The 144,179-nt window shown below is 38.4% G+C and overlaps 1 protein-coding gene and 1 pseudogene across 1 annotated transcript; one reads left to right on the forward strand and one right to left on the reverse strand.

The window, feature by feature from the left end:
- The first annotated feature begins 7,925 nt into the window (after nucleotides 1–7,925).
- Nucleotides 7,926–80,536, forward strand: MMRN1 (multimerin 1). Its single transcript, XM_059067335.2, has 9 exons — nucleotides 7,926–8,027; nucleotides 13,762–14,600; nucleotides 37,898–38,017; nucleotides 40,605–40,711; nucleotides 52,432–52,533; nucleotides 54,003–54,176; nucleotides 62,402–64,390; nucleotides 77,961–78,113; nucleotides 79,342–80,536. The coding sequence occupies exons 2-9, from the start codon at nucleotides 14,014–14,016 to the stop codon at nucleotides 79,761–79,763; spliced, it is 3,654 nt and encodes a 1,217-aa protein (XP_058923318.1). The 5' UTR covers nucleotides 7,926–8,027; nucleotides 13,762–14,013; the 3' UTR covers nucleotides 79,764–80,536.
- Nucleotides 58,941–61,013, reverse strand: LOC131758777 (ras-related protein Rab-5B pseudogene; annotated as a pseudogene).
- Nucleotides 80,537–144,179: the final 63,643 nt, after the last annotated feature.

Here is a 144,179-nt window from a genome sequence, read left to right on the forward strand (position 1 = left end):
TAACTGTATTGATTTGAGTCTTCTCCCTTTTTTTCTTGATGAGCTTGGCTAATGGTTTATCAATTTTCTTTATCTCCTCAAAGAACCAGCTTTTAGATTTGTCAATCTTTGCTATCATTTCTTTCATTTCTTTTTCATTTATTTCTGATCTGATCTTTATGATTTCTTTCCTTCTGCTAACTTTGGGTTTTTTTTTTTTTTTCTGTCTCTAATTGTTTTAGGTGTAAGGCTTGCTTGTTTGAGATTTTTGTTGTTTCTTGAGGTAAGTTTGTATTGCTATAAACTTCCCTCTTAGAACTGCTTTTGCCACATCCCATAGGTTTTAGGTCACTGTGTTTTCATTGTCATTTGTTTCTAGGTATTTTTCCATTTCCTCTTTGATTTCTTCACTGGTCTCTTGGTTATTTAGTAGCGTATTGTTTACTCTCCATGTGTTTGCATTTTTTAGTTTTTTTCCTGTAATTGATATCTAGTCTCATAGCATTGTGGTCAGAAAAGACACTTGATACGATTTCAATTTTCTTAAATTTGCCAAGGTTCAGTTTGTGACCCAAGATATGATCTATCCTGGAGAATGTTCTGTGAGCACTTGTGAAGAAAGTGTATTCTGTTGTTTATGGATAGAATGTCCTATAAATATAAATTAAGTCCATCATGTTTAATATGTCATTTAAAGCTTGTGTTTCCTTATATATTTGCATTTTGGATGATCTGTCCATTGGTGAAAGTGTGGTGTTAAAGTCCTGGACTATGATTGTGTTACTGTCGATTTCCCCTTTTATGGCTGTTAGCATTTGCCTACGTACTGAGGTGCTTCTAAGTTGGGGATATAAATATTTACAATTGTTTTATCTTCTTCTTGGTTTATCCCTTGATCATTATGTAGTTTCATTCTTTGTCTACTGTAATAGTCTTTATTTTAAAGTCTATTTTGTCTGATATGAGAATTGCTACTCTAGCTTTCTTTTGATTTCTATTTTCATGGAATATCTTTTTCCATCCCCTCACTTTTAGTCTCTATGTGTCCCTAGGTATGAAGTGGGTCTCTTGTAGACAGCATACATACAGGTCCTGTTCTGGATCCATTCAGCCAGACTGTGTCTTTTGGTGGGAGCATTTAATCCATTTACATTCAAGGTAATTATTGCTATGTATGTTCCTATTATCATTTTCTTAATTGTTTTTGGTTTGTTTTTGTAGGTCTTTTCCTTCTCTTGTGTTTCCTGTGTAGAGAAGTTCCTTTAGCATTTGTTGTAAAGCTGGTTTGGTGGTGATGAATTCTCTTAACTTTTGCTCATCTGTAAAGGTTTTAATTTCTCCATCGAATCTGAATAAGATCCTCGCAGGGTAGAGAAATCTTGGTTGTAGGTTTTTCCCTTTCATCACTTTAAATAGGTCCTGCCACTCCCTTCTGGCTGGCAGAGTTTCGGCTGAAAGATCAGCTGTTAACCTTATGGCGATTCCCTTTTTTCTAATTGGTTGCTTTTCCCTTGCTGCTTTTAATATTTTTTCTTTGTATTTAATTTTTGATAGTTTGATTAATATGTGTCTTGGTGTGTTTCTCCTTGGATTTATCCTGTATGGTACTCTGTGCTTCCTGGACTTGATTGACTATTTTTTTTCCCATCTTAGGGAAGTTTTCAACTATAATCTCTTCAAATATTTTCTCGGACACTTTCTTTTTCTCTTCTTCTAGGACCCCTATAATTCGAATGTTGGTGCATTTAATGTTGTTCCAGAGGTCTCTGAGACTGTCTTCAATTCTTTTCATTCTTTTTTCTTTATTCTGCTCTGTGGTAATTATTTCCACTATTTTATCTTCTAGGTCACTTATCCATTTTTCTGCCTCAGTTATTTTGCTATTGATTCCTTCTGGAGAATTTTAAATTTCATTTATTGTGTTGTTCATCATTGTTTGTTTGGTCTTCAGTTCTTTTAGGTCCTTGTTAAACTTTTCTTGTATTTTCTCCATTCTATTTCCAAGATTTTGGATCATCTTTACTATCATTATTCTGAATTCTTTTTCAGGTAGACTGCCTATTTCCTCTTCAGTTTTTGGTCTGGTGGGTTTTTACCTTGTGCCTTCACCTGCTGCATATTTCTCCGCCTTCCCATTTAGCTTAACTTATTGTCTTTGGAGTCTCTCTTTCACATGCTGGTTTGTAGTTCCTGTTTTCTTTGGTGTCTGCCGTCAATAGGTAAGGTTGGTTCATTGGCTTGTGTTGGCTTCCTGGTAGAGGGGACTGGTGACTGGTTTCTGGTGGGTGGGGCTTGATCTTGTCTTTCTGGTGGGCAGGGCTGCATCCAGTGGTGTGTTTTGCGTTATCTGTGACCTTGGTATGATTTTAGGCAGTCTCTCTGCTAATGGGTGGGGTTCTGTTCCTGTTTTGCTAGTTGTTTGGCATGGAGTGTCCAGCACTGGAGCCTGCTGGCCATTGGGTGGAGCTGGGTCTTAGCTTTGAGACAGAGATATCTGGGAGAGCTCTCACCAACTGATATTATGTGGGGCCTGGAGGTCTCTCGTGGACCAATGTCCTGAACTCAGCTCTCCCACCTCAGAGGCTCAGGCCTGATGTCAGGCCAGAGTATCAAGACCCAGTCAGCCACAGGGCTCAGAAGAAAAGGGAGGAAAAAAAGTCAGAATAGTAAATAAATAAAATAAAAAATAAATTATTAAAATAAAAAAGTAATTTTAAAAAGAGAGTAATCAAACAGATAAACAAATGATAACAAGTGCTAAAAACTATACTAAGATAAACATAAAAATCAGAAAGAAATCAGTCACAGACAGCAAACCCCAAGTCTACAGTTGCTCCCGAAGTCCACTGCCTCAATTTGGATGATTCGTTGTCTATTCAGGTATTCCACAAATGCAGGTACATCAACTTGATGGTGGGAATTTAATCTGCTGCTCCTGAGGCTGCTGGGAGAGATTTCCTCTTCTCTTCTCTGTTTTCACAGCTCCCAGGGTTCCGCTTTGGATTTGGCCCTGCCTTTGTGTGTAGGTCACCCTCAGGCTTCTGCTCCAGACAGGACGGGGTTAAAGCAGCAGCTGATTAGGTGGCTCTGGCTCACTCAGGCCATGGGGAGGGCGGGGTACAGTAGTTATAGTTGGAATGTGGGGTGAGCCTGTGGCAGCAGAGGCCAACATGATGTTGCAACAGCCTGAGGCGCACCGTGTGTTCTCCCAGGGAAGTTGTCCCTGGATCACTGGACTCCGGCAGTGGCGGGCTGCACAGGCTCCCGGGAGGGGAGGTGTGGATAGTGACCTGTGCTCGCACACAGGCTTCTTGGTGGCTGCAGCAGCAGTGTTGGCATTTCATGCCCGTCTCTGGGGTCTGAGCTGATAGCTGTGGCTTGCACCCACCTCTGGAGCTCGTTTAGGCTGTGCTCTGCCTTCTGTGGGCAGACAGGGAAGGAATCCCCTCTCCTCACGCACCCTGAAACAATGGTGTGTTGCCTCTTAGGCAGGTCCAGAGTTTTTCCTGGACTCCCTCCTGGCTAGCTGTGCCGCACTAGCCCCCTTCAGGCTATGTTCACGCGGCCAATTCCAGTCCTCTCCCTGGGATCTGTCCTCCGAAGCCTGAGCCTCAGCTCCCAGCCCCCACCTGCCCTGGCGGGTGAGCAGACAAGCCTCTCGGGCTGGTGAGTGCCGGTGGGCACCGATCCTCTGTGCGGGAATCTCTCTGCTGTGTCCTCTGCACCCCTGTTGCTGTGCTCTCCCCCATTGTTCTGAAGCTTCCCCCCTGCCCACCCCCCATCTCTACCAGTGAAGGGGCTTCCTAGTGTGTGGAAACTTTTCCTCTTTCACAGCTCCCTCCCAGAGGTGCAGGTCCCATCCCTATTCTTTTGTCTCGGTTTTTCCTTTTTTCTTTTGCCCTACCCAGGTACATGGGGAGTTTCTTGCCTTTGGGGAGGTCTGAGGTCTTCTGCCAGCATTCAGTAGGTGTTCTGTATGAGTTGTTCCACACGTAGATTTATTTTTGATGTATTTGTGGGGAGGAAGGTGATCTCCACATCTTACTCCTCTGCCATCTTGAAGGCACCTCCAAGATGTCTTATTCTAATCAGTTCTATTATTACTACTCTGATAATAGCTTTACTAGCATTGATTTATATTTTTACCCAGTTATATACTGTATACCTTCTTCAATGCATTGTATTATTGCAAGTTGTATACTGAATCCATTTCTGCAGGTCTACTTTTCAACTTACAATTTTGCTTTTGGGAACTGAACAGTAATGATACAACTAATGAAGGAGATGAGTATAGTAAGTTATGCATCACAATTGCTGAGAATCCTTCAGATGAATGTAAAGTGCTTTGTGAGCTATTTTTGTTCTGATTATAACACTGGTTTACAACATCTGGTCATTTCCTAAATTTATTACTAATGAGAGTTTGTTAGCAGCTGGGATAGCTCTAAACTTAAGCTAGGCTTATTTAAATTAAGCTATTATATTAAGCCAATTTCCTGCTGCTTAAGAAAAGTAAACCTTTCAGAAAACTTACTTTCATATTTTGGTTCTATATGTTATAATCACATTTCTGTAGAATGACCATACTTCTTTAATTCCTCTAAGATGGGGGGATATTATTGGCTTTTCATTTTTCTATTTTAAGTGAGTTTTGTCACGGTAAAAAAAAAACAACAACAACAACAAACAAAAACTGTTGGATTGCTAGTCAGCTACTTATTTTATATATATATATATATATAATAAATGACATATATATATCATGGTTAGTTAGTTGGAAACAGTACTTAACATTTTTTCGAGTTTAATAAAATTAGAACAAATCTTCTAAGCTCTAAATTTTACTAAGATGGTTGTAAGAGAATGTGTATGAAGACAAAATTAGGTATAGAAGGACTACTGACTCCATTTTACAAACCTGGGATTTTTGTCCTGATTCTAACAGCAAAATTTTCTCAGTGTCCTACTGTATTTTTTCTTTCATGTTCTAGGCATACTAAATTTTTGGTAAATATCAATTCAATCGAAGTTGACTTTTACCCTGAAGATCATCTCTGCTCTACCGATGAATGTAAATATTAGATTTGTGTTTGATAAAGGAAAGATTGTACACTTAATATAAGAAAGTTCAACACACTGCTAAGAAGGGGCAAATGTTCTTGATTTCAAGCTTATTAAATTCTTTTTCTTGCACTTAAAAAAATTAATGTGTAAATTACATACAACAAAATTCACAGCTCTTAAGTGATTTGACAATTGTGTATAATCAGTACTCACAACCCAAAGCAAAATGTAAAATATTTACATCATCTAAGAAAGATCTTTCATGTCCTTTTCCCATAAATCCTCTGACTCCCAGAAAAAACTACTGTCTGATTTCTACCACCATAAATTAGTGCTTCCTATTCTTGGATATCATATAGATAGAACTGTGTTCTCGTCTATCTTTTCTGTCTCATATCTCTCATTCAACATACTGATTTTGAGATTCATCCATGTTACTGCACATATCAGTACTTCATTATTTTTTGTTGCCTAATAGTGTTCCACTGTATGAACATTTCCATCTTCATTTATATCTTCTTCTCTTGATGGACATTTGGGTTGTTTCCAGTTTGGGGCTACTAATTTGAATAAGGCTGCTCTGAATACTCTTGTACAGTTTTTTTTTTTTTTTTTTTTTTTTTCTCTCAGGTAAATAGCTCAGTGTAAAATTCCTCTATCAAGGGTGAGATATATATTTAAACTTTATAATTGTCTCACAGTTCTCCAAAATGGTAGTACCATTTCACACTTCTACTGGAAATAATATGAAAGTTCTGATTGCTTTACCCCCTTCCGACACTGGGTGTTGTCTTTTTAAATTTCAGTTCTTCTAACAGTAGTAAAATGGTATCTCATTATAGTTTTGTTTTGCTTTGCTCTAATAACAAAAAATGCTGGGTACCTTTGCATGTGTATGTTAGCTATTTGTGTATCTTTTTTGTTATGTGTCTGTTCAAGGCTTTTGCCAACTTATTAATTGGATTATTTGTCTTTTTATTATTTATTTACAGGAATTCATTTTACATTCTGGATAGCTAATTTGTTCAAATATCTGAATTTCTACCATTTTTCTCCATTTTTCTCCCATTTTTTTGCCATGGGGTCATGATATAATAGCTTTTTACATAGTGCTCTTATTTAGTTATTTTTGTTTTCATATCTGTGAAGGACATTAGTCTGTGGTTTTGTTTTTATTGAAGTATTTGGTTTTGTAATATTTTGTGTTAGTGTTTTTCTGACCTCATGAATTGAGTAGGAATATATTACTTCCTTTTTTAAAAGAGCTCATGAAGACATGATATTTCTTCTTTAAATGTTTGATAGAACCTACTAGTGAAACCATCTGGGCCTGGAGTTTTCTTTGTTGGAAAGTTTATTATGAATGGGGCTTTTTAGATTTTTTTTTATGATTCTATCAATTTTAGTAAGGTTTTTAAAAAATAATATATCTTTTTCATTTAAATTGTCAAATATATTGGCATGTGGGTCTTCTGGAGAAAAATCCTTTTAGGTTTTGCCTATTGTAGATATCTTTATTTCTCCTTTACTTTTATGGATATTTTTACTAGATAGATATAAAATTCTAAATTAACTGTTTTTTTTCCCTTTGAGTACTTTAAAGATGTCATTCTACTGTCTTCTCTCATTTATTGTATTTAATGAAAAGTCAACCATAATTGCTGTGCCCTTTATGTAATTGTGACTTTTTAGAATTATTATTGAGTGCTTTCAAAATGTTCTTTGGTGTTTCAGGATTTTACCTACAGTATATCCAGGCACAATTTCCTTCTCAGGGTTTTTTGAACTTCTTTAGTATTTGAGTTAATGTGTTTCACCTATTTTGGAAAATTCTTATCTATTATCTTTTAAAATTTTATCTTTTTTCCTAATATCTTTCTTTTCTTTTTCTTTTATTTATTCCTATTATATCTATGTTATACCATATGAAAACATTCCACAGATCTCAGGCACTGTTCCTTTTGCCTACACCTTTATCTTTTTACTGTTTCAGTATGGACAATTTATTTTTGACTTGTCTTCAAATTAGCCAGTTGTTTTCTTTGATATTTCCACAGCGCTATTAAGCTTATCAAATTAATTCTTTATTTCTGATATCATATTTTTTGTTTCTAGCATTTCCATTTTCTTTATAGTTTTTGTCTCAGCTGAAATTCCCTTTCAGACATGCTGCCCTCATTCTAGCAAAGTTAGGTTAAATTCTCTGTCAATACATCTAATATCTGAGCCTTTTCTGGATTTTTTTCTACTGATGTTTTCTTTCTTGACTATGGGTCACATTTTCTTGTTTCTTCATTTGTCTCATAATTTTTGAGAGGCATGTGTAAAAGAACTGTAGTAAATAATATTTACCTCAGAGAAGGGTATATCTTTTCTCCTGTCAGGCCTCTAGCATGGGGGCTGAGTCACACCAATTTGTAGTGAGCTCAGTTTAATCTAAACTGAGTTGTTGCATCTTTTATTAGTTTTAACTCACTATAGTTTTTGAATACTTTGAGAGCGTAATCAGTATCTTCCTTTCAACTAAGCTTAAGATCTGAGCAGAAACAAAGCTCCAGAGAGTTCTTTATTCTTTGCAATACAGAAAAAAGCTCTCTGAACTTTGTGTGTTATAAGACCTAAAATTAAGGTTTACTATCATATGCTGCCTTGACATGTGAAACCCCGAGGGCTTCATATGGCCTAACCACAAGTTCCCTTCCCCACTCTGCTCCAGCGGATAAGGTCCCCTGGCCAAATAATTCTCCTTATCAAAGGGACCAGGCACAGTTCCTGCTTGTCCCTGAGTAGTGGATTTCAGTTCTCTGCCAGCCTGTAGAATTACTCAAACAAGCCAATTGCATCCGCCAGTGAGAGCCGGGGGGGCAACCTATACTCTTGATATTACACAGCCTGCCTCTTACAGCTCCTGGCTGTTTGCTCTGTTCTCAAGTGCAACACCTGTGTCGCCCTGCATGGTGTGTGGTGTCTTCCTTCCAAGCTCTGTGAGTATATGAATAAACTGCTACCAATCTCATTCATCCAGTATTGGGGGTCATGTGTTCAGCCACCGCCATAATTATAGGGTGGGAATTCCTTCCTCACTAGTGAAGAGGAGATAATTAAAACACTGTGGGAGATCTCCTGCTTTACAGTAAAAAAAAAAAAAAAATCTATTTTTTTTTCATCTCTGATGAGTTATCTTTCTTCCCCAGAACCACCCCTGGATTTCTACACCATGGAAGATATTTCTCCGACCTTTTGCCTTATCACCTGCCTTTGGGGGACCATTGAAGTGTGCTCAGTGAAGACTTGGCACGCCTCAAAGTTATTTTTTTTCTATTCTCTTGCCCTTTACTCAGCCTATGGAGGGTTATGGCAGTGACTTAGTGGAGACTAAGTTCTCCTCTGTTAGGCTTCTCTTGTCACTACCCCAGGGAAGGGATGGGGGCTGAGGCTGCTTGTATAAACCTTGTAAGTGTGGAAGCCTAAGCTCTCCATTCAGCCTTTGCAGGCAGGGACGGGGCAGCACCACAGTTCTTTCTGTGTTGTTTTGCTATTCTGTGCTAGTAGAGCAGTTATTGTCTAATAAGATTTCTGTCTTTCTAGGTTGACCGTTTTCTGGTCCTTTGGCTTTTCTTGGGTTTTTATTGTTCATGCCATTGGTGTTTCTAGTTTGCCAAATTCTCCAGTACTCAGTCTGGGAGGCATGAGGCAAAAAGAAAATCGAGAGAACCCAATGCTGTGTTGTTCCTTGGGTCTCCTAGCCAATCTGCTTTCTTTTCTTCACCTTTCAGAGTCTTATGTTTGTTTTACATATAGTGTCCAGGATTTTTAGGTGTACTTAGCAGGAGGAATAGGGAAAAGTATGTCTATTCCATATTTCCAGAAGCAGAAGTCACTAATGATAATCACGCAATGACCAGACATAACTTTCATGAAGGTAAAGAAAATGTTATTTCTAAAATGTGCAAAAGAAATTAGTTTTAAAGACTTTTTAAATTAACTTTTTCAAGTGTATTGCTCTACTTAAATTGGAAATATAAAATAAGCAATAGTAAAGTTTTGCATCCTAACAATATAAACATATGCTTATGAAGGATATTTGGTCACCCTTTATCAATTTCTTCTTAATGTTCCTAATTATAGAGTTAAAATTTTTATGTTAGTACAAAATATGTTGTGTTTTTTCCTGACAAATACATTTCTCTCATTTAATATTAAGAATTATATGACTCATTATACTTCCATATTCCCTTTTCTACCAGCCTACTTAGACCTAAATTTTATTCTTAATTTCAGTGTGTTGCACACCTGAGATTTTTCTGGCATAACTACTTTGTTATTACCCTTTCTTATACAGCTCTTAGACTTTGCTTTATAGTCCTCATGTGTCTGCAATGGTTTCAAAATAAACTGTTTCAAATATACTTTGAAAACAGATGAGGTAGAAACAATGGGCTTTCTGAGTTTTACTTAGGAAGGACTTGCAAGAGGTAATCTGATTGAAAGGGTATTCTAGGAGACCTTTTGAAGCTGTATTCATAAAGGGAGTACTTGTGTTTCTTTACATTGCTTTTTTTCCCTTTTGTATGGCTATGAGTTGGAGAAATAGATCCTCCTCTCTAACCCCTGACAGGGGCTACTACAGATATATAGAAGTACATTCATGGTTTTATCCATTCATGTATTTGATAAATATTTATTGAATGCCTACCAAACACTGTTCTAGATACCGGGGATGTAGCAGTCTTATATTGTCCTGGAGGTTCCAATCTAGCAAATGAAAGGAGCATATTATCTGTGCTGTCAAGGATAAAGCAATGTCATCACTTACAATACTGCACAGGAGTTGAAAAAGGCACCCAACCAAAAAGAATAAAAAGTAAAGATTAGACTAAAAGCAAACTTATAAACACAACACTTCTCCTCTAATTCCATAAATTTGAACAAATAGAAATCATAATGTTATTAGCATTATCTCACTATATGTTTTAGCTGTGAAATAAAAGCTACATATTGAGTTAAAAACAATAGAGAAAAAGAATTTAAGATAATTTGAAAGTTATTTTCTCTAGAGTTTTGTAAACTTAGATATTTACTATTTCTTTGGGGGCATATTTTCAGATGGTAGAAAGAACCAGAATTAGACATACATATCTATCGATTACCAGTGTGTTACCCTAGGAAGTTACTTAACTTCTTTAAGCCTGATTTTCTCTCAGTAAAATGAGAGTTGGATATTTACTTGGCATGATTAGGAGAATTAAATAATATGCCAAATTTAACTTATTTAGCACATTGCTTAGCTCATCAAAATCACATGTAAATCTATTTCAGTCCTTCCCCCAGCCCTTTTACCGTATGGTTATAACCCCCTTGGGTCCACATATAAATATAACATGTTTTAAATACTTTCAACCAACATAAAATCGAAAAAAGCTTAGAGCATTGTTTTCTGCAATTATCTTTTGACAGTGACAATTTATGGAGAAGGGCTATAGTGAAGTATTATTTTTAAAGTTTCATACTATTTTAAGAAAATAATAATTTCTCATGTAAGAAAGAAAGAAGCTGCTAAGAAGTTCTATTAATCTAGTGGAAGTTATTCCTTACTCCCAATATTTTACAAGGATAATAACTCTTGCAGCCATAAAAATGGCTTTAAATAATACACGGCACCATCTACAAACCATGAAATCCTTAATCTAAAATTCTCTTTTAACTCATATTTACATTTTTGTTTCAACTTAATAACATTTTTGTTTTTTCGTATGATTAGAAGACTAAAATAATAATGTATAATAAATTAAATAATAATACATTAGAGAGCTTCCCTGGTGGCGCAGTGGTTAAGAATCCACCTGCCAATGCAGGGGACACAGGTTCGAGCCCTGGTCCGGGAAGATCCCACATGCCGTGGAGCAACTAAGCCCATGCGCCACAACTACTGAGCCTGCACTCTAGAGCCCACGAGCCACAACTACCAAGCCCGTACACCACAACTATTGAAGCCTGCACACCTAGAGCCCGTGCTCTGCAACAAGAGAAGCCACCGCAATCAGAAGCCCGCGCACCGCAACGAAGAGCAGCCCCTGCTCGCCACAACTAGAGAAAGCCCATGCTCAGCAACAAAGACCCAAAGCAGCCAAAAATAAATAAATAAATACATTTATTTTAAAAAACAATAATAATACATAAGAAAAAGAAAACTGAAATAAACCCATTATATCATCACCTAGAGAGAACCACTTTTGCAATACGTATTCAATCTTTTATGATACAATGAAAAATGACATAAAAACCTCCTGATAGCACATAATATAATGAGTTTCATAGTTTCTTTCTTATAAATTACTCATTGGAAAAAAAAGGCAATAGGGTAAAACAATGTAATATAAAAAATTTAGCAAGCACAGGGATGTAGCGGAATGATGGGGTCCAGTTATACAAAAATCTGATGATATAGTTTAACCCAAGGATAGTATTTAGAGTAGTTAGAAAAATGACTGAGTATTCTTTAGGCAATAATCCTAGGAATATTATTTTTTAACTGTTATTTGATAAGTATTACTGAGTCTCAGAAAGCAGTTCCTCTGACAGTTTCTGAAGTACAGATACTTTATGTCTCCAGATAAGGGATGGTCCATACACCTAAAACCATCAGATGAGCTGGGGACTCTCTGGGGGGCTACAGCACAAGATGGCTTAGTGAATTGATAATGAGATACAGAACCTTTAGCCTCTTGATTGCAAGGTCACTTGTAAGCTAGGATAAGAGTAACCAAAATCATTATTGGTCAATACCTTACGGGAGGAGGAATGAATTGCTTAGCTCAGTTCAGTTTTTATTACCATTTGAGAACCGTTTGTTATCACTTATAGATCCAATGAGTGACCCTTTACCACTCAAGTTCACTTGTCCTAAACAGGATCAAGATGCTTTTTTCAAATCATAGAAGCAAAAAAACCTACGTGTGTCACTATTCTGGTTGTTTCTTAAACTTTCAAGATGGTTTCTTCATCGACTTTTACTAAATCTAGGAAAATGGATTTAAAATGGTACACTGAATAGAAATACTTTACTTGGATTTTTCTAACTACTATTCTGCTCTAAGCCAAAGATAGTTGCTTGTGTCCTTTCCAGATTAAGAAGCTGTAATGTCTTTTTCTTAGTACTGAAAACCGTGTTTGTGTTGTGAAAATTATGCAGTTTCATCACTCTTTTTAGTTACTAATTGCTGCCTGGATTGTCTGTGCTGGACCTTTCTGCTCTTTTACTAATGCAAACTTTGTGGGATTGTTCTGCGATATATCCGAGAAACAGATGTTTTGTACTCCATGTCAAAGTCAACTGGGGTTGCCGCTGGCTACTGTGTTTCGTAGTTTAAATAACCTCATACTATATACTCTCTAATATGTCGACAATATGCTTGTATAAGTGAATGGCAAAGATTAAGGGGAGAAAGGAGTATTAACACCAAAAAGTTAGTAGTTCAGAGGAAAACTAGGTCTTGTTTCAAACCCCAGTGTCCTGTATCCAGGATTAGAGACAAGAGTATATGTCTACAATAATATATAACCAAACAGTCACAAGGTTTCCAATTTTCCGGTTCTGAAAGAAAACATTCCATGACTGAATATTTAACTAGAACCTAATGCCATACATAGAAGTTGCCAGAAAGATTAATTACACAGAGATCTAGCCTTCAGATAATGTATATTGGCCATGAGCAAATTGAGAGCCAAGAATATTCTTGCTTTATAATCTCAGGACCTAAGCAAGTACCTTACTAAAGCTGACTAGGGGTTTGGGTAATCACTAAATGAAGGAAGGAAGGAAGAAAGGAAAGTATGGATGGATGAACTGTTCTAGCTTGTTACTTGTATGACTCGAAAGTTTGCTATGGAATATTTTACAGATGAGAGAACTTAATGGAAGTCTGAGAATCAGACATTTGTTGGAGTAGTGAAATCATAAATCCCATGAAGCATCTCTACTGGGAAAACAACCATAGAAAAGTCTTTAGTCAATTTAGTTCTGTCTTTTCTGCAGCGGTTATATTTTGCACTACAGAAGAAGTACAAAAACTGATCCCCGTTTAATTTATTGTCATGGGACTCTACTTTTTCTTTATCCCTTCCTTAGTGGTAAAATACTAATCACCCCCAACCACTAGAAGATAAGCATTAGAAAACAGAGGAAGTAAATTTCTGATTATTCATGACATTAATTGTTCTAATAGAAATTTGGAGAGTAGAATTTAAAGTGATTTTCTTGTATACTCGCATAATTCAATAATTTATGCTTTTCTCTTTTATTATCATCATCGAGATTAACTTCAAATAATGCTACAGCTGAAGTGTATATATAAAAATAGGGATGTATCTATATTTTTCACAATTCAGCCTGTGAGGTGTGAAAGAGCAGAGACGCTGCAGATGAGTTTTTGTTTACATGTGTACATGTGTATACGTCCCTGAGCAAAATGTGGCTCTCTGGATGGGCCACAGTGGAAAGGAAGCCTCACAAAACTTTTTCTCAAGTTCCTTGTACAGTGGAAACAAAATGTTAAACTCCTTGACTCAGCCCATCCAAACAAAATTCCATTATCAACGTGAAATTTCCCTTCAAAATCAGCAACCCATGAAATATGAGTGAACCTAGGAAAGTTACTTCATGTTGCTCTCATGGGTTTTGCTGATAACAATTGCCTGTGTTTTTCCATTTACCCTTAGCTTCGTCAGACACCCTTCACTGCTTCCATAGATCATCCTACCGGAGGTCACAGATCACACAGAACCTACAGAAACAGGAAATCAAACTTCCCGAGTCCACTACAAAACACAGAAACCTGTTTCCTCCACACATCTCAAACTGGCAAAGCTCTGCCTTAGCAGATTCAGTGTGGAAGCAGCCATCGAAAAGGCGAGAAGGACTTTTATCCCCCTCCCAATTTCACATGAGCTTTCTAGCTGCAAACTGCTGAAATGAAAGGAGCAAGGCTGTTCATCCTGCTTTCTAGTTTATGGAGCGGGGGGGTCGGCCGTAACGACACTTCACATACTTGGACCACGCCCGAGGATGAGAACCCCCCGAACCCCCAGACCTCTGCTCCGGTTCCTCGGAGCAAAATACAAAGTCTTCAGGTGCTGCCCACCACCCGGGTCACATCCGTGGAGACGGCCACGGCTCCCGAGGCAAGCACTGCCGAAGAAGGTCTTCTGAAATCCACGCTGCTTCCCCCAGAGACAAGCGCATCTCCCGAGCGCGTGAGAAACCAACCTCCCGCACCCACGGGGAAGACAGAAGCGGTTCTGAAGTTACAAACTCTTGCCCTCCCGACCAAATCGAGCATCAGGTTCAGCCCCAAAGCAGGGTCGGTGGTCCTTTCCAACTCCACCCTGGAATTTCTTCAGAGCTTTGCCAGAAAGTCGAAAGAACAAGCCATTTCTCCAAACTCGGTTAGAGGCGTGGGAAATCGAGCCCCGCGGGAAACGGACCTCAGCAGGGGTGACAGCCCTGGAAGCCAAAGAACCAGCTACCAAAAAGCAAGCTTTGAGACAACGAGAGGAAAGTAAGAAACATTCTTTCTTTTTTTCTTTCTAACTATCAGGTTTATAAGATTGCAAGCTAACAGTTGTCTCGCTTCCAGAAAAGGATTTCGTGTCCGAGATGAAACCAGATCATATTTCAGTTAGGTGAGGTAATTAAGTGTCACCTTATCTAAAAGGGAAAAGATGAACAAACAAAGCGCAGCACTTTATTTTAATGGAAGTGGTGGAAGTTGCTAATAGAGGTGCTTTAACTGGGGATAGTCGGTGACAAACAATGTAACCTCACAGTGACTGTTAGTTAATTCAGATCAGTGTTATCACGCAAGATTCAAATTAATGAGATGTGCTTAGACACAAGCACCTCACAGAATAGGTACTCAACAAGCCGTATTTTACTACTATCGTTATACTGAATTACGCCATCATTATGAACGTGTCGACTAGAAAGGCCAATTTTTCAAATTGATTTTGATCTAAAATTAGAGATAATTCCATTTGAATTGGTGAAGCAAATTAATAAAACAAAGCTTAAAAGAGCATCATTAAAGAAGTCTTTCAAAAGGACCAAAAGACAAAACCCTGGAAAATGCACGCCACTGTTCTATTCATTTAATGTTCAAAGTTAAACACCTGACTATATAAAATAATTCAAGTTAATAATAGCAGCGAACACCTGCTATATGAAAGGTATTGTGTTCGCACTGTTGTTGATATAAACATGGGACAGTGGGAAGTACATACGCCAACAGGTTTGTATTTATGTATTCTTTATGATTCGAATCCAGTTTTCACTGTATTTCAAAGGTTATGGAATTTTTTAAAACAGGAAAGTAAATTTGATTTTATAAAAACTTATTAACATGGTGGAATTTGGAACATGCCAATTTTCCTGTAAAAACAAATGCTACAGATTACAAAATGTTCAACTTAGGATAGACTGTCTAAAACAGACATTTTAACAGATATAGATTAAACTTTCTTATGTTTAGGAACAACAGAATGTAGTCTATTAAGTAAAAAACAAAATTTATTGATAGTCTTTTCTGAGTCATGTATAAGATCATTTCTATGAATATTTTGTTAGACTATGATTTAATTTTTTAAACCAATTATATAGAAACCTTAGGCACTCACAGGAAATGATTTGAACCTTTTAGAGATGTTATTATAAAGGGATTTTTCAATAGGCTAGTAAATATAACCAAAAGAAGGGAACAGTTGAAAGTAAAATACCAATTAAATTTTACATAGCATAAAGTGGCATATGGTTGTTTCATAATTGGAACTAGTAATTGATAAGTTGATGAATACTAGTTTTTAAATAAATGCTAGTTGTTTTATCCAAAGACCTCACTGTCAAAGCTTATGAACCCTTACTTATTTGATGACTGTTTATACATTGCTGGTCTCGGGGGAAACAGAATTTTTAAAATAAAAATAATTCCTGCTCCCAAGGAATGTGTTATATAAAAAGCAAGCACCAACATATCTCAGATTTTTAAAAATTCATTATATGTTAGGAGGAAACAAGATATTAAAGGTGTAACTTGCTGAGCAGAACTCCATCCCATGCATTTTCCAATGAAAAGAATCTTAAATTATTTCTAGAGAAAAGAACTAACTGTACTTAGAGATTCTACATCCTGAGGTCCTAGAGAGCTAAGGTTCTCTTTGGTAATACTTTTCTTTTCTTTTATAAATTTATTTATTTATTTATTTTTGGCTGCATTGGGTCTTCACTGCTGCATGTGGACTTTCTCTTGTTGCGGCGAGCGGGCGCTACTCTTCGTTGTGGTGCGCGGGCTTCTGATTGCGGTGGCTTCTCTTGTTGCAGAGCACGGGCTCTAGGACACACGGGCTTCAGTAGCTGTGGCAAGCGGGCTCAGTAGTTGTGGCTCACGGGCTCTAGAATGCAGGCTCAGGAGTTGTGGCGCACGGGCTTAGTTGCTCTGCAGCATGTGGGATCTTCCCAGACCAGGGCTCGAACCCGTGTCCCCTGCATTGGCAGGCGTATTCCTAACCACTGCACCACCAGGGAAGTCCTGGCAATACTTTTCATTAAGTATTCATTCTTTCAGTAATACTTCATTAAGTCCCAGACTTCTTACTCATTAGCCATGCAATTGATAATGAGTATTAGAGAAAACTCAGGTCCATCTATTATGACCACAGTGCTGAGGTAAAGAAGCCTTGGTAAGGTCAAAAGAGGTCTTGTCTTTCACATTTTCGTTTGATTAGCAAATAATAATAATAGCAAACACTTTACGGCATTTTTCCTAGTACTGTACTATTGTGTGTGTGTGTGTGTGTGTGTATATATATATATATATATATATATATACATACACACACACGCACACACTCACATTTTTTCAATCCTTTAATCGTAACCATAATTCCATGAAGAAGATTCTGTTACTATTTCATTATAGAGAGGTTAAGAAAATTAACTAGGGTCACTTAGCTAGTAAATCCCAGGACAAAAATTCAAGCCCAGGCCTGCTGGCTTCAGAGACGTAGCTCTCAATCCGTACATTATACCCCTTGAGGAAATGCAGTCTATTATCCCAACTGGGAAAATACAAGTGGCCAGTTTATTTCCCCGCTTCTTAGGCTTCAGAGGCTATTCTTTGCCTCCAGAATAAGTTCCAGATTTCATTCCCAGTCGGTCATACAATGCCACCCTTGATCTAGCTCCTGCCTACCTCCCCGGCCTCATCTTCTGAGACTTTCTGGCCATTAAAACGTGTAGTTTTCTCGTCCACGACATGCTGTTCGTTAAACCTATCTTTGTTCCCTGTTTGGCCCTCTGGCCAGCGTGGTCTTCTTTTCCCATCACCTACTTCTTTTACCCCTGATAATAACACCTCCAGGAAGCTTTCTCAGGCTCAGTTACGTGGCCCCTCGCTCTCTCTGAATTCTTCTATCACCGCACTTACAATGGTATGTTATAATTACAGTGAACTGGTGATCTCCTTGCGTTTAGGGACATATTTTCAGTGCTAGTAAACTGTTTGGTTTACAATAAGTACACAGTATTTAACCAACTGAGTGTAAAGTTTATGCATGTCTATGTGAATATATAGATGAAGCCTTCCCAAAGAAATATTTCTGTGTAATAAAACGTCGTTGACTTGGGATAAACTCATCTTAGGTTTGGGGGTTGTTTTCCTTACTATTTTTGGAATTTTATAGTGGTTCTATGTAAAAGGAATACTTCTGTCAATAGAATTTTGCTGGCATATTTTTGTCTCATCCTGTACTTGCCCTCGTCTTACCACCACAGGAACTCCTGGCTACACCAGAGCTGTGATTTCTTGTCTGGAACGGTGGGTGTTGGTCAGTGACCAAGCACTTTGAAACAGGCAGGATAAAAAGAAGAAATTGAGATGAATGCATTTAGGTATTGAACCAATATTTGCTGAGGACCTAATATGCCCCCAGCATTAGCATGTGCTTGTGCTGAGGGTAAAACAGTGACGACAAACTCCCACCTGTTCGGTCCTCATGGCATCTGCAGTCCAGTGGGAAACGGGCATGGGGAGGAAAAACGGTACATCACAAATGCTGATGTTGAATCACAATGGTGATGAACAGGGCTTCCCTGGGGGCGCAGCGGTTGAGGGTCCGCCTGCCGATGCAGGGGACGCGGGTTCGCGCCCCGGTCCGGGAGGATCCCACGTGCCGCGGAGCGGCTGGGCCGGTGAGCCGTGGCCGCTGAGCCTGCGCGTCCGGAGCCTGTGCTCCGCAATGGGAGAGGCCACAGCGGTGAGAGGCCCGCGTACCGCAAAAAAAAAAAAAAAAAAAAAAGAAAAAAATTTGTGATGAACAAAGTTCATGAGAGCACACAGCAGGATGAGTGGTCTACCCCGGAGGTTATGTGCTTTCCCTGGGAGGACAGTAGGTGAAACGAGATCTTCACAGGCATTAACTGCCTACCTAACTTCTCTCACAAGCCCAACCCCTGCACACACGTACTTGAACCTTCATCTCAGTGAACGGCTAGTTCCATAACTAGAAACCTTGGGTATATCCTTTATACTTTTTCTCTCCAGGCCTTTATATAATCAATCAAGAAGTCTTCTCGGTGTTCCCTCCAATGTCCCCCAAATCTGCTAGCCTCTCTCCCCTGCACCGCACCATGTTTTTCTTAGCCACCAGTATCTACTACTTAGTCCCCTAACTTGTCCGCGTTTGCACTCTTGCCTCCACACAGCTGTGAGATCTTTCAAACTTTTTTCTATTGAATACCTTTGACATAGAACATTGTATACATTGAAGGTATTTCAACTTTAATTCAGGTTAATGCGTTTCATCGGATGTAAGACTTCATCTCTTGTGATGTGATTTTATGTACTAATCAGAAAGTAGGACATTATTTAAAGTTTTTAGATTTATCTCAGAGTTTTTATATCACTTTTGCCTCCTTGAAATGAAGATATAAATGAAACTGGTTAAGACATTTCTAAGGCAATGACAAAAACTACTGTCTGACCAGTAGTGATGAAAATATATCATTGATTTCAAAATATATTCCTGATGTCAGAGATGTTTTAAAACCTGTGAAATTTAGTATTTTGCTCACATGCTCAAAATCACTTAGTAGCTTTTCCAATACATTTAGAATAAAATCCTAAATCCTCGGGCTTCCCTGGTGGCGCAGTGGTTGGGAGCCCGCCTGCCAGTGCAGGGGACGTGGGTTCAGGCCCTGGTCCGGGAGGATCCCACATGCCGCGGAGCAATTAGGCCCGTGCACCACAGCTGATGAGCCTGTGCTCTGGACCGTGAGCCGCAACTGCTGAGCCCGTGTGCTACAATTACTGAAGCCCGTGCGCCTGGAGTCCGTGCTCCGCAGCAGGTGAGGCCGCCGCAGTGAGAAGCCCGCCCACCGCAAAGAGCAGTGGCCCCTGCTAGCCGTAACTAGAGAAAGCCCGCAAGCAGCAACGAAGACCCAATGCAGCCAAAAATAAATAAATAAAATAAATAAATTTATTAAAAAAAAAAAAAAATCCTAAATCCTCACCATGCGCACAGGGTCCTGCTTGACATGACCCCTGCCTATCTTCATGATCTCATTTTCTACCATGCTCCAAGCTCACTCCACTCAGTCTCCTCCAGCCACACTGGCCTTTCTCCTGGTTACTGACCATGTCAAGCTAATACGTATCTCAAGGCAACTCCCGTTTGCTCTCGAGAGAATGCCCTTCCCTCAGCATTTAGACAAATGACTCCTTTTCTTATTCAATTTGAGCTTTAATGTCCCTCCCTCAAGTAGACCTTCTCTGACCACCCAGTGGAAAGTTGCCATCCTTATCTTATCACCCTTATTTTTTCTTCAGAGCATTTATTTGAAATTATTGGGCCTATTTATGCAGACAGTTGTGTATTTTATATTTTTCCACAAAATACATTCTGTGAAAATAGGACCCTTGACCTTCTTACTTATTATTATTCTATTCACTGCCAACAATAGTACCACGCACGTAGAGAGAGCTCCACAAAACTCTGTGGAATGATTGATTATTGGATGGATTTGGAGTTCACAGCGGAGATAAAGCCTAGAAATATACGTTTGGGAAATATGAGAACTAAAGAAATTTGGCTGCTCAATTGAGGAGTTTTTCTGTCTTTCTTTCTTTCTTTTAATGAAAGGGAGGAGGGAGAGGGCAGAAATCAGAGCTCTTCCAGACAGTTTCCCACTTACTTGTTTGTCATTGTATTTTATTTTGCATATAGAATGGCCATAAATATGGTAAAATGTTAATAAAAGGGCCAGAAGGGAAAAGTTGAATATGAAACAAGACGAATACTATATTTGCTGAGTTTATTGACTTTACTTATTTTAGAATTTCACTTGTTTATTCTTTCTATAAGCTATGTAACTTGCTTTATGTACAAACAGGTGGCTCAAGTTACATGAATTCTGATTTCTAATATGTCTAACATGATAAATTCTACAAGTTTTTTATTAAACCACTTGTAAATAGAAAAGTTAAATTTTGAAATGTAATGGTTTAAAATTACAAAAACTAACCATTAAATTAATTCTGCTGCCTGTCGTAATATGCATTTTTCTGCTTAATTCTGTAAATTCTGAGGTTTTAAATGTGAAAAATCTGGTCTATTAAATTCAGATGCCATCTTAGTCCATTCAGGCTGTTATAACAAAATGAGTGACTACGTTCCTTATAAACAACAGAAATTTATTTCTCACAGTTCTGGAAGCTGGAAACCCAGGAACAGGTTGCCAGCATGGCCAGTAAGGGCTCTTTTTCAGATTCCCAACTTCTCATTGTACTCCCACGTGGTGGAAGGCATGAGGGATCTCTCTAGGGCCACTTTGAAAAGGGCACTAATCCTTTATACCTAACCACCTCCCCAAATCCCCATCTCTCAATATTATCATAATGGGAATTTGGATGTCAACAAATGAATTTGGGGGGACACAAACATTCAGTCTTTATCATGTGTCGTTTGCAAAGTTCTTATCAGTGGCCTAGTAGCATCCAAGGGGATCATTCTCACATGCTGTTAAATTCTAAAAAGCAACACACCATTATATTCAAGAGTATTTTTTATGTCCTTGAGAAATAAATGTATCTATTACATTACTGCCAGTGAAAATACTAAAGTATATTCTGTATCTCAGTTTTTTCTCATTAACCGTTTCCTTTTTTATTTCTTTGATATTTCTACTCACTAAATTGCTGCGGAATATACACATACATATTGTATGATACATGCCAGAATTTAAGGCGTGCTTATACAGTCTAGGTGATTAAACAAGAAATGTTTGTACACCTGCTGTTTCTTTAAATACCAAAATGTTAATTTAAAAATGTGTTATTTCGGGAAATGCTAAAAGAGTCAGTTTACAGGAATAACTGGTTTAAGTACAGAATTAAGCATCAGAGCACCTATTAGCCTGCCTTTCCCGAGGCTCTGTGGTCTGCACACTGGGAAAGTCTGACACCTACTGGAATAGAATTTACAATGTCCCCGAATACGTTGAAGTAACACGATAGGGAAAAGAAACAAAAAAATAAATAGGTAAAATAAAACAAATTTGTGAAAAAAGTTTAATTAAGGTAACTTTAAGAATTGTTCCTTAGGTATAACATATGTTATATATGTTATATATATATGTTTATATCTAATTCAGTGTACCTCTTAAAACTGTACTGTCATTGGCTTTAAAACTTTGAAAATAGGTTGGATACAAAAAGCAAACTCCATGCACATCCTGAGAGGGGGACACACTCAGCTCATTCTCCTAAAATTTTACACTGAGAAATTATTAGTAGTATTATTATTGTATATACACAGTGATTTGTGACTCTGAGGTACTATACAGCATATATCATTAAAAACTCAATTACATACTACACTGTGCCCACCATGGAAGGCAAATCAATGATGCCTGACAAAAGATTTTCATTGCAAAAGTTGGTATATAAAAGGGGTTTCATCTTAAAACCTAAATTAACCAGAAAATTAAAGTATCAGAAATTCCCCGGAATCTGAACTTTTCACGATTGCCTCTCAAGATTTGTTTCAAATATTTACATGATTCTTTTATAAATACTTCTATCCCAGTTTATATATTATATAGACTTTTGAAAAAGGATGGACTATATAAAGGTATTTACACTAAAATAAAATGAACCACAATATTTTTTAAATTTGAAAATAGTAATTTTCTTAAGGAGATTTGTATCAAGATGGACTTATCTTTTGGACTAATAGCCAAAACTAAATATAAAAAGACTAATGCTTTATATGTGTGTGATTTACATATTAAGAATCTTTTTACTAAATCTAAATGCTTACTTCCAATTTCTGTTAATATTTCTTTCACACTGGGTATATTTCTTTTCTCATTTATGACTGATGAACTACCGGTAAATCCTGGTCTCTCATAATAATTAATAATTAATAATCTCATCTTTTCTTTTTAGTTTGATTGAAAAAAATTCCTATAAAGATTACATAACATTTAGGAAGTATTTTTGTTCATAACTACTTAAGACTATAGAGACATTTAGAATATACTTCTTCTGAGAGCTAAGCCTCATCATATGAATTGAACATCACCTATAATAGTCTTCTGTCATGGTTTTCTGGAACTTATTGTTGACCTGATATACATAAGCAATTATGGTTAAGATGAATTTATCAGGTCATTACAGAAACAAGAAAGGAGCAACCTCTACTTGTGTACGAGGCCAACAACAAAATGGGAGATATACACATACATATATATATAGCTATATAGGTATCTATTCCCTTCATAAAAAATCCTACTGAGCTCTCTGAATCTTGTAGGCATCACCAGCAGCAGCAAGTGTTTTACATATATTAAGTCATTTAACCTCACAACAATCCTGTGAGGTGGGTAGGTAATATTATTATATTTATTGTATCAATGAGGAAGCCACATTTAACAAACAAGCTAATGGCTAATAAGTTGTTTCATTTTCTCTTGCTCCTCATTGAATCCCTAAGTTCATCTCAATAACGGGATGACAGGAAACAAAGTCAAAACGTCCTTAAATACATCATCTCCCCAAGCAGAAAATCTTCTCCAACTTCCAAGAGAAAATTACATATCACTGGCTAGTTTATGGAGGGGATTTTGCTGGTTTACCTTGATTTCTAGCGAAGAGCCTCAGGACTTGGTATTTTCATGCTATCGTGTCAATGCAAATCACAGGTTATGAATATAAATGTTTAAACATTGTCTTATGTGACCAGGATGACAAGCAATTTATTAATCTGTGTTCTAAGGACTAGTATAAATAAATAACATTAATTCTTAGATTGGTGTCTTCTATTTCTTAAGGAAAATACTTGTCGTGGTCATTATTTAAATGAATCCTTTGTGGCTTCAGTCCACTCTCAATTCAGGATAAGAATGGATATGTTTGGACCAGGGTTTGGTCAGGGTACACTTCAAATGGCAAATGACCAATTAATGGAATCTTTGTTTTTCACTTAGTGTTTTCAGGGCTCCTTGGAAGACTGGATTTCTAAAATGTTTCAATCAAAAGTACAGTGATTGTTTACTTACAACGCTTTTCTTAGTTCATTATCCACAAGACTTCAAGTTGTCTACGTCAAAATAGAATCCTTTTCTCCCTTTGGTTTTGTAAGTTCTGCAAGCCAGGCTCATGTTCATAAGTAACAAAAGATGTCTGCTTTTTCTTCAAACAAACATTTTACCTATTAACTTGGAAAATCCAAAGAATCAATACAAGCCTTTTTCAGTACATGTTGCTGCACAAAAGCAACAGTGTTATTACCATTAAAGAGAATCCCAGATGCAGTCTGCTGTTTGGAGTGTTTGGACCCCACAGAAAGCTCAATACTTCAAAGAAACTGCTCTCGTCCGCCATAATCACTCTGGAAAGGTACAAAGGATTTCTAGATTTAAGCAAAATGCTTGTCTGGGATCATTACATTTGCTCTTATACTGGCCTGTCACCATTTCACCATGCTGAATGTTCTGTTTGTAAACTTATATTTTCAGATTATTTTGTTTTAAATTTATATTTACATTTTTAACATCCCTTAATGAGCTTATTTCATCGGTAGCATAAACCTAATTACAAGTCACACCAGGGGCTCTTCGGCTGTGGATTGTTCTTCCAATTTACACTGGATCAAAGATTGCTGGGCCACTGGCAATCTGCTTTTTTGCCTACTCAACTATTTTAGTCATGAAATGGTTTTACTAGTTAGGGTTTTAAACAGTCGCTGCAGGTGACACTGATTTATTCTCACAAACAATATCTTTCTGTTTGTCTGTCTATCTTTCTGACCACCATCTCTCTTCTTTCTTTTCAGTACCCCGGGTATGTAGGGACGGTGGTACTTTTGTCCTGCCTCACCCTGTGCCTTCCATGGTCATTCAGACAATGCTCACGTGACAGACACTTTGTGCTTCTGATGAAGTTAGACATTCTCTGTAATTAGGATAATCAGTGGATTTGCAGGAGAAGTCTATTTTTAAAATATCCCTTTATCGTGGTGTCTTTATTAATTTTAAAAATTTTATTTCCTGTTTTTGCCATACTTAGTTTCACATTATTTTTCCAGGTAACACCACGCTTAAACAAAATGTACCGGCGTGTCTTTTTATGCCTTTATGGAACTGAATTTTCCAACTTCTCAATCCAAAGAACCTTGCACAATAAGCTGTATAGCGCCCAATTTATCTGCCTCAGACAGATGAATGACTGAGTCAGCTTTATTTGTAGAGGGACTTTTGGTCCAAGGAGCCCTAAATATTCCAAAGCAGATGTTTACTAACTTTAGTGACTCTACTCTGGGGAAAAATGTGTTCCTTCTTTGTTTTTTAACATTTAGGTTGACTTTTGCATTATTTTAATTATAATAATTATTATTATTTTAAGCAGCATAGAGTTCTTATGTTTTACTGATTTAGTGGCGTACGTCTCATATTAATTTGAACTCATAGTGATCTGATTTTACAGTCATATAGCATTTCCTTTAGTACTACATTTTGTAAATCATTTCTGCCTCTACCCTCGACAAAAAACCTCAGAAAACAAATGAGAGTGAAGAATATAAATTTAACATAACAAGGTACATACTCACAATAGGGGAAAAATGACAAACAGAAAAGTAAAGAGAAAAAAAATCATGCTATAATCCAATCATTCAATCTATAGTTATTAAGAACTTTCTACAGTTTAGTATAGGATGTTTTATAATAAAATAACTGGTATTACAACCAGAAATGAGGCTGATTTTTGTTTTCCTAAACAGTATCTATATGATTTTGGGTGGCTTCTACCAGAAGGTCATCTAAAAATAGGTACTTTAATAAAGGCTGTTTTTGTCTGATCATGGCATTTTTGTGGCAAATGGCCTACTTTGAGGCTGTTAAAGTTTCTCAGCTTCACTGGAGCGTGAATTCATATTCCTCTGCTATCTTACATGCTGAAGACAGTACGTATACATGGATGGACATAGAAACGGGCTTGAGAAAAGTAATGGATACAATATGGTCTAATTGATAAGACGTGGATCAGAACAGCAATTCAGCTACATCTTTCTGTAAGGCAGAATTTATTTGTTATTCTTAATCATGTCATTTAAAATTGTGCTATATTTGATACAAAATAGATGTATTATAATACCTAATTTTACCATATGTATCCCTAACAGTGTATCATTCACTTTTATTTTTTAGCTTTATGTAAGAAAAAAGCATTGTATGGTATTATTTCTGTAACTTGCTTGCATCACACAAGTTTATTATAAGTTAAATTGGGGTTACTGAATATTACAGTTCATTTGTTTAACTGGTGAATAATACCTATGTATAAATATTTCAATGTATTTCTCCATTCTATGGTAAATGGACATTTAAACTCCTTTTAGGTTTTGATACTTATGAATAATGCTTGCTACCATAAATACTCAGATAACATAATTCCTGGAACACATGTGCAAGAGTTTCTCTAAAGTATATATCTAGAAGTGTAACTGCTGGGTCAGTATATGCATGTTCATTATTACATGATATTAACACATTGTTTTTCAAAGTGGTTTTACCATATATTTCTACCAACAGTATATATGAGATTCCACTTCTCTATATCCTCTGAATACATGAGATTGTCAAATTCTCAAAATTTGCTTATTTGGTGATGTACACCAAGAGCTTGGAAAGGCCTTTCCTAGCCTTCATGAATTGGGCCTGGTGTCAACCAGCAGCCTTACCAGAAACTCGAGGTCTGTGTGATGCAGCAATACTGGCTGCAGCTGGAAAACCCTTGAGTTCATGGGAGATGAAGGAAGGCACATCTGGGGACTCCAAGCACACTTCTTCCTTTATAGGAAGCACCTTGGCACACTAGAGGCTTGCCCCCTCAAAGGCTGTCCCCCTGAGTGCTAGTTCTGAGGGGTTCGCCAGCCCCTCTGAGAATGGAGGTTTGGAGAGAGAGAACACGTGTGTGAGCACGAGACTCCCTAAGTCACAGCTCGGTCAACATCCCAGGTTTTAAACGCAAGAGCCGAGAACAGTCTGTGGCTTGCAAATCTCTAGAAAACGACCTTCCCTCACCCCGCTCCAAAAAGCAGAGGGAGGGCTTCCCTGGTGGCGCAGTGGTTGAGAGTCCGCCTGCCGATGCAGGGGACGCGGGTTCGTGCCCCGGTCCGGGAGGATCCCACGTGCCGCGGAGCGGCTGGGCCCGTGGGCCGTGGCCGCTGCGCCTGCGCGTCCGGAGCCTGTGCTCCGCGACGGGAGAGGCCCCAACAGTGAGAGGCCCGCGTACCACGAAAAAAAAAAAAAGCAGAGGGAAATCACCCAGCCTCAAGAGGGGAAATCAACCAGCCTCAAGAGGCGTGAGAGAGAAAGCAAGAACCTGAGGGTTTAGGAACCAATTCCATCTCCTATTTTGGTTTCTGGAAAGAAGCAAGTCAATATAGCAGTGACTATCTACAACTTGGCTCTAAGAATTCCCTGAGAAGCCACTGAGGACCGAGATGACTAGCTTGGATTTGAAGATTCACTTAGGGAACACTGGGAAGCTTTCCATTGGAGATGGATGTCAGAACCGTAGCTACACGCATGCTTCCCAGCTGCCAAGGAATCCGTCCAAGCAGTTCCAAGGCTGCAGCCAGTTTGGTCAGGGGATTCTAGTAGTTCACCCCCATGCGCCGAGGGGGACTTGCCTACCGCAGAAGAGCCTAGGAAAGTCCAGCCTCTGTTTCACTCGCCACCCTGAAAAAACGTACCCGATGCGGAGGAGGGTGGAAGAGGTGACTGTATTCCCTTGAAGAAAGTGAAGTGGGGAGGCTGCCTGAGGCTCAGAGCTGAATTTGACAGAGGATACAGGTTGAAATAATCAAGGCCTCACTTCTCTCTGAGCATGCTGGGGTTTAATCTTCATGGGAAAAGATCGAAACATTTTACCTCGCCAGCAGAGATCATAGACGAGCTAATCGAGACGTCTGGGCAGTTTCCAGGTCGAATGCATTTAGGCCTCCATGTAGCTCATGGTATTTAGCACCACCAATGTTCGTTCCTCCTGGCAAAGTTTCCTTTTTACGTACATATTTACACACTTAAAAGCAGTTCAATGTCTGCTAGCTTGGCTCATAAAAACGAGGGTTAAAACTCTCACTGAGGAAAATGCAAAATGTGTCCAATTGTTTAAAGGCCTCTTCCCTTGCAAGAAACAGGGAGACAGCTGATTTCCTCCCATTTTTCCTCTTTTGCAAAAGAAGCCTTAACTGTAAGTTCGTGTTGTAATTCGAAGACCCATTCTCAGGCCATTTGCCCCCTGACGCTAGCCGATGTCGGAGCTAGGCAGAGTTGCAAAAGAAAGTCATTTTCTTCTTTATCATAACTCCAGTATACCATATACAGTAGGAAGTCATATAGAATTAAGAACATAATACGTTACCATTTACAGAATAAAAGCACGTAGCTAAAAGAGCCACATTATCAGGAAGGACAGGTACAAACTTACTGATAAGAGTTCTATATCCAGTTGATTCTTAGATATTATCTCCATTAGAAAACATTATCTCCATCTTCAAAATACTTCCACCCTCTCCAGCCACTCTCAGATGCGTTTAATTCTTAAGAGAATTCTCAGTGAGATTGTTGAAAATAGCTCTTATCAAGTTCTGTCTGTGTTTTGGAAGATTTTTTTGCTTTGCTTTACAGTTGGCTAAATGTAGGCCAAGTCTGACCACCAGATTTATTATTTAAACTGCAAGTAATTAATACACAAATCCTCTTTGTCCTGTTACCTTAACAATCTCAACCTTCCTTAAATCCCTATTTGTCTCAAAACATTGTCCCGCCTGTTTTGTTTCTTTCGTCTCTGCCTTTCATTAACTCACTCTAAACACACAGGTGTGCTTTTTATCCCACGCTGACCGTCAATTTGGAAATAGAGGATTTTTCTCCTAGCTCCCATTTCACTAATTTTACTTCTTATATTTCCTATTTATTTTTACTGTGCTTACTCCTCAGACTGACTGGTATGATCACGTGTCTTCTTTTCCCTTCCTGTTAATGTTAAATTAGCAGGTATACCGTTGACATACCCCATTTGGGAAGGGCTTTTTCTCAGGATGACCAGAGCAAACTGACACCAAGGAGGCGGCTTGGGTGGAAATTCCTCTAACCCAGGCACAGAACATGTCCTGCAGTGGAGAGTTTTCCTGATTTACAGTCGCTCATTTCTCCTTTACCCTCTCACACAACATGGTAATCAGGGCAGGTTCCATTAAGAACACACACCTGCATCTATACCTCCAGGCAATCATATTAGGCATGGGTGAAAAACCAACCCCTGCATAAAGCAAGATTTCTAGTCAGGGAGCAATATCTTACCTCCTGATTCAGAGGACCCTCACTAATATCAGGTTGAATATTTGGCTACAGTCATCCACGAGCCAACCCCTCTTAACCCAATCCTAGCAAAATAGACATAGACAAACATGGACAAAGAAATCCAAAGTCTTAGGACTCAATCCTTCGAGTACCTCAGTAGCTGTAACCTTTTATATCGTCTCCCTTAGGGTGTGAATCTAACCCACAATCCTGAGAAGGTTATCAGACAACGTTAGGTGCTGGCACATTTTAACAATGTTACTCACCCAAAAGACACCTGATCCAGGAGCGGTTTCTTCTCTCACAAGTGAAAGGAGCACCAAGGAGCCTGGAAAACAGCAACGGGAAGCAGCAACGTGACAACTGACCCTCTAGACAAGTTTGGTCTGGGTGACCGCTCAGGGGCTGCGGTGCCTTTGGCAGGCAGTCAGGAGATTTTACACCCCTCTGTGGTGACCAGCGTCGCTACCGAGCAAGGGCTCCTTACCCAAGGCGCACAGAAGCCAATACCAAGGCACCGGCTTTTGAGAAAACAAAAGCTCTACCGCGAGATCGACTGGCAGGAAACAGGAAGCAAGGCTCTCACATCTGTCTTCTCCATCCAGGGCTCGGGGTGAAGTTTAGGGGATTAGGGAAATTTCAAACTTGGAAGCTGATTGGCTAGTCTTGAATTAGTCCACATAAGCTCCCACTGTTGCTGGGAGCCAGGTTTTCCTTGTTGAAGAACTGCTCATTTCATCAAAGCCTCAACACGTCTATTCTTTGAGTTCCATAGACCGAGGATTCTCGGCTCTGGGGTTATACTGGACACGTGGGTTCCCGTCGTGCACACGCCCAGGGCTGTCTGTAAAATAACTCAAGGTCTGATTAATCAACATCCTCTTTAAGGATGCAAAACCAGTTTAAGCAGGTCAATGTTTTACATGCTGTTAAATTGAACAACAATGTTATTTTTCCTATTATAAACAGCATCTTTTTAAAGTTTGTTGTTAGCATATCAAACTATAACTGATCTTAACTGTATGCCTAAACTTTTTTATTAATTATAAAACATTTTATAATGATCTCCACTAAATTGATGAACTCATTCATTATAATCATTTACATATAGACTCCTTTATATTCTCTTTATTCACAATCGTATCACCTGCTAATAAGTTATTTTTTTCCTTTTTTTCCATCCTTACATCATTTATTTATTTATTTAAATCTTACTGCTCATTGTTCAATGGAAGTAACAGATCTAGATCTGAGTCACTACCTCAGTCTAATATTGATATCTGCATAAGGGCAATTTTGGATTTTGACTTAGCTTATAGCTAAACAATAGAGATTCTGGTATTAGCTCTGATTTATTCTTAATTTACTTTTATCTTACAGTGCTTCTTTTTTTTTTTAACATCGTTATTGGAGTATAATTGCTTTACAATGCTGTGTTAGTTTCTGCTTTATAACAAAGTGAATCAGCTATACGTATACATATATCCCCATATCTCTTCCCTCTTGCTTCTCCCTCCCTCCTACCCTCTATATCCCACCCCTCTAGGTAGTTACAAACCACCGAGCTGATCTCCCTGTGCTATGCGGCTGCTTCCCTCTAGCTATCTATTTTATGTTTGGTAGTGTATATATGTCCATGCCACTCTCTCACTTTGTCACAGCTTACCCTTCCCCCTCCCCATATCCTCAACTCCATGCCCTAGTAGGTCTGTGTCTTTATTCCCGTCTTACCCCTAGGTTCTTCATGACCTTTTTTTTTTCTTAGATTCCATATATATGTGTTAGCATACGGCATTTGTTTTTCTCTTTCTGACTTCACGCTGTATGACATACACTAGGTCTATCCACCTCACTACAAATAACTCAATTTCGTTTCTTTTTATGGCTGACTAATATTCTATTGTATATATGTGCCACATCTTCTTTATCTATTCATCTGTTGATGGACATTTAGGTTGCTTCCATGTCCTGGTTATTGTAAATAGAGCTGCAATGAACATTGTGGTACATGACTCTTTTTGAATTATGGTTTTCTCAGGGTATATGCCCAGTAGTGGGATTGCTGGGTCGTATGGTATTTCTATTTGTAGATTTTTAAGGAACCTCCATACTGTTCTCCATAGTGACTGTATCAGTTTACATTCCCACCAACAGTGCAAGAGTGTTCTATTTTCTCCACACCTTCTCCAGCATTTACTGTTTCTAGATTTTGTGATGATGGCCATTCTGACCAGTGTGAGATGATATCACACTGTAGTTCTGATTTGCATTTCTCAAATGATTAATGATGTTGAGCATTCTTTCAAGTGTTTGTTGGCAATCTGTAGATCTTCTTTGGAGAAATGTCTATTTAGTTCTTTTGCCCATTTTTGGATTGGGTTGTTTGTTTTTTTCTTATTGAGCTGCATGAGCTGCTTGTAAATTTTGGAGATTAATCCTTTGTCAGTTGCTTCATTTGCAAATATTTTTTTCCCATTCTGGGAGTTGTCTTTTGGTCTTGTTTATGGTTTCCTTTGCTGTGCAAAAGCTTTTAAGTTTCATTAAGTCCCATTTGTTCACTTTTGTTTTTATTTCCATTTCTCTAGGAGATGGGTCAAAAAGGATCTTGCTGTGATTTATGTCATAGAGTGTTCTGCCTATGTTTTCCTCTAAGAGTTTGATAGTGTCTGGCCTTACATTTAGGTCTTTAACCCATTTTGAGTTTATTTTCATGTATGGTGTTAGGGAGTGTTCTAATTTCATACTTTTACATGTACCTGTCCAGTTTTCCCAGCACCACTTATTGAAGAGGCTGTCTTTTCTCCACTGTATATTCTTGCCTCCTTTATCAAAGATAAAGTGACCATATGTGCGTGGGTTTATCTCTGGGCTTTCATCCTGTTCCTTTGATCTATATTTCTGTTTTTGTGCCAGTACCATACTGTCTTGATTATCATAGCTTTGTAGTATAGTCTGAAGTCAGGGAGCCTGGTTCCTCCAGCTCCATTTTTTCATTCTCAAGATTGTTTTGGCTATTCAGGGTCTTTTGTGTTTCCATACAAATTGTGAAATTGTTTGTTCTAGTTCTGTGAAAAATGCCGGTGGTAGTTTGATAGGGATTGCATTGAATCTGTAGATTGCTTTGGGTAGTAGAGTCATTTTCACAATGTTGATTCTTCCAATCCAAGGATATGGTAGATATCTCCATCTATTTGTATCATCTTTAATTTCTTTCATCAGTGTCTTATAATTTTCTGTGTACAGGTCTTTTGTCTCCTTATGTTGGTTTATTCCTAGATATTTTATTCTTTTTTGTTGCAATAGTAAATGGGAGTGTTTTCTTAATTTCACTTTCAGATTTTTCATCATTAGTGTATAGGAATGCCAGAGATTTCTGTGCATTAATTTTGTATCCTGCTACTTTACCAAATTCATTGATTAGCTCTAGTAGTTTTCTGGTAGCATTTTTAGGATCCTCTATGTATAGTATCATGTCATCTGCAAACAGTGACAGTTTTACTTCTTCTTTTCCGATTTGGATTCCTTTTATTTCTTTTTCTTCTTTGATTGCTGTGGCTAAAACTTCCAAAACTCTGTTGAATAATAGTGGTGAGAGTGGGCAACCTTGTCTTGTTCTTGATCTTAGTGGAAACCATTTCAGTTTTTCATCATTGAGGAAGATGTTGGCTGTGGGTTTGTCATATATGGCCTTTATTATGTTGAGGAAAGTTCCCTCTATGCCTACTTTCTGCAGGATTTTTATCATAAATGGGTGTTGAATGTTGTTGAAAACTTTCTCTGCATCTATTGAGATGATCATATGGTTTTTATCCTTCAATTTGTTAATATGGTGTATCACGTTGATTGCATTGCATTCCTTGCATTCGTGGAATAAACCCCACTTGATCATGGTGTATGATCCTTTTAATGTGTTGTTGGATTCTGTTTGCTAGTATTTTGTTGACGATTTTTGCATCTATGTTCATCAGTGATATTGGCCTATAGTTTTCTTTCTTTGTGACATCTTTGTCTGGTTTTGGTATCAGGGTGATGGTGGCCTCATAGAATGAGTTTGGCAGTGTTCCTCCCTCTGCTATACTTTGGAAGAGTTTGAGAAGGATAGGTGTTAGCTCTTCTCTAAGTGTTTGATGGAATTCACCTGTGAAGCCATCTGGTCCTGGGCTTTTGTTTGTTGGAAGATTTTTAATCACAGTTTCAATTTCAGTGCTTTTGATTGGTCTGTTCATATTTTCTATTTCTTCCTGGTTCAGTGTTGGCAGTTGTGCATTTCGAAGAATTTGTCCATTTCTTCCAGGTTGTCCATTTTATTGGCATATAGTTGCTTGTACTAATCTCTCATGATCCTTTGTATTTCTGCAGTGTCAGTTGTTACTTCACCTTTTTTTTTTTTTTTTTTTTTTTTGTGGTACGCGGGCCTCTCACTGCTGTGGCCTCTCCCGTTGCGGAGCACAGGCTCCGGATGCGCAGGCTCAGCGGCCATGGCTCATGGGCCCAGCCGCTCCACGGCATGTGGGATCTTCCCGGACCGGGGCACGAACCCTCGTCCCCTGCATCGGCAGGCGGACTCTCAACCACTGCGCCACCAGGGAAGCCCGTTACTTCACCTTTTTCTTTCTAACTGTATTGATTTGAGTCTTCTCCCTTTTTTCTTGATGAGTCTGGCTAATGGTTTATCAATTTTGCTTATCTTCTCAAAGAACCAGCTTTTAGTTTTATTGATCTTTGCTAACATTTCCTTCATTTGATTTTCATTTATTTCTGATCTGATCTTTATGATTTCTTCCCTTCTTCTACCTTTGGGTTTTTTTTTTTTTTTTTTTTTCTCTAATTGCTTTAGGTGCATGGTTAGGTTGTTTATTTGAGATGTTTCTTGTTTCTTAAGGTAGGATTGTATTGCTATAAACTTCCCTCTTAGAAATGCTTTTGCTGCATCCCATAGATTTTGGGTCATCGTGTCTCCATTGCCTTTTGTTTCTAGGTATTTTTAGATTTCCTCTTCGATTTCTTCAGTGATCACTTCGTTGTTAAGTAGTGTATTGTTTAGCCTCCATGTGTTTGTATTTTTTATAGATCTTTTCCTGTAATTGATATCTAGTCTCATAGCGTTGTGGTCGGAAAAGTTACTTGATATGATTTCAATTTTCTTAAATTTACCAAAGCTTGATTTGTGACCCAAGATATAATCCTGGAGAATGTTCCATGAGCACTTGAGAAAAATATGTATTCTGTTGTTTTTGGATGGCATGTCCTATAAATATCAATTAAGTCCATCTTGTTTAATGTATCATTTAAAGCTTGTGTTTCCTTATTTACTTTCATTTATTTCATTTTTTTCATCATTTTTGGATGATCTGCCCATTGGTGAAAGTGGAGTGTTAAAGTCCCCTACTATGATTGTGTTACTGTTGATTTCCCCTTTTATGGCTGTTAGTATTTGCCTTATGTATTGAGGTGCTCCTATGTTGGGTGCATAAATATTTATAATTGTTATATCTTCTTCTTGGATTGATCCCTTGATCATTATGTAGTGTCCTTCTTTGTCTCTTATAATAGTCTTTATTTTAAAGTCTATTTTGTCTGATATGAGAATTGCTACTCCAGCTTTCTTTTGATTTCTATTTGCATAGAATATCTTTTTCCATTCCCTCACTTTCAGTCTGTATGTGTCCCTAGGTCTGAAGTGGGTCTCTTGTAGACAGCATATATACGGGTCTTGTTTTTGTATCCAATCAACCAGTCTGTGTCTTTTCGTGGGAGCATTTAATCCATTTACATTTAAGGTAATTATCGATATGTATCTTCCTATTCCCATTTTCTTAATTGTTCTGGGTTTGTTATTGTAGGTCTTTTCCTTCTCTTGTGTTTCTTGCCTAGAGAAGTTCCTTTAGCATTTGTTGTAAAGCCGGTTTGGTGGTGCTGAACTCTCGCAGATTTTGCTTGTCTGTAAAGGTTTTACTTTCTCCATCAAATCTGAATGTGATCCTTGCTGGGTAGAGTAATCTTGGTTGTAGGTTTTTCTCCTTCATCATTTTAAATATGTCCTGCCACTCCCTGCTGGCTTGCAGAGTTTCTGCTGAAAGATCAGCTGTTAACCTTATGGGGATTCACTTGTGTGTTATTTGTTGCTTTTCCTTTGTTGCTTTTAATATGTTTTCTTTGTATTTAATTTTTGATAGTTTGATTAATATGTGTCTTGGCATGTTTCTCCTTGGATTTATCCTGTATGGGACTCTGTGCTTCCTGGACTTGATGAACTATTTCCTTTCCCATATTAGGGAAGTTTCCAACTATAATCTCTTCAAATATGTTCTCAGTCCCTTTCTTTTTCTCTTCTTCTTCTGGTACCCCTATAATTTGAATGTTGGTGCGTTTAATGTTGTCCCAGAAATCTCTGAGCCTGTCCTGAATTATTTTCATTCTTTTTTCTTTAATCTGCTCTGCAGTAGTTATTTCCACTATTTTATCTTCCAGGTCACTTATCTGTTCTTCTGCCTCAGTTATTCTGCTATTGATCCCTTCTAGAGTAGTTTTAATTTCATTTATTGTGTTGTTCATCGTTGCTTGTTTCCTCTTTAGTTCTTCTAGGTCCTTGTTAAATGTTTCTTGCATTTTCTCTATTCTATTTACACGTTTTTGGATCATCTTTACTATCATTATTCTGAATTCTTTTTCAGGTAGACTGCCTATTTCCTCTTCATTTGTTAGGTCTGATGGGTTTTTACCTTGCTCCTTCATCTGCTATGTTTCTCTGTCTTCTCATTTTGCTTATCTTAGAGTGTTTGGGGTCTCCTTTTCGCAGGCTGCAGCTTCGTAGTTCCTGTTGTTTTTGGTGTCTGCCCTCAGTGGCTAAGGTTGGTTCAGTGGGTTGTGCAAGGTTCCTGGTGGAGGCAACTAGTGCCTGTGTTCTGGTGCATGAGGCTGGATCTTGTCTTTCTGGTGGGCAGGTCCACGTCTGGTGGTGTGTTTTGGGGTGTCTGTGGCCTTATTATGATTTTCGGCAGCCTCTCTCCTAATGGATGGCACTGTGTTCCTGTTTTGCTATTTGTTGGGCATAGGGTGTCGAGCACTGTACGTTGCTGGTCGTTGAGTGAAGCTGGGTCTTGGCGTTGAGATGGAGATCTCTGGGAGATTTTGCCATTTGATATTACGTGGAGTTGGGAGGTCTCTTGTGAACCAGTGTCCTGAAGTTGGTTCTCCCACCTCAGAGACACAACCCTGATGCCTGGCTGGAGCACCAAGAGCCTTTCATCCACACGGCTCAGAATAAAAGGGAGAAAAAATAGAAGAAGGAAGGAAGGAAGGGAGGAAGGAGATAAAATAAAGTTATTAAAATAAAAAATAATTGTTAAGAGAAAAAAATTTTTAAGTAAAAAAAAAGAAGAAAAACAACAACAAAACAAATGGATGGTCAGAACCCTAGGACAAATGGTAAAAGCAAAGCTACACAGACAAAATCTCACACAGAAGCATAAGCATACATGCTCACAAAAAGAGGAAAAGGGGAAAAAATAATATATCTTGCTCCCAAAGTCCACCTCCTCAATTTGGGATGAGTCGTTGTCTATTCAGGTTTTCCACAGATGCAGGTACATCAAGTTGATGGTGGAGATTTAATCCACTGCTCCTGAGGTTGCAGGGGGAGATTTCCCTTTCTCTTCTTTGTTCCCACAGCTCCTGAGGTTCAGCTTTGGATTTGGCCCCACCTATGCATGTAGGTCACCTGAGGGTATCTGTTCTTTGCCCAGACAGGACTGAGTTAAAGGAGCCGCTGATTCGGGGACTCTGGCTCACTCAGGCCAGGGGGAGGGAGGAGTACAGATGCGGGGTGAGCCTGCAGCGGCAGAGGCCAGTGTGACGTTGCACCAGCCCGAGGCGCGCCGTGCGTTCTCCCAGGGAAGTTGTCCCTGGATCCCGGGGCCCTTGCAGTGGCGGGCTGCACAGGCTCCCGGGTGGGGAGGTGTGGAGAGTGACCTGTGCTTGCACACAGGCTTCTTGGTGGCCGCAGCAGCAGCCTTAGTGTCTCATGCCCGTCTCTGGGGTCCGCGCTGATAGCCGCGGCTCGCGCCCGTCTCTGGAGCTCCTTTAAGCGGTGCTCTGAATCCCCTCTCCTCGCGCACCAGGAAAGAAAGGGGCAAGAAAAAGTCTCTTGCCTCCTCGGCAGCTCCAGACTTTTCCCAGACTCCCTCCCGGCCAGCTTTGGCGCACTAGCCCCTTCAGGCTGTGTTCACGCCGCCAACCCCAGTCCTCTCCCTGGGATCTGACCGAAGCCCGAGCCTCAGCTCCCAGCCCCGCCCGCCTCAGCGGGTGAGCAGACAAGCCTCTCGGCCTGGTGAGTGCTGGTCGGCACCAATCCTCTGTGCGGGGATCTCTCCGCTTTGCCCTCCGCACCCCTGTGGCCGCGCTCTCCTCCGTGTCTCTGAAGCTCCCCCCGTCCGCCGCCTGCAGTCTCCGCCCGTGAAGGGGCTTCTACTGTGTGGAAACCTTTCCTCTTTCACAGCTCCCTCCCACTGGTGTAGGTCCCGCCCCTATTCTTTTGTCTCTGTTTTTTCTTTTTTCTTTTGCCCTAACCAGGTACGTGGGGCGTTTCTTGCCTTTTGGGATGTCTGAGGTCTTCTGCCAGCATTCAATAGGTGTTCTGTAGGAGTTGTTCCACATGTAGTTGTATTTCTGATGTATTTGTGGGGAGGAAGGTGATCTCCGCGTCTTACTCTTCCGCCATCTTCTCAAATCTCCCCTTACAGTGCTTCTTTACTGTCCATGAGTACAGTAATGAAGTAACATGTTTTTTGTCATTTCTAGATATTTTAAAGCCAGATGTCAAGTTTTCAATGTATCTGATACACAGTACTGACAGTAGATATAGGTCTATGCAAATAACTTTGATGAAAAGAATTCTGACAATCATTTTTTTTCTAACAAAAATGATCTCTTCCTTAGGAACTGGTGTGCTTATGTACATACCAGATTATCTCCAACAGTGATACTGGACAACCAAGCCACTTATGTTCCAACTGGCAGAGGGCCCTGTGGCTGGACCAGTGGATCCTGTCCTCAGAGGTATGTAATATTTCTTGAAAATACCTACTTCTTGTACCATAATCATGTGTGGCCTGGAATATATAGAGAAAGTTAATCATCCCAGGTACACATAAGTATAGTAGGGTCAGGGTAGGGTCATCACATTAAACTGGAAGTATGATCTTAAATAAGTGAAAATGCAGAAACTAATTATACTTGCCTCATGTGGGTGTTTTTAGAATATGTGAGATAAATGGAGTAATATATTTAGCCTAGTACCTGGTACTCTGTGAGTCTTCAGTGCATGTTAACTCATGTTTTTTTCTATTTTTACTATTACTATTACCTTTATTCTATGACCTGACCAACAATCATGTCCTTTAATTCCATTAAATTCATACACAGTTTTAAAGGGCTATTGATAATTTCCCTTTCATACTAGGCCAAAGAGAAGTCCATAACTTTGCAAGCCACTACTTGCTATTATGCATGGTAAAGCAGCTAAGTAGGGCCTTTCTTCTTGTGTCTATTGTAATGACTTATTTAGGGGTTTTGTTTTAATTATATAATTGTCCTAAAATGTGGGGCTGAGTAATTGATAAATTCTCTGAATTCATACAGTCACAGTAGCTCAGCTGGGGGTGTTTCAGGAATGCCTGCAATAAAAACTAAAATTGTCATTCAGGCCATGATGACTAATGTTATACAAATAGTCATACAAATAACTCAGGCAGTGAATCTGACACATTGGCAATCTAGAACAGTGTGCAATAAAGATACATAAAATCAAGGTGTTTCGTAGTCCCTAAAGGAATAGCTAGGGCTCATGGTCCAGAGAGCTAAGCATATCTTAGGGATTTGGGAGAGCTGAGCTCCAGTTCTGTTTCTGGCATTTACTCCCTTTGTGACAATTTCCTAGTCAACCTGAGATACAAAGAATGCACTGTTAATTCTTTAGTAATGAAACTATTACCACAGTAACCCCCATCATACTGCCCTTCTGAGTTCAAGGTGAGATTTTTTTCTCTCTTTAAACAAGCCAGAAATAGGTATCTTTATTCTCATTTCTTAACTTTCTCTGCATTTGAATGGGTCTCTCCATTCACTCACTATTTCAGTGCATATGCAATGTTTGTCACTTTTTCTTTCTGTCTGAGCCACATACAGCAGCGATCCAGTTTGCCAAAGCAGGAACATTGAGTCCAATAATAATGCAACAAACTGCTTGAGTTCACCCTAATAAACTCTAAAGAATCCTTTCCAAACTACCTTACTTCCTGTTTAGCACTAGCTGTTGGACTAGATATGATATTTCACTGGACAGAGTTATTTGCTGAGTGTAATTTACAGAAATAAACACAGATGAAAGATTAGCCTACTTTCAGAGATGGAAGGAGTCTTACAGCTCATTTTAAAATTGAGGAATAATTTCACACATAATTAATTGCCCATCAGGTTATAGCAGAGACTAAAACCCAGTCTGTTATAATACATAATCCATGAGAGTGACTACTGTTGCCTCCACATGGTCATACGTAACAGACTCTAGATAATAACAGGAGAGGCTAAGCCATGCCGAGTGGATTAAAATCCTAGCTCAATAACTTTTAGATGTGGGACTTTCAGCAATTATTCCATCTCTCTGTTCCTCAGATTCCTCATCAGCAAGTCAAAATAATAATAATACTTTCCTCATAGAACTAATATGAGGATTAAACAAGATAATACATACCCATTTCATAGAATCATTTGATAGATATTAGCTAAATATTGAAGTCATGGGGATAAGGATAATATGGCCAAGTTGGATTTATGATTTACATTTACATACATAACGCCCGCAATTTAGGGCCGTTCACTACTTATATTGATTGTTAATTTGAAATGTTATAGTTTCTTCATTTCCCTTTTATGGTTTCTTCTCAAAAACAACATTTTCTCATGTTAGATCGTCTTCCCTTCCCCACCTCCCTCTCAGAGAAATACTATATGAGTTATTTGATATTGACCTGGAGGAAAACAGGTCCTTTTAACTATAATGATATAAGAAATAAGAACTAAAAAATTTATTCCCATAAACTATTTAAAAATTAGAATTAAAATAAGATTTAACATTGTTTTAGTGAAAAGCTTTATCAAGGGAGAAGTTATAGTATCTTTAGAAAACATAATGATAGGTATAAATTTAAAATACCAAAGAGTATGAACCTTAATGCTTTTTGTAATGTACTTAAGGAAATCTAAGTTTGACATTAATATTGATGATAAAGATTATTATAATAATAAGAAGAACAGATAATACTTACTGAATGCTTATTTTTTAAAAATATTTATTTATTTTGTTGCATGGGGTCTTAGTTGCGGCAGGTGGGCTCCTTAGTTGTGGCATGCGGGCTCCTTAGTTGTGGCATGCAAACTCTTAACTGCAACATGCATGTGGGATCTGCTGACCAGGGATCAAACTTGTGCCTCCTGCATTGGGAATGTAGAGTCTTATCCACTGCACCATCAGGGTGGTCCCTGAATGCTTATTATATTCCAGGTATCATCCCAAACACTTTTATTCCAATTGATAAGTTAATGTGAGACAAATAATCTGTTTTCCCCCAACTGCTCTCCTCTCTAGATCTCAGAAGATATCAAATCCTGTGTACAGGATGCAACATAAAATTGTTACCTCATTAGAATGGAAGTGCTGTCCTGGATTCAGTGGACCAAAATGTCAGTTAGAAGGTATATGCTAATATTAATTTCATAATAACAATGAGAAGCATAAAACTTCTAAAGAATAAGCAACTGATTCCAGTGAAAAAAAGAGTTGCAATTTATCTTTTGAACAAAGTTAATTAACATGTAGCCAAACTATCAAGACTGTTACTTTCTTTGAGCTTCCTAATTTAGTAGCTGTGATATTTCATAAGCTATCCTTTAACTTCTCTCATTTTTATGTTGGTTTCACAGGATGAATAATTGGAGACCTGACTACATATCTTACTGTTTCTTAGCTATATGGCATAGACACATGCCTTGTTAAAATATCAGAAATCCTAATTGTATATTTTTAAATAAACTGTCATTAGAAGTGACCCTATATAAAAATAAGATTACCCTCTAGTTTTGTTCCAGTTCAGTTATTTGAAATAATATTGTCTATAAAGGAAATTCAGTTGTAAATAATATACCAATATGACATGAATAATTCGGCTTTTTAAAAAATATCCTAATGGAGCCATTTTTTCAACAGATTTAAAGAATTTTCTGGTGGCAAGGCTGATCAAATACATGGTAACCTGCTGTGGCCTAACATCCATGTGACTATTATTTTGCTTTGGGCTTTAAACAGGTTTCCTTTGAAAAATGAGATATGGCATCAGCATACATATTTTAAATGAATGAATATTACAAGGAAGGCTATTAGCGGTAGTGGGGAATTCAATCAGCAGTTTAAGAGACTGTGATTAAAAATTAATGTAAGTGTGGAGAAACCATTATGATTCACATTTTTTAAAAAAAGAAAGTTGTAATATAAAAGCTCTAGGAAACCTTCAGTTTAGTTAAGGATATTATATATGGTTCTTCTAGCCCATTCATTGAGAATCTATAGGCAAATTTCACTGTAACGCTATTTATTCTGGATATGGCCTTAATTTCAAAGATGTTATAAAATTTAATACATTTCCAGAGTACAGCATGAATATGTACTTCATCTATAAACAGGTAAAATGAAGTTTTAAACAAAATATCATCTATACCAAAAATATTTGCAAACAAGATACTTTACCATATTCTAAAATTTAAAAAACCCTCCAAAAATGATCCTGCTTTCAAAGGATTTCTAATTTCCATGAGGTGCACAGATATACTCACAGTGGTAAAACCTATTTGTTTATAGTCTGTGTATGTCAGACAGTTAAGAGTTCTGGAGAGTATTTAGAATTATATTTCTAAAGTCTAAGATTAATTTTTATATTTATCTCCTTATGAAAAAAGGATTATTAATTCCATGATCATTTCTTAAATATTCAGTGTTTGTTCACAATATACCCTTCTAGAAATTTCGAATGTCCCTATCACATACATAAGGGACAGGAAGCAAAGTCTGTATGTCAGAGAATGTCATGTTGTCCAGCTGATGAGGACTGTGTTGTTTCATGCTTCTTCCTTTTATACCTGCTAATCGATTATTAATCACTATGGTGGACTGTATATGCCTAGGAAGGAAAAACATAGAATTCCATCATTATAAATATACACACAAGAAACAAGACTAGTTGACAGTTTTGAATACCTGTTACAAACTATTTTTCCTTTTTTTAAAAAAAGTATTATATGAAATATTTAAATGGCATTCAAACAGTTTAGCTTTGATCGCTTACTAACACCTCATGTTCTAATGGAAGCAACCTGTGGATATCTGTAATACTGGATTCACAAATCGTTATCTTGAATCTCCATTAACACAAATGTCCCAGAACAGTTCTATGACTTTCTGTCACAATACTGTAACTAGAATTACTCATAATTCAGGTATGTGCTGATTAAGCTGCTGTGGGAAGGACTTCTTTCTATTGAAATCTATGGTAGGAATAATTTTCTGATGGCAGATATGCCCATTGTGTCATTTTGTCATACAATCAACTCTAAAACAACTGTGATTCCAAAAGAACCTACTGTTGCTCCCTACAATATCCTGACCATCCTAGTCTTCACTTTTATTGAAGTACATAAAAGCTGTTGAATTTTTTATTACTGCAATTGATGCACTGGTAGTATCAAGAACTACTGAGTCCCTTTGTCCCTTGAACCATTCTTCATTATCTCATCTATCCTTGGAGCAGGGGGTGGGGAGGTGCACATATTTTCCTTCTGATTCCTACCCAATTATGTGCCAAGGTCCTCCTCCCCTTTTCATCACACTTTATTTATGTGCCAACAGTCTTTTATTCTTATGTGGGAGAGAAAATTGTCAGGTTTCCTTTGACAGCACTCTCCACACCGTCTCATATGACAAGCAGCTTCAAATATGGCAAGAATAATCAGCATGGCTGATCCATTCTTTAAAGCTCTTCAGAGCCCTCAAGGGTTTGGAAAACCTGGTTATGTAGCTACCATGATAATTACTTCAGTGCTAGTCCTTTACAATGAGAGGAAATTATTTTATTCACAGAAAATTTGTAAACTATTACATGAATTTCACAACTCCCTGTTTCCCCAACAAGTTTCCTCCCCACAACAAAATTAATTTCATAATAGAAAAAGTAACAATTTTAATTTAAATTGCAGTAGGGAGGTCTTTTTAAATATACAAAAAAATCAGTAGATCAGGAATAAAATGGAATTGCTGGCAACTGTACTCTTGTTTATTTCTCCTCCTTCACCTTCTACCCTCTCGTTTTCTGTCTCTCTGTCTCTCTGTCTCTCTCTCCATAGACCCATCCCCAACCTGTGCAGAAAGGATGTTGTGATTCAAAACTCAGGTCCAAAAAGCTTGAAAAAGAACAGATCCATGTATATGTATAACTGAATCACTTTGCTGTACACCTGACACTAACACAACATTGTTAATCACCTATACTCCAATATAAAATAAAGAGTTAAAAAAGAATCCATGGGGCAATTATTCCTGTTGTCTTATTCTCCAATATGCTGTTTATAATATTACTAACCCTCCAGACATGCTCTTTTTGCTGCAACTCAGATAATCAAAATTCTGGTAATAAGTTCTAAATCATTTTATTAAAAATATTAGTCATACTGTCAAGAAGAAACTAAGTTTTAAGACGTTTTACTGGGAAAAAAAGGAGCATTAAGACCAATGGCAAAGTAACACTTTTTATATATTTTACATTTGTTATATCTTTTTGAGGGTCAACGAGTTTGTCTCAGAAAGGGAGCTAGATTTGTGATATGATATGTGAGAAAGTTTTTTGAAATGTCAGTAACAACATACTTTTTAAGCCAATTTTATAAAATTTGCAATAATTTGCTTTTCCAGTAGATGTCTCTAAAATGTTCTAAAGTAGTACAAGGAAATTGTGGCTTTGCTCTAATGACACAAAGTACAGGAATTTAAGTTCAAATAATGTTAGATCAGAGAGGAGGAAAAAAAAAAAATTCTTTGCAAATCTGTTTTTAAAAAACCCAATCAGCATATGGTATTTGTTTTTCTCTTTCTAACTTACTTCACTCTGTATGACAGACTCTAGGTCCATCCACCTCACTACAAATAACTCAATTTCATTTCTTTTTATGGCTGAGTAATATTCCATTGTATATATGTGCCACATGGGAAGCAGCCGCATAGCACAGGGGGATCAGCTCATTGACCACCTAGAGGGATGAGATATGGAGGGTGGGAGGGAGATGCAAGAGGGAGGGGATATGGGGATATATGTCTATGTATAGCTGATTCACTTTGTTTTACAGCAGAAACTAACACAACATCGTAAAGCGATTATACTCCAATAAAGATGTTAAAAAAAAATTAAAAAACCAAAACAAAATCCAGTCAGCTTTAATCAGATCCTCTATGTAAGGAAAAGATATTTTATAAAATTGTGCTTTATAAAATCTATCACAGTTATTATGAATGTTAAAAAAAATGCAATTATGCAGTAATTGAAATAAACTAACCCTGCCATATGTTATGAATATATAAAAATACTTCATTTCACAACTGTGCACTAATTCAATAAACTATGTAAGAGCTATTATAACTAACATTTTAAATATGGGGCTTCTCTAGTAAGATTATTTTAAATATTACTCCAATTACTATGCCACAAAAGTTATAATATTTAAAACAGAAAAAACCCTTTATTTCTTATATTTTTGCATATCTGGTTCTCCTTGGTGGTGATTAATGCTTTCCTCTTTGAAAAAGAACATTACCTCCTGTAAGCATCTTGCTCAATAAAATTATGATACATTTAGTCAAAAAACACCAGGGGCCTTTGTTGCATAAAACTGCATTCAACTGTTTAGCTACTAAAACCCGGTAAATCTTTACATACGTACTGAACATCATCATGCAAGCATTCAGATGATATCAAAGAATCAGCTGGAAACCAGTCTTGTCAAGCCACACAGGAAAGTTTCTGTTTCTAAGGCAGAGAGAGCAAGCTTCCTCATTTCTGAGTTGCCATTAATGACTTCCACAATGTGCCTCAAAGGCCTGGAAGGAAAAAAAAAAAAAAAAAAAAAAACTCACAAATAATACCTGTCTAATTAAAAAAAAGAAAGAAGAAAAAGCACCTAATAAGAAAACGGTTGCTCCTGACACTTGCTGACCTTGCTTCTCTCAGTCCTTGATCCACCAAGATCAGAGTTTCTAGTGCAAGGAAGAAAGAGTAATTGTATTGGGAGAAGAGAAAAAAGAAATCCAATTTTTAAAACATATTGAATTTTTTTTTAAATGAGAAGTACATAAAGATCTCTGGAAATTATTTGACTGAAATAAATGCCCTTCTGTCTCAGCTCTAATATCTTAGAAAGGATCAAAAAAAAGAGACAGAAATTTGGGCCCTGTGGAACAAAGCAAAGGTCTGTGCTTAAGTGCAAGATAAGATACATTGCCTGGAAAACCTAGAATCGTGGCAGTCCTGTGGTAGAGAATACGTGGGGAAGACAGAAAGATTGCTAAATGAAAAAATAAAAGAGCCTCGATCAACCAGGAATTTTATCACAGGAGAGTAACTGACTCCGCTGTCAGAGATCCTATCATTGTTTCTCCACCAGCTAAATACTGAGAAATAAGTTGGGATGAATGCAAGTATTGAACTCCAGTCAACAAACAGAGCTAAGAAAAGATAACCAACTATTGAATTTGCTAAACAGGTATTTCAGGTTTTCACAGACCCCATCCAATGAATTCCAGAGAAAAGAGGTTCATATGACAATTGGATCTCAAAGATCTTTGTGTGATGCTTAATAATTGTTTCTTTTACATTTAGGAGTATAATTTCCTCACCTATTTCCTCCTAAAACAATTAATTTAAAAATAACTATAGCTAAGAGCAAATGGGAAGTTTTATGCACACACACACACACACATTAGCTTTTTAAATTCAATATTGAAAGGATGTTTCCAATTAAATTTTCTTTCAAATCAGTCTCTTTAAAACTTTAAAAAAATATGGAGAAATTTTTATTTCATAGATATAGATATCTATGAGATAATATAGATATAAAATATATATTTTATTTCATAGATATTTTATTTCATACATACTGAGGAGTGAATCACCAAAAATGAGTATGCAAGAAAACTAAAGACTTCCACTCAATACTTCTATGTGCTAATCTTTATCCCTTTCAATTTATCTTTTTTTCTTCCTGAAAGCTTTCTTTATTTAATTCCTCTTCTGCTACTTGTCACTGATTTAAAATTTTTTTCTTATCTTTTTAGTTTTTATTTCTAATTTGCTGACTTTCTCTAGTATGTCACTTTCTATTCTCTCATTTGCAATGCAATAGGATTTTTCCAGATTGCATGAATAAAACTTATTTGAAATTCTTTTGACCCTAAGGTCAATAGAAAATTACTCTTGAATTCTTTTTGTTTACCTCCTTTCTGTTCTTGACCCTTTCCCTCTAACCTAGGTTTGTTTTCACTTCTTGCACATTCACGATGTTGCCTGGGCTGAGCGGCAAAGAGAGAACTAGGACTTGATGAATTACCCCCCCTCATATAGGAATGGAGCACACATAAAATACCCGCTACTTCCTCTTGTGTGAGTGTGAGGGTATGTGCGTGTGTGCGTGTGATTCCCTGCGTTGCCAGTACTTTTCAAATGGAGAATATTCAATGAAATGCAATGTAATAATCTCTACATTAACTATACAAGATGTAATACTTTGTAAAGAGATGAAGAGACCCAATTTCATTAGAATATGATAATGCAATATAAAAGAATGCCTTATGATTTATAATAAAGCTTTAGCATAGTATTTTGAGCCCCTGGAAATAAACCCTATGTAACATGCTGTTGTGATTTTTATTGAGGTTGCTTGCTCCCTTTAACCAGGATCTTGAGCGCCTCAACCAATCTGCCTCTTGATTATGAGGATGGGATAAGAGGGGCAGGAGTCATATTCAAACATTTGACAACTGCCTCAGTATCAATTAATATATACATTAATATAAAAATCAAAAATTAAGAATGCATTACTTTTTAAGTTAATGCATACGTTATCTATATTATAAACTACATACCAAGTAATATAAGCCATAACACAAATCACTCGTTTATCATTCAAATAATTTCTAAACACTTTATTAATTTCTACAAATTATTGGTGTGCTCTTTCTTTTGACATGGATGACACCAGCTAAATGATGTCAGAGAGATGATTTAATATAGGTAACTGCCTCCATCTCCTTTAGAGATTTCTCCATCAGATTTAGAGCCATTTAGGTGACAAGAAATCTCAGTATGTTTATGATTTCTTTTCACATCAGTGATATTGCCATCCTGCTGAATTATCTGCTAGCCACTACTGAGTTAACAGTGATTGCATTCCTTTTCAGTCCTTAAATAGTGTGTGCATTTAAAAATATTCAGTATACTTATTATTAACTAAATCATAAAAATTCTTGTAGGAATGTCCTTTAATTCATAGAGCTTTGCAAACATCATTTGGTCAAATTTAGGGCATCATAGATCAAGGAACTTAAACATTTATTATACTTTTGAGTTTTGTCATAAAAATTTCATTTTCATATGATTTATTAGAAAATCTATGTTTTTCTCATGTAGTTTATCCCTTATTAATTTTTGTGTCAAATAGTATGTATAAACATTTTTCATATGTAAAATATCTTTTATCAGTTTTCAAGTTATCTCCAGTTTAAAAAGGGGAATATTTTTTTCCCTTATAAAGTTAAAAAAGGATTGACATTTCTATTAGACTGTCATTTCTGAAAACCAATTCCCTTTTTTCTTTTTGTAAAAAACTTGTTTTCCAAATGCTAAACGTAAAACTGATTTGAAATGATATTCTTATATCAGAATTATTTTGTCAGGTAACTTCATAATATTTTTCTTTTCTGAAATGATCTACTATTTCAACTATATGATAATGTTAAAAGTTCTAATTTTTTCTAAATATTTTTATTTTATTGTTTTATTAACATACTTGATAAAGTGTTTTTGAAGTTTTTTATTTCAAAAGCTTTGCTTAACTTGAAAATTTTTATTATTACAAAAGCTTATTTCATGAGACTAATTTCATAAAGTTCTTTAATATTTTTCTCTTGATCACAAATGAATTTTAACAGAAATTGAATGTCATTATGAGGACAAATAAGTCTAGTAATTTTTATTTTACTTTTTTTATAGGCTTCTATTGTAATTTTATTTACATCAGTATTGAGGCTTTACTATTTAATTAATTAATTTATTTATTTTTGGCTGTGTTGGGTCTTCGTTGCTGCGCGCAAGCTTTCTCTAGTTGCGGCGAGCAGAGGCTACTCATTGTTGCGGTGCGCAGGCTTCTCATTGTGTTGGCTTCTCTTGTTTGGAGCACGGGCTCTAGGGCATGTGGGCTTCAGTAGTTGTGGCTCATGGGCCTTAGAGCTCAGGCTCAGTAGCTGTGGTTCACGGGCTTAGTTGCTCTGCGTCTTATGGGATCTTCCCGGACCAGGGCTCAAACCCGTGTCCCCTGCATTGGCAGGCGGATTCTTAACCACTACACCACCAGGGAAGCCCAATTTTTATTTTAAATGATATAAATTTATATCATTATTTGAAATCAACATTTACATATCAAGTAAAAATAGTCCACTAATTTTTATTGAAACTCAAAGCTGATTTTATTTCAAAAATACAAATTACATTTTAAATTAAATTGATTTTTTTTTTTTTTTTTTTTTTTTTTTTTTTTTTTTTTTTTTTGCGTTACGTGGGCCTCTCACTGTTGTGGCCTCTCCCGTTGTGGAGCACAGGCTCCGGACGCGCAGGCTCAGTGGCCACGGCTCACGTGCCCAGCCGCTCCGCGGCACGTGGGATCCTCCCGGACCGGGGCACGAACCCGCGTCCCCTGCATCGGCAGGCGGATTCTCAACCACTGCACCACCAGGGAAGCCCAAATTGATTTTTGATATTGATTTGATATTTTTGACTTTGATATTTTATATATCAAAAGATGTCCCAGACTAACTGATTTTTGCACTGTATATCAGATAATCCAGGACTAGGCTCATTATTGAAAACATTTCTGTTTTTTTCTCAGATTCAAAAAATTCCAACTCATGATTTCTAAAAGAAATACTTTGAAAATTTAAACTTTTGTCTCTTCCAGTGTTTTCAATAATTGATTATAAATTCTTTAATAATATTTAGCAAAAATTATGTGCTGAGGACAATTAGTACCAGCAAGTAAACTAAAGTAAGTACCAAACAATTTGGAAATTCTAACTACTACATAAATCACACATAACGATAAACTGATGATTCTGCCAAAACATAATATGTTTCATAAAATCTATGTAGTGCATGAAACGGGCCCAACAAACTGCTAGTTCTGAAAAACGGTTCTCGGATGTTATTATAATAGGAATTCCATAGATTTATCATGTATCCTACGAGATATATCTTTTACCTTTATCATGCATCCACAATTAACTTGGAATAAGTTAATATTTTGATTTTTATAATTAATTGTATCAGTTATTACACTTTATATATTTGCCAATAGGTATGGCTGTATTTCAGTATTTTAATAATTGCTAGGTCACACTGGTGCATACTGACTAAATACAGTTTTGGAGTTGGGGTATGTGGAATGTTACCAGGTGGGGAGCTATAGCCTCGGTTTTGAGTGGAAAGGCCCTTTTACTTCTGAGACATTCTAAAATTGTAAGTGGACTCTAGGTTTGATCGCTGGGGAGGTCGCTCAGACACTTCACATGCATCCATGCTTAGGAGTCCCTCTTCAGGGATCTTGTGTCCTAACAACAGAGAGAATAATATCATGTATACTAGGGAGTCGCGAACTGTGACAGTCATCCTCCACCTCCACCCCGCTTCACTTACTCCTTGTAAAGGCCCGCTTCTCTGTGGAATGGTAGGAAACTAAAGGTTTTTATTCACTACAGTTTTAATAAATCAAGTCTTTAACATATGCTCTTGTTATCAACAAGCACTCAATGTCTGTTGAAAAATCTCTGAAGATCAATTTCTGGATTGCAATTTTTAACTTAAACATCTGGTATTTTCTGCCTTACACCATTGAATTTACTTGTTAGAATTAGAAAATTTTGAAATTTGTTCTAAATTGATGCTTCTTAACCAGGGTCACACATCGAAATCACCTGCAGAGTTTAAAAAACTCTGTACACACATGCTCAATTCCCCAGAACAGAGTTACTGAATCATAATCTTCCGATGGGTGGGAGGGGGATGGACAGAACATTAACACTTAGTGTTGCAAAGTTAACAGATGCTTCTGATTTCCACCCATGATGAAAAACCACTATTCTAAAGAAACGTAAAAAAACAAAGCAAAAACATAATATGCATTAAAAGTTAATGATAGAAAAAGAAATCTGAAGAGCAACCTTGTTTGTATGTCACAAAACAATATGGTCTTTGTTTTTACCATAATTACACATTGCTTCCTAACAAAGTCTCCTGCCTACCAAGTCGTGGTATGCATTTCAATACACCAGCCCTTTTTGTTTTCCTGTGATCTAGCTCAGAAAGGTAAGCAGTAAAAAAATGAAAAGACCAATTTGTTCATTCTGTTCAACCCACCTGTTCCTTTTGCTGTAATACAAGTCTGTGTCCTGAACACTCTTCCGCTGCTAAGAGAAACAGGGAAGGTAGCGAGGTGGGAAGTTGCTAAGGAAGATGTATCTTGATGCTCTGCTCCAGTGGTTCTCAAACTTTAGTGTACATTGGAATCAGCTGGAGAGCTTGTTAAACCACACGTTGCTGCCTCACTCCAGAGTTTCTTAAATTAGCAGGTCTGGGATGGGGCCCAGAAGTTGTATTTTTAAAAGTTCCCAGGTGATGCTGATACTGCTGATTCAGAGACCCTGGTTTGAGAATCATTGCTTTACTCTCTGGTAACCCTCCTGGGTAGATAGATTTTAGCTGCCAGGAAAATGCTTTATTGCATCGTCTAAGAAGGAACCTTGATTTTAAAAACCATACAATGATTTAGCAGATATAGTTGTATGAATTAATTTGAATTGGGGCTATCAGCACTTTATTACTAGGATCTAGCACAAATTTAATACTTTTCACCTCCTACTGCAGCCCTCAAATACATACGCTTTTCGCCAAGCTACAGACTGTCTTCTTCCACCAAATAAATCAACAGTTATGCAGGACCATCTATCATGCAGTGGAGAAAAAGAAGCAACAAAATCAAAGCAAAAACCTTGGACATGAATAGAGATTTATTAATGTAGCTCAGTGCCCTGAAGACAGCAATGCAAAATTCAATCTGAGAATAGAGACTAACTCAAATTAGTGGCAAATATATTTTCTAGGAGTAGAGATGCTTTAGTATTATTGTCCCAGCCACATATGCCTTAGGGAGCATAATTAACATGTGCCAGAGGTACAGTTTCATTGGTACATAATTTCACATGGGAAGAAGCACAGTCAGACACCAAACGCTTGTTTTCTCATGTCTGATATGCAGACTTCCATGAATAAATTTGTTCATTAGAAGTCTGCAAATTACAGACATACATTACTTGATGTGTTCAATATGTTTAATAAATCTTCCCTCTAAACTGTTTTCCCCAATGAAAAATTATATTGCTGTTTAAAATATTACTTGGTTCATGGGAAATGAGAAGCAATTCTTTAGAGTAAATTTATTTTATAAGAATTTCTATTTTTCTGAAATTTCACTGACTTTACAGGTTGAACCCCTTGAGACATGCCCTATAATGGTTTACCTTTACATGCAGTCCTTATGTTTTGAGCCTATGCATTTCTTAAAAATCTGGGAACAACCCATTTAAGTGGCACTATTACACAGGTATTCTTTTAGTAAAGAACCTGTAGCTCTCCCTTACTTCCAAGCGGCCACCAGTTGGAAACTGCATTGTGAAACAAGCCATCTTTGTGACAGCTCACTTAGAAAGCTGCTCTAGCTTTAAACACAGCCGAGTTTAAGGTTCCTCTCAATCATGCAGGCAGTTTACATACCCCGGTTTACACGGCTTCCCCAAACTACCACCCATTTTCCCCTAAAAGGAAACCTTAATAATTTTATTTTTTTCCAAACAGAACTAAAGTCTTGCACTTCCAACACCAATGTGGGAGCCCATCACCCTGCGGATGGGGGCGGAGCCTCTTACCCTGCAGTCATCGCGACCATCAAGCTTCCAGTACACGGGAAAATGCACATCTGCCGCATTGCTGCTCGGGACTGGAAAAAATGAGGCAGTGCCCGTGCTTAACGCTCTCTCTTCTCTTTTTGCTTCCTTCTAGCCCAGGAACAACAGCAGCTGATACACAGCAACCAGGCTGAGAGTCACGCCGCAGGTGGTAGAGGGATGCCCGAGCCACAGCAGAGAGACTGTGGTGACCCAGGTCACTGGCTGTAATTACTGTCACCCCTATAACCCAGTCACTGTCGACACTATTTATGATGACTTCCAAACAAGACATCACTTGGCTGTCAAATGTTTGATGGTGACATTAACATACCTCTCGATCCTTTTCTATTTGCATGCTGGGAGGAACTGGGGGTGAGCTGCAGGTTCCCAGCCTGAAGGGAACATGTGTAATTATTGGAGCTCTGTGTGCAGACACAGAAGGAGAATAAAAATGCCGTCATACTAGGTTGTAAGGAAATCCCAGGTTTCCAAAATTAAATCAAACTTTTGTCCTGCAAAGAGTACAGTCAGGGTCCTCCAGACACAGAAGGAGAATAAAAATGCCGTCATACTAGGTTGTAAGGAAATCCCAGGTTTCCAAAATTAAATCACACTTTTGTCCTGCAAACAGTACAGTCATGGAAGAACCCTGACATGGATGCGAGGACAGGATCATTTTAAGGGAGCGAAGAAGGCTCCCTTCCCTTGGTTGATAAGAGATCACTAAGGGGTATTGCTCACTGACTAGGGCAAAGAATGTGCCTCAGAATCAACAAGCACCTCGTGTTGATCTAAAGTTGGCATGTTACATATTTTCTCATCTTTCTAATCATAAATATTTTACCACTCCTTTTAGACTTAACCTCATCTCTTAGAAACATAAAGTTGGTTACTGCTAAAAACATCTCACTATGTTTGGCATATATCTAGTCATACAAAATAAGGCACTCAACTTGAGAAGTCTGATTTAAGGGGACCTCTTTAAGAATGCAGGTGAATATAGCTTAGGATCTGTACTCAAATTTCTTTAAGGGATTGAAATTCAGTATTTTCACAAGATACCATAAAATCCTCCTTGAATTATTGAAACGCATGTGTAATGGCATGGAAAGTATCATTGCTTTATAAAGTGATTCTAACCAGATTCTGAATCTCTTTATCTCTTTAAAGAATAAATACCTCAGTAAAGAATAAAATTCTCAGAATATAGATACAAACTACATATATACATGTAGCATATATACATAAGTGTGTGTGTATATATATATATATATATATATAGTTACATCTATTTAATGCTGAAGCATTGGATTTGAAAGCAGAAGATAAAGCATTAGCTCTGTAATCTCAAGCAAGGTATTTCAGTTTTCTGACCCTCAATTTCCTCATCTATTGAAAGTCTAACAGCAACTCTTTAAGGTTAGCAAAAGAGAGACTGAACATTCTGGACAAAGTTAAAACATTTTAGAAGTCTAAGATATTAGAACGCTTTTTATAAATTTCTACCCCTAAATATTAGTATAAAATTCAGGATGCCATTTGCTAAGTGCATTTAATCTATATTTTCAAATATGAAGTGCAAACATGGCTTATATGAATTACCTTTCAATCTATCGTGAAATTTGAGTGGTTTTAAAATATGTATTTTTAAACGTTTCCTATTTTCTCTTCTTCTATCTGCAGCAGTGACACAAAAAATGACTGACCAGATGAACTACCAGGCAATGAAACTGACCCTTCTGCAGAAGAAGATTGACAATATCTCTTTGGCCGTGAGTGATATAAAGAACACATACTCCTCACTAGAAGGGAAAATCAATGAAGATAAAGGCAGGGAATTTCAATCTTTTCTAAAAGGTAAAAGTAAAATAAATTATTCATTCAGTTGAGACAAACAGCAAATGACTCATTTATCTTTTCTCACATCATTTTGGGATCTTTGCTTCAGCATGGGTGATAGAGAAGTCGAAGATTTTTTTTGAATAAGATACTTCTAAATCCCTCAATTTCTGAAATAACTTGAAGCATCTAAATATTTTTTACTAATATAGTCAACTTTTTGACTGAATATTTCATCTGACTTATTGACATTATGTAGCTAGTTACAGTCTAACTTGTATTCCTTTATAGTTAAAATGAGCCATACTTAATCTGCTTCCATTGTGGTTTGCAGATAAGATAAAGATGATAAAGATGAGGTTAAGGAATGATTATCGGGGGCAGCTAGATCCATGGTTATCTTCATGTTGATGAAGAGATTGAGGAGAAATCTAAAGTGCACTATTATCCCAGAAAGTATCTCGCTCACCGAATAGAATCAATAAAATATATTCTAAAACATATCAGGTTGGTATTCATAGAAATGTCAGCTTTTTGCCTCAATTTGTGCTCTTAAAATAGCAGGCTGTGTTCCTTTCTGGAGGATCTACAGGATGATCCATTTCCTGCTAATCTGAGTTGTCAGAATTCATTTTCTTGCGGTTGTAGGACTGAGATTCCATTTTCTTGATGACTGCACGCTGCCTTTTTCCCAGCTTCTGAAAGCCACTGTGTTTCTTGGCTTGGGGCCTTGTTGAGCACTCATGGAGGCTCTCAGGCCCACTCTTCTGCCTTCTTCTTCCTCTTTAAGGACTCATATGGTTACACTGGACCCATCTGGATAATCCGGGATAATCTCCTCATTTCAAGGTTCTTAACCTTAATCACATATGTCGAGGCCCTTGTGCCATGGAAGGTAACATATTCACAGGTTAAGGGAATTAGGGTGTGAACATCTTAGGTGGGGCAGCATTTTTCTGCCTACCAGAGAGATTTATGCTGAATATATAGTGAGTAATTGCCATGGTAATGTTATGTACAATACAGTGGGACCCCTTGATAGTTTCAATAAATCCAGTCTTAGACTTCAGGGAGGGTTTCTGCCAAGAAAAACCATCTCAACTGATAATGGATCAGGAGGAGTTAATTCGGTAGAGGTTTCAGGTAGGGCACAGATAGTCTAGACAAGTATTTTGGTTACTAGGAGCATCTCAATTCACTGGGCTTATTGTTTGTTCCCAAGTTTCAAGATTATTGGTCCCTTTCACTCTGTTTTATACATAAAACATACTCACTGTACACCCCATTTCTATCACTCATGAGTTATTTTTTCTCTATTTTATGTGGTTCACAGTTAAAAGAAATAAAAAGGTGATTTCCATAGCCTTTACCAGTACAGAGCAATCATGATTTTTTTTAAATCATGTAAATTATTGGTGCTATTAACCAACTGAAAGACTCTGTCCTACATTTCTGGCATGCTCCCTGTGGCTAACACTTACCCATTGCAAGCATGAGAGAGGAATATATCTTCCCTGAAATAGGAACAGTACATAATTGACCGTAACCACAGTCATGAAATTTGTTTAGCAAAATTTGGTTATCATAACCTGAGAGAATTAGGCCTGTCAACAGCTTATTGTGAACCTAACAAAAATTCTGACCCTGACATGGGAAAAAATACACACTCTTAGCAACAACAACAGGCTTCCCTCTTCAACAGGACACTTTAATCATGTACGGAGCACAATGAATTATGGGAACCAGATGGCTTGCAGTTAATGAATGTTTATACAGGAAACAAAACCTAAATTCACCCCCAAGGCACTGTGCTTTCCTAAAACCACGACCCCTTCTCTCGCTTACTCTACATCCAAGTTGAGGAGCAGTGCTTCATCTGCTAGTAGCCAGTGAAACTGTTCAAAATCAAATGCCCCAACACCTTAAGAAGCATCTGAATCTTATGAATAGGGCCGTGCGTTCACAGCCACGGAAGGGACATGCCCAGCTGTCTGATATCAAATATATCTGTATTTGTTACCAAATACAGTATCAAATCGTTCAGGAAGTAGAAGCACATGAGTCCCATGAAACAGAATCAGAGTTAAAATGAAGTGCCCACCCATATATTGACATAAAGCACTTTGATGTATCTTTGCAAAATCAGATTCTTGCACAATTGTTTCTTTAGTAACGAATTATAGAAATATTATCTGAAAAGCGTGTTTTCCTGAAACAAGCTTTTAAGCTAATAATCTGATTCCTTTGCAGACACTGCTGTGATTTCTACCCTTTGCCCAGTGTACTTTTCCATTGAAGGTTTTTTTTTTTTCCCTCCTTTTCTACTTACATGAAATACATCGGTAAATCAGCAGTCGCATTCCGTTACCGCGATTGTTATGTTGGGAGAGAAGAAAGGGGCAAAAAGGCAAATGCTTTCTTAGAAGCCAAAAAAAAAAAAAAAAAAAGATACCCCCCCTTAAAAAAAAAAAGATCAGAAGAAAAAAATGAAGAGCTGGGAAATAAAAACTAAGATTCCCTAAGCCCAACAGAGCTCAAAGGAAAGCGGAAGAGCTAATAGAAAGTAGAAGGAAGGCAGCAGATAGGCCCAGAAGCTAAGGCCAATCCTGTTCCTAAGGAGGGCAGGGGAGGGGAGAAGAAGCCTGGAGAAATGGTTTCCCGGCCCCAAGGCAATGAAACATCTTCACTACTGCTCCATGGGGAAAACTACACCGAGAAAGGACTTCATTTCTAAGAAACTTAAGGGAGCCGTCGTAGTTCTTCCACTTGTAAGGATGCACTGGCGGCTTTGGGGGGCTAGCGGATGCTGGGAAAAGGAGGGGAAAATGTGTATGTGTTTCAGGGCCACGGGGACTAAGGCTGCCCCGGTAAAGGAAGGGAATTTAGGTGTAGGTGGAAGAACGTAGGCTGGGTCCTTCAGAATCTCAGCTTCATGGCCTTCTCAGCTTCTCTGGGACAGGAGGCAGTCTGCAAGCCAAAAGGGCAGACAGGTTCCAATCCTAGGTCACTATGGCCTCTCCTATCTTATTTCCTCCAATTTCCTCAAAACCCGGAGCTAGAACAAGAAGGGATTTAGAGTTCGCTCTTGCCTTGATGGCTTCCCAAAGACATCTTAGAATACCTGATGAGGGATGTGAAGAGAGCCTAGAGATTTAGAAAGGACCAATGTCCCCTGGTGATGTGAGACAGCTGTGAGGGACCTTCAGTGCCAGTCGTTCCCTGTCCACAGGAACAGGTGTTATGATACTAGGGGGCCACAAGTAGGCCTCTGTGGTACTACGGATTAAGCCACTGGTTGCATGGGGGGTGGGTTTGGGGGGTAAGCATGGAGGGACCAAACCGAAGATACTAACAAAGGAGAAAAGATATAGGGCCTGATGGGAGGTGGGGGGCAGAACAGACTGTACAGTGGGAATAAAGACCATACCTATTTACAGGGAAGTAGAAAAGATGTGGTAATCGGTGGGTCAAATTGAATGGGAACCCTGGAAAAGGACAGAAAGCTCCTCCCTCTTGCTGACTCCTCTTCACTCCCCTACAATGGCCTATGCTATCCTGAGACTGCTCTCCAGTTGCTCAGTTAATTCCTCAGGAAAGGTAAACCTACCCCCAAGAGTTAGGCTGGCCAGAATATAGGTGAAGTAAGAATCAGAGTTGGAGGAGGCTAGCAGTGGAGACTGGGCTTGAGTAGCCGTCAGCGATACTGTTCTCTACTGCCCCCACCCAAACCTCATATACACCTTGGATTCCACTTAATTAAAAAGTTAAGAGGGCAGGTAAATCAATCAAACCCCCCATAAAACAGTATCACAACTGAACTACCATCAATTGAAGTGCAAACTGCAGGGGGGATGTAGTGTCTGGGGCTGAGGCCATCTGAGCGCCAGAGAGAAAAAAAAATGCATAAGTGTGAGTCAGAGGATGGGTATCAGAAACTGGTCCCTCCGTTTAGATCACAGCAGAGCCAAAGATGCACGCAACCAGTGAAGATTCTTTGGAGGACTCTGGGGTCCAGAATCTCCCCCACTATGGCGGAGCAGCTACCTGAGAGGCTGGGTGAGGGGAAAGTAAGCCTTGGGAGAGTTCCTGAGCCGCAGATGACACTGCATCTCCACCTCTGCCCAGCTGGCTAACAGCAAGACTCCAACCTGCTGCCTGAGAGCTTGCCTTCCCATTCTCACCTCTACCTAGAAACACCCTCCACGAGGCCAACTCAGTGCTTTCAAATATGAGAAGCTCCAGCCAAATAAAAACAAAAAGGAAATGTTTCCCTACTCCCCTCTGCTCGGAGCCTTACTTTCCCCCAGGGCCCCTAAGGTGACTGAACTGGAAACCTCCTTCCTCGGTTCCTGGGTTCACAACCTTCTCCACCCCAGGGAGGGGAAGAAAAAGAGGATCAAGAACAAAGACTGACCAAAAGCAGAAGGGGAAGGGGCAGGAGACAAATGTTTTCTGAACAAACTGGGGAGGAGGAGGAGGAGGAAAGATAAGGAGGTCACCGTCTTGTACCTATAATACAAAGTGAAGAAAGTTTGATTTGGAAGTTAAGTCCTGGGGGAATCTGACCCGCAAGCCCCAGAGCAGGGGTAGGAGGCCAGTGGCAACAGCCGCCTGGTGTTGCTGAAGCGTTACAAAGCGCCATGACGGAGCTGTCAAGAGGCAGCCCTTGGGAGCCAGGGCTCGGTGTGCTGTTCGCGTAGGGGCTGCGTGCCCAGCGGTGGGGACGGAGGTTATTTCTCAGCTCTCGTGCTAGCTCCGTACTTGTTTGCTGCTCGCCACCCCTCAGTTGCTACAACACTGGCTCTTGTTCTCCTGGGACTGCTCATGGAGATCCACACCCCGGCTTCGGCCTGCTGCAGCCCCCAGGTCCCGGGGTTCGCTCTTCGGCAACTTCCTAGCTATTGCCAGGAAGAGATCGTTCACGTGCACAGCTGTCTTGGCTGAAGTCTCCGTAAACAATAAGCTGTTGTCATCTGCCTACGCCTGGGCCTCTTCGAACTCCGCCATGCGCTTGCTGGCCAGGTCAGCTTTGCTCCCCGCCAGGGCAATAACGGTGCTAGGACTGGCCTGTCGCTGTAGCTCCTTTACCCATGTCTTTGCCCGGGCGAAGGTTTCCCGATTAGTACTGTCATAAACCGCAGTTACAGCTTGGGCACCTCTGTAGTACCTGGGCGCCAAGCTATGGTATCTCTCCTGCCCCGCTGTGTCCCAGATCTTGACAGTTGTGTCGTCTAGACAAACCGACTGGGTGAGGAAGGCCGCTCCAGTGGAGCTCTCCTGGTACTCGTGGAACTGCCCTTTGACAAAACGTAATTCCAGGCTAGACTTCCCCACTGCAGACGCACCCAGTGGGACCAATTTGACCGGGCATATATTGCTGGCCTGGGGCTGCCCGCTGGGCTGGCTGTGCTTCTGCTATTGTCATGGCTAGATTATCAGAGTGGGAAAGGGTAGAGGGAGGGGGGTGCCACAAAGCGGCAGGGGGGGGAGGGGGGAGGGGAGGGGACTTGCAGGCTTCAACAGCCCTGGGGCTCCGTCCCCCTGGAAGGTCCCAAGCCTGTGTTGAACAGACAAAAGCCGCTGCAGCTCAGCCAAACCCTCCTGCCCCTCCTCCTCTTCCTCCTCCTCCTCCTCCTCCTCGCCCTGGGGCGGGGGCCCCAGCCTCCATTGAAGTTTTAAAGCATGAGAGTACCTCCTAATTTTTACTTTGATTGTTTACTTTTTTTCCTAATTAATTTGATCAAGATTCTGTACTGAATTTTACCTATTACAGTGTTTCCGCCTATTTGCATTCTTTTTCTGACTTTCAGATCAGGTAGTTTTTCCCTTGCTGAAGTTAAAAATCTGTTGTTATTGTCCACAATTAATTAATTAATTAAATTACGCTTAAGTTTTATTTTTCCTTGTCAATCTTGAAAAACGTTTTAAGCCAAAATTATGAGGGTATAAATCCTAGGGAAGTCTGATTCCTAACCTTAATTATTTTATTGTGTTTCATCTAGTTGTTTTTGTCATGAGAATTAAAGACAATTTTAACTAACAGGAAATGACTAAATGATCCTGTGTAAAGTGCAATAAAAATAACTTTGCTATTAAGTAGTGCCTTACACTCAGTGAAGCTAATATATTCTATTTTAAGTGTAAGAAATCTAATTTTTCCAAATTTCATTTTCTGTGTAGCATCTAGAATGTACTCGGCGAAGATTTGTTGTATAAATGAGTGACATGTCAAATGCCAAGTAAAATTTACGAAATAAAAATACTTTAAAACCTTTCTTGGTATGATTATTCATGTTAGTAAATGCAAAAGTTAGGACTGTTTCAGTATAATTTATCTTAACTGCAGCTATTTAATCTTTTCTAAGCCTTTCCTTAGTACTTTGGTGCTGTGTGTCACTGATTACTATTTCATACTTCACATGCTTTTATTATTTTTTTCTATTACATACAAGTTGATTTTCACTTACTTATAGGTTTTAGACTTTTACGTTTATATCAGTTTCCACTAGGCTTAGAAATGTAAAATAAACTTTTGTACTCTGGAAATCCTAGACCCTAAAGATCAATTAAAAACATGCATCTTTAAGGTCTAGGATTTCCAAGGAAATATTTATCCATTCACAGCTTTGTCTTTGTACCACATTAATTAGTATCAAGACCCTCAAGCAATGCATCATTCTATTTGGTATAAATGCTCTTTCACAGTATGTTTTATGTAGGTCTCTCAAGCAACTTAAATACTCTTTAAAACTTGCTTACAAAATAGAGACATGTAGTGACTATGTATTTTTATCCTATAATCATCTTTCGTGAACAGACTTCATAGTCGCTGTAACTTACTTCACAATACCCCATTGTACAGACTTTCCTGATTCAAATGCTTTGTATTATGTTCCCTGTATTTTACCTTATAGATATTGGCTACAATGGCTACATGTTTGAATGAACATATCTTCCATTTATATCTGTTTCATTGCCATGTACTATAAATATGCCTCAAGCATGTTTTATTTTTCCCATTTTCTGTTTTTGTATGTAACAGGTTTGTTTCTATGTCTTTACATGTTTGAATATTTATTTCCTGTTCTAAGCAGTTCTGAATAGTTCAAGACCCTTCTTTTCCTTTTCCTTTTTTTTTCCTAATGCTACGCTTATAACTGTCCATAATTCTGGCTCGTGATCAGTCTATTCTTTCTAAAGGGGAGATACTAGTATGTGCTTCATTAGTGGCAAGTTTCCTCTCCTCTTTTTGTTAAGAATTAATGTCATGATATTGTAAATCAACTATATTTCAATAGAAATACTTAAAAAAAGAATTACCAAACTAAAAATAAATAAAATCACCTAAAAAATTAATGTCATATTATGAGTCAATGTGTATCTTAAATTTCTGTCATTTGACTTAGTTTTGTGATCCTCAAACCTCTCATTATTTTTATTTTATTGTTATTATGAACTATTGTTAAATCTTGTGATTATTACTTCATATCGTTCCTCCTCTGGGAACCTCATTAAATTTCGTCTCTGCAGTCAATATATTAAATTTTATAAGCTTGAAACACAAGTTCTGAAACCTAATTACAGTTGACCCTTGATCAACATAGGTTCAAACCTCCTGGGTCCACTTACATAAGCAGACTTTTTTCAATGGTAAACACTACAGTGCTACACAATCCACAGTCGGTTGGTTGAATCTAAGGATGTGGAACTGTGGATGCAGAGGAACCTTGGATATAACGGAGGGCCAGCTATAAATTGTATGTGGAGTTTTAGCTGTGCAGAGGGTTGGTACTCCAATCCATGCATCGTTCAAGGGTCAACTGTACTAGAAACCGAATCAACAGTCATGAGCTGACATCAGGTATTCTTTACGAAGGCAGAACGCCCCAAACCATTTATTTTTATACAAGACTAAGGCTAGAATCATTGCATACAAGGGTGTATTAACTGAAGTCGGTAGTAGTTCCTTTATGCCTTTGTCCAGAGAACCTTAGTTCTATGATTCTAGCGTGTTCCCGGCAACTGATTATTTTCCCTCGGATTTATCAGCTATGAGGGTGACCACCTTATATGAACTCTAGTAATTTTTTTAAAAATTTCATAAGTAAATGTAGTCAAGAGATATTTTTATTATTTCATGTCATTAATGTTTAGTCTCAAACTTTTATCTTTTTAGAGCTATCTGAAGTTTACATTATTAAAATCATATATCATTTTTTGTTGTTTATTATTTCTTTCTCCAGGACTAAAATCCCAAAGCATTAATGATCTGGTGAAAGGTATAGTGAGAGAACAATTTAAAATTTTTCAAAATGACGTGCAGGAGACCATAGTGCAGCTCTTCAAGACTATATCAACTCTCTCAGAGGACCTTGAAAACACCAGACAGATAATTCGACAAGTTAATGAAACTGTGGTTTCAGTAGCAGTCCAGCAAAAGTCTGTTTTAATGCAAGAAAACAGGCCCACTTCGACGGATATACTGGATCTAAAAAATCGCATTGTGAATGTAAGACAAGAAATGACTTTTACATGTGAGAAGCCTATTAAAGAACTAGAAGCAAAGCAGAGTCATTTAGAAGGTGCTCTAGAACAGGAGCACTCAAGGAACATTCTGTATTACGAATCCCTCAACAAGACCCTTTCTAAAATGAAGGTCGTGCAGGAGCATCTTTTATCAACTGAACAAGTATCAAATCAGAAGAGTGTTCCGGCCGCTGAATCAGTTAGCAATAACGTCACTGGATACATGTCTGCTCTACGTGAGACTATAAAGAAGCAGGGTTTGATGCTGCTGCATATGTTCGATGATTTGCACACCCAAGACAGCAAGATTAACAATCTCACCCTTGCTTTGGAGATGGAGAAAGAATCTGTCAGGGAGGAATGTGAAGACATGTTATCCAAATGCAGAGATGATTTGAAATTTCAAATTAAGGACACAGAAGAGAATTTACAAGTTTTAAACCAGACGTTGGTTGAAGTTCTCTTTCCAATGGACAATAAGATGGATAAAATGAATGAGCAACTAAATGATTTGACTTACGATATGGAGATTCTTCAACCCTTGCTCGAGCAGGGAGCATCCTTTAGAGAGACAATGACATATGAGCAACCAAAAGAAGTAGTAGCTACAAAGAAAAAAGTGGAAAATTTGATTACTGCTGTTAGCAGTCTAAATTTGCTTATTAAAGAACTTACAAAAAGATACAACTTACTCAGAAATGAAGTACAGAGTCGTGGGGATTCCTTAGACAGACGTATCAATGAACATGCCTTAGAAATGGAAGATGGTTTAAATAAGACAATAACTATTATAAATAATGCCATTGACTTCGTTCAAGATAACTACATGCTAAAAGAGACTTTAAATACAACAAAGTATAATCCTGAGATCCATCACAAATGTATCCAAAATATGGAAACTATGTTGACATTTATTTCTCAATTCCAACGTCTGAATGATTCTATTGAGATTTTGGTCAATGACAATCAGAGATATAACTTTGTTCTGCAAGTTGCCAAGGCCCTGGCATATATTCCTAAAGATGAAAAACTAAGTCTGTCCCACTTTCAAAAGATTTCTCAAATGATCAATGAAACCAGTTCCCAAGTGATAAAATACCAGCAAAATATGAGTCACTTGGAGGAAAAAATACTCTCAGCCACAAAAATTTCCAAAAATTTTGAAACTCGGTTGCAAGGCATTGAGTCTAAAGTGACCAAGACGCTCATACCTTATTATGTTTCACTGAAAAAAGGCTCTGTAGCTACAAATGAGAGAGACCAGGCTCTACAGCTGCAGGTACTAAATTCCAGGTTTAAAGCAATGGAAGCAAAATCCATTCATCTTTCCATTAATTTCTCTTTACTTAACAAGACTCTCTACGAAGCTTTAACAATATGTCATGATGCTTCTACAAGTATATCAGAACTGAATGCTACCATATCCAAGAGGATAAATGGTTCCCTACCAGATATTCAGCTTCTTCAGAAAGGTCTGACAGAATTTGTGGAATCAGTGATTGAAATAAAAACTCGAATTGCCCTATCTAATTTAACTCAGTATATAAATCAATCATTGTTTGGTAGTCTTACAAATATTGTCAAGTCACAGAAGCAAATAAAACAATTGCTGAAGAAACCCAATACACTGAAGAAACCAACAGTGAATCTGACCACTGTCCTGATGGGCCGGACCCAAAGAAACACAGACAACATTCTACTTCCTGGTAAGCTATTGGTAAAAAATAACTTTTCATCTCTTTTCCTATTTAAGTGGTATTTAGTAGGTCTGTATGGTTTAGCAAGACCGCAAGATATAAAGAGCACTTACTTAAACTTGAGTAAAGAGTTAAGAAATTCAAAGATCCCTGATCTATTATTTGAATCTGATTTTATCCTATATAAAGCAGGCATCAATACAAAACAACTGTTTATAGTGTAAATATTTTTCCACATATTTCTTAACTTTTTTTCTGACAAGACCCCTCTAAAACAATCAAGTTTGCCCTTGTAGAACATTTTTCTTTACATGTGTAATTAAAGGAAGCTATTAGACAATGAGCTCCCGGATGAGCAAGACCAGACTGTATCCTATTCATTTTGGTGTTACCTGGCCAAGGGTCAGTATGCAGTAGGAACTCAGTGAATATCTGTTGAATGACTGTCTGGCTGAGTGAAGGTACAGTGAGCAGGCATTCAGTCTGGGCAGATCACAGATGGCCTTGAATGACAAGCTGAGGGTCTTAGTCCCTTTGGGCTGCCACAGGCTGGGTAGCTTAGAAACAACAGAAATTTATTTCTCGACGTCTTAGAGACTGGAAAGTCCAAAATCAGGGTGCCGACACAGTCACATCCTGGTGAGGGCCCTCTTCCTGGTTTACTTGATTCCAGTAATTGCATGCTGTGTCCTCACATGGCAGAAGGGGTGAGGGAGCTCTGGGGCGTCTCTTTTATAAGAACACTAATCCCATTCATGAGGGCTCCATCCTTATCTCCTAAGCACCTCCTCATATCAGCAACTCTGGAAGTAACAATATCAACATGTACATTTTGGGGAGATACATTCAAGGCATGCAGACATGATTTTGTAAAGAGCGGTCTTTGAAAATTTCAAGCAGAGCATTGGGTGTGGTGAGAACTGTGTCTCAGAAGCACGAAGCTAGCAGTAGTGTGTAGCATGACTACAAAGAAGAAATCAGAGATAGTTAGGACACTTCCGGCAAAAGATCAATGAGAGCCAGATCTTAGGAAGAGGTAGTTGAATCGGAGGAGATGGGTATGAATAGTGTCATGAAAGTAATATCAACAGAAACAGAAAGATTGTGGGAAAATTAATGGTCTAAGAAGCAACAGATCATGATTCTGGTCCTAGTTATTTCCGTATGTTTCTGTGTAGCCTTGAGTAATTCACCTCTCTGGGTCTCGGCTTCTTCCTTTTATGAGATGGGATTGCAATAGGTATTTTTCTGAGCTCATTAGTAGAAATATGTTGCAGACTGGATTGCTGTAAAAAAACATGAGCTTTTCACAGCCTGAATGCACAGCACTTGGGCAGGGGAGAGATCTAGAATATTCTGCGGTTTTGCATTTGGGAAATGAGAGGGTCGAAGTACCATTGACAGATGTTGTAAACACCAGAGAAGCATACATTTGGGAAGAAAGAGGAATTCAGTGTAGTGCATATAAACTATTTAATAGTCTCTCTGTATGAAAGAAGTATTTTATTAAGATGTCTGGCATATGAGTAATATTAAATAATCTTTCCACAATGAAAAGAATAGCTACGGACTCTTATTAAAAGAAATGGCACTGAACCTCTCATATGAGTCTGCTGTTAAAATATACACTCATGTGGATGAATTTTGAATTTTATTGCTTTTTCATTACAAAAGGGTAATCATTATCCTAGCTTAATATGACCCTTCACGTTTAATCTCTGAATGTTCAGATACTATGAAAAATCACAGAATAATACAAAGTTGAGTTGTCTCTTGACTAGTTAAACTATTGTATTTATTTAGGACTCCTTCCAAATTAATCTGACCCAGGAGGACAAATCTTACCATGTGGGATCACAGAACAAATTATTTAGGCTTACATGTTTCCAAGAGAAAAGTAGTATTTCAGTACAAGACGTTCTTACAATAATCATTTTAGGAAAACTATTGAATTGTTCTTTCTCCATACTACTTTAACCCTTGGTCCTCTTGTGGACACTGCAAATGAGTTTCAGTTAAACTCTACAGGATGTGTGATCATACACCAGGCAAACTGTGTCATTTTTTTTTCCTTAAACCAAAAAATACCCATATCTATACAGTAAGTATAATTTAAACAGCTTCAAAATTAATTGAGTTAAGAGACTCAATAGAACATAAGAATTAATAAACTTTTAGAGTATAAAGAATGCATGTTAGGAGCTTATAAAAACTGCTTTGAGATATTTATATCAAGTTGACTCAGTATTGGGCTTTATGGGCTAATAATTAACTTAGTACTGATTCTCTTTTTTTAATGATGCCTTGATATAAGTGTTTCTTGTTCCTTTATTTACTGTAAGTAGAATTTTTATAGGCCTCAAGTTAATAATTAATTAAAAGTTATTTATTTCATCTTTGTAAAGATAACCCATAATGATGTCAGGGCAAGAAAGGTATATTGGCCTAATTTCATATGTGGGGCAGATATTCACTGTATGCAGGATCAGCAACAAAAATGTGTGAGGCCCTTTCAAGTGGATGCATAGATATGCGTGCTCATTAAGCCGGCTCTGCTTCTATGGGTCGTAAAACTGATGGTATTCATTAAACAGCTAAGCAGGTAAAGTCTATGCAAGGTAATGAAACCAGTGGACTCAGGCTAAATTCTCCTCTAAGAATAAACCAATTGCAAAATAAACTACTTCCTTTGATACCAACTGTGAGACACACTGACACACTAGTTAAATCTGGCTGTGTTGCCTTTGACCTTTGCTATGATACTGTAAATACTGTCTAGCCACATTACTCCCCTACCTAACACCAGAAGGTAATTTATCACGATTTTACAAATCTCACAATAATATTACTCAGATTATAGCCACTATCATTTGCAGAATAAATGCAGTTTGTAGAAAGAAAAACCACAGAAACATACTTTTTAAAAACTTAATCTTTTTTTTCTTTTTTAAAATTGAAGTATAGTCGATTTATAATATAGTGTTAGTTTCAAGTGTACAGCACTGTGATTCAGTTATACGGTTATACATATACGTTGCTTTTTAGATTCTTTTCCCTTACAGGTTATTACAAAATGTTGAGTATAGTTCCCTGTGCTATACAGTAGGTCCTTGTTGTTTGTTTTATATAGAGTAGTGTGTATAGGTTAATCCCAAACTCCTCATTTAACCCTCCTCCCTCCCCCTTTCCCCTTTGGTCACCATAAGTTTGTTTTCTATGTCTGTGAGTCTCTTTGTGTTTAATCTTAACTTTAATAACTGATAACCTCTTTTGAAGCCTAATAATAGTAATACTATAATGACATAATATTAGATACCATTTATTAACATTTAATTACATCCCAGGCACTGTACAAATTATACTACATGTGTTCTTTCATTTACCATCTATGAGGTAGCTATCATTATTCTCATCTTGAAGGTGAGTTAACTAACCCTCAGAGAGATGAACTAAGCTGTCCCGCCTAAGGTCATGCGACCAGTAAGTGACGAAGCCTGACTCCTGGCCTGTCGGACTCAGGGCTCTGCTCAGCTACTGTACTGAAGTAGATTGTGAAGTCTGTTCACCTGCCTTTCTCTTCCTTCTGCTTATGTTTGATGAATCGTACCTATCTCAGTGTCTGGCCATATCTGAGTATTCCGTATGGCCAGAGTTGATATTCCCAGGGAGTTTGCTTTCTTGAGGATCCAAATATGACCACTTGTGTCCGCATTGACCAGAAGGAAGTCAAATGGCTACTTTTCAGTTTCGCTTTTCTGTGTTAATGGCCAGTGAGTGGGCAGTTGTCACTGAAAGCTGGCATCGGTTGTTCACCATATCTTCTTTGAGCTGATGCAGTAGGAGGTAACTTTCAGAGTTCTCCTCCATATCACTTTCTTCCGGGCCATTCCCACATTCAGTTATGCTAATTATGATTCCTCTCAGGCCAATGCTGATAAACTGTTCTGGTTGAATCCCTAAATATTTGATTTGTTTCTAAACAATAGTCCAGTAGACACCAAGAGGATTTTATTTCCTCTTTGAAGATTTGTTTGTGGAGCAATTGGCAGATTTGTCCCTGCAGAGCGGGTTTGGCTGCTTGTGGTGCAAGAGGAGCTGAATCCTGAATTGAATTGTGGTAACAATGTCAGCAGCATGGCTGAGGATGCGTCTTCTGCTGTGAGCCACTGACTTTTTATTGTAACCGTCCCTCCAGTATTTACCAAGTATATTTAACTCTTCTTAATAAACCTCTTTTATTCATCACTGTCACTTTAACTACTCGTCTTAAGAAAGACTACATTCTGTAACAGATTTGGCAGTATACCAAATACAACTTTTTAAATGATCATTTCTGTGAAAACAAGCAATTTAAAAGAAAAAATAAGAACCGAGTGAATATTTTACTGTCTTACATCACTTTAAAACCATTTCCAAGTTTTGTGACACAGCATAGAGGCAGTTGTGATGACTAAGAAGCACTGAACTTGGAATCAGGAAAACAAAGTTTAAGTCCTGCCTAGCAATGTGTTTATTTGTAAAAGTCATTTATTTTTCTAAAACTTACTTTCCTCACTTATAAAATTAGAATAACATATCTACCTTACAAAGTTTGAGAATCAAAGAAATCAACTTTCATACAGTGTATTATTGAGGTTGCTATGACTATATGATACAATTTTCTCAGCTATATTCAATGTTTATATTTTATTTTCTCTAAAATTTTCACTTAATATTTGATATGTAATTATTTCCATGTAGCAACATAATTTAAATGCTCATGGTATTCCATTGATCCATCTTTAATTTAGGTCACTGTGTTTTAAACTCAGCATATGTTGATAAATGAGCTTATGCTTACCACATAATAAATCAAAAAGAACAGGATTAAAAATATAAAGGCTTAAATGTATAAAAATGCATGGGTTGACAAGCACTAAAAAATATCCACAGAAGTTTTAATAAGAGTTTTTTCCAAGGTATTTCAGCACTTTATATGCTTTTCCATATCATAAAAAATAAACATTCTCACATATACCTCAGGCTAAGTTGACTTCTATACAAAATATTGAATATAAGCTAATTAAATTTTGAAGGTTAGCTACTTGAATTGAGCTTATGATGTGTTTTGTAAGGTATCCAAAATGACACACAAGCTTGCTATGCTAGAAGCGTTCATGGGACTCAGCATTTAGTTATACACACAGCTAAGGATTATTATAGTGAAATAATAGATGATAGGATCAGCAAGGGGAGAGACCCAGGCAGAATCTGGAGAAATCCATGCACAGGCTTTCTTATGCTCTCTCCCTCCCATGAGGGGATGTACTTCTATGTGTTCTATTTTCCAGTCACCAAAAAATGCAGTCACATGTGTGTAATTTTTCTGCCCAGAGAAGGCCATCAGATATTAAGCTCTCAAGGGTTTTATTGGGGCTCACACTGCTGTAACAATGTACCATAGATAAGGTGGCTTATAGTCAAGAAAAATTCACTTCTCACAGTTTTGAGATCAGGCTGGCATGGTCAGGTTCTGATGAGAGCCCTCTTCTGGATTGCAGACTGTCAACTTCTTGTTTTATTCTCACATGGCACAAAGGGAAGGAGCCTGGGGTCCCTTTTAAAAGGGCACTAATCCTATTCATGAAGGCGCCACCCTAAATACCTAAATGACCTAAATACCTCCCACAGGCCCCACCTCCTAGTACCATCACCTGGGGAGTTAGGAATTCCACCTATGAGTTTGTGGGGGACACAAACATTCACTCCATAATAGGGCTGGTCACGTAGGCACCCTCTGTTGAGCACATACCAAAACTCCATACTCTAAAAGGAAAGTAGACGTTCAGCGTAAACCATATAGCTTGTCCGAAGAGTCAGGGCACTGCAAAAGACACTTTTTAAATAGTTAGAGAATAGAGACAAGCCAAGTTCCCAGGCATAGATCAAGGGAAAATCCTTGCAAGTCAGCCTTTCTAAAGGCAGCAGTCTCAGGCCTGTTATACCGACTCTTTTCTGCTCATGATATTAAAGATATTCTTTGTGTCAGAGTTGCTTAGCAAACCTGTCTTCTGGGGACAGCCTCCCCAGTTGGTGTCAATAAAACATATCAGTATTGAAAAGAATATTAAATGAACTAGTTTTTGTTCATTGTTCCCTGGGAGAAAAGACTCCCCTAGCTTTCCAGAGGATGTTCCTTTGTAAGGAAGGATGACAGTTGAAGAGAGGATGCTGACAAAGTTGACAATGCTTTCCTGCTTCACGTCTTGCAATAAAGTGACCATGGTACCTAAGGTGAACAGTCAGAAACTCAAGCATTTCACACTCACATCTGAACCAAAATTTATGACACATGGTCTGACAATAAAAAGGAGATGGGACAGGATACCAGGTCCCATTTACATAGTCACTGCATATGCTGGGATTCGTTTTCTAACAAGAATCACAGGAGCTATTTCTCAACAATAGACTGTTTCTTTGACACCAAATTTGATTATTAAGTGGTCTGTAATTAAATACACTGAATAGATGTCTTTCCACCAGTCCCTGACAACACTGTAAGTTCAAAATTACACGATAGCATTATTTTGTGCTGTATTGATGATCAAACATGAAAAAGAATATGCTGGGATTATTAAATCACAGATTGTGACCATGTGGCACAGCAGTCTGAGTGGACATGATACTTGCATCTTGACAAAACAATTGCAGCATAAAAAAATAGCTCTGCCGTATATTAACTGCGTATGAAATTTGAAAAACATACCCTGAAAGTTGTAATTGCCGGTTTTACCATACACAGCCTCAAAGTGGATCTGAATGGAAACAATAAGTATTTTATTATAAATTTAATTTGAATTATTCAAAGCTGTTTATTTTGAATATCATTGTTTTAGGGGAAAATATCACATGGCACTTTGTTGATACCGTGGATTAATGAAAACTCAAGTCTTTTCACCTCTCGAACAAATTACCAGAAAAATTATTACACAGTGTTTGGACAGCTAAAGAAATCAGTGAAAGAAAGTTATTGTGTGTCACTGTGCCAGAGTCATATAGGAATTAAAATACACATCTAACTTTTACCAAAAAAAATCAATTTTTATAGTTAATCAACAGTCCTTTAAGAACTCTTTTCTAGGCTTTATAATCCTAAGCAAGCGTTAAATTTAAAAAGTTTCATGGATAGTCAGATTCGAGAGGCATCAGCACAAATATTGTGCCAATAAAATCAGGTATTGTTATAGATGCTTTGGATACATCATAACATTTAAAAAAATTTCTATCTTGGAGTTTACACTCTAGCATGGATAGAGAAAAAAAATAAGTAAAAATGTAAATTACATAGTATGTTAAAAGGTGATAAATATTACGCATAAAAGAAAAAGCAGAGAAAGGTAGAGAAGCAGAGTTTTGTGGGATGTGCTGAGAGCCAAGTGCAGTATTATTAAATAAGATGGTGGCATAGGCTTCAACTGTGGGAAAAATAGTGAATTCTGCAGGCAACTGGGGATATAATGGAAACTTTGTTATTTTGTTGTAACAAAAGTTGACAGTGGAAGGTGTACCTATAGAGTAATGTGATATTTGGTTATGTTTTAAAATTTTTCCATATGCTTTTGAACACTATGTTGTTATAAAGCTGTTTTGAATGTGAAAGAAAAGAAACATGCCACAGCATGTACTAAGCACTAAATGAATGTTATAGGAGTTCATTATCATACGAGTTTCGTGTCTTATTGAGAACTGGATGTTTGGGCAAATCTCATGGAACTGGTAGCTTGGGCTGAGCATCTATTCAATCAACCGTTTACACACTGTGTTGAGTATAATATGTTTAAATTCATCCTGTTGGTAACAATTAAAAATTTTTGAGCAGGAGTATGACATCACCTTGTATGTGCATTACTAAGATTTATTTTGAGTTCTTCCACAGATCAGTTAGAAAATTATTACAGCAGCCCTGGCTTGAATAGATTAAGACTTCAAATAGTGATAGAGAAAGGAACAAAATGGAAACTAGGAATGTTAGTTACAAGTGAATATATATTTAGTAGAAAACAGCTAATTGAAAATACAAACTCTTAGAATAAAGAATAACACCAAAGTTTAAATAAAGCATCAGTGATGGGAAGTTGGTCCTTCCATTAATGGAAATAGGAAGGTTAAGAAGGAAGTCCAGTTGTACACAGGAAGAGAAGTTTATTCTGTGATACATGAGTTTAAAGTTCTCTTATCCCTATGGAAACGTCCAGAAGTCATTTACAAATGTAGGTCTGGAACCAAAAGAGGGTCTGTAGATAAAAAGTGGAAATTATCGCACAGAGGTGATATGTAAGGGCAAAGAAGTGAATTAGGTAGTTAGAGAAAAAGAAGAGAACTGAAGACAGAAACATGGAGATTTCCTTGATCTGAAGAGAGCACGGGGGTTGGGGGAGGAGTAATCAGAACCATCACAACAAGGAAAGTGTGTGATTCTCTGAACTCAAAGTCATTAAGGGAAAGAAAAAGACATAGTAGGAGTAGGATGTAGGAGACCTATGCAAACAAAATAATAGGAGTAAAAATATTGGGGAGAGGTTTGTTTTTTTATGGTATTATTTACATAGAGTTCAATTCACTGATTTTGATGTGCAGTCTGTGAATTCTGACAGATGTGTAGTCATGCAATCACCACAACAATGAAGATGAAGAACAGTTCCATCACCCCCCAAAATTCTCTTAGGTAACTTTGTAGCCAAACCCGACCTCCACTCCCAGCCACTGGCAACCAGTGATCTGTTTTCTTCCCTTACCCTTTTACCTTTTCCAGAGTATCTTTTAAATTAAATCATACACTGTGTGTAAGCTTTTGAGTCTGGCTTCTGTCACTTAGTACACTATGTGTGAGATCCATCCATGCCGTTGTATGTATGCCTCTTCATTACCAAGCAGCAGTCCATTGTATGGCTGTACTACAGTTTGTTTACCTATTTAGTAGTTGAAGGATATGTTGGCTGTTTTCAGTGTGAGGTGATTCTGAATAAAGCTGCTATAAACATTCACATAAAGGATTTTGTGTACACATATGTTTTCATTTCTCTTGAGTTAATATGTACCAGTAGCACAGCTTGGTTGTAAGATAAGTATAGTTTTCACTTTATAAGGACAGGCCAATCACTTGCTATTTCCTTGAGTAATGTATGAGAATTCTAATTGCTCCAGAACCTTGTTAGCACTTGGCACTGTCAATTTTGTTTATTTTACCATTTTAATAAGTGTGTTACTGTATCTAATTGTGATTTTATTTTGCATTTTCCTAATGACTAACGTTGTTGAGCATATTTCAATATACTTGCCATTGTTAATACTTCTTTTGATTATGAAAAAAGGCAAAACAGATGATAATATCAAATAAAAAACATTAAATTTTCTGGGTCATGGCTTAAGATAAATGAAAATAGTTTAATGACAAGGGTTATAGTAAATCATCTGGGACAGGGCTACTTCATTTGGTAAAGATTGCTGATATGATTAAATGAGCTTTAAATTATATTTGAAAGGTTGAGAAAAAAGATCCCAGAAACAATATCAAGAACAACAGATGTGATTTAAAAAGAAGAACAAAAATTAAAACTGACAATTGAAGGAAAAGTAGTAAAGATGGTTGGAAACAATATTTCCATCTGTCTATACACCAATGAACAGAATATGAATGATTAGAGCAATGAATTTGAAAATTTAATATAAACAACTGTTCACATTTCTAGAAGTTGTTGAAAAGGTACATATGAAGTAGTTTTAGAGCAATGGAAGGATAAGTATTATTTGATAGGTATAATTTTGATAAATGATGCAACAGAATAGCATTGAAAATTAATGCATCCATTGGTATGAGGGTGAAAACATGTTAGAGAGCATTGGCATCAGGATGAAAGATAAAGAAAAGTTCTAATGTTGTGTGGATACAGTATCTAGAGCAGATACTGGTGGATTTGTATAATGTTTTCCTTTGTGTATGACAAAACTCACCCAGAGGCAGTGATAGGTCTCCTCACTAACCTGTTGCAAACTCCATTCTGCCTTAAGCAGGGATCAGAGTTATCTGCCCTCTACAACGTTACTGTTTAAATGAAGAAATAAAAAAATAAAATACTGATGCTAAAATAGAACTAAGCTTTACAAATTTAAAAATAATTTAAATAAGTAATTAAGAAAAGTAAAACATTATGTTATGTAAAACATATTATCTATGACATGTTAGGGGTACTATAAATAAAAATAGAAGACAGCAATATAAAGTGCCCTTTCATTTTATTCATCGAATACCTATTGAATACGTGCTGAATGAGCGCCAAGAAAGGTTGACAAAGTGGTAAATTCAACACAATCCCTCTTCTCACGGAGTTCAGACATTAAGCAAGTAATTAAAATAAAGAGGGCTTCCCTGGTGGCGCAGTGGTTGAGAGTCCGCCTGCCGATGCAGGGGACACGGGTTCGTGCCCCGGTCCGGGAGGATCCCACATGCCGCGGAGCGGCTGGGCCCATGAGCCATGGCCACTGAGCCTGAGTGTCCGGAGCCTGTCCTCTGCAACAGGAGAGGCCACAGCAGTGAGAGGCCCGTGTACCACACAAAAATAAAAATAATAAAAATAAAATAAAATAAAGAATGGTAAATATTGGCAAATACAGTGCTTTGAAAATGTAAGGAACTCTTCAATCAGTTCAAATGTAACATGAATATTTATGAAATATGGAAGTAGGGTTAATAGAAAAGTGTAACTTGAGCACATATTAGGGCACAGAAAGCAAAGACCAGAACAAATTGAGACTTATGAAACATTCCAAGACAGTGGTAAAAGAATTTTAGTCATGTTCAGGAGCAGGGAAATGAATATTAAAAGATTAGTTATGCTCTTTGCACAAGAATGTTGAGTTGGCAGAACTTAACTAATTGTACGATCTCCAACAAAGAAAATAAATGGACTGGAAGGAGTTTAAGAGGTTATGGAAGCCCAAGGTAGAAGTTGTGGAAAGTTTGCTTGAAATAATTCTACGTCTCTAGAAAAACATGGCAGTGACATCATAGCATCAAACTCTACATGATGTTTGAGAAACTGTGATGAAGGGATAAGAGTATTAGATTAAGGATGATGTCATCTACTCCCTCTTCCATTGATTTCTTTATCTTTAAAAAGACAATTTAGGCCTTCCCTGGTGGCACAGTGGTTGAGAGTCCACCTGCCGAGGCCCGTGAGCCAGGGCTGCTGAGCCTGCGCACCTGGAGCCTGTGCTCCGCAACAGGAGAGGCCACGACAGAGAGAGGCCCGCGTACCGCAAAAAAAAAAAAAAAAAAAAAAAAAAAAAAAAAAAGACAATTTAGCACTTCCATATGTCAGGCACTGTGCTAGTCAATAGTGACACAAAGTTTAAGAAATGGAGGACCTGAGCCCTCACCTCACAAAAGCCCACACTCACTGGAAGTAAGGACAAGTGAGCAATTACAGTAGGGTATGATAAATTCAACAGAACTTCAGAGCATCAGACAACAAATAAGAGAATTCATAGAATTAATTCTATCAAAAGGGATGAGGAAAGATGTCAAAAAGAAAATGATGCTTTATTGGAGTCTGATTTTTGCTGTTAATTCAAGAAGAAATTGCCTATTGACCACAAATATGTACAGGAACTTATTATAAAGGTATCTAACCATTTTTTAAGTATTTTAGGAATAAAGTAAAAAAATATGAGTCAGATGATATACAAAAGTAGATTTGTAGCTAGTTGTATAATGAAATACAAATAGTTTCAACTGACAAATTAGTGCCAACCAATCTTTGGTTGTATGTTATAAGGCTCTGTACTTGACACTGATCCATTAAATATGTTTCTCAAAATGGGAATATAGTCAATATTTTATCATAACTTTAAATGGAGTATGGTTTGTTAAAATATTGCATCATTATATTGTACACCTGAAAGTAATAACATAACAGTGTAAATCAACTACACTTCAAAAAAATTTTTTTAATTCTAATTACACAGGCATGCAGTTTGGTCACATTTTATATGAATTAGAATTATTAAATATGAGGTAGAATTATTTAAAACATTTATAGATCTCACTCTTGAGACAAATGTTAAAACAAATAACCCTAAATTTAAAAATCATCAGTGACCATGGTTTGAAATGAGTGAATTGTAAACTGTTTACACTATTTCCACAAGGTGGCGCCATACTGGTAACTGTGGCTAGTAATGTATTCTTCCAACCTTTTCTCTCCACATAATTATGAATTATGTTTATAACCATATTCACCATTTGAGGCTTCCTAAATAACTGAAATTATTCTATATCTAATAAGTGAACTGAAACTTGCCGTCTTCAGCAAATCAAACATAGTGGGGATCTATCCCACTCTTTTACTGCTGTCTAATATTCCTTGATGAAAAGATACTATAATTCATTTAATAAGTCCCTCATCAGTGGTCATGTAGGTGTCCTACAATTTTTCACTAGTGCAAGTAATATAAAGAATTTTCTTGAATAATTATCTTTGTATACATATGCAAGGGTATCTGGAATATATATTCTGGCCAGGAGAAATTTCTGGCTCCAAAGCAAATGAACCTTTTTAATTCTGTCAAATACGGTCAAATTGTCCTATTCGAAGGTTCCAACAATATAAGCTCTAACCAACATTGTATGGGAATGCCCATTTTCCTTCATATTGCATGATTATTATTTTTTTAATGTTGCCACCTGATAAAATGCTGTTGGTGGTAATTTGTTATTCCTTAATTAGTAGTGAGGTTGAAAAAGTTTTGAAAATTTTAATGAGCTTTTGTAGTTTTTGTTCAATGATTTTCCAGTTCAGATTATCTGCCCACTTTTCACTATTTTTACAGGGTTACATACTTTTTCTTTTGGATTAGTCAGAACTTTTCATTTGCTATAATTAGTCATTAGATTGTTGTAGCTGTTAAAAAAATAGTTTCTCTTAATCTGGCACTTTGAAATTCAATAATGGGTGGTTTTCATTGCCAACGAGTTTCAATTCTTAGGTGGTCAAATGTCAGGATTTTTCTTTCATGGCCTCTGGGTTTTATTTATTTTGTTTGTGTTGAGTTTTCCAAAATTTTAAAGCTCAACAGAGATATTCCTTTTACTTGATTGTAATGCAATCATATATATTTAGTATTTTTGCACAGATGGAATTTATAGTTTTATGGATATCCAATTAGCTCAGCAGCATTTATTGAATAGACCTTTTTTTTCTCCAATGCTTTGAAATATTACTTTTGTCATGTACTGGTTCCAAATACACATGATTGTGTGTCCAGATACTTTATCTGTTCTACAGTTGACCAAAATCTTAATATTTATCACACATAAATGCAGTGAATCACAGAATTAGTCCCACTTCCAAAAAGCAGGAAGGCTTCAGAAGAAGCAGCTCAGGTAGTTCAGAGATTTGCATGAAGTCCCATGATTACATTGGTGGGTGTCCTGGGCCTGGGAATGCATTTTCCTTATTTCTAATTCTGCTGCAAACTATGATTTGAGATCAACAGGAAAACAGGTCACTTTTTACCCTCTTTTATCTTGATTCTTTTACAGTAACAGAGAAGTATTCAGACTGTAGTAGATCCCCTTGCCAGAATGGGGGCACATGTATAAATGGAAGAACTAGCTTTATCTGTGCTTGCCGACATCCTTTTACTGGTGACAACTGTACTGTCAAGGTGGTGGAAGAAAATGCTTTAGCTCCAGGTAAGAAAGTACACGCGTCCTTGGATTTGCTCAATGTCATAAAAAACATTTCTTGAACTGTTTACGAATGAATGTTTAGACCTGCTTAATCTGGACTCACTTGAGGATTAATTCCTTTTACTTCTCAAATTAACTGAATAACATACATGATTCTGTCAGGTAAACTCATGGATATACACTCGTTGAAATTTTCAATATTGGTATAATAGAGGCAGTTTATTGAAAATTCCCCCCCCCGCACTTATTTTTTTCCTAGTGCATCTTAAAAGAAAATACATATATATGTATATATATGTCGAACTAGTATAAACTTTTTCTCCTCAAACAAGTTGTTAAAGAATACATCTTTGATTCATATCAGATCTGATCCTTTAAATGAAGCCATAATAAGGGAATAGCAGTATGTCTTCTATGAAGGTCAAGTTCATAGTGTCATTTTGACTGGCTAAGGGCTGTTAGAACATGCTCAGCTGTATTGAGTAGAACAAGATGCCTTTTTGCCCATTTACTGTCATAAGTATTGGTTGCTGTAGATTTACTTCTAGAGTGTACCATTTCTGATTTTTATACAAGAAAATGTGTGCAGGGCTTAAAATATATTCTCTTTAAAATGACAGCAAAAAATTTTGTTGCAGATCAGGCTTTTCTTAATAGTGTGCTGCATAATAAAGAGTAATTTTTTTTAGTCTGTTTTTAAATCTCAGCCTTTGTAAGTACATTTGGCATTAATTACATAGAAGATTGCTTTTGTCTACTTCTCGATAGTGCATACAATTTCACTGGGTTTCTGTTTTAGCCTCTAGAAACTGTTTGACAAGGTGCTGGAAAAATTGTTTCTGAATCATGTCAGCTTTAATTCCTGCAAGAGGCTTTAAAACATTCTGACATACCATAATAATCATAGAGTGCTTTGAATTCCTTCATCTCCGGAGAGATCAAAGCAACATGCAAATTAATCTTTGAGGCACTTCTGTGAGGAAGGTATTGAGTATTACTACCATTCTATCCTGATCTAAATGGAGAAACAGTCTCAGAGAGGCTAAGCAATTTGGGGTAGTTCAGGCAAGAAAAGGGGCAAACACCCAGACACATATGCCCTTGTTAAGTCTGATGAATGACCTTTTTTCTTCTACTAAGACTTTTTGTAACCGAGATAAAATGATAAAGATATAAACAGAACAAGATCAAGACATGAAAATTAACTCTTTCCATTTTTTTCCGCTAACAGATTTTTCAAAAGGATCTTACAGATATGCACCGATGGTGGCATTTTTTGCATCTCATACATATGGAATGACTACACCTGGTCCTATCTTATTTAATAACTTGGATGTCAACTATGGAGCCTCATATACTCCAAGAACTGGAAAATTCAGAATCCCCTATCTTGGGGTGTATGTTTTTAAGTATACCATTGAGTCATTTAGTGCTCATATCTCTGGATTTTTAGTGGTTGATGGAGTAGACAAGCTTGCCTTTGAGTCTGAAAGTATTAACAGTGAGATATGCTGTGATAGGGTTTTGACTGGGGATGCCTTATTAGAATTAAATTATGGGCAGGAAGTGTGGTTGCACCTTGTAAAAGGAACAATTCCAGCCAAATTTCCCCCTGCTACTACATTTAGTGGTTACTTATTATACCGTACATAAATTAGTGTGAAAGACAGACTGTCACCTTTACTGAGAAGCAGCCAGTGTTTTTATTTATCTTTGCATGCACATTTGCTCTGTTTTTGTTTTTTCCACATGAATGAAAACCAACTTCTTTTTAAAATCTGAGTAAGGCTGCAAGTTTGTTTATTTCATAAAATTATTTGAAAATCTTTTGGAAAACCTGCGTATGGAGTTCTTGCTCCTAAGGAGATTTAGCGGCATGGAAAACAAAGCGCATTTGTTAGCATAACCGTTCCTATTTTTGTCTTTTCATGTTAAGGCATTTCAGTGTAAAAGGAATATTATAAAATGACAATCACTCAATATTACCAGTCACAGTAGTCTTTTCAATAGAACATTTAACTTTTGTTATTCCCTGTGTACATAAATATATAACATATGCTTCTTAAATTCACAAGTTCAAATAAAGTACTCAAAGACCAAGAAGTTTCTTTTAACTTTGATTTTTATTCTTTACTGTTGAGTTGATTAATTTTACATATTAAAATTTCCATTTCTAATGAGAATTTTTAAAGCTGAGTTAGAAACGTAAAATATGCTTAACTATTGTTCCCTTCCTAAACTATATTCAATATCCTGGTATCAACCATAATGAAAAATTTGAAAAAAGAATATACATATGTATTACTGAATCACTTTGTTGTACTCCAGAAACTAATACAACACTGTAAATCAACTATACTTCAATAAAATTTTAAAAAGTCTATTGTTCCCTTCCTATAATTAGAAAATAAAGTAGTACTTGACACATTTGAACACTTACACCCAAGTCTAAAAATAGAGAAGTGGATATTTTACTTGCCTCCATCATACAATATCTACAGGGGAAAAAATAACACTTCTCTCTAATGAGTAATCCCGTAGTAACACGTGCAGACCTGCCTTATTCTTATAACAGGTGCGTATATGCCACGGTGATACTACAATTTATGGATTTATGGGATGTTCCCTCTGCTCTGATTTCCTTCTAAGCAACTTACACTGATTCCTTACAAGAGCTTTTATAAGGTGGGTATTATTATCATCATTTTTATGGTTGAACAGCAGTTGACTAAGGAATGGACCAAGCTTCACAAGTAGGAAGGACTGAGGCAGTATTTAGAATCAGCCATTCTTCTCCAGCACCCACATCCATCCTTTCTGTATGTCACCTCCTAAGATGTACCATAATTGACTTAATAATCCCTTATGAAGGCCATTTGGATTATCTCCAACGTTTCATTATAACAATGTTATTGTAGTGAACACCCTTAAACATATATTCCCTATATATTTTCACAAGACAGTTTTGAACAAGAGATTCCTATAAGCTATCCTAAAAGTAATAAGTAAGAAGTTTTTGGTATGGCAAACATTTTTCATGAATTAATTACTTTAATGCTTACTATAATCCTATTAATAACATACTAACCGTATGAGATATGTATCATGTATTATTCTCCTTACACTTATGAGGAACAGAGTCACGAAGAAGGTAATTTTCCCAATAGTTCAGCAAATTGTGAGAATTTCAGGAACAAAGGATAAGCATATATTTTTATTTTCTAACGTACTATCAAGGTGCCCTTGAAAAGATTTGTACCGCTCCATAGGCCCAGTTTGCTCATGTTTAAAGAGTACTCATTACCCCAACACATACTCATCAAAACTCACAACTTTTAAAAATATCACCAATCTCGAAAGTGAAAATATTATCTCCTCATGGCAGAAACTTAAAAAATTGATCAAATTTGCTGAAACCTGAAAGCATATGTTCAGACAAAGACTTGTACACAAATGTTCAGTGTAACTTTATTTATAATAGCCAAAAACTAGGTTCCACCCACACGTCCAGCAATAGATGAATAGTTAAGCAAACTCTGGCATACCCATACAGCAGAGGACTGCCAATCCATAAAAAGGAGTGAACACACTACAACACATATCACAGATAATCTGTAGAAGATTTCAAACTGCAGCCTAATGAACCTTGAACAACCCTGCAGGTAAGTGTGAAGTGAGTATTGCCCATCAGAACGTCTCATGTTGAGTCAAAATAGCTGTGCCTTCATAGCTGAGCCTCACTCAGTACACGGGGGAAGAGTGTGAGCCAGATGCTGACAGGTGAAGGCTGAATGACTGACAATTTCTATTCTGTGTAAATGTGTCATTTTCAAAAATACGGAGAAACTTTTGATAATTTCTTTAGTCCCTGCCTGAAATTACATCACAATCTACAGGAGAGGCAGGTGGGAGGGGCTCTCCAGGATCTGAGTAGTGGGAGAGGAGAGGAGGACGTTTGCCCCACCCACTCAAGCCTGGGAAACCTGCTGAGCACCCAGGCTGGTCCCCCACCCTCTGAGACCAGAGGCAGGAGACCCACCTAGGCCCCTTCTGTTCTGTTGAGCCTAAGCTCCACACCCCACACCCCCCAGGACCTTTTCCAGCCCCGTGGGTGCTAAGTATAGGCCCCACCCACCACCCAAACCCCACCCCTGCTTAGACCCCACCCTCCACAGCAAGGCCTTCCCCCCCATTTTTTTCTTCTCCTCTTTTTTACTATTGTGGTTTTGTTTCACTTTCCAGTTGTTGTTTCATCTATATTTTCATTTTTATTTTCTTTCTAACATACCTGTTAGTTTCCTAGTCTAATTTCATTTTTTACTTTTTTATTGTTCTCTCTTTTTTTTTTTTTTTGCCACCCCGGCTTGAGGGATCTTGACTCATGAGCCAGGGTTCGGGCTGAAGCTGCTGCGGTGGGAGCTCCAAGTCCAAACCACTGGACTAACAGAGAACTTCAGACTCCAGGAAATATTCATTGGAGTGAGGTCTCCTGGAGGTCCTCATCTCGGCACCAAGACCCAGGTCTACCCAACAGCCTAGAAACTCCACTGTTGGAATCCTCAGGCCAAACAATCAGTAGGACAGGAACACAATCCCACTCATCCAAAAAAAAAAAAAAAAAAAAGAGACAGCAAAAAAATATGTCATGGATGAAGGAGCAAGGTAAAAACCAACAAGACCAAATAAATGAAGAGGAAATAGGCAACCTACTTGAAAAAGAATTCAGAGTTACGATAGTAAAGATGACCCAGAATCTCAGAAAAAGAATGGAGGCACAGACTGAGAAAATACAAGAAATGTTTAACAAAGATCTAGAAGGACTAAAGAACAAACAAACAGAGATGAACAACATAACAACTGAAATGAAAAATACACTAGAAGGAATCAATAACAGAATATCTGAGGCAGAAGAACAAATAAGTGAGCTGCAACACAAAATGGTGGAAATAACTGTCAAGGAGCAGAATAAAGGAAAAAAAATGAAAAGAATCGAAGACAATCTCAGAGACTTCTGGGACAACACTAAATGCACTAAGATTCGAATTATAGGGGTCCCAGAAGAGGAACAGAAAAAGAAAGGCCCTGAGAAAGTATTTGAAGAGATTATAGGGGAAAACTTCCCTAACATGGGAAAGGAAATAGTCACCCAAGTCCAGGAAGCACAGAAACCCCCCTACAGGATAAACCCTAGGAGAAACATACCAAGACACATATTAATCAAACTAACAAAAATTAAATTCAAAGAAAAATTATTAAAAGCAGCAAGGGAAAAACAAAAAATAACATACAAATGGATCCCCAAAAGGTTATCAGCTGATTTTTCAGCAGAAACTCTGCAGGCCAGAAGGGAGTGGCAGGATATATTTAAAGTCATGAAAGAGAAAAACCTACAACCAAGATCACTGTACCCAGCAAGGATCTCATACAGATTCAATGGAGAAATCAAAAGCTTTTCAGACAAGCAAAAGCTAAGAGAATTCAGCACCACCAAACCAACTTTACAACAAATACTAAGGGAACTTCTCTATGCAGGAAACACAAGAGAAGGAAAAGACCCACAAAAACAAACCCAAAACAATTAAGAAAATGGTAATAGGAACATACATATCAATAATAACTTTGAATGTAAATGGATTAAATGCCCCAACCAAAAGATACAGACTGGCTGAATGGATACAAAAACAAGACCCATATATATGCTGTCTACAACAGACCCACTTCAGACCTAGGGATGCATAGAGACTGAAGGTGAAGGGATTGAAAAAGATATCCCATGCAAATGGAAATCACAAGAAAGCTGGAGTAGCACTACTCATATCAGATAAAATAGACTTTAAAATAAAGACTGTGACAAGAGATAAAAAGGGACACTACATAATGATCAAGGGATCAATCCATGAAGAAGATATAAGAATTATAAATGTTTATGCTCCCAACATAAGAGCACCTCAATACATAAGGCAAATGCTAACAACCATGAAAGCGGAAATCGACAGTAACACAATAATAGTAGGCGACGTTAACACCCCACTTACACCAATGGACAGATCATCCAAACAGAAAATAAATAAGGAAACACAAGCTTTAAATGACACCATAGACCAGCTAGATTTAATTGATATTTATAGAACATTCCACCTGAAAGTGGCAGAATACACTTTCTTCTCAAGTGCTCATGGAACATTCTCCAGGAAAGATCACATCTTCAGTCACAAATCAAGCCTCGGAAAATTTAAGAAAATTGAAATAGTGTCTTTTCTGACCACAATGTTATGAGATTGGAAATCAATTACCAGAAAAAAAACTGTAAAAACCACAAATACATGGAGGCTAAACAGTGCACTACTACATAACCAAGAGATCACTGAAGAAATCAAAGAAGAAATTAAAAAATACATAGAAAGAAATGACAATGAAAACAGGACAACCCCAAACCAGTGGGATGCAACAAAAGAGTTCTAAGAGGGAAGTTCATAGCAATTCAATCTCACCTCAAGAAACAAGAAAAATCTCAAACAAACAATCTAACCCTACACCTAAAGCAACTAAGAAGAACAGAAAAAACCCAAAGTCAGTAAAAGGAAAGAAAATCATAAAGATCAGAGCAGAAATAAATGAAATAGAAATGAAGAAAATAGCAAAGATCAATAAAACTAAAATCTCGTTCTTTGAGAAGATAAACAAAACTGAAAAGCCCTTAGCCAGACTCATCAAGAAAAAAAGGGAGAAGACGTAAATCAATAAAATTAGAAATGAAAAAGGAGAAATCACAACTGACACTGCAAAAATACAAAGGATTATAAAAGACTACTACAAACAAATATATGCCAATAAAATGGACAACCACGAAGAAATGGACAAATTCTTGGAAAGGTACAACTTTCTAAGACTGAACCAGGAAGAATTAGAAAATATAAGCAGACCTATCACAAGTAATGAAATTGAAACTGTAATTAAAAATCTTCCAACAGGGCTTCCCTGATGGTGCAGTAGTTGAGAGTCCGCCTGCCAATGCAGGGGACACGGGTTCGTGCCCCGGTCCAGGAAGATCCCACATGCTGCGGAGTGGCTGGGCCCATGAGCCATGACCGCTGAGCCTGCGTGTCCAGAGCCTGTGCTCCTCAACGGGAGAGGCCACAACAGTGAGAAGCCTGCATACTGAAAAAAAAAAAAAAAAAAAAAATCTTCCAACAAACAAAAGTCCAGAACCAGATGGCTTCACAGGTGAATTCTACCAAATATTTAGAGAAGAGCTAACACTGATCCTTCTCAAACTTTTCCAAAAAATTGCAGAGGGAGGAATACTCCCAAATTCATTCTACAAAGCCACCATCACCCTGATACCAAAACCAGAAAAAGATATCACAAAAAAAGAAAATTATAGACCAACATCACTGATTAACATAGATGCAAAAATCCTGAACAAAATACTAGCAAACAGAATCCAACAACATATTGAAAGGACCATACACCATGATCAAGTGGGATTTATCCAAGGGATGCAAGGATTCTTCATTATATGCAAATCAATCAATGTGAAACACCATATAAACAAATTAAGGAATAAAAACCATATGATCACCTCAACAGATACAGAAAAAGCTTTGACAAAATTCAATACCCACTTATGATAAAAACTCTCCAGTAATTGGGCATAGAGGGAACCTACCTCAACATAATAAAGGCCATGTATGACAAACATCATACTCAGTGGTGAAAAACTGAAAGCATTTCCATTAACAACGGGAACAAGACAACGATGTCCACTCTTGCCACTCTTATTCAACATAGTTTTGGAAGTCCTAGCCATGGCACTCAAGAGAAGAAAAAGAAAGGAAAACAAATTGGAAAGGAAGAAGTAAAACTGTCACTATTTGCAGATGACATGATACTATACATAGAAAATCCTATAGCTGCCATCAGAAAACTACTAGAACTAATGAATGAATTTGGTAAAGTAGCTGGATACAAAATTAATGCACAGAAATCTCTTGCATTCCTATACACTAATGATGAAAAATCTGAAAGGGAAATTAAGGAAACACTCCCATTTACCACTGCAATGAAAAGAATAAAATACATAGGAATAAACCTACTTAAGGAGACAAAAGACCTTTATGCAGAAAACTATAAAACACTGATGAAAGAAATGAAAGACTATACAAACAGATGGAGAGATATACCATGTTTTTGGATTGGAAGAATCAACATTGTGAAAATGACTCTACTACCCAAAGCAATCTACAGATTCAATGAAATCCCTATCAAAGTTCCAATGGCATTTTTCACAGAACTAGAACAAAAAACTTCACAGTTTGTGTGGAAACACAAAAGACCCTGAATAGCCAAAGCAATCTTGAGAAAGAAAAACGGAGCTGGAGGAATCAGGCTCCTTGACTTCAGACCATACTACAAAGGTACAGTAATGGAGACAGTATGGTACTAGCACAAAAACAGAAATATAGATCCATGGAACAGGATAGAAAGCTCAGCAATAAACCCACAAACCTACAGTCACCTAATCTATGACAAAGGAGGCAAGAATATACAATAGAGAAAGGACAGCCTCTTCAGTAAGTGGTGCTGGGAAAGCTGGACAGCTACCTGTAAAAGAATGAAATTAGAACACTTCTTAACACCATACACAAAAATAAACTCAGAATGGATTAAAGACCTAAATGTAAGGCCAGACACTATAAAACTCTTAGAGGAAAACATAAGTAGAAAGCTCTATGACATAAATCATAGCAAGATCTTTTTTGACCCACCTCCTAGAGAAATGGAAATAAAACCAAAAATAAGCAAATGGGACCTAATGAAACTTAATAGCTTTTGCACAACAAAGGAAACCATAAACAAGATGAAAAGACAACCCTCAGAATGGGAGAAAATAGTTGCAAATGAAGCAACTGACAAAGGATTAATCTCCAAAATTTACAAGCAGCTTATGCAGCTCAATATCAAAAAAACAAACAACCCAATCCAAAAATGGGCAGAAGACCTAAATAGACATTTCTCCATAGAAGATATACAGATTGCCAACAAACACATGAAAGAATGCTCAACATCACTAATCATTAGAGAAATGCAAATCAAAACTACAATGAGATATCATCTCACACTGGTCAGAATGGCCATAATCACAAAATCTACAAACAATAAATGCTGGAGAGGATGTGGAGAAAAGGGAACCCTCTTGCACTGTTGGTGGGAATGTAAATTGATACAGCCACTATGGAGAACAGTATGGAGGTTTCTTAAAAAACTAAAAATAGAATTACCATATGACCCAGAAATCCCACTACTGGGCATACACCCTGAGAAAACCATAAGTCAAAAAGAGACATGTACCACAATGTTTACTGCAGCTCTATTTACAATAGCCAGGACATGGAAGCATCCTAAGTGTCCATCGACAGATGAATGGATAAAGAAGATGTGGCACATATATACAATGGAATATTACTCAGCTATAAAAAGAGATGAAACTGAGTTAGTTGTAGTGAGGTGGATGGAAACAGAGCCTGTCATACAGAGTGAAGTAAGTCAGAAAGAGAAAAACAAATACCATATGCTAACACATATATATGGAATCTAAAAACAAAAAAATGGTACTGATGAACCTAGTGGCAGGGCAGGAATAAAGACCTAGACATAGAGAATGGACTTGAGGACATGGATGGGGAGGGGGAAGCTGGGGTGAAGTAAAAGAGTGATATGGACATATACACACTACCAAATGTCAAATAGCTAGCTAGTGGGAAGCAGCCGCATAGCACAGGGAGATCAGCTCGGTGCTTTGTGACCACCTAGAGGGGTGGGATAGGGAGGGTGGGAGGGAGACACAAGAGGGAGGGGATATGGGGATATATCTATGCATGTGGCTGATTCACTTTGTTGTACAACAGAAACTAACACAGTATTGTTAGCAATTATACTCCAATAAAGATCTATTTTTAAATAAATTTAAAATAAAAAATAAAAATAATTTTTAAAAAATTTCTTCAAGTACTCCTAGATTAAACAGAAATTTTTCTTCCAAACATACTTCAACAGATACCAGTGATTTCAACGTCCTGCCTTTTCTGTAATATTAGCAAGAGCAGAAGGGAGTAAAGCATTTGACAGTATTTGCCATTGCCATGCACAATTTAATTTTTGATTTTGTAATTACATAATTTAGAACCTTTAGCACTAAATGATGCTTCAGTGTTTGGAGTTTTAATTACTAATATTATTCTTTATTTTTATTCATATTTGTAAAAATACACAGTTAAATGACAAATTGCCACCAATAGCCATAAAGCATTTTAGCCACTTCTAAGTTGCTGTGACCTTGTCTCGTTATCGTTTAAAAAGCCACCCAATAAAATGTAGGACAGCTGTGTAATATATTTCTAATCATCATGATCAAACTTTCCATGTATAAAAAATATAACACTGGGATTTTCTTGAGTTTTCCTATGGAGACAGCAGACTTTAATGGATATTATTTTCTAGATAGAATTCCAGAGCTCTTCTCTCCCACCAGACCTTCCTGCCCAGCAAACTCCCGAAGTATACTAAGACTCTAATTACTGATGACAGTTTCATACTCATTCATTCATCAATTATTTAATAAACACCTACTTTGTGACAGGCAGGATAAATCATATATTAAATGATGTTAAAATAAGTATCAAGTAAATCAGTACAGATAGATACTGCATTTTAAATACATTATTCAGAGTCATGCTGGGATTTACTCCACCAAATTGTGAGTAGTTCCATAAGGATAGGAAATGTATCTTTAATAACCAACCCCTCTTTTTTCTGCACCTCTGACTGAACTTCCATTACTTGCTTTTGGAACAGTCTAAGAATTAAGAAACTCAATATTCGAAGCCAAGTGTGCCTACATTGCTCTTTCTTACTGTCTCTTACCAAATTTCTCATTTTGGTAGAATGGGCTAATATCATTTGGGCATTAAGATGCTAAAAATAAGCCATATTGATTTTCGGTTGACTGGTTTAATGCTCTTAAAGTGGATTTTTTGACGTTGCTCATCTGTTTCAAAATATAAATCTACTGAATTGAATGAATTTCTAATTTGTAGAAGTTCAGTTTTATAGAAACATTTTATATATAATACATATATTTATATTACATATACATTCAGTTATGTTATATATATATATAACTTAAGGTTTTCACTTACTTAATATATATCTAATATAAATATTTTTCTATCTAATATATATAAATTATGTCTTTTATACATATAAAACTTAAGATTCTTATCATGTACTTTTTATCCAAGTCTAAAGAAAATGCATACACAACTTGGTACTTAAAAAAAAATTGCTATGGTTTATTACTGTCAACTTTTTCACATTAGAAACTAGCTGAGTAATAATCTTTGTCTTCAAAAGCAATTTTTGATGCAATAAAATTCTCCTGATTCAAAATAGTTTGCCTGTCCTCTATCCTTGCAAGCATGTGTGGGATGCATTAGAGCAGAAATGGTAGCCCGCTCTTCCTAGATTGTACATTCAGTTAGGTTGATCTTCCCTGTAAGAGGCAGAGATGTTTGCTGCCCCAGTGGTTTCAAACCCAGGGTTTCATCAATGAGCAGAGGAGTGTTATAAAGCACCTCCCTTGGGAGCGTTTATCACAGCTCAGTGAGAATCTTCAAGGAGCTATACTGCGTTTGTGCTTGGAGAAAAACAACAACAAAGCAGTGTTCATTTCTCTGGGCTGGCGTCCTGATTAAACAATCCCAAACACTGGAAAAAGTCCAAATTTAGGATTTTTTTTAGTACTTTTATTCGTGGTTGTCTTCATGAAATATCAAAGCCCAGACTTTGGTCAAAACATTTCCCAGGTACCAAGTGTCGGATGTAGTAATATGTAGTATTATGTAGTAATATTTAGAATATTTTAAAATGTTATTCCCATATTTTAAAAAATATTAGTCCATAGCAGATCCTGGTTGTAACATGATTTTCTGTTGGATTCAAATAAATACTTATATCAAGCCCATTGAAGACTACAGTTAAAATGCTACGAGACTGCAACCTAGGAGTTAGTGGGTTTTTTTCAATGTATTTAAATCTACATCCAAATATTTGGATTCAAGCACTTGAATTCCCTGTATCTTTTAGATTCAAACGAATACTGTATCAAGTCCATTCAGGTTAAGAATGAAAATACTACATGACACAACCCGAGGGGTGAGTGTTCTTATAAATACTACTCTACTTTGCTTACTTTACCCACTAGTGAAGAAATTGACTAGATTCTTCTTACCAGGAAACAGACAATTACAGATAGTTTCTAAAATTACAGATAGTTTTAAAAAATGTTTTGGTAACATCCCTCCATTGATCTCTGCTGTCACCACCAAAGCATTTAATTGTACACAATGTGTATAAAGAGGACTGCATATCTATTTCTTCATCTATATGAAATTTGTGAATTCAGGATGATAATAATTTGCCAGAAAATCTGTGTAGGAAAAAATACACTTATTTGTACCACCTAGCCATTTCCAAAAATCATTTGAGGTGGCTAGATGATAGGAAATATATATATGATAGGAAAAATATTAAACTGTAACAAAGATAGTTGCTACTTACATATCCAATGTATGTCAGGAACATGTGCTTTTCTTATCCTAATTTCTTAGATATACTCACATGTACTACTTTCCAAGGTTTGCCACAGAGTAATCTTGTGCTTAACGCAGAATACTCTACAGAGATGCTTCGGGCAATCTGAAACCCTCTTTCAATCCCCTACTGCACCTGATTCCCTATCCCACCAACGCAGAACTGCTGTTTAACCAACATGTTTACATCTCTTTAATCCTGCTGAGGAGGCAGCTAAATAGTGTGGAAATTATTCTGTAGATGAAACTTAAAAGGCTCTCCAGAGATTGCATGTCTTTTTAATGCTACGTTCATTGCCCTTTCTGAAGCTTGTCATTAAGTTTTTGAATCATGATTCTATTTCATAAACACTAATTCTCATTCCTTTAAATGGCTGGCAAACTGACAGGTCATCCATGGGTTTTAGCCTTTCACAGAGCTCCATATTAACAGCAAACTGAGAACCCTACCCCACTCAACGAATGGACGCAATAAACAAAGACCATCACTGAACGTCTGTATAATTTTGGCTTCTCTCATCCCATGTGGTAGACTCAAAGTAGAGCATATTTGAGAAAGCAACCACAACATCATCATTACCAACAACGACCACCGACATCCCTCAAGGCATTCTGGGGTATCACAAAGGAACCTATCTTTTTACATTCCAGAAATACATCGTAAATATTACTGAAGCCGTATCAGTACCGGAAAACTGATTCTGTAGCGTATTCTTAAAAATGGGCAGACTAAGATGCCTATAAAACGTCTTACAATAAAATTCCATGAGGTCGGGTACCATTTGCCCATCAATTAAGTTCTTGGCACTGCAGCTAGCGGGAGATCACTGAGATCAGTAAATACACAGAACACACCGTCAAACGAAAAGAATTAAATGTCTTAAATTTATTAATTAAATTTTACTAACAGAAAATTTTCTAGTCAAATTCATTTTACATACTTTAATGGAACAAAAATAATTTGAATATTCAAATTTGTGATCACCAACCCCAAAACTAGTCCTGATTTTCTTTTTTTTTTTTTTGATGTAGAGATTTAAAATGTGACATCTATATTTCGCTAATGTTGTTACCTTTGTTAGACAGAGGTTTTAGCCCTGTGATGAAGGCATCAAATTTTCTTAAATTTTCGTAAAATTTTCTCATTCTGGGCTGTAACAAACAGCTACTTATTTGCCCTAGATACATCCTTAATACACTGATGCAGTTTTGCCAGCAAGTTATGCCTTCTTCACACCAATGGAAAAATTATCTTGGCAAGTGACCTTGTGAGGTAACTATTTGCAAGAAGGCAAAATAGCTACCACCTCAGGGAGAACGACTACTTTCACTAGTAAGTAATTATGCAGAATTTGAATTGCCATTCTCTCTTTTTTTTTTTTTCTTTTTTTTGCGGTAGGCGGGCCTCTCACTGTTGTGGCCCCTCCCGTTGCGGAGCACAGGCTCCGGACGCGCAGGCGCAGCGGCCACGGCTCACGGGCCCAGCCGCTCCGCGGCACGTGGGATCCTCCTGGACCGGGGCACGAACCCGCGTCCCCTGCATCGGCAGGCGGACTCTCAACCACTGCGCCACCAGGGAAGCCCGCCATTCTCTTTTTGAAGTACACATCACACCAAGTAACTAACCTCCCTTGTATCACTACAGTTTAAAAGTCATAACATCATTTTTTCCCCTACAACTGTAAAATCAAAAGCAACACAAACTACAAAGAGAAAGCTCCTAAATATTTTCTTTCCCTCTTGCTTCTGGCAGCTATCTGACAGAAAACGTATGGAGACAAGAGAAAAAAGAAAGATCAAAACAGAAATAAGGAGGAGGAAAAGGAGGATGCCCATGAGAGGAGGAGGGTGGTAAGAGGCAGGAGAAGAGAACACTAGAGCCAGACTGGTTCCTGTTGAGACAGAGTACGGTCAGACACAGGGCGCGAGAGCGTGCAGGAGTGAAAACCATCTGAGATGCAACGTACTGGTACCATTTCATCAACTTACCTCGAAGCCCAGACGACATCGTTACCCAGCAAGGACTTGCCACCTCTCACACAAAGAAGCAAATACTTCGGCACTGGCTTTTGAGAAAATAAAGAGCTTTCTTTTGAGGTCCACCAGCAAGGAGACAGGAAACAGGGCTCAAATCTGTCTTCCTGCTCTATGCTTCAGGGTGAAATTCAAGGGGTTTGGGGAATTTCAAACTTGGAAGCTGACGGGCTAGTCTCAAAGCAGTCCATATCAACCACTCGTGCTGAAGGAATTTTTCTTTTTTTTTTGCGGTACGCGGGCCTGTGACTGTTGTGGCCTTTCCCGTTGCGGGGCACAGGCTCCGGACGCGCAGGCGCAGCGGCCACGGCTCACGGGCCCAGCCGCTCCGCGGCACGTGGGATCCTCCCGGACCGGGGCACGAACCCGTGTCCCCCGCATCGGCAGGCGGACTCTCAACCACTGCGCCACCAGGGAAGCCCCTGAAGGAATTTTTGATTGCTGAAGGGCTCTGGTGGCAACACTTCTATTCTTCCATTCCATAGACTGAAGATCCTTGACTCGGGGGTTATCCAGGAGACATGGGTTCTCATCTTGCACATGCGCAGTGCTGACTATGTAAAATAACTCAAGGTTTGATTAATCAACAGCCTATTCAAGGAGGCAAAACCAGTTTAAGCTGATCAGTGCTTTACCAGCTGTTTCAGTTTGATTAATCAACAACCTATTTAAGAAAACAAACTGGTTTAAGCTGGTTAATGTTTTACGCAGTGTTTCAAAGTGTTTTTCTCTAGCAGAGAAAGTCTACGATCACTATTGTTACTGTCTCTCCTCACTCCAGCTGCCTTTTTGAACACCTGTAACTTTGTCTTGAAAAAATTTTGACATTGTCCTTTGGGCTTTGTGGAATACTATTCTCTGAGTAATGTTAACACTAGCTTCACAAATTAGGAAGCAAAGGGGAAAGTATTACTCCCTCATTCCCAAAGTTCTTTATGACTGTTTTCTCATATTTTCCCTCTTGGTTCTTGAAACTTGGTAATGTGTCTAAGAAGAGAAAAAGTTAGCATTCCCACAAATTTTCTTTTAGTGGAATTTTAAGATTATTTCCTGGTATAACATGATTATTAGTGTGTTTATTCAGCATACTCTTTGGAGTCCTATGAGGCAGGTCTGCACATTAAAACAAACGGCATGAATGGGTAACGTGGGCACATTTTCAACAAATGAAGCTTATGCTCCAGTAATGCTGAGAATTGCCAAGCATCTAAACTGGCATTGCTGCGGAATAAATGTAGGAAGTTAGCAAATATAAACTCTCTGTATGTTTTCTGAGATATGAAAGCGAAGAAAATGCTATCGAATTTTTAGAGCTAATGGCTTTAAAATGAATCTGCATTTAATTCAGATTGCTCTTAATATAAAGTATAATATGTTCTGTATAAGTATTGATCATAAAATGATGTCATAATATGCATCTCTCTCTCCCCCAAATTTCTCTCTTTTTTCTTAAAAGATAAAAGAAATTTCCACCTAAAGTAACATTTCATTGATTTCAGCCTGCATGTCTTTTGAAGGAAAAGAATTTGATAATCAAATGCTTTATATAAATAATTAACTGTAGGGGTGGAGTTTGGGAGAGGAAGTTCTCTATAAAATCTCAGAACACATATCAGAGGCACATAATTCTGATTTTCCCTCCCTGAAATATAACATCACCTGGGATTAAAATGACAATTTTTTTCAGAATAAATGGAAAGACATTCTGGAAGGTGTATTATTTTATTTTCCAACCCTTCTGTTGCAAAAGGCAAAGAAATAAGGGCGACTCTATTCCTTTTTCTGCCCACTTTAAATCTTACTTTGACCTCTAGATTCACCCTTCCTGTGTTTCTCGGCAACTCCCCACATTTCCTCGGGAGCCTCTCAAACTGCTGTCATTTACCCAGCAACCAAGACGGTTCCAGGTGCAGACGAATGGCCTTTGCAAGACCTGAGAACCAGCCAAGACCTAATTGCCTCTCCCCAGGTCCCATTGGCAGGAGCTTTCATTCATTTCTCCCCCTACAACCACTCCTTTTCTAGGAAAGCAAGCCTCGAGGCAGGATATCACCTTCTCATTACCCAACAGCTTGGCGAACTGCGGGAACCTCGGAGCCTTAGTCTGAGAATGTCTGGCCTTGCGAGTGAAAGGAAGAGCTTTGGTCTTGAACTTTCACGATTCTGCTTCTCCTTTTGCAGGTCCCTTCTATTTCCCTTTCCTTTTGCCTTTGCCCTCCGCCTCTTCCTCCTCCTCTTCTTTCTTTTCTTCCTCTTCTTTTGGTTTTCTAACTGCCTGGGTCTTCTCTATTTACCCCTGTTGGCCTCTTCTTTCACTTGCATGATCTCTTTGGCTCTCTCCTTTGTCCTGCTTTTTCCTCCCCACTCTCCATTTCTTACACACATTTCCATAAACCATCATTTAAAGAATGTACAGATTATAAAGTCCTGCTGTCCCTTTTTTCCCTATTTTATTTTTTGCCCCATATTTTCTAAGATCCCAGAATAATTCAAAACAAAACACTCTCTAGGAAATTCTATATTTTCAAGGAAATTTATTTTATTGTGTAATAGACCTGAGGGAAGCCTAATTGTATTTTCTTTTTTGCAAGTATTACTACTAATGTGTTGTTCAATAGGATTCTGTAACTGTCTAAATTAATTAAAGTGCCATCTGGGTCGTATATTTCAAAGAAATAATTTAACATCGTTATTTACAAATTGCATCCAGTTTAAGCATAGATTTTACTTATTTAGCTGAAATATTTATCTTATGCAGAGAAATACTCTACTTATTTAGGTGAACTATTTGTCATGGGCAAAAAAATATATAGAATGAATGACCAAAAAAAAAAAAAAAAAGGACTGTATATGGCCACCTTTATAATCAAGTAATATGAAAATAATACACAACTAAATACCATGATTTGTAATAGGAGATGAGGCAATCCTCGGGGTAAATTAGCCACTAAACAAAAAATGTCCCAGTCAAAAGATTTTCTTCCTGAGCACCAGAAGCCTTTTGAATGTACAGAGCTCACATTATTGAAAATCAGTACAGTTCAATCGATGAAGATTAAGCATGATGAATGCTTGATTGTCTCGGATGAAATCACATGTGCTGACAGAACATCTGTTCCAGCCTTCCTGTTATTTTATTGCAAATTTACAAGCTATTGCAACTAAAATAACATGATTAAAATTATAGACATTTTGAATAAAGGCTAATTTATAGACCTCTCTAAATAATCAAACTTATTGCTCAAATGACCAAAATTTTAAAAAAGAAACAATTTCTGAAACCCTATACATGATGCTTTTCATTACAAAGAAACACTGGTATTTGGTATCTACATTCAGGCATAGCTACTATAGGGGGAAAAAAAAAAAAAGGAATCCCAGAATCAGAAATCTTTAATGTTCACTTATTTGTTAAAGTTATTTCACAGACAGTTAATCTTGGTTTTTCCTGTTTGCAATACCCACAAGCACTAACCCAATGGTCAACATACAATAGACATTTATTTAGTATTTGTTTACTGAACACTTGACTTGAATGAAATTGTCTGAGTAAAGTGTTCATAAGGTCATGTTTTAGGTAAGTACAAATGTTTCATGTTGCCTAAGAAAGTAACTAAAATTACTTCAGACAGAAAGATGCCATAAAGATTTGCATAACTTATACATGCAGGTGTGTGAAATAGTAAGTGTAATATTTAATGTTTATAAAAACAATCTCCCTTATATAATTGGAGTTCCCTGTAATCTGGCTGTTCTGTGTAACAATTAAACCTATGGAACAGGGTCGACTCCCAATAAAAGGCTATAAAAACCGTTTGTAAACCACAGCTTGACTCTTTGCATATTGCTAACTAAAAGTTCCAATTTCATTATTTATTTACCTTAAATCAAATTTTCTGACTAAAGTTAATTATAGATTTAGGAGCCAAGATGGTCAGGAGTTTCTTTAACGAGGCTTGAAATCAGCTGTCAGTTGGCCAAACCCAGAGGTCACACCTATTTTATGGGAGAGGCAGTCTGTTAGAGCGGCCGATCTTATGGGCATGGATTACTGAGTTCAAACTCCAGTTATGAGCACTGGACTCTTTTGTGCCTCATTTTCTTTATCTGTAAATAGACATAAGAATAGTTCCTACTTATTATTAAGATTTTTATACAGATTAAATATGATGGTTCATGTAAAACGTTAAATGCAATGATTAACACCTAGCAAGTACTCAATAAATGATGGGCTTAGCACTGTGATGCTGGAAAGAAGATTGTGAAGGGTAAAGGGGAAGGCACAGAAAAGGGGAGGAGACAAACGGCAAGCTCGCAACTACTGTTGGAGTCAAGTTTTAACAAAGAAATAAAAAGCAATTATTAGTACAGTAAGAAAGCTTATGAAAATGGATAAGACAAAATATACCCTGTTACCAGAAGAAACTTGCATAGTCACCATGTATCAGACTGAAAAACTGAAAGAAAAATAAGTACAAAGAAACCCTTGCACACTGGATAGCGTGCTCCTGAAATGAAATGTATCCTTAGCCTGTGGTAATACATCAGTGTTTGGGGAAAACATAGAAAATGAGGGCATATGAAGAAGAAAATGCAACAGGAAATTATTTGTTGAACTTCAAACGCTATATGAATTCTTCTCGTTTCTTTAGGTCATAGTGACACAAACCTCGCAGGGGTGTCAAAAAGTTTTATCTACAAAAGGATATGAAAAAAAACATTGCCGAAATGAAAAAGGATTTCTCATATAGCTAAATTTTTAAAAATTGAGATATAATTGACATATAACATTTTATTAGTTTCAGAAGTATAAATAAGTTGCTAAATAAAGTTTTAGCCTGATATTTTGGCTTTTTCTTTGTGTGTGTGTGTGTGGCTGCATTGGGTCTTCGTTGCTGCGCTCAGGCTTTCTCTAGTTGCGGCGAGCGGGGGCTACTCTTCGTTGCGGTGCACGGGCTTCTCATTGTGGTGGCTTCTCTTGTTGCAGAGCACGGGCTCTAGGCGCATGGGCTTCAGTAGTTGTGGTGCGTGCGGGCTCAGTAGTTGTGGCTCACGGGCTCAGTAGTTGTGGCTTGCGGGCTCTAGAGCGCAGGCTCAGTAGTTGTGGAGCACGGGCTTAGCTGCTCCGCGGCAATGTGGGATCTTCACGGACCAGGGCTTGAACCCGTGCTCCTTGCATTGGCAGGCAGATTCTTAACCACCGCGCCACCAGGGAAGCCCTATTTGGCTTTTTAAAATCAGTTTTACCATTACCATAGTATTTATATCTTCTTTAGGTATTATATTAACCATAATGTCAAGATTACATAGAACATATAGAAGTTAAAGCTATTGAACTTCACAAACTGTTCTAATATATCAAAATTGCATGAAAATTAAGAAAATCATTTTATATTGCTAAGAATTGTTTGGCTCAGTAGTGGTAAAATGCTTCCCTAAAATTTCTTGATTTATCTAAAGTAAGAATTTTTAAAAGTTGGATTAAAAATATTTTCCCCCGCTCTAGCACACTAGAAAAGACCCGAAAGAAAAAGCAGAGCAGAAGTAATTAAATAAAAGATTTTTAAGGAGGTAGAATGCATAATATTCACAAGTAAGATTGCTTAGCTCAAAACCTGACTCTGCCACTTACTGGCTGTGTGACCTTAGGTTAGTTACTTAATCTCTCTGAGCCTCAGTTTCATCTTCTGTAAAATGAGTGGTAATAATATTTACCTCATAGGGTTGGCGCAGGGATGAAATTAATAGACATACAGCATTTAGAATATTAGCTGGCACATAATCAGTACTCTTGAAATATCCACTATTAGCGTTTCTGGAATTTCACTTAAAGGTGATGGCAAAAAAAAAAAAAAAAAAGAAATCATCTTAAAGTTAAAAACATGATAAAAACTTTTTGGACATCAGTACAGTGTTGCTCAGAGTACACTCCAATTTATCATCTAACAAAATATTTGTTTCTAATCTCAGAGATTTCATTTTAAACAAAGATTTTGAGATTCCCTGAAAAATCTTACTTGAAACAAATACAAGGAAAAAACTACAGGAAATATTTTATTAAGACTATCTTGAGTAAGCTGATGTGGAACAGAAACATTCAGATAGTACTAAAATGACTTCCACTTATCTGTGTTGCCCACCTGAAGCTTTTTCCAGTAACTAGTCTACGGTACAGGTAAATCACTGATTTCAAACTTAATCCACTTGGATTCCTGCATGCTTTGATTTAGTTATTTTTCACTCAAAGAGGTCAGAAAAGATCTAATTAGCTATTTTACAAACTGGTTAAATCCACTGTGATGTTGTGATGTAATAGAAATAGATATTTGGGGCTTCCCTGGTGGCGCAGTGGTTGAGAGTCCGCCTGCCGATGCGGGGGACGCGGGTTCGTGCCCCGGTCCGGGAGGATCCCACGTGCCGCAGAGCTGCTGGGCCCATGAGCCGTGGCCGCTGCGCCTGCGCGTCCGGAGCCTGTGCTCCGCAACGGGAGAGGCCACGGCAGTGAGAGGCCCCCGTACCGCAAAAAAAAAAAAAAAAGAAATAGATATTTGGTTTTCATCCACAGATCCTGGCATACAGCTTCTAAAACCCTCATAATTTCTTGAATGATAAGGCTGAGTTGATTGTCTTTTGTAATTCATAATAAGTCCCTTTCAACTATACCTGAGTATATGTCAATGACATGAGTGGTGGCCGGAACCCCTAGATAGCTTTCGGATAAGGTTCTGGTTGCCAGAGGGACCAACCGTACGATTAGAGGCCTGAAGCTTTCAGTCCCATTCACTGGACCTCCAGGGATGGGGGAGGGGTCGGGGGCTGATCTAATCACCGTAAGCCAGTGATTTGATCGATCGTGCCTAGATAACAGAACCTCCGTGAAAACCTTGAACGAAGGGACCCGGAGAGCTTCTGGGTGGATGGATGCATTCTTGAGTGCCAGGAGGGTGGTGCGCCGCAAACTTCACGGAAACAGAAGTTCCTGCTCTTGGAACCCTTCCAGTGCCTCTTCATCTGGCTATTCACTTGCGTCCTCTAGAGTATCCTTTGCAATAAACTGGTGATAATAAGTAGAATTTTTTCCTGAACTCTGTGAGCCACGATAGTAAATTATTCAAACTGAGGAGGTGGTTTTGGAAAGCCCCAGTTCGCAGCGAAGTCAGACAAGGGTGTGGGTGGCCTGGGGGCCTACTACTTGTGACTAGCATCTGAAGGTGCAGGGCAGCCCTGTGGGACCGATCCCTTAAGCCGTGGGTCTGGGTAGATAGTGGCAGAATTGGCGGAGCAACTGAGCCGGTGTCCACAGAGAACTGGACAATTGCTCGGTGTGGAAAATCCACACATTTGGCGCCGGAAGTGTGCTATGGAGGTAAAAACAGATCACAGTAGTAGACCACTATAAAGAACAAAGGAGGGCTTCCCTGGTGGCGCAGTGGTTGAGAATCCACCTGCCGAGGCAGGGAGCTCGGGTTCGATCCCTGGTCGGGGAAGATCCCACGTGCCGCGGAGCAACGAAGTCCGTGCGCCACAGCTACTGAAGCCCCGCGAGCCTAGAGCCCGTGCTCCGCAACAGGAGAAGCTGCCGCAATGAGAAGCCCGCGCACCGCAGCGAAGAGTAGGCCCTGCTCGCCAAAACTAGAGAAAGCCCGCGCGCAGCAGTGAAGGCCCAATGCAGCCAAAAATAAATAAATAAATAAATAAATAATTAAATTTAGAAAAAAGGAACAAAGGAATATTGATGAAAGAATAAGCATATTAAAACAATCGAACACACCTTGACAGTGAATGCAGTTAGGTAGAGTAAAATGGGAATCGAACTAGGTTGAGACTGATTCTGTTGTCTAGTGACTGACTCAGATTATTGATGTGTCAAAGAGAGAAAAGAGCAGCAAGGTGAGAATGGAAAACATATTCACAGAAGATACGGCTTTTGTTATATCCATATACATCTGAAAGTTGAAATATTGAAAAAAAAACACTGGGAGAAAATAATTTTACACTCTAGATTTCCCATCTATTTCCCATCTATAGGAAATCAGTCATTCTGTGTTCGGGGGGAAAAGCTGGGTACTTAAAATGAGGGCATAGACAGAAGAAGATGTAACAGAAGATTACTTTCTGAAATTCAGAATTCTCTTATCTTTCTGCTGTTGTATAAAGCAAGTAAATATCTTGTTCCATGTAGAGTTGAAAGTGATAACATCGACATGAACTATAACATGTATTTATAGATCTAAAATACCTTTATTCACAAAGCACGGAGCTGATCTCCCTGTGCTATGCGGCTGCTTCCCACTAGCTATCAGTTTAACATTCGGTAGCGTACATATGTCCATGCCACTCTCTCACTTCGTCCCGGCTGACCCTTCCTCGAGTCCGTTCTCTAGCAGGTCTGCATTTTTATTCCCATCCTGCCAATTATACTCCAATAAAGATGTTTAAAAAAAAAAGATTATAAACGCATGAAAAAAAAGAAATAAAAAATAAACTTTGTTAGATATCTCAGATTTGGAGAAAAATCACAATCTTTTGTTTCATTATATGGTATTTGTTCCCTTTACTATATCAAAATGTTGGGGAAAAATTAACATTAACATCAAATATGGGAGAGAAGGCTCAAATAACTCGCTAGGTGTAGCAATATGATTCTCAGGCCAGGAACGCAGGGTCAAATCCATGTCCCTTTCTCCTAGAACTGGCTCTGCCCAAGCTAGAGCTAACTTCTGAACTCATGATCCTATACAAGGAACACAGCACTCTGGGAAATGTAATTCAGGCCCTCTTCTCAATCTCCACGCCCCCATCTTCTGCCCTATTATGCCCGCTTCTCTTCTGGAGAGCAGTTGCCCAAGCAGTGTCCTTTCTAAATCATTGGGAATAAAACTTTCTTCAGTTAATTTGGTCTCATTATTTGATTTGTCATGAATTAAGAGACAATACAAAGAGAAGATGCACAATCAGAGGGTGTCAAGCTTTTTGAAATTATTCCCCAAAAATCCATGTATATATCATACTAAGCTACCATAGCTCTTAAGCCATACAATGGACGGCACAGTTAATTCTTTGAAAAAAAAGAAAAAGAATGCACCAGCATATATTTGCTTTTCCATTGAGGATAACGTAACTGCTTCATACAAAAAAAAAAAAATCACTAAAAGGAAGGAGTTCTCTTGTTGATTTTTAAAATTTATTAAATTAGTTTTACAGTTAAAAATCCTCAAAATATTGAAAAACTGAAGGAGAATAAGATGATAACTGTCCCATTATATTTCATAGTCTTTGACCTTCCAGAAACCCTGATGCTATCAGATGTAAGCTTTCTACTCATCTGCAGGTTTCTTTTCTCTGGGAGGAACAAATCAGTAATTACGTGCACAAGTGAGATCCAGTTACAATAACAGTAGAAATTGAAAGAGAAGGGTATTTCATGGAGGGTGGCCTGGGGATTATCCTCCCTGTGGATACCTATTGGACAGGGGGTTAACCACATAATGAGAAGTGCATTCTATTTTCAGGCACATAGATTGTTCCCAATATTGAGGTAAAATACATTTCCCTGTCATTTTCACAAGTTTGTTTAGTTCTGCCATGCAGAGTCATATAGAACATAGTTTCTACATTCTTGCTATGGCTTGTTAATATCTCTTGTAGAATGTCATACCCAGAAGGGAATGCTGTGCTCCAAGGACCAAATCAAACACCATGTGGTAGGATGCCCAGAAGCTATGCCTAACAGGAACCGTCAGGGGTGTGGCAGGTTTTTGACACAAGGAGATTGCTGATGTCCACCCCTTAACACTTCCAGTTTCCCTGGGAGTGTCACTCAAGGATCATTTGACATAGGACTGTAGGCGTCTTGTTCCACTATTGTAGCAGCTGAGACCTAAAATGAGTCTAGAGCCATTTCACATTAAGATATTCTATAGAAGAAAATGAAACACTAAACTTAATCATGTAAAACTTTTAGCAACTATAATCAAACTCTATTAATTATGGGGTTATAAACATAATTAATTTAAATGTATTGTTATGGGCTGAATCGAGTCCCCCTCAAAATTCATATGTTGAAATCATAATCCTCAGAACCTCAGAATGTAATTGTATTTGGAGATAAGGTCTTTAAGAAGTGATTAAGTTAAAATGAGATCTTGAGGGTGGGTCTGAATCCACTGACTGGTGTCCTCATAATAAGAGAAGCACCTGTACTGAGCAAAGACCATGTGAGGACACAGCCAGAAGAGGCCATGCACAAACCTATGGGAGAGGCCTCAGAAGGAACCAAACCTGTGAACGTCTTGATCTCAGACCGCATGCCTCCAGATGAAATAAGTTTCCACGGCTTAAGCCACTTCGTCTGTGGAATTTTGTTATGGCAGCTCTAGGAAACTAATACGTGTATATTATATGTAATTATTTATATAATTATTATTCAATCATATGCATGTATTTTTGATCATATACATTAATAAAAACATTAATGTATAACAATTAACATAAATTGATATGTAACATTCACATTTATATATTATATATTTAGTTATATATAATTAAAAGAGTTTGACAACATTAAATCTATGTCTATATCATCTATATCTTATCTATAAATGTCCCAGTGGGGTGAATCCCCTTAGAAGAAACAATATTAAGGTCAGTATAACTTATTTATGTCGGTAATAAATTTTTATAAGTTTTCATCTATCCTGGGAAACACTAACTGTGAATTGAAAAAACAATAGAATGCAGAGATCATTCCTTATAGACAGCTTGTAGGGGACGTATAATTTACTTTGCTACCAAGGAATTTGCCTTTTCTAGCCAAGAGCATTTTCAAGAGTGCTGACAACACACTTACCCAATTGCCTCCAACCTAACTTAATGAGAAATTTCTCTCTGTGCTTTGATCCTCCCACAGCATGGTGGCTGCCTCTCTCACAAGAATGCACCAATCATTTGCTCACGTATGCCGGTAACAGCGTGCTGTCAATCTCCACATTGTTGGACAGGTCCATTGTGTTTGAATCCTTAATCATGGGTCCTCACATTCTCATAGAGCATACGTTATTCCTTAAATAAAGCTTATTCTTTGCTCATGCAGTACATACGGTACCTTATTGTTAATATTGTCAAGCATTTTCCCATTCGTTTTAAAGATATCGTTACGACCCATGGGATTTCATTCTTGAGAAAAAGTGGCTCCAGAATCGTTGAATCTAATTTATGTTTCCCTTCCAAGACTATCATTCTGAAGTGCAGTTGCAGCTGACATTACTATGTTGATGATGTGTGAGTTTATTTTTCATCTCTCAAAGAGCAATTGAAAAATTGATTAAGTACCTGAGTGTCATTTGTAAAGTAAAATTGTGAGAATCATTCTATCACCTGAATGGTGCTTTGTAATTTTCACTTCCATAGGAATTGTATCTACTCCATAGTTATAGGGATATTTTGATTCACATATTTTAGTGACAGCAGGAAACTTCACTGGATTCTACTACAGTGCAGGTTTCAAATATTTTGGTACTCTACTTCTTTAAAATCTTACATAAGTGACATCTTAAAATGACATTGTAAGGCATCGTATATACAATAACCATTTAAAACTCAAAATTAGCCTACCAGTAAGATAATATTATCCCGATTTTACATAAGCAGTTACTGAGAGACTCAGAAATGTTAGACTAGTCACTCATCCGAACTGGATGTCAGAGGAAAGATATGAACCATGTCTGACTCCAAAACCCACTCTCTTGCCTACTATGCTACACGAATACATAACTCTCACTAAAATAATTGTGAATCAGTTCTATTTGGGTTCTGCACTGTAAGATTTTTATTTTAAAAATTGAATAAACCAGGTTGTTCAAAACCCTTATTTAAAATTATACAACTGACTGATCAGGTGATTAAAATCAAGCATGAAAAATGGTTGGATAAGCCTGATCACGATAGAAAAAAATTGATATTTTGTTATTAAAATTAATGATGGGAGGGCGTTCCCAAGACAGCAGAGCAGAAAGATCCCGAGTTCACCTCCTCTCACAAGCACACCAGAATGATCACTATTTACATACAGATCAACTATCAGTGAAAAAGACAAGAACCTACCAGAAAAGATCTTCTCCAACTAAGGGTATAAAGAAGGGGCCACAAGGAGATGAGGAGGAGGACCTGAGTCACGGTATCATCAAGACCCCCGGGAGGGTGACCCACAAATGGGAGAATGATTACAGTTGCAGAGGTTCTCCTCGAGCAGCAAGGTGTTTGAGCCCCATATCAGGCTCCTCAGTTCTGCCCCAGGAAGATAGGGCCCCCCCGCCCCGCCAGTGTTCGGCTTTGAAGGCCACCTGGCTTACTTAGGGGAGACATAGAGGGCTGTGGGAAAGAGAGGCTCCACTCTTAAAGAGAATCACAAAATTTCACGTGCTCCAGGACCGTGGGCAGCAGAGGTCGTTTGACAGGAGCCTGGGTCAGGCCCACCTGCTGATCTTAGAGAGTCTCCCAGGGAGGCAGGAAGGGAGCAGAGCTCACCCTTGGGATGTAGACCCTGGCGGCCGCCGTTTGGGGAGCCCCTTCTACCACAATACCGGTGTTGGCAAGCCATGGTTTGGAATCCTCCCTCCAGCTTAGTAGCCTCAGGCCAAGCAACTGACTGAGCAGGGCCACAGCCCCACGCAACAGCTCACAGGCTTCTCAGGAAACCCCTGAGCCCACAGCCTGCCCAGGACGCCATGCTGCCTACCAGAGGGTGCAGCCTGGGACCCAGCGGGCAGAGCACCAGCTCCAGAATCCCCTGGGGCCTGAGGCCACCAGCAAGCCTGCTCCAGACTCCCGGACCAGACACACCAACCAGAGGGCAGATGTCAGCCCCAGGACAACCACAGCTCCACGGCCTGTGGTGCCAGGACCCCGCCTACGCACCAGCAGGCCAGCACCGGCCTTTGGACCGGACGAGCCCCGGTCCCACCCACCAAAGGTCCACCCAGGCTTCAGGACACCCCAGATCCGGCAGCACGCTGTGGCAGGAACTGGCCGTACCAACCAGTGGTCCGACACCAGGTTTGGGACCCCTGGATCCTGCAACCAGACCCCAGGATGCAGCTCTGCCCACCAATAAGCAGCACCCTTCTGGGCCCCCTGGGGTTTTACAGCCCGCCACCTGGTGACCCGGACCCTACAGCCAGGCCGGGTCTGGGACGGGGGCCGGCCACACCTGCGAGATCACCCTCAGTCGTCAGCCCACCGGAACAGAAGGACCCAGGCAGCCCACATGCTTGCGAACAGAATCATAAAACAAGAATCAGAACGTGGTGTTTGTTAAGCTCAGCTTTCAGGCAAAAGGTATGGTGGGGCTGTGCACGTTAAGAAATGGAAAAGTTTCTTCAATAGATATTTACAGGGCTTCCCTGGTGGCGCAGTGGTTGAGAGTCCGCCTGCCGATGCAGGGGACGCGGGTTCGTGCCCCGGTCCGGGAGGATCCCACGTGCCGCGGAGCGGCTGGGCCCGTGAGCCGTGGCCGCTGAGCCTGCGCGTCCGGAGCCTGTGCTCTGCAACGGGAGAAACCACAGCAGTGAGAGGCCCGCATACCGCAAAAAAAAAAAAAAAAAAAAAAGATATTTACAAACGAGGTTTCCAGATAGCATTCGAACTGACCCAATTATTTTGAAGATATGCTGATATTATCTCTTCATCCCTCCCTGTGGCAACTTTGAGTGACTGTCAAATAAACGATTTGAATTTGAGTATTTTCCTCTTGTACCATACGGTTTTTTCCCCTAATAGAAATGTGACACTTGGAAAAGTCTGCAGCGATTACTGACAACAGCAGTTTTACCATTTCAACACCCTCTGTGGTATGATTTAATCATCCAAGACATTGTTTTTAACTTTTTTTCCTCCCTTTGGCTAGGAAACCTTATGTGTGGAACAAATAGACAAATAAAATGGAAAAGAGTATACTGCAGTGATTGTAAAAAAAAAAAAATGGTTTGGAAGCATGGAAACCCTGCTAACGTTCCCTGTTCCTTCAACAGGAGGGATCTGGGCCACACAAGGCTTGTTTCTATCTCTCCTGGTGTGAGGGGAAATAGTGTTTCATTATCGGAGTGATTAATACATTGACACACTGATCAACACCACTGTTTTCAAACGTTGTTTCTTTAAAAGAAGAAAAAACAGGGCTTCCCTCGTGGCGCAGTGGTTGAGAATCCGCCTGCCGATGGTTCGTGCCCTGGTCCGGGAGGATCCCACGTGCCGCCGAGCGGCTGGGCCCGTGAGCCGTGGCCGCTGAGCCTGCGCGTCCGGAGCCTGTGCTCCGCAACGGGAGAGGCCACAACAGTGAGAGGCCCGCATACCGAAAAAAAAAAAAAAAAAAAAAAAAAACAATTTTCATTCAAAAAAAAAAAAGTTGGAACGAGTCTAACCAAAAAAAAAGAATAAAATTTTCCAGAACCCTCAGGAAAATTGTCCACACATCCCAGTTAAGAAACACTAATTGGAGTCACTATATCCTTAATATAACAAAACATTTTCAAGTATGAATTAGCACTATAAATGAGAAGTTTCATCTGTACAACTGCTAAAAGTCATTTTTCGGTTTATCATCCAAATAAAACCAACAAATTCATGATTTCTTTTCGAATCTTTGATCTCCAGTCTCTGTAATTCATGAATCTCTAGTTTGCCTATACAAAACCAGAAAAAAAGGTGTCCTGCTTCTAATTCAACGTGAGGTTTCTGCAGCAAGGGGCCGGCACCTGGCTTCAGTCCTGTTATTAGGTAAGCCTGTGTAGGTCACTTCAACTCTGCATCTTTTCCCTCATGAACAAGGAAAGTTACATTCAATGTTCTCTGAGGACTTGTGGCCGGCCAAATGCTGCCCCTCTCCCCTGAACATAAACCCTGGAACGTGTAAAATTTAGCTAATATGGCAGATGTTCTTAAGGTAATGATCCTGAGATTGGGAGATTATCTGGTGAGCCCCAAATGTAATCACAGCATCTTTATCAGAAGGAGGCAGGGTGATAGTTGGTACAGAAGAGGACAAGGCAATGTGATCAGGGGTGATACAGCCACAAGCCAAGGAATGCCAGGGTCACAAGAAGCTGGAAGAAGGGAGGAAGAGATCCTTCTCTAAAGCCTCTGGAGGGAGCACGTGTCAGCAGGTGTCCTGCTGACTCCTTAATTTGGCCCAAGAAACTGATTTTAGAGCCCTGATCTCCAGAACTGTGACAATAAATTTCTGTTGTTTAAAGCAACCATGTTTTCCATAATCTGTTACAGCAGCCCTATGAAACTAATACAGGATCTTTCCAGTTTTAAAATCGTATGATTAACAAAAACATATCGAAGATGTGAGAGTCAACAGGCATTCAAAATAACTTGCTTTTACTAACTAAAATTCTAAAGTACTACTTGGGTGTTAAGAGCTCTGGGCTTCTTGATGTCTATGAATCTGTTTGGTGGAGAGACTGGCTCTGATTTTTTATTTTTTTTACATTTATTTGAATGCTTTTTACTTGAAAAATAAAACTAGCCATTTGTTACTAGTCTGGAACTGATCTAATGCCTAAGTTACGAGGCTTACACTACAATCTCCTATGCTACAGGATTTTCCTGACCTTTGTTATCTCCTATCCTGCAACTCATCCTGTGGCCTACTCAACATGTTCCATTTACGGAGGGACCCGTCAGTTGTCTGGATATCCAATGCATTCAACAAATATTTCTTAGGAAATAACCCTTTCTGTTTTCTACTGTTTTTAATTCTTCACCCAGCTCTCGCTCTTCAACAGCTCTGACTGCCGCCTCCACCATTAAGGTAAAGCTATTTTTTTTTTTCCGAGGTCACTAATATCCTCCATATTGCCAAATACAAGAGACACATACCTGTTCTCTTCTTACCTTCCCTCCAGCGGTACTGAACACAGTTGATTGCCTTTCTCAATCATGAAACAATTTCCTCTTTGACTTCTACATCACCATGCTCTCCCGCCCACTTTGATGGCTCCCTGACATATATCCGAACTTCAGATTCGCAAATCCATCGGCGAGACTCATGGCTCCTCCTGAGTACCTAATGGCACCTGAAATTTAAATTGTGCAGAAAAGACTCTACTTTTCTACTTGCGTTCTCCCCTTCCCATCTGTTCTTCCTCTGGCCATTCCCTGTCTTAGTAAATGCTGCCATCATCTCCCAGCTTGCTCCAACCAGAAATCTGTTATCTTTAATACTTCCTTTTCCTTTAAACACCATGTTAGTTCTATCACCTAATTTTGTACCTTATGACAAATATGTTTTCTATTAAATCATGCCTCTCCATTTCCATGGCTACCATTGTTTCTTGTCTGGACTACCTCCTTCCAGTCTTGCCTGTGTCCAACCCATTCTCCATTAGGCAGCCAGGTTGATCTTTAGACAAGTTTACTTGCTTGCTTAAGCATCCGAATTTCCTCTAGATATAATTTTATAAATGAAATCCATGCCTAATCTAGCCCCTTCCTGTTTCTCCAAACTCATCTCAAACACTTCATCACATGCACAATGAACACTCAAGAATTTCTTCAGTTTCTCTAAATGTCAAGTTTTCTAACTGACATTTCTTTCTACATAGAACATTCCTCCAACCCCACCTCCACCTACTCCTATGTATGACTTTTTTTCAGAGTTTTTGTTTTTGTTTTTTTGTTTTTGTTTTTTTGGCTTCATGGCCTGTAAGATCTTAATTCTCCGACCAGAGATTGAACCTGTGCCCCCTGCAGTGGAAGTGCGGAGTCCTAACCACTGGACCGCCAGAGAATTCCCACCACGTATGACTTTTTATTCTAACTTCAGCTTACATTTTACCTCTTTAGAGACATTGTCCCTGACCACCCAATACAGAAGGAAAGAAAGAAAAAGAAAGAAAAGAAAGAAAGAAAGGAAGGAAGGAAGGAAGAAAGGAAGGTTGGAAGAAAAGGAAGAAAGAAGGAAAAGAAGGAAGGAAGGAAGAAAAGAAGAAAGAAACCTCCCCAGTTATTCTCTATCAGGCACCCTGTTTGCTATTGTTCCGTTATTTTATTTATTTAGTTATTATTTACCTGTTTCCCTTACCAGACTGTAAGTCCCATGACTTTCAGGGGTGAGACCTCATTAGTCTCTGTAAATGTTTTGTTTTTACTGGGTTTTCTTTTCACTGTTATTAAAATTTTATGTGTACAGAAGTTTTTTAAAAAATTTTTATTGGATTATAGTTGATTTACAATGTTGTGTTAGTTTCAGGTGTACAACAAAATGAATCAGTTATACCTATACATATATCCACTCTTTTTTTTTTTAAGATTCTTTTCCCGTATAGGTCATTACAGAGTATTGACCTATGCTGTGCTATACAGCAGGTTCTTATGCTGTGCTATACAGCAGGTTCTTACTAGTTATCTATTTTATCTATAGTAGAGTGCACATGTCAATCCCAATCTCCCAATTTACCCCTCCCCTCCACTTCATCCCCCGGTAACCATAAGTTTGTTTTCTGCATCTGTGACTCTACCTCTGTTTTGTAAATAAGTTCATTTGTGCCCTTTTTTTTTTAGATTCCACACATAAGCGATATCATATGATATTCGTCTTTCTGTGTCTGACTTACTTCACTCAGTATGACAATCTCCAGGTCCATCCATGTTGCTGCCAGTGGCATTATTTCATTCTTTTTTCTGTCTGAGGAATATCCCACTGTATATACGTACCGCATCTTCTTTATCCATTCCCCTGTTGATGGACATTTAGGTTGCTTCCATGTCCTGGCTATTGCACTAGTGCTGCAATGAACACTGGGGTGCATGCATCTTTTCAAGTTATGGTTTTCTCCGGGTATGCGCAGAAGTTTTAAAAAGGAATAAATGCATAAGTTTGGTAACAAAGCGATCCTGTGGACGTTTTCCCCACGTTTCTCCTTTTCATGGGCAATGATGTTCATCCCCTTTAACTGATTACCATGGTATTTAACCCCACGGTTTTCATCAACATGTCGGGATTCCTACTTCTTGATATTTCCGCTTTAGGAATCATTTGATCAGCTGCTCCTGTGGAAGATGAGCCCCACGAATACACAACCATCCCATTAGTAATCCTCCCAATCGAGCTATGTCATCTGGTTGATTAGATTAATATTTTTGTTTACATTACGATGATTATGCAAATGCTAGTAACAGATGAGTTTTCTCTGGCGTTAATTACCTTCTTCGTTTGCTTAGTTTTCTCTGTACTCCTCACTAATTCAATCCCAAACCTTTTGCCAAATGTTTAAATCTTCTCCTAAATGATCAGATGTATGAGTCATTCTATCAATTTCATTTTTTGACTCCAATCTAGTCTCATTGCCCTCTTGGCCTGGGGCACAGCTGTCATCCAGCGACTCTGTACTCGCGTGGTGGGGATTCCTTTCATGTCTTTCCACACAGAATCCATTCAGTGTTTTCCTCTTTCTTGTTTTAGTCCTTTGTTTGAATGGATCATCTTCTCCAGCTTTCATAGAAAGAGTACCAGGGACAGAATTCTTTGCTAGCCTACATGACTAAAATATCTTTATTCTCTCTTCATCCTTGATGGAGTGTGGTTTGATCTCGAATTCTCAATTTAAAACAACTTTCCTTCAGCAATCTTAGCATGTTGTCCATGATCTTTCAATGTGATCATGGAGACATTCAAAGTAGTTTTGACCCTTCACCCTTTATTGGTGTCCCTCTATTTTTTTCTTTTCCTCTCTGAAAGCTTATAGAAGTTTCTCTTTGTCCAGAGTGTTCTGGATGTTCACTGTGTGTCTAGGTATGGATTTATTCGTATCCATTAATTCGGGCACTCCATGAGAAGAAGGGAAGGATAAAAGTAGCTAAAATGGCAAAACTGAGGTAATTTCTCTTGGAGTTCATTTTTCAAATAAGGTAAGGTCTCCTACCAAGGCCCACAAGAATTGTTTGGAAAGCTATTCAAGTCTACTGTGGAAAATGGCAATGAGTACTTATTAGGCAAGTTTATTCTTATCTCAAAATAAGAAAATGGGCCTCTTTGGATCTTGAGGATAGCTGAAGGCCCAAAAGTTTGAGAATTTGTTGCCAGTTTGAGAATTAACACACAGCTTACAAGTATTTCCACGTTTCATAGTAATGTGCTAGACATTTATGCAGGACTTGTAAAGCAGGTGATCAAAAATCAACTTTGTACACTTAGCCAATACTTCTTCCTGTGCCATTCTCTCTTTGAATTCTAAAAGTCTGAAGTTGAATGAACACGAGAGAAAGAGTTTCTTGGAGGAAAGCTAGTGAACTACTGCAGCATTTTCCCCTCCCTTTCCCTTTTCTCCCAGCAGAAGAAAGGATCAGGTTATTGGCCTTTTAACATGAGCAAACTGAGTGGGTAGTCAGGAGGGCTACTCAGACAGTTTGACTTGTACTGCCTCGAGTTTGCGGGAGGTACTACGTCAGTGTCATTCACACCTGGAAAAGCTTCAAAATGAGATATTACAGATGACTAGCTTTTCTGATCTTAAAGTAAACAGAGGTGACTATTGGAAACAAAAACTATATCTGCAGGCCTGCAGGGGGGCTCAGGATTAATGTTTTCCCTGAGCCAGAGTCACCTTGAAGGCACCTTCCCCAAGAGGGTGACCGCCTGACACAAGGGACCTTAGGAGTAAAAGGATAGATGTGGGGAGGGGATGCAACAAGAACTCAGCCAGGCATATATCACTCATGTAAAAAAAAACCAACAAACATAAAAACACTGTGCAAGTCCTCACAGAAATGACCAAGAGTGAAAATCAGCTTCGAACAAAGGCCAACCATAAAAAGCTTCAAAACCAGATTGCATCAGTACTGGTAAATATCAACAGATTCCGATCCATATGGATTATAATCCAGTACCGTAGTTGTTTATATTGCTACTTAAATAGGTCCAGGTATGACCATTAGGAACTCCTTCGGGTTGGATCTTATGTCCTTTCAATCGACCCCACCGTTTTTTTCTTTTCTGAGCATGGGTTTGTACATTCTGGCACCATGCGATGCTCTAGGCTTCTCTTGCATTTTTCTCAGCCCAGCCCTGGAATCAGCTCCTCCAAGGAATTCTGGGTTCTTTAATTGGAGAATGTGTTCAAAACCAAGATCTAGATGCTGGGTGTGCTCTTTGACAAAGAGCTAGTCACTGCTTCCAGACCCTCTCAGTGTTTGAGCTAGGAAATATATGCATGTGTCCTGAAACTTTACTCACATACATACACTTATGTTTTTTATCTATCTATTTGTAAATATCTATTTGTAATTAGTTCCGCTGATTCCTATCTAATGCAGTACCACAGGGTGCATTCTAGCATTCCCCTTTTGCTTAACCTCTTTCTCAGACAGTAAAAAAAAAGTATTTAAACCCTTTAAAGGGCTTTCCCCTGTGCTCAGAACATTATTTGCATGGATGACAAGCCCTGTATGATCAGTTCTGCTCACCCTACTCACTGTTATATATTCGGCTCTGAGCTCATTGGCCTCATTTCCTTGACTTGAAAGCCCCTGTTCTATTATGAATCTAGTTATTTGCTCTAGAGATGCCCTCCCTGTGTGTTTTGTCTCAAGTCGCCTCCTCTAGGAAGGAGACCTTCCCTGACCATGACCGACAGTGGCACTCTCCATATACCTCTAATCATATCATCCTGGTGACCCTTTGTATTGCACTCAACAGTAACCGAAACCTTCTTTTATTCTGGTTCACTTGTTTATATTCTCTCTCCTCACTGGAATGTGTTGTGACAGAAGGGACCCATTTCTGTTTTCCTGACAGCTACCTCACCAGAGCATAGAATAGCTCCTGGCACGTGATAGAGATTTAATAAATATTTCGAGAACCACTCATAGAATGACTGACGTTAACGGGAGTTTGTTCTATCAGGACTGGACGCAATGAGTCTGCTATAGTATCAGTTTATGCAGTTATGACCATTCAGTATCTCCCGTATGGGGAAAAGAAAGGTGGAACTACGGTTGTCATTTTGCCCAATGGACACAACAAAAAGATAATAGGATAAAGGCTGTTCTTGCACATTGGCGAGAAAGAAGCTGGGTAGCAGGAGAGGAGGATGCATAGCATGGAGAATGATATGGACATGAACTTTCCAGAATTATTAATCAAAGTAGTATGCTGCTGGTGGGGCTGAGAGGGAAAAGAGTGGGGAGGCAAAAGGACTCAGACCTATCCAAAATTACATATTCTGTATTGAATAATTTTATTTATGACTGAACTATAGCACAGGTGGGCAGCAAATAATGTCATTTGTAACTTCCCGGCCTCTACCAAATTTTGGAAAGAGTAGCAGTCTCTGATGCTTGCAGAAGATAGATGTCTTGGGACTCCACAGGAGTAAACATTGGTCAGCTTCTGAATTCCTAATTAGTACATAGTTGTCTTGATAGGACACCTAAGGCATTATCATGCAAGCAGCTACGATAAACTCAATTTTTGTCTTCCTCCAGCCCCTATGGAGATGCATCTTGCTAGAATGAATTCTTCCTGGTGGCTGTTATTAGATCAATGAATGCAGTCCCTGCCTTTTCCTGCTGTAAATAACTATGTGTTGTCTGGGCATTCCCCAAGAATAAGTTCTAAAATCATCTGTGCTTAGACGAAGATATAGCTGGCAGCTGATTTTCAAGGTTAATAATAAAAAATTAGAAAGAGGGACCAATAACATGTGATCCATGACCTAGTCTGATGGGAAGAAGCAAAAAACCAAAATGAACAAATAAACAGCAACAACAAAAACCTTAAAAACCCCAAACTGTACAGAATGCCCAGAACCTAATAGAAAGAATGGAATGAGACATAGGTTGTTTTTTCTTCTGAACTTCATGATCTCTTTCAGGCTACAAAAGTACAATTTACTTCACTCGAAGTAATTTACTAAGTGTATTCTGGAGGAATCCCTGAGTCCATGTATCACTGAAAATGAGCAATTTGCTCCTTTCTTGTAGTAACAGGCTCAACAAATTATATAGAAATAGGGGAACAAGAAATGTCATTAAATATATTGAATTGGTTGAAGTAGCAGTTTGCAAACTGTGTTCCAAGGTCAGAGGCCACTTGATGAACAGTAAAGCAGGGGCAGCTTCAAGTAGCTCAGCTCCATTTTCTATATTGACCTTGTCCATGAGATTAAATTAAAAAACAGGATTCTACTCTAAAATGAATTAGAAAATCATTGGTCTTCTAAGGATAGAAAAAAGGAACATTTAAAAAATATACACACAACTATTTTCAAATATACTACATATCAAAAACATAATATTTTAAACTTCTATAGTTATCATTTTAAAACATTCTCATATATTTGACTTAGTAATTTTGAAATAAAAAGGAAGTAAGAAAGAGAAAAAGAGAGGGAGGGAGCGAGGAAGACAGAAATGTTAGGCTGGATTCCAGTTCCAACTTCTTCATCTTTCAAGCAAACGTTCTTTGACAATTCCCCTTAAAGTCTAAGCCTACATGAAAATAGATTTTAAATAGACATGTAATTATTTGTTTTTATTCATAAACCTAATAAAACATTGCTTAAAAAAAAAAGATAATTTCCCCAGAAGGGTGAACCAAGTGACACTCAAATATAACTAGAAAATACTAGGCACTCTATGAATATTTGTTAAATAAATAAATGATGAATAAACCTTCAGGAGAAGATGTAAAACGATGATTTCATCCATTCATTCAAATGCAAGATGATTATTAAGCTTTTGTGAAAATATATATTTCCTCACGTCAGGAAAAATTTTATCTTTCTTTGGATCTCCAAAAAGACTGGATTCTCTCTCTTTTTAAAATTAAGGTGAAATTCACGTAACATAAACTTAACCAGTTTAAAGTGATCGATTCAGTAGCACGTAGTACCTTTACAATGTTGTGTAACTCCAATCTGTACCCCATTTCAAAACATTTTCATCACCTCAAAGAAAACCTCCACGCCCACTAAGAAACCCCTCCCCATTTCCGGCTCTCCTCAGTCCTTGGCAACCAGCAATTTGCTTTCTGACTCCATGGATTTATCTATTTTGAATATTTCATATAAATGGAATCATGCAAAAATGTGACTTTTTCCATCTGATGTGTTTCACTTAACATACTATCTTCAAGGTTCATCCATGTTGTAGCATATCATTACTTTATTCCTTTTTTTTTTTTTTTTTTGTGGTATGCGGGCCTCACTGTTGTGGCCTCTCCCGCTGCGGAGCACAGGCTCCGGACGCTCAGGCTCAGCGGCCACGGCTCACGGGCCCAGCCGCTCTGCGGCACGTGGGATCTTCCCAGACCGGGGCACGAACCCGTGTCCCCTGCATCGGCAGGCGGACTCCCAACCACTGCGCCACCGGGGAAGCCCACTTTATTCCTTTTTATTACTAAAAATATTCTATTGTTTGTATACACCACATCGTATATATCCATTCGTCTGTTGATGACATTTGGACCGTCTCCACCTTTAGCTATTTTAAATAGTGCTGCTACGCACATTCATTTTACAAGTGTTTCCTTGGGTACCTGTTTTCAGTTTTCCAGAGCATATACCTAGGAATGTTGCTGGGTTATATGGTGATTCTATTTTTAATCTTTGGAGGAACTGCCGAACTGTTTTATCACAGTGGCTGTACCATTTTACATTCCCCCAGCAAACTATGTGTTCCAATTTCTCCATATCCTCACCAGCACCTGTTATTTTTCATCTGGTTGTCTTTTTTTTTTTTTTTTTTTTTTTGCGGTTCACGGGCCTCTCACCGCTGCGGCCTCTCCCGTTGCGGAGCACAGGCTCCGGACGCGCAGGGCCAGCGGCCACGGCTCACGGGCCCAGTTGCTCCGCGGCACGTGGGATCCTCCCGGACCGGGGCACGAACCCACGTCCCCTGCGTCGGCAGGCGGACTCTCAACCACTGCGCCACCGGGGAAGCCCTGGTTGTCTTTTAATCAAACATTTTTGTGATTAAATATAATTATTGGTTGAATAGAATAAATTATTCAAAAAAGGATTTTCTCTTTCGTATAATTCCTTTGCTATTTTTCCAAAATTGAATTTCTTGCTCCTCTTTATTCAACATATATAAAAGAATAGTTTCCGACTTTATTAAGGCCCGGATGTAGAATACCATACCGTTATACTGTAGGGACCTATTTTCTTTAAAGGGAATGCGAGGATTCATTAGGATCCCAGGTAACATTGCTCGTCGTTTTTATCACTTCCCACTCCGTTCTCATGACGCTATGTGTTTCCTCCTTCTACTAAATGGTTTCGCTGTAGAGTATCTTGGTCCATTCCAGCGAACGTGGGGAGAGAGAGACTAGGGAACAGAAACACAAAGATGAGAATTAGAAAATATTTTTTAAAAAAATCACAGTTCGAACAGGTATATCCATACTATATGCTGTTTCACGTATGTACACCAAATTACTTCACAGCACAAGAAAATGTAAGTCTCAGAACAATGAAACATGAACGTTTGGGTCCATCTTTTGACACTTCACCATTATCTGATGTGGTTTCACTGGTAATTTTGCTTTTTGTTCATATAATTTTATTTTTCTGCTCCATGGCTACTTTATCACCTGGAATCAGTTGTTTAGGTGACACGAACGTGGCCACATATCAGCTTAATCCATTTCTGCTCAAGCAGTGATCAGTCACACAGCACCTGCCAAGCACTGTAACCGATCGCCAAGCAGACGACCTTGACAGGCTGTTCCCGGGAGATCCCCGCGCCGCAGTTTGTAACAGGCCGTTGCCCAGCAGGACGACAGTCTAGGAATGTAAACCCCGAAGCAAGAATGAAAACAGCGAGAAATAAAGAATGAAGGTGACTAAGCACAGAATAAAACCTGTAAAGGTTAGAAGTGTTGAAAGATTATAAAACCGTGAGCACAGGAGAGCAACGTTATAAAGAGTATGGCCTCAGAATTAAAAAGAGGTGGTAAAACTACTGTACCACATTATGAACAAGGAAAATTTAATATGACAAACATAAATTCAGAAAACGACAAGGGGGAAACACATAGCATTTGGCAATTTTTGCCAAACAAGTTGGAAGGATTAGAGGCTATAAAGCCTAACGTAGCAGCAATAAGCAAGGAAACACAAGCAAAGCAATAATTCCTAGAGGCCGTAGTCCGCCGATGGAACACACTTTCCCTGTACGAAGCACAGGGTTTCAGTCTCACCGTCACCTGCTTATGTGCACTTACAGGAGCTCAATCAATATTTATTGTTCTGTAAGAAACAAAGACATGATTTACATATGTTTTACATATGTAAAACATAAAGAAAAAACCCTTTTCTTTTCTTCCTCTAACCTGTGGAAACATATTAATTTGTATGTGTTGATATTTCCTAAAGGTGTCCTTCCTCTGAATCAGAATAATGTGCCTTTACTGTATGATGTACTTACCAGGAAATCACACCAAGTAAACCACATAAATATAACCAAAGGAAAGCTTGCTTCTTTCAAGACTCCTGTTAAGAGTTGTAAGCGGGGCTTCAGAAGTGGGGTGAGGGTCCCCAGCACTTTGCTCCCAATTGACTCAGAGTAATGTAGCAGGTGGGGGACCACAGACATATTCTGCTTCCTCCTGTCACGCTGAACAGCTTGGAGAACCCACAAGCGAAGAAACCAGGGCTGTCGCCTTGAATCCTGTTCAAGAGGAAGACAGAGCTCCTTTGTACTTGCTTCTGCCCAGGGGAGAGTCCTGTGGGCACAGGATCTGTTGTTACAGAAAACCTACCCAGACCAGACTCTGGCTAACTGGGGAGTCAAGCTTTTGTGTGATGCTGGAACCTACAGGGGACAGCCCTCGCTTGATGTGTACATATCTGCTCTCTCTAAACTGAGCAGTAACATCTTCTTTTGGTGAAGACACCGAAGTTGGCTTTGTGGTAGAAAATGATTTTAGTGTTACACTTGCTAACTAATTTTTATGAGTTGCAGAACAGAACGAGATAAAGTCACAAAGCCCAAAAGTCCATGGACATAGAAAGAAATGACCAGATAGTTCTTTGAAGAGTGGATGGAAAAATATTGGATAGTTGTACTAAAGTGGGGGGTGGTGGTGAATGCATAAGAATCAAAAGAAGTTTGAGTAAGAAGCACCAAGGAATGATTAAAAATACCTCTTTGGAGAAGACTATTATAACAATTTAAAAGAGTATATCCTCTAATTCTAGAAATTCCACCCTTAATTATTTAGAATTTAAATATAATCTTGTATTTACATACCACGTGGATTCATTCTTTAACAACCAGTTTACATAAAACCTATCCAAGATGTTTCACAACAAATTTATCTAACAAATACAGAGACATAGTGTGATTAACTCTTCACACAGAATAAATTTGTTTCCATTATAGCCATTAATAGATATGTTAAAAAATAAGGTATTTCTGACATCTATAAGTTTAAGGTATAACAGAAATAAGCATAGCCAGATCTGATGCAGAAATCATTAGGTCAATGATGCTGCTTGCCTGGTCAGCCCACATGTCCAAATATGGGGGTTGTTTTTGTGGTTACAACTACGAGTTTGGCACGTGAGTTCAGATATCTCTCTCAAGGTCAACACAATAATGTCGATAATCATTGATGAAATACTATGGGTTTGGAATTGGATAATGGAATGAACAGGTTATAATTTACTAACCAGAGCAGATGTTGTACAACAAATTCAAATAATACGCAGATATAATTACCATGACATTCTTGCTAATCACCAATACCTTCTTACTTAGTCACTGAAGACACCTTAGCCCAACATACTAATGGTTCTATGAGGATCCTTTCGTCCTTTCTCCTTCTGTTTCCTCATTTTGTGATAATTTATATTCTACATAGGATTTTGGAAATAATATAATATCTGTATCATAGAATTTTGCTGAAACATGTCAGTCAGACTGAGCATTTCCTTTTTATCAGAATTAATGAGAAAGTTTCAAAACTTCTCAGCAATTGAGAAAACATGGGCCTTTAGCCAGACCAACCTGGGTTTGAATCTTAGTTCTATAGCCTCAGTCAAGTGGCATAAGCTCTCTAACCCTCGGGCTCCTCCATGCAAAATGAGACTATCTACCAACCAAGGCTGTGTTAGGATCAGGACACCTTGCTCAAGGCCTGGTGAGTACTTGGTTACTTGTACTTGTACCCACTTCCAAGAATGGGTACTTGGAAAATGGCAGATTTTTGTTTGCTTTTTATCCCTTCAATTGTTCTAGGTTCAATCTTAAAATTGCAATGATTTTCTTCCCCCAACAGATTTTCCTAATCCAATTTCCATTGCTCTAGTCCTTTAATAAGTTGTTGACACAAATATCCATGCAAGAAAAGACATTCTGGCAGTAAGGTTCTATCAGGTGTGTACTAACATATTTAGTGTGTCTTCACTATCTCAAAGGGAAATGAGTTCAAAAAGCGGTTCTTTTGCTAAATTCTGAATTATAATTTCATTATTTATTTAAAAACTACTATATATGTTTTCACATGTATCAAATCCATGGAATTTTATCACCCCTTAAAAACGACTGATTCACAGAGCTCCTATTTGCACATATGCTATGTCAACCCATTTATGAATCTCAAACTTACACCTTAATCTCCACTAAAATTACATAATTCATGCAGAACACATGCATGAAGTAAATTCGTTAAAGACTTTCAAGGGAGTGAGGGAGTTGAGACAGGCTGACACTGAAGCAATAGCAACAGCTTCCAATCAGATACTGGAAGTTACTATGTTCTTTAAAATCCTTCTGGCTCCCATGCCACTTGGGGTTTCTCACTGGCACTTTGGTCCGCATAGGGCCCATTCTTAAAGGAACTCACTCAGTCCTTCTCGTTCCTCATCTTCTCTGCTCTTTCCCCCCGGGCCCCTCCCTAATTCAGTCTCTCAAATTGTTTTCTAAAGGCGACCTTTCATGTCGCACATCAGAGTATTATCTAAAGACCTTAGTTGGCAATAGTCATTAAATTCCCATAGGAAATACTGGCCTAGCTCTCTTTGCTAGAAGACCCATTTGAGCCAGTTTGGTCTTGCAGTGGGCCCTGTGGCTTGGCACCAAGATCGCCCGTCAGGAAGGAAAGACTTCTCCCCTGGCAGTGGGTAGTGTTGTCTCTGTGAGCCCCGGCATTGGCTCAGGTGAAGACAGTCTCCTTGACCAAGGGCGGCCCAGAGCTAATGATTGGTCCGTGTATGAAGGCCTTTTGGGCCCCTCGTAACAGAGCAGGACCCTAGGAGGCCTTCCCAGAATACACTCCCAGACGTGTCCTCCGCCTGCCTTTTGTCTGTAGAAAAACTGTAGTCAAAGACTACATTTAATCAGAGAAGTGAGAAAATGGAAAAAGAAAGGAAGAGAGTCAAGCCAGACAAAATAATAATACTTTAGCCATTAAACAAGGTCAAGGACCTTTAGTTCTTCCTCAAGGACTATAGATAATATTCTGAGCCATATCCTTTGAGCTGTTCTGCAGATACTGAAACCCCCATCAGGTGGGAGAAGTGAACTGTATGCTGCCCACAAGCAAGTAGACCCTAGACTGGTTGGAACCAGAAGGTTGATGATGCTGACTCCTGATGACCTCATCACCAACCAATCAGAGAAATGTCCACGAGCTGACCACGCCCTGCTCCTTGAACACTATAAGATTCTCCACTACGCCCTCCAGGGCAGGACACACGGCCTTTGAGGGCATCAGCCTGCTGCGGTCCCCTTTGCCTGGCAGAGCAATAAAGCTATTTCTTTCTACTTCACCCCAAAGTTTGTCTCCAAGATTTAATCCAGCACCGGGGAACAGAGACCGAAGTTTGGCAACACCCACATTTAAACTCAGGACTGTTGATGGGCCATCTCAGCCTCTGTGCTCCCCGTGGGACCAGCTGACTGACTGAGCTGAAGACTTAGATGTGGCTGTGTTTCCACTCAGTCTTCTCCTCTGCTCAGTCCTTCTTTCCTCTCTTTTCTTTCCACAGTTGTCAATCTAGAGTCCACTCTCTGATAAACCTTATGGAGAAAAATGGGATCTCAGAGTCTGCTTCCCAGCCAATCCAACCTGCAAAAGTCCCTCACTAGTTAAGAACATGAAATGAGTAAGATAAAAATGTTTGAGAGGGATGGAGAAAATAAAACTGTGGAGAGACCCAAAAATTTGGTTAGGGAAATAGAAGTGTGAAGGGGAATAATCCCATTTCAACATTTAAGAATGAAAAATTCAGTGGTAACATCTTGGCAGTTTCAGCCTGGTATTAAGAGAGCAAGTACCAATTGATGGAGATGGAATAGTAAGAAAGGAAATGATCCAAATAGAAAAGTTTCATTACATAACAGGAATACTTCTCTGCAGCAGTCAGAATGGCATAGTGGCACAGTAGGGTTTAAATCATCTTTGTGCTTCCAGGAGTTTTGAAGCACACAATGCTGTACTTCCGTGAGACACAATTTTTGGCTTATTGATTACGAGCCCGAAGATTCTTACTTTGCACCTAAATATAGAAGCAGAAGATAAATGCCTGATTATGAAAACTAGGAATATTTTAACAACCTGTTTGAAAAATGATTCCCCAGAGACATTGACTGTGAAAACCATTGATTTCCTTGGTTTTGCTCATGGTAGGTTCACATCTGGCATTTGGTCAATCACTCATTAAATATTAATTAGCATTATTTATGCAATTTCAATGCTCTTTTACCTTTTTAATGGGAGAAACCTGAAGAAAAGGGCTCTTCAAAGGACGTTAGGTTCTTTCTCACTGATCTGCAGATTGCTTATCCAATTCAAATAAATGTGTTTTTCTCATTTCCCTTTACCTTACGCCTGAAGTAGCAACAGTTAATTAAACACAAAGAAAAGATCTTTACTTCTCAGCATGGAATGTTTTCCAAATAAAGTCATCCGGTTAATTTTTATAAACGTAAAGAAGAAATCACTACACTACTGAGCATTTTCTGAGTCTGCATTTTCAGCTTTTTAAAAATATACAGAATAATTTTAAAGTAACATAACTCTAAAGCTGAAGAGTTTTATACACAGAGCGCTGTGCATATGTCTCGCAATAGCTAAAACATGCTACACAAAGTTGGCTCCTTAACGTTCCAAGAGTTTAAAAACCACTTAGCAACAATGAGGGATCTGGAAATATTACGGAATAGTAACATCTTAATGAAATCATAAAATTCTTTTTTCAATACATATCTGAGCCTCTGCTGTGTGTCAAGCATTGTGGACAAAGGGTTTCAGAAGTAAACATGACCTCCTGCCCACTCAGCAGGAGCTCACCTTCTAGTGAGGGGACTAACGAAAAGTTAGCAATTATAATATAGGGAGAAAAGTCCTGCAGTGGACCTAGCACAAAGAGCAGAGAGATGCAGAATCTAATTCATCCTGAGGAATCGGGCACCATCAGGAAACACTTGCTCACAGAGCCTAGAAGAACAAGTTAGTCATACACAGGCGTGGAGGGAAAAGAGGGAATAAGACTAGGGTAAGAAAAAGGAAGGGCATGTTCAAAACTGAGAATGGCCAGCGTGTCTACATCTTTGAGCAAAAGATGTGTGTGTGTGTGTGTGTGTGTGTGTGTGTGTGTGTGTGTGTGTGTGTTCATGGCGGCAGCTCAGGCTGAATATTACATCTAGTGAGAAATCAGCGAAGGGTCTTGAATGCTCTGTTAGGAATTTTAACTTTATCCTGAAGTCCATGGGGACCCAGTGAAAGATATTCCAGATATTCTAAGTATCTAACTCAGGAAAAATAAAAGCAGCCAGGGCTTGAAGAGATTGATGGAGGTTAATCTGTTCCATACTCACGGCCCTGGGGCAGGGTAGGGGATTGCACTGCTAATCCTTTCCAGTGGCCTCGGTTTTACCCAACAGGAAAGACCAGTCCTCCTTAGACAGCCTATACCAGAGCTCCTCACACAAGAATCACCTGAATGTCTGCTTTAATTGGTCCAAGGAGGTCTCGGGGTATATGGGGAGTTTTTTATTGTTGTTGTTGCTTTTTAGCCCTGTAGGTGACTCCAAAGGGCAGTAAAGGTTGGAGGTGCTAACTTTCCCTAAATCATGGAAGGAAGTGAATGAAAATATAACGTTGTGAGGTTTATAAAGAACGGAAGACAATCGAACTATAATGTTCAGCTATTTGAGGTTTGCATATCCCCCAGAGTCTAATGCTTAGTGAGTGCTTAACAAGGGCTGTAATAAATGAACACACTTAAAAAGAAGGTTTATAAGCTAAAGTAGAAGAATTAGACATAGTCAGCGTTGAGAGCTATCGTTCACCCGGGATAATCTGTGAATACTGTTCTTCAAACAGCCTCTGAATTTTTCTATGTTTCTGCCTTTGACGTCTAGAATAAACACTCCCAAACTATTCACATGGGAACATCTTATCCTTGCTTCAAGGCTGTTTTGCTGGGTCTTTCCCAAAGCCACTGTTACATCCAGGAAAGAAGAGACCGCTGCCTGTGCGAGGCTGCTGCAGGAGTACTATTACTTTGATAAAGCACTAACCACTGCTCTCCTTGCTGGACTGTACACCCCGGGAAGACGAGCTCACCTGGAACCCCCTCTGCAGTGCCTAGTAGCAAATGTTTGTTGAATAGCTTTGAGTATGTGAAGGAGAAAAAGAAAGTTGCAGATTACATATGCAAAGATGCATAATGGGAAAGGTGGGTGAGCAGAGAGCAAAAGGGATGAAAGTCATTCTGAGACCTATTTTCCCAAACTGAGAGATTACACAGAGGGTTGGGAGAAAAAAGAACTATGATTGTTACTCAATATCACAATGTTGACAGGGAGGGAAATCATCATGCATTCCTATCGGTGGTGGATTTGGGGGCTGCTGTTGAATTGAGTGGACAAGGATAGAAGTTTCCTCAACCCCAGTTTTCAATTGCATCAAGCAACTGAAGTATGGGAGTGAACAAGTCCTCAGGGAAATTCTCAAAACTATTTGTGATCTAAATAATAAACAATTACTTGGTGAAACTCAGAGTGGTTTAACTATAATCTACTATTTTGTGACTTCTACAAAGTAAGAAGCTTTCCTTTCTATCTTCCTTCCTTCCTTCCTTCCTTCCTTCTTTTTTCTTTTCTTTTCGACTTGAGACTTTGGAGAACACAGGCAAGGCAGCCCCCAAAATCTTGTGCCACTTTGGGTAGGAAAAACAAGCAAAAGCAAAACTAAAACCACTATGTGCAGTATACTGTTACCTCTCTGTTCCTGAAAGCGTATGTTCAGACTCAGTCTCTAATCACACCTGTGGTAACAGGGCCCGTATGTCCCCTCCACACCTATGGGCATGAATAATTCGCATAGGCTTGTATTGGGCATTTTGTCTTTGATTTTCTTTGTAATTTATTTCTGAAATTACATTTAGCAAATCAAATCTATACTTTTCCTTAATGTATGTTGTGGTTGTGTTGGGAAAGAAGTAAGAATATTCTATCCTCTTAGATAGCAGTATCTCTACCATTTGAAGACTTTTTTTATTTTGTAAATAATACAAAGTCTGTACCCTAGGCTGTTTGTAATATGCCTCTGGGTTATTATAATATTTGCTAAAAATGGAAGACATAGAGATTAGATGCTTGAGATTCAAAATATACAAACATGTGGGCTTCCCTGGTGGCGCAGTGGTTGAGAGTCCACCTGCCGATGCAGGGGACACGGGTTCGAGCCCTGGTCCGGGAAGATCCCACGTGCCGCGGAGCGGCTGGGCCTGTGAGCCGTGGCCGCCGAGCCTGCGCGTCCAGAGCCTGTGCTCCGCAACGGGAGAGGCCACAACAGTGAGAGGCCCACGTACCACAAAAAACAAACAAAAAAACACAACAAAAACAAAATATACAAATATAATATGTAGGATATAATCTAACTGAAGTCTTCAGATTTTATTTTCTACTACAGAAAATCACTATAAAAGACTTTCTTATTAAGGATTAAGTAAAACTGAATAAAGGGCCAGCTTCTTATTTTGTCGATCTTTCCTGCTGATCTGATTTAAATAAAGTTCAGATGTCAAAGCCACTGTTGAGATAAAATAAGGAGTTTGATTTGATCCTGCCATCGATATACTTTGCAACCATGGAGCAGGCCTTTAACCTTTCTGAAATTCGCATTCACTAAGTCAAAAAGGACTTTGTTATGAGGTTAATAAGACTGTGTCTGTAGCATATTTTAAGCGCGTTTATTTTCAGAATGATAAGCAAACGTGAGGTTTTATTATCGTTATTATCATTGGCTTCAAGGGGAATTTGGCTTTCATAGCTCAGTGGGGTGAGAAAAGATAAGAAGCTGGCTACTGGTGTTCAAATAAACATCAGGGTTAAAAATTCAAGGAGAAGGTGAAGAGACAGAGGGAGAAAAACCTCATTTCACTGATACATCAGTGATGAGAGTCAGCTTGAGCAAGATTGAATCCTAAATAAACTAACAACAGGGCAAAACATACATATCTCATCTCCTCTCCCCTCTCTCTGTCTCTCTCTCTCTCTCACACACACACACACACACACACACACACACACACACACACACACACACATGCACCTGCTCATGTGTAATATATTATTCATGCTCCCATGTTAAATTCAAAAGGTAGTAAAATTAAACATATTCCTGACTGCTTTTCTTAATGCATGTGTTCATGGCATTTCCCTCATGCTTAATGTTGCATATATTAATGAAAAATATAGCAGACCACTTCTGTTAGATTAGCCTACAACAATTTGGTCCTAAGAAGGAATACCTATAATCTCTCAGTTTGAGATGGATGATAATTTTGAAAAGAAAACCTTAACCTTCTAGGGATGTTGGTTCTCCCATGGTAGTGAAATCAAAAGTGACACATTTTTTAAACGGTTTAATATTTGCATTTTTTTAGCTCAACTGAGAGCAAAAAGAAAAATCTCCCTCATATATCTAATACTGCTCATTGAAATGTAAATCACAGTAAATGATACATGTAGAAATAAATGGATAAACAGCAGAAAAAATAAAAACGTATTACCTCTATGCAGCCATTCGTCTTCTGAGAGCCTGAGTAAAGCTTAAGTCAGATACAATTAAATGGACTGAAGCTTTAACAGTGACTTTTGAACTGCTTGAATTAACAAAGTCAATCCTCATAAGTTAAGCTATCAGTGATCTATGACACAATTAAGTTCCATAATCAAAAAATGCTACAGTGCATGCAGTGTCACTTGTGCTATTTCTAACGCTGAATTTTAAGTACTGCTGGCTAACTCTTCCTGCAGGGTTGTGTAAAACTCCATCTGGCACACTAGACACTAACACTATGATACACGGTTTCTTTTCCGTTCTTCAATTTAGGCTGACATCTGGCGGTCTAGGGAAATGACAAGTAATGCTTCTGAATGTAAGCCAATTCACAAATGTGGCGGTTTTTCAGCTTTCCCTTTGTCTTTCTGAAGTGCTTGAAATTGCGACCAAACAAGTTAATTACATGGACATTCACATAGAATAACTATTTAAACGGTAGGACAATAAGGGTGAAGAAAGTGACTTTCGTGTGATTAATTATATACAATGTAAGTACACCGAACTCTGTAGTGATTAAAAAGCATCAACAGAAAGCACCATATATGGGCCAATTAGACCCACTCAGAAAGGGTACTATTTAATGGCACCACACTGCGGATCATGATGGTAATGTGGTACCTGTAAGATTTCCTTCTTTCTCTTGTCAGGTTAGTTGGAGGGAGGGAAACAAAGAGAATGAGGGGGAGGGGTAGAAGAAGCTACTGTGTATAGTCAGAAATTGATGTTTAAACAGGCACAAGGTAGTGTTCAAAAGCATTTACCTTTTATTTCTTCTTTGGGAGGAAGGGGCACTTCCTGCGGTTCGTGGGCACCCAGATGGTAAAACACAGTGGCCCAGGAGCAAGAGCAATTCAATTCTCCCTGTGCCGAGGATTAAAAAAAACATATACCCAATTAACTTACTGTCGTGTGTTCCAGTAATTAGCAGGTCATGGAGGAATAGGATCACTGTCGGCCCTATGACACTCATACCAGTTAAGAAAAATAAAAAAGCGCTCTGATTTTTCTTGCTTTCAGCACTTAGCTATATCATCTGTAGTGGTTTGACCAAGAGGAGACTTAATAAATGGGCATTTTTGTGTTCAGATCTGATGACTGCTTTTCTGTGTGTGTGTCTCTTACAGTGATTCTGACTAGTACAGGAAATAAATGTAATGCCGGACTGACTTCGTTCCCTCTCCATATTTATAAAAGGTTCTAGATTGACAGAATTACAGGCAAAGCTCCCTCTTATGAAAAACAACCACACAATAAAACAAAACAGCAAAAAACAAACAAACAAAACAAGACTTTAACCTTGTCCAAGAAAGACCATTGTGAATATTTGCTTTGCTCCGTTTCCACTTACCCTTGTGACTCTGAAAGGGTTCCTGGAAGGACTGCCAGTTACGCTGGTGTTTTGAAATATGGCCAGTTCCTCTAGGAAGTACCGCAAGCTGCCAAAGCCCAATTTCAGAAAGGTCACTGAGAAGTGCAAATGAAATTGCTTTTAGTTTACGATAAAACTCACCTGAGCTGAAATGAGTAAGCGAGAGGTGAAGTGTTTCCATCTGCCTTTACCAGTCCTTTCTTCCCTTTAAGAGGAACGTTCAGGGCCCCCCTAGGGCTTCCCTGGTGGCGCAGTGGTTGGGAGTCCGCCTGCCGACGCAGGGGACGCGGGTTCGTGCCCCGGTCCGGGAGGATCCCACGTGCCGCGGAGCTGCTGCGCCCGTGAGCCGTGGCCGCTGCGCCTGCGCGTCCGGAGCCTGTGCTCCGCAACGGGAGAGGCCACAGCGGTGAGAGGCCCGCCTACCGCAAAAAAAATTTAAAAAAGTGAAGTTTAGTTCTAATCAGTAGCTGTAAGTTCTCTCAGGAAAGGAGGATTTTATTTTCATTTAATAATTCGTTTAATAAAACTATTATATACACTTTTAAAGAGGGGAAAGAATGAATACATGTCTGTAAAGAAAAGTCTACAACAAATTATCAACTGGAACAGCAGTGCTATTCAGTAGACTTCATGTGACTGTTACATTTATGAAGGCCTGTGGCAGAGGAAAACGTAGACTGTGACTTTAGGAGCGCTCAGAGGGTCTTTGTATCTCTCACAAATATCTTACATTGATTGCTAATAAGAGTGATCTCAAAGCTAGACATTGGCTTTTATTTTTTTGGCTTTGGATTTTGTGGCCTCCTTGAATGTAAATATTTTCCCCCAAAATCACTTTTTGAAATATAAGTCTTATTTTTACCAGTCTAATTTCCTCTAGAAAAAAATTTTTTTTTCAAAAATGTGATGTCCATTTCTTTCAGTTACTCCAGTCTAGGTATAAATATGGTGTCGTGTTCAGAGTAAGTAAAACTACTTCTTTGAAAAGATAGTATTTTATGTTCTCCAAAGACTTTTTCACATACTAGGCAGAGTCCCTAGAAGTGGCTCATGTGTGTACCCTTGGATAAGCCGTCTATTCTGAGACCCCCATTCGGAGGAACCCACAGGAAACCCCCTCATCACCTCTACCAGCACCACTCCTCACTGCCACCTACCACCACCTCTGTCACCACTGCTTCCAGCTGAGGGTGACCTGGCCGGTGCCAGCAAAGCCCACAAATGCCGGCACTAGGTCACGCGATGAGAGCACTTCTGCTGTTGTCCACTGAAGATGGTGTGGCTTTGGCGTTGGAGCGCAGTGGCAAATCCTCTTCTAATTTCAGATTTAGGTTTCCTTCCTTCCCTCCTTTATCAAGGAAACTATTGCTCAACTAATATGTTTAGATGCTAAGCTATTTACATAGAATGGAAATATAGTTACCAGGTAACTTTGTAATATGATCCTGAGCTTTTTTTTTTTTTTTTTTTTGCGGGTCGCAGGTCTCTCACTGTTGTGGCCTCTCCCGTTGCGGAGCACAGGCTCCGGACGCGCAGGCTCAGCGGCCATGGCTCACGGGCCCAGCCGCTCCGCGGCACGTGGGATCCTCCCGGACCGGGGCACGAACCCGTGTCCCCTGCATCGGCAGGCGGACTCCCAACCACTGCGCCACCAGGGAAGCCCCGATCCTAAGCTTCTAAAAACACAGAGTGTGCTCGGAAGGAAGCAGGGTTCTATAAAATGTTGAGGACGAGAGCCAAGGATGTATCTTTCCCTTCCTAGTGGAGTGGAGCTAGATGAATTTTAGATAAACAGATTCCTTAGTTGGTGCTATTTCTGTTGGGTGATGCTCTGGTAATCCTGTTTTAGAATCTATTTCTTAGAACTACACAGACCCACTTTTGAAGCTTATAAACAATGATAGCATAATAAAATAAATGCTGGGCAAAATGTAAAGATCAAATAATATACCGTTATGTTTATGTATCTGAATTATTTTAGTGGCCCTCTTATTTTTTTTTCAAAACTTATATGAAGCATGATTTACAGATGTTGCCAGGAAGGGAAAGGCGAGAGGGAATCATTGAATCAATAATCACTGAATACTTTGTTTTTCACATTGTCCTCAAATTCTCATGAGATTGTGGGAAGGGGAGGACAAACGTAACAATTCTTTTTTCAATATAACTGTTAATGAAATGGCTTCATTGCTTGTCTCCTATAAGATATAGAAGTCATAAAAAGGGAACTAGAAATGTGGAATATGTTTTTAAAAGTAGATTTATTGTATGTTGCAAGTTTGGTTTTATGTAAAAATACAGAGACTATGTTTATATATTAAAGAGCATCTATAATACATACATTCATTAATGTCTGAATGCCATTATTTTAAAATAACAATCATTTCACTTTTTAATGAAACTTGACCCTTTAACAAATGAAATTCAGTTTAATATTAGTTCATAGGTATTAGGGGTTCATTCCAGAAACGTAGAGCACTTTCTGTAACTCTAGCAGTTGGACCCATTATACGCTTCTAGGTTGAAGATACAGGAACCGTGGTTTTGGACCAGGGCTACTGTACCAGTGTGTCTGGATGTACACACACAAGGTGGCTCACCTTAGCAAGCAGGTTCATTTCCAGATGGTTAGCTTGAGTAGACAGTGAGATTAGATGACTCTTGTCAGGAAGCCAAGAATTCCTGAGGTGGTCCAATATTTGTGTTCCAGAAAGCAATACCTGGATGAAGGCAGCTGTCATGGCTGCTGAAATTTCCTTGGTACAGAGGGAGCCAAGTAGCTCTTCTTTGTTGAGAGGCTGGGTTTTTGCTGTCATTGTTGGTTTTTTTTTACCTGCATAGTCACAGCAAGGATTAAAATGGTTAGCATTTGTTTCTCTCCTTTGAGAGTCATTGCTTTTCCTGCCCAGCTGTCTGTAGTTCCAGAAGCCATTATGCGTGAGGTTGTGGAAGCCAAGTAGCAGTTTCCTTGATTCATTTCTGAAAACTTTTCCTTCCCTCATCTTTCATTCCTAGGTGTACACATGGCCTCGCTATGGGAGCCAGAACCCAGACAATGAGTCAGCCAAGGGCCGATTAAGGTTTCCTAAATGTAGTGGTTGAATAGTAGTGATTAAGCCTGCCTTAAACATACCTGGCACAGTTTGAAAGACATTCCTTTCCCTTCTCACATATGTAACCTGGAATTTCCATCATTAGAATCATCATTTGATTGAAGGTATTATCACTGTAAAAACAAAATTATGCACCAATCACTATGCTATACATTGGAGATAAAAGATGACCAAGGAATTGTCTATCCATTACTATGTAATGAGATAATGTTCAGTAGAAAGACAGGAAGGAAGAATATGCCAGGAGGGGCTTCCCTGGTGGCGCAGTGGTTAAGAATCCGCCTGCCAATCCAGGGGACACAGGTTCAGTCCCTGGTCCGGGAAGATCCCACATGCCGCGGAACAACTAAGCCCGTGCGCCACAACTACTGAGCCTGCGCTCTAGAGCCCCGTGCTCCGCAACAAGAGAAGCCACCGCAGTGAGAAGCCCGCGCACCGCAACGAAGAGTAGCCCCCGCTCGCCGCAACTAGAGAAAGCCTGCGCGCAGCAACAAAGACCAAACACAGCTAAAAATAAATAAGTAAACTTATTAAAAAAAGAAAAAAGAATCTGAGTAGGCAAGAGAAGGGAGTCATTGAAACTAAGACAAGGAATGAGTGCATTTAGCAGGTAGAGAGAAAAGCATGATGTTTCAGGGAAAAAAAAATAAATAGCACAACCTGTGAAAGTAATGGGAAATGAGAAAGTTAATAGTGTGATCAAATTTCCAGCAACGTGGAAGGTAAATTTTAATGCTGAAGGCTGAGGAAGCAGTTAGGACATAGATGTAAAGAGCTGATTGAGACGGAGAAGTACCATTGAGAGTGGAGAAGAAGGGCCTGAAGTGAGAGGCATTCAGGAAGGGATATACCTATGTTTAGGGGTGGGGACCTCCTTCGGAAGAACATCCGCGAACATAGCATAAGGGATATACGCACTGGATCAGTTACGTATCAAATTGCAGAAGTCGAAGGAATATAGCACCTGGACAGGCAAGTTCAAGGGGCAAGATAAGAATCTAGGACTTGCTCAAGGAAGAGAAGGGACCCCTGACTCGGGCCTGTAGGAACAGAGCAGTAAGGGCATCAAATTCACAGCAGTGTGCAAAGAAGTTCAAGTGTGCACAGCATCTTCTTCCCAACTGCTGAATTACGTTGCAGGACTAACAATTTCTCAAATACTCGCAGCTAACGTTTCTATAATTTCTGATTATGAACTATGTTAGCTCATGATTCACCGTATATTGTGGCCCTTTTGCAACAATTTGAGAAAATGAAAGTAATTCTTTACCACTTTGTTTCCAAAATTGAGTATCCAGCATGGTACTGGGGGTTTATAAAGATAGCATCAATACTCTTAAAGAGTTTTTCCATGAGAATTTAACCAAAGAATAACTTTAAGTATTATTTTCTACTGAAATTACACAGATAAATTATTGATGAGAACACAAAATGCACATAAAACATAGGACTTAGAATTAACTTAAGGTGAGAGGTCAACTCTCAAGGTTACATGTTTATTTCTCTCTGCTGCAGGGAACAATTCAGTGAAATATTTCAAATAATTTCCATTAAGATATTTCCAAATAACATTAATTTTCTAGCTGAAAGTGAAAATTTTTAAGTATATTCATGGCTAATCAAATCAAAAGAGTAAAAACTGGGGCTTCCCTGGTGGCGCCTGCAGATGCAGAGGACACGGGTTCGTGCCCCGGTCCGGGAGGATCCCACGTGCTGCGGAGTGGCTGGGCCCGTGAGCCGTGGCCGCTGAGCCTGCGCGTCCGGAGCCTGTGCTCCGCAACGGGAGAGGCCGCAGTAATGAGAGGCCTGCATACTGCAAAAAAAAAAAAAAAAAAAAAAAGAGTAAAAACTGGTAAGTAATGTGTTACTCACCAGTAAATATTTTGTCTTATTCCAGTACCTCTAATGGGAATAAGCAAATAATGTCCCATCATCTTTCTCACAGTCAAAAGCATTCACGGTGGTGCTGGTAGGCAGAGAGAAAAGATGACCGTTGGATTAAGGTTGGAATTGGTTGGGGGCATTGGTGGTGAAAGCTTTCTCTCTTTAATGCAGCCCACAAAATCCCAGTATTTGAACTTTTGTTTAGGTTTAAAAAAGAATATTTTTCTCTTACTATGATACTTGACTTCCATTTCAGCAATGCTATCACACGGTAACATAGCAGCCATTACTGACAGTATTTGAATATAATGAGAATGAATGCTTCTTTTCATTCCCCAAAACCATGCTTCCAGTTCAAGACCTCATTAATTCTTGTCTTATTTACTATAATAACCTCCTGACTGGTCTCTTTGCCTTTACTCTATCCTGACTTGAATCCATCGTTCTGTCTGCTTAATCTTCCTTTTAATACCATTCTTCTCTCGCTTCTCTCTTTATCAAAAACTTCAATACCTCTCAACTCTGCATTTCAAAAAAATATTTAAAATTCTTTAGATCAACTCTTTGCAGCATTTTGGGTTCCTGCTCCAAGTAATCTGTTAATCTGCTGAAAATCATAGACCCTCTCCCAATAAAACTGCAAAATTATCTTTACATTTACTTCAAAGTTCCATAAAATGTGCAGCTAATTCACAAGACTCTGAAACACCTAGGAATAAAAACCCTTGTCTTTCATTTATTTAACAAATATTAGTAGACTTTATTACATGTCAGTAACTGTTCTAGGTACTGAGGCTAAAGTAGTAAACTTTTATGTAAAATTCCTGTCCTTATTTAGCTATATTCTGGTGTGCGGAGGTAGACAATAAAGAAGATAACTAAATAAAATATAGAGAAGTGGGAGAAATCAGAGACATCCTGAAGGGCAGTTGAGAGGTTAAATAGGTCAACCAGGGAAAGTCTTCTTGAGAAAGTGGTTATGAAGCAAAAATCTGAAGGAAGTGAGTGAGTTAACCATAAAACTATTTGGGAAAAGTATCCAGGCATTGGAATTAGTAAGTGCAAAGGCCCTGAGGTGAGCATGTTTGGCAAGTTTAAAGACCAAAAAGGAGACCATCAGAGCTGTAGTGGAGAGAACGAGGAGGTGAGTAATTAGAAATGAAGTCAGAGAGTAACATTATATGTAGGGCCTTGTAAGTCATAGTAAGTACTCTAAGGACTGTGGTGTTTGAGTGAGGTGTTAGTCTTCAAGGTATGCTCAAATTTCTCCACAGCTGGTTTTAGCCAACTTTTTGTCTCAACTGTGACTGCTCTCCAAACCATATAATTTTATTTAATCCTCACAACGTAAGATGTAACCACTTGCATCTATACACATACATACATACATACACATATGCACACATAAATACACACATATGCATATATACATGTAGTTTTAAGTGTGTATGTAGATAGGTATGCAAAAATATTCTCCTTTCATAATTAGTATTTGTCTTTCATAATTAGTAATTAACTCATGCAAACTAAAATTTCAGAATTAACACAGAACCAAAATGATATTTGATCTTTATGGCTTATAAATCACACACAAATTTAAGAAAATAGTATTTATCACACTGTTACCAAGGCAGAAAAAAATCCTATCAGATAATTCATGTTATAGTAACTGCTGAAGAAAAGTGTTTTCTTATTCAAAACATTAAGTTTTAGCAATTAATCCAACCACATAGTGTTTTAAGGCCATTAAATAAAGATTCAGACTTCTGGGAGTATTTATTTATCATCTATTATGTTCCAGGGATCTTGCTATGGACTGGAGATACAATGATATGTCAATTAAATGATTTTGCTGTGTAAAACACTACTTAAAAACTTAGTGACCTAAAAGCAACAAACTTTTATTCTTTCTCTTGAGCCACAAGATCCACTGGGCAATTCTTCTGGTCTGGCTCAGTCCGAGTGATCTCTGTGGTCAGGTAGTGTCTTAGCTGGGGCTGTTTGGTCTAGGATGACCACCATCAGTGTACTTGGGCTTGGAGGCTACAGCAGAGATAACTCAGCTCAGTTGTATGTGATCCCTCATCCTCCAGGAGACTAGAGTGGACTTCTTGATGGGGGACAATCACAGGGATCTCAGGAGCAGCAAAAAGGGAAACCCCACAGTGCAAGTGCTTTCCAAGCTTCTCTGCTTACGTCATGTTTGCTATTGCATTGGCCAAAGCAAGTCACATGGCCAAGCCTGGAGTCAGTGTGAGAGGTGACAAGTGGAGGCCATTACTGCAGTAGAGTACCATAAACAGAGCATTGCTGAAGGTGACAATTACAGTAGATGCTCTCTCTTACAGTAGTAACAACAAGACATTTAATATTGCAACATTCCTGAGTGACGTTTTAAAGAAAAGCCAAAATGCAAGTCAAACTTTGTAAAACAGCTTTCTTCTTCCGAAAGAAAGTTACTCTTCAGGGAAAGATGTTACTAAGAATAGCTTCTATTTGTTGACTACATTTTCTAATTTAACATTTTCAGAAAATCTGCCAGGTAGCAAGTATTATTCCTTTTGCATAGACAGTAATTCGAGGGTCTCGGGGGTTAAGTTACTTGTCCATAGTTACTTAGCATGTTTTGAAATCAGGCTTTAAGCTGAGGACCTACTGAACATAAAGTCTATGCTCTTTTCTCTCTCTCTTCCTCTTTAATAGAAAGAACACGGGCTAGGAATCGAGAAAAAAGATGCATTCTCGGCTAGACATACTTTCCTCATGTACACAACATTCTACCTCCTAAATTCTCTTGACCCCATCCTCTGCTTTCCATCTTGCCCTCTGTCACCCTAACCCAAGCTGATAGCCGTTGCCTGGATTATTACAGTGACTAATACCAGAGGAACTTTTTCAAAATCGATATCTGCTCATTTTCCCCTTCCTAAAATCTTTTAATGGTCTCTCTCTCTCCCTCTCCCTTTCTCTCTCTACCTCTACCTCAGTTACAAAACATCACAAGACTGCCAGGTCTGGCCCCTAACTCCCTTTCTAAACTTCATGCTCCAGACACAAGCCTTCCTTCAGCAATCAATAAATCAGTCAATTCAACCGGTAAGTATTTTTTTGAATGACTACTATGTATCTGTCTGCGGTATTTGGTATACACCAGAAAAATTTGGTATACATCAGACAAATATTGTTGCCCTCAGCAGAGCCTATGTTCTAGCTGAAGAGTCACTTCATACACAGTAAATATTTACATATAAATAAATTATAAACTGTGTGGAAAAGTGATCTCTTATGGGAAGAAGAAAAAAGAGTAATCACGCCACATAAAGCAGTACTGGAGGATAGAGTGGAGCAGATTATAGTGTTATGGAAAGTGCGGTCACCGGATGTATGTTCAGGAGCTGTCTGAGGAGATATCGCGTGGGTGAGGGCTAGAGCGTTAAGGGCTGAGGAAGCAAGCTCAGCCCGCTCAGAGGATGGCAGGGGGGACAGTGTAACTGATACTGAGTAGGGGGAGGGAGCACTGGAGAAATGTCAAAGAGGTAATGGGGGCTTTGTAGACCACCCACCATGGGGCCTTTCTACTTACAATGTTCTCTCCCTTATTTGGTTAATTCCTACTCGTAATTCAGCCCTTAGCTCAAGTTTACTTCTGCTAGAAGATCTTCCTGATCAAGTCAAGTAAGGCACCCTATTGTAGGTTCTCACAGCACTACGGCTTTCTCTTGTATTATTTATCACAGGTGTGCTTTATATTTTTGACATGATTATTTCGTAGTATTTGTACATTCTCTGAGGCTGTAAGCTCCACGAGGGCTAGGACTATTTCTGCCTGTGCCTTCCACAAACTCCACAGCTCATATCACAGTGTCAGAAATCCAATAGATGTGCACCAAATTGTGTTGAGATGATCAGTAAATGAAGTACATATTAAGCGCTTGCTATGGAGTGACACAGCAGAGTAAATCTGAACAAGTCACATCCATGAGCCAGGCTTCCACTTCTTCCTTGTTAAATGGGGAGTTGGACTGAGCTATCTCCAAGATCACTTAAGGATATACAATTTGGTGATTCTGTGAGAAAGATTTAATATATTGCCTTCTAATATATTAAAGAGTTAGTATACTCCTAGTTGTTCTAATGCTTTTACAAAGAGATATTATTTTAAGTAAACTTTGTTATGGGCCAAGTTGTGAACCTTCCAAAATGTATACGTTGACTTCCTAAAATTCCATACCTCAGAATGTGAGTGTATGTGGAGACAGGGTCTTAAAGAGTTCATTAAGGTAAAATCAGGTAACCTGGGTGAACCCAAATACAATATGACTGGTGTCCTAAGAGAAGGATTTCAGGACACAGACAATACAGGGATGAGCATGTGAAGACACGGCGGGAAGACTGCTATGTACACGCTATGTTTTTGGGGTTTCCCCTCGATCTTTTCTCTCTTCTTCTGGTAAAAGCAGCCAAAATTCATTTCAGGGAACTGGTACAACTCCACTGTGTATGGTCTTGCTAAGACTTTAACTCAAGCCAAAGTTTGGGCACTTAAGCCAAATACGCGAATCAGACTCTGTCTTTGTTTGTAGAATATCTCCAGCCATTTAAATAGTGAGAGGAAAAATCTCAAGAACAGACAGGAAAAAGTCATTTGTAATCTAGACACTGTGGGCCAAAGTAAACAGTAGTGGTGATGCCATGGATGGAATGTTCATGCCGCCCCCCCCCAATTCATATATTGAAACCTAGTCTCCAGTGTGATGGAGTGGGTCTTCTGGGAGGTGATTAGGTCATGAGGATGGAGCCCTCAGGAATGGGATTAGTGCCTTTATAAAAGAGACCATAGAGAGCTCCCTTACCCCTTTCACCATGTGGGGACACAGTGAGAAGATGGCCACAGAGGAACCAGGAAGAAAGCCCTCACCAAACACTGAGTCTGCTGGCACCCTGATCTTGGACTTCCCAGCCTCCTGAACAGCGAGAAGTAAATGTTTGTTGCTCTAGCCACCCAATCTACGGTAACTGTGTGTTAGTAACTCAAACAGACTAAGATAGGCAGGTTAATTGTAATTTTATAATTCATTACACACATGATTAGAGTATTATGGATAAGCGTGTACTGAAATATGAAGTTCATTTTGTTTCTTCTCAGGGGAGTGAAGATTTCCCTGAATTGCCTGGAAATAGAGCTTCAAATTAAGAGCCGAAAGTTTGGGAGCATCCACGTACCGTGCCACTGCTGTGAGACAGTTACCTCATCCAGAGCCCATCCTCTCACGCACAGCTCTGTACGTGTGAGTAGAGAAGTGCTCAGCTGTTAGGGAATGGGGTGGATGTACGGACCAAGACAGACCAGGTGGAGAGTGTGATCAAGTTGCTGTCTGGAAACTGTCAATGAAGTATGGTAAGGAACAATGCAGGAACAAATCGGAGGTTCTTGAAACAATTATTGCTGTTGATCAAAATCGACAGAACTTTGGTTCTAAAGGTTTCCAATACCTCCAGGATTTATCTACCAAGGAAAATTCTATTGTAAAAATAGATTGCCTAAATACACAAGGCTGTGTTTTTTTTCCATTATGCATGGTTGCTTGATAAAAGTAATTTAATTTTTAAAAATTAAAAATCACTTCTGACTATAGACGCTTACCTTTCTTGAACATTCTAATTTATTTTTAAAGAAAAATGAAACTCACTAGCATGAATATTATGATAACTAACTACTCTGCACCACTGAATTTCATAGAAAACCAAAATAACCTAGACAACGGAAAAAAAAAAAAGGAATAAATAGAACCCAGAATCCTTAATCTTAATAAAGCATGCAACTGCCTATAATATTCCGACATGGATGGCCAGCTGTGGTTCCCCAGAGCACTTCCTGGATATTTGAAATGAGATTAAAAAGCAGTCTCATTGCCTTCACACAGCAAACTGGAAAAGGCCCTCTAAAACTAGCTACTAGCAACACCTCTTTCTGAAAGTATACTACTAGAGAGCATGCCTCACGTCCAAATCCCTCCTAAAGAAATGACTGTGCCAAGAGGAAGTCTAGCTATCTTAGAAATTTCACCTCTGTATATGATATCAAGTGGGAGATGTACATTCCCACACAGCAGCCATTACTTCCCTTTCCCTCAGTGTTGCTTAGATTTCACCACAGTTTACGGTTCATTGCAAATGGAGTAGATAACCTGCAAGTGTGGAAATCTGTTCATGCCTCAGTGAGGCACCCTCTGTTGTTAATAGGTTTTACACACTGTTTCAAATTTGGCTTTCAGCCTTTCCAACATCTTCATAGAGAATGTGAATACCAATGGTAATATCCGTAATTTTCTTTTTTGTGTTTTTGCCATCTAACGCTAAGCTGTCACCCCTTGAGTGCCATAACCTTTATTCGGTACACAGCTTGACCCTCTTTTGTTATATTCATCTGAACTTCGCCTCCATCTGCACGGTTCTTTTTCGGATCCACCTGTGTCATAACCTTGCTGTGTTTCCTCTGTCTCGAGACACTTTGACATCGTGCAGTATTGCTCTTCCATCGGGCAAATGGTCCTTTATGATTTTTTACTTATCAAGAAAGGCATGCTCCTTTGTTCAGGAGATTTTGTTTATTATATGTATGTTTTCCACATATATTAAAACCATTGCCTGTCTCCTCCGCATTACTTTTGTTTGTTTGTTTGTTTGTTTTTGTTTGTTTTTGTTTTTGTTTTTGTTTTGTCCGCATTACTTTTTAGTAGATAATATTTTTTGAGGAAATAGAAACATGAAAGCTGAATAAGCTTGTTGTCTGTTGCAGATGTTAGGCCAGTAAGAAAGCAACCCACTGATGGCCATCCGTGTTCCCGTGCTCCACTCGGATTCGTTGACTACGAGCGTGGCTACCCAGTAAACTCAGTACTTCTATAAACAGAAGCCATTACTCTCTCAGGAAATCTTAACTACTGGTCAAAAATTAACGACACGTATACCTAACAAGGATAAATATCCAACATCATTAAGAAAATATGAAAGTGAAGTGAAAATGAAAAAAAAAATAATTAAAATATAAAAAGTAGATTGGCAATTTCTATTGAGTATCCAGACTGCTAGATACTAAACATTAACTTAGGGGTTTTTTTTTTTTCCCCTCCTAAAAGAGGTAGAGAGAATGCCTCGGAATTAAGTTCCCATTCTTCAATCCTATCATTCTAGCCACAGTAATGCAGCCCAGCTTGCCACTTTACTAGGGGCAATGTAAGTGACTTAGACTTGGGTTCTACTTCTCTGTCATTTGTTAACTTTCAACTATAATCATATCATTTAACTTTCCCATTCCCCATTTCTTCATATTCCAAATGAAAGAATTATAGTGTCTGATGTCCCAGTTATACAGCTCCGTGATGACATAACTACCACACATTTCTCCTCTCCTATTTCTTATCCCTTAACCCTAATTCTCTAAAATTCCTCAGTTTCTTTCTAACTTATTAATTAGTTTTGTGACTATTCTTCAAATTTATAAATTTATATAATTTTTAATTAAAAAGAATGTATTATTGTGTGTGCCCTCAGAAAACCCACTTTCAGCAGGTATACCAGCCAGTAAAGCATAGTTCCTAAAAAGCTAATGACAGGGAATGATCACCTAATTGACTTGTTTATTTTATATATTTAGAAACTGAGGGTCAAATAGATTAAGTAACTGATTAAAGTTCTTAGCTATTTGGTAGCAGCATAAGGAATGGATTCCCATTTATATGTTTTTTGCTATACATTTCCCTCCTTTCTGAATTCCCTCCGATCTGTTAATATTGTTGGGTTGGGGTGTCTTTAAGAAAACATTTTATGCTCTCAGACAAATGCTTCATGGTCAACTTGTTATGAACTATGATCCTAAGCCATTTTTTTCTGCCAGATTTATGGGATATTTTTTGTTTTCCCTCCTAAGGCACAGCTCCACAGTTGTCTTTATTGGACTACATCCTGTATCTGATTATTTCTTTTTTAAACTATGGTTTCTTCCAGTCTTTATGACCTTACTTAATCTTTCTGAGCCTCAGTTTTCTCATTGGCAAAATAAGGGACTTTGAGTGAATTAACTCCTGAGGCACCTTTTACTTCCAAAGCACCTTTTTCCAAACTGGGACTGAATCTATGCCACTTTCAGATTTTAAAAATATGTTCTGTATTTTATCATCCAGACACTTGATGAGAAGTGTCCCAAATCAACTCTTCCAAGACACCATTTGTCACATTCTCCTGAAGCTGACATTAATACATTGATCACATCGCTGTTACTCATTTATATTTTCTCTACGTGTTTTCAGTTCAGGGGACATTTGTCTGTCGATGTTTTACAAAATTCCTGGGGCAGATTAATTTTATTTTCTGTATCTTTATATATATATTTTTTAATTTTGCTTTTTCAAATTGATGAGCTTATACGGATTTATTTTTTATATTATTTCCAAGACTTTAAAAAGACGGAAATGTTATATCAGTTCCATTCAGTTTAAAAGATCAATATTCTATTGATTCCAGGAATACCAAATTTATCTAGTTTTAAGGTTGAGAGACAAATGGACTGTAGTTATTGTCAGAGGCTTACAAAGCTTAAATTCATCTTGTAAAGTAATTTAGCTTTACTTTGTCTCCTAGAACTTTGATGAAATTAACCAAATTAGATGTGTAAGCTCCATTATTTTTTAACAAATTAATATAAAATTTTGAACAGTAAAAATATAACATTGTTATTTCCCAACAACTTCATTTAGCTTTGCTATAAACTGCAATACCAAACTTGCCTGCAGTTCTTTCAAGACATTTACTGAATTAATTCAAATCTGTTTTGCTCTGTCTGTAAAATGACTGAATATATTGTGCTGTTCTGCTTCCAGGATTTCGTTTCTGTCTCTAGAAAGAGACTCTGATCTTAACTTTGCCAGCAGAGGGCACATACACATATCCTTCTTTGTTTCTTCTAATCTACAAAAAGGAAATTTTTAAGAAGCGTCATTTGAGTTTCTATAACATATTACGTTATTGAAACTGAGTCTAACTGAAAAAAGAAAACAACACAAACAACACATTAAGATTTTCTTTGAAAAGTCTAATGCCTGAATGAAAGCCAAGAGACACTGGAATACTACTGCCACTGAACCAGAACATCAGTTTAATGTATCTATTTTTGCGCTGTGAAATTTTGGGGGGATTTTACTGCTCGTTTTGGTCTGGTCATATTTTGATCTGGCCTTTCTGCTTTTAGTATTCATTTCCGGACTTAGAATTAACAAAGAAGCGGTCAACTAATACTTATTTACCTGTTCATTTATTTGTAGAATTAGCAAAAATTCAAACAACCAATAATCTATGTTGTAGCCTAAAGTTGCTATAATAAACACATATGCAGGATATCAAATGTAGTTGGACAGTTATTTAAATGTTTCTGAGAGGAGGAGCGATAAAAATCAGCCTGTTGACCATTTTAGTTAATGGCTTAGCAACAGTCGTGAACATTTTAATCTTCTGGCTGCTTACAATGAATGGATAGAATGGTAGCATTTTTTACACTGTCAGCTATGTGAGCACAGTGGAGCATCTGTAATCTCAACATTATGCATATGCATCATGTAATTATATAATTGCAGATATGTTGTGCCTGCACACATCGAAAGGTTATGCTCTTAAAATGGAAAAGTAATGTAGAAAAGCAGAAGTCAGAGGCTCATGTGCTGATATCTATCTCCAGCAGCATAAATTTTAAGGATTCTGTATAAGCCACTGTACAGCCTGACTTGCACCAAAACCAATCCAAGAACTCACAAATGGATGTTCAAATGTTATATCGACTTTTAAAAAAATTCTAATGCATTAAGTCAAGATGCTAACTAATCTTTACAGGCTAGTCTAAACTTTAGTATATGTGGAACAAGAGCCACTGTGACTTTTTTTATTGAGATGTATAAATCAGGACACTTTGAACTTACTTTAAAAAATCAGTTATTTGAACCTTAAACACAGAAAAATATTAATAATAATGTAAGAGTTCAGTTCAAAGCTTAGATTCTGCTATTTTTAAGTTTTTCTAGCAAAAGATAATCAAAAGTGATCGTCGTAGGAGGAGAGACACGGTTCCAGACAAAAGAAGCAAAAACACCCTGAGAATATGAGACTATTTCCATTCATAAGGAGGACTTTTTCCAAAAAAAGTCTTTCCTGATTGGGAACCCCAATAACTCCCTCCACAAAGAGTTACTTTTTCCAAGTAAAGTCTTTTCCAATAGAGCCCAATTCCAATTGCAACCCCAATTGTAAAGTCACTGAGATTACTATTAATGTTACCAAACATTTCGTCAGGTCCTAAAATCTTAGCAATATTTTAAAATTTACATATTTATGTATAGCTTTAGTTATCATCTACATATATAATTATAAGTAATAATGCTTAATTATGATTTTTAAAAAGACCTAGTGCTTGTAGCCCATAATATTTTAATGTCTCTCTCTTTGTCTCTCTTTGATAAAATAGAGATTCTACAGTCTTAAAAAATTGAATCTAACATCCATGAAGTGGAATGCTGAGTAGAAAAGAGAGAAATAAATTGTAAGAACACAGAATAATCAGGAAGTTTAAGTGCCTCACAAAGAAACAGACTGTACACACTGTGAGTACATACGTCATGTATGGTTTCCTCCCTAGCTGACAAACATCAGGCTCAAAACAATGCTTCTCCAGTAGCATTACTTGTTTTTTCTCTCTCCATCCTCATCTGTCTACCTTTTCTGTCTTTCTTTCTCCTTTTGCTAAACTGGATTACAGAATCATAATTTGCTGAATTTATAGCTAATACCTTAGGTATATATCAGTTTACTTTAAAATCTGGCCAGTATCATGGAAAATTAATACGCTATTACTATGGCATGCATGGAGCACAAAGGCCTTAAGGAGGACGT

Source organism: Kogia breviceps, chromosome 6, assembly GCF_026419965.1.
Source record: "Kogia breviceps isolate mKogBre1 chromosome 6, mKogBre1 haplotype 1, whole genome shotgun sequence".
In the NCBI taxonomy this organism is placed as follows: domain Eukaryota; kingdom Metazoa; phylum Chordata; class Mammalia; order Artiodactyla; family Physeteridae; genus Kogia; species Kogia breviceps.

What these genes read in the sequence shown, in the direction of transcription:
- MMRN1 (XM_059067335.2), top strand. Translation starts at nt 14,014, where the DNA reads ATGAAAGGAGCAAGGCTGTTCATCCTGCTTTCTAGTTTATGGAGCGGG. An exon ending in AGTGGATCCTGTCCTCAGAG is followed by an intron (nt 38,018 to 40,604) that starts GTATGTAATATT and finishes TCTCCTCTCTAG; the next exon opens with ATCTCAGAAGATATCAAATC. An exon ending in ATTTCAATCTTTTCTAAAAG is followed by an intron (nt 54,177 to 62,401) that starts GTAAAAGTAAAA and finishes TTCTTTCTCCAG; the next exon opens with GACTAAAATCCCAAAGCATT.